This window comes from Cottoperca gobio, chromosome 7 (assembly GCF_900634415.1).
Source record: "Cottoperca gobio chromosome 7, fCotGob3.1, whole genome shotgun sequence".
Taxonomy (NCBI): Eukaryota; Metazoa; Chordata; class Actinopteri; order Perciformes; family Bovichtidae; genus Cottoperca; species Cottoperca gobio.
In genome coordinates this window covers 14,541,911-14,683,571 of record NC_041361.1, presented here as the reverse complement: position 1 = coordinate 14,683,571, position 141,661 = coordinate 14,541,911, and the positions used below count along the sequence as shown (strand labels likewise).

The 141,661-nt window shown below is 40.7% G+C and overlaps 10 protein-coding genes across 11 annotated transcripts in view; 5 read left to right on the top strand and 5 right to left on the bottom strand.

Annotated features, from left to right (window-relative positions):
* The window catches only part of LOC115011007 (uncharacterized), a 29,121-nt gene extending 8,360 nt beyond the window's left edge, over positions 1–20,761 (top strand). Inside the window, exons 2-26 of the mRNA XM_029435934.1 lie at positions 1–72; positions 248–2,495; positions 2,908–3,111; positions 3,838–3,958; positions 4,065–4,158; positions 4,524–4,610; positions 5,382–5,501; positions 5,607–5,705; positions 6,610–6,761; positions 7,185–7,323; positions 7,738–7,860; positions 7,948–8,145; positions 8,926–9,360; positions 9,404–9,547; positions 10,342–10,616; positions 11,913–12,162; positions 12,585–12,674; positions 13,492–13,818; positions 13,898–14,068; positions 14,253–14,430; positions 14,534–14,650; positions 17,001–17,294; positions 17,598–17,839; positions 18,077–18,135; positions 18,496–20,761. The exon at positions 1–72 is cut by the window's left edge and continues 126 nt beyond it. Coding sequence (XP_029291794.1) covers positions 1–72; positions 248–2,495; positions 2,908–3,111; positions 3,838–3,958; positions 4,065–4,158; positions 4,524–4,610; positions 5,382–5,501; positions 5,607–5,705; positions 6,610–6,761; positions 7,185–7,323; positions 7,738–7,860; positions 7,948–8,145; positions 8,926–9,360; positions 9,404–9,547; positions 10,342–10,616; positions 11,913–12,162; positions 12,585–12,674; positions 13,492–13,818; positions 13,898–14,068; positions 14,253–14,430; positions 14,534–14,650; positions 17,001–17,294; positions 17,598–17,839; positions 18,077–18,115 — 6,219 coding nt within the window. The 3' untranslated portion in view covers positions 18,116–18,135; positions 18,496–20,761. The remainder of the gene's footprint in view (positions 73–247; positions 2,496–2,907; positions 3,112–3,837; positions 3,959–4,064; positions 4,159–4,523; positions 4,611–5,381; positions 5,502–5,606; positions 5,706–6,609; positions 6,762–7,184; positions 7,324–7,737; positions 7,861–7,947; positions 8,146–8,925; positions 9,361–9,403; positions 9,548–10,341; positions 10,617–11,912; positions 12,163–12,584; positions 12,675–13,491; positions 13,819–13,897; positions 14,069–14,252; positions 14,431–14,533; positions 14,651–17,000; positions 17,295–17,597; positions 17,840–18,076; positions 18,136–18,495) is intronic.
* Positions 20,762–21,558: 797 nt separating this feature from the next.
* Positions 21,559–29,870, top strand: LOC115010928 (protein-glutamine gamma-glutamyltransferase 2-like). The gene is made up of 15 exons (XM_029435839.1): positions 21,559–21,671; positions 22,291–22,476; positions 22,620–22,853; positions 23,219–23,337; positions 23,584–23,712; positions 25,177–25,345; positions 25,785–25,917; positions 26,094–26,197; positions 26,460–26,548; positions 26,815–26,968; positions 27,208–27,296; positions 27,841–28,024; positions 28,148–28,308; positions 29,028–29,164; positions 29,328–29,870. Exons 1-15 carry the CDS (start codon positions 21,662–21,664, stop codon positions 29,491–29,493), a joined length of 2,064 nt encoding a protein of 687 aa, XP_029291699.1. The 5' UTR covers positions 21,559–21,661; the 3' UTR covers positions 29,494–29,870.
* Positions 29,871–30,437: 567 nt separating this feature from the next.
* Positions 30,438–33,587, bottom strand: LOC115011006 (kelch-like protein 10). Its single transcript, XM_029435933.1, has 5 exons — positions 33,469–33,587; positions 32,454–32,940; positions 31,394–32,002; positions 30,945–31,094; positions 30,438–30,785 (listed from the first exon to the last, which is right to left on the bottom strand). The coding sequence occupies exons 1-5, from the start codon at positions 33,585–33,587 to the stop codon at positions 30,438–30,440; spliced, it is 1,713 nt and encodes a 570-aa protein (XP_029291793.1).
* Positions 33,588–40,009: 6,422 nt separating this feature from the next.
* rprd1b (regulation of nuclear pre-mRNA domain containing 1B) lies at positions 40,010–48,145 on the bottom strand. Its single transcript, XM_029436606.1, has 8 exons — positions 48,026–48,145; positions 47,411–47,632; positions 44,807–44,936; positions 44,424–44,557; positions 43,774–43,892; positions 43,477–43,603; positions 42,742–42,917; positions 40,010–41,708 (listed from the first exon to the last, which is right to left on the bottom strand). The coding sequence occupies exons 1-8, from the start codon at positions 48,132–48,134 to the stop codon at positions 41,559–41,561; spliced, it is 1,167 nt and encodes a 388-aa protein (XP_029292466.1). The 5' UTR covers positions 48,135–48,145; the 3' UTR covers positions 40,010–41,558.
* A 2,091-nt stretch (positions 48,146–50,236) lies between these two features.
* tas1r1 (taste receptor, type 1, member 1) lies at positions 50,237–56,152 on the top strand. The gene is made up of 6 exons (XM_029436201.1): positions 50,237–50,599; positions 51,044–51,365; positions 51,936–52,694; positions 52,793–53,011; positions 53,331–53,451; positions 54,651–56,152. The coding sequence occupies exons 1-6, from the start codon at positions 50,409–50,411 to the stop codon at positions 55,574–55,576; spliced, it is 2,538 nt and encodes an 845-aa protein (XP_029292061.1). The 5' UTR covers positions 50,237–50,408; the 3' UTR covers positions 55,577–56,152.
* Positions 56,153–58,862: 2,710 nt separating this feature from the next.
* Positions 58,863–59,423, top strand: LOC115011302 (transcription factor HES-5-like). The gene is made up of 2 exons (XM_029436403.1): positions 58,863–58,953; positions 59,067–59,423. Exons 1-2 carry the CDS (start codon positions 58,885–58,887, stop codon positions 59,421–59,423), a joined length of 426 nt encoding a protein of 141 aa, XP_029292263.1. The 5' UTR covers positions 58,863–58,884.
* A 1,259-nt stretch (positions 59,424–60,682) lies between these two features.
* Positions 60,683–61,762, bottom strand: her12 (hairy-related 12). Its single transcript, XM_029436305.1, has 2 exons — positions 61,672–61,762; positions 60,683–61,558 (listed from the first exon to the last, which is right to left on the bottom strand). Exons 1-2 carry the CDS (start codon positions 61,738–61,740, stop codon positions 61,160–61,162), a joined length of 468 nt encoding a protein of 155 aa, XP_029292165.1. The 5' UTR covers positions 61,741–61,762; the 3' UTR covers positions 60,683–61,159.
* A 3,938-nt stretch (positions 61,763–65,700) lies between these two features.
* On the bottom strand, positions 65,701–67,159 carry LOC115011131 (transcription factor HES-5-like). The gene is made up of 2 exons (XM_029436110.1): positions 66,995–67,159; positions 65,701–66,886 (listed from the first exon to the last, which is right to left on the bottom strand). The coding sequence occupies exons 1-2, from the start codon at positions 67,157–67,159 to the stop codon at positions 66,458–66,460; spliced, it is 594 nt and encodes a 197-aa protein (XP_029291970.1). The 3' UTR covers positions 65,701–66,457.
* Positions 67,160–73,478: 6,319 nt separating this feature from the next.
* Positions 73,479–125,120, bottom strand: ubr4 (ubiquitin protein ligase E3 component n-recognin 4). Its single transcript, XM_029436654.1, is given in 105 exon segments — positions 73,479–74,542; positions 75,266–75,428; positions 75,832–75,922; positions 76,125–76,349; positions 76,479–76,673; positions 76,774–76,899; positions 77,024–77,166; positions 77,512–77,625; positions 77,713–77,931; positions 78,081–78,180; positions 78,285–78,458; positions 78,686–78,876; positions 79,012–79,128; positions 79,284–79,391; positions 79,593–79,720; positions 79,892–79,979; positions 80,080–80,160; positions 80,288–80,485; positions 80,607–80,728; positions 81,425–81,598; positions 81,811–81,892; positions 82,074–82,215; positions 82,579–82,688; positions 82,971–83,131; positions 83,268–83,397; positions 83,605–83,732; positions 84,061–84,145; positions 84,309–84,399; positions 84,503–84,852; positions 84,941–85,069; positions 85,478–85,603; positions 85,791–85,929; positions 86,036–86,275; positions 86,451–86,644; positions 86,967–87,054; positions 87,158–87,243; positions 87,552–87,696; positions 87,867–88,035; positions 88,187–88,432; positions 88,546–88,624; positions 88,960–89,187; positions 89,293–89,442; positions 89,531–89,740; positions 90,062–90,175; positions 90,251–90,455; positions 90,727–90,895; positions 91,376–91,513; positions 91,912–92,016; positions 92,486–92,663; positions 93,115–93,245; positions 93,489–93,600; positions 93,930–94,051; positions 94,235–94,366; positions 94,565–94,736; positions 94,913–95,047; positions 95,149–95,212; positions 96,132–96,348; positions 96,698–96,914; positions 97,365–97,528; positions 97,875–98,076; positions 98,715–98,889; positions 99,019–99,176; positions 99,417–99,644; positions 99,851–100,003; positions 100,261–100,419; positions 100,727–100,909; positions 101,052–101,222; positions 101,390–101,623; positions 102,170–102,317; positions 102,753–102,823; positions 103,168–103,359; positions 103,518–103,581; positions 103,828–104,215; positions 104,444–104,544; positions 104,631–104,732; positions 104,951–105,157; positions 105,296–105,453; positions 106,051–106,148; positions 106,245–106,363; positions 106,847–107,076; positions 107,179–107,301; positions 107,529–107,711; positions 108,509–108,637; positions 108,727–108,806; positions 109,946–110,078; positions 110,545–110,799; positions 110,801–110,825; positions 111,191–111,360; positions 111,476–111,561; positions 111,706–111,862; positions 111,986–112,173; positions 116,602–116,719; positions 116,882–117,019; positions 117,487–117,586; positions 117,863–118,053; positions 118,237–118,296; positions 119,827–119,951; positions 120,236–120,360; positions 120,523–120,664; positions 120,937–121,036; positions 121,251–121,396; positions 121,745–121,874; positions 122,171–122,274; positions 122,405–122,502; positions 124,966–125,120. Coding segments are annotated over 105 exon segments (15,477 nt in total). The 5' UTR covers positions 125,091–125,120; the 3' UTR covers positions 73,479–74,477.
* A 5,729-nt stretch (positions 125,121–130,849) lies between these two features.
* emc1 (ER membrane protein complex subunit 1) lies at positions 130,850–141,422 on the top strand. 2 transcript variants are annotated; one of them, XM_029435162.1, is made up of 23 exons: positions 130,850–131,021; positions 131,429–131,556; positions 131,657–131,722; positions 131,810–131,903; positions 131,990–132,118; positions 132,921–133,047; positions 133,200–133,349; positions 133,527–133,694; positions 134,249–134,320; positions 134,509–134,607; positions 134,744–134,840; positions 135,533–135,649; positions 136,069–136,077; positions 136,328–136,527; positions 136,715–136,864; positions 137,464–137,625; positions 137,716–137,835; positions 138,281–138,418; positions 138,925–139,098; positions 139,218–139,428; positions 139,548–139,632; positions 139,724–139,853; positions 140,194–141,422. In XM_029435162.1, the coding sequence occupies exons 1-23, from the start codon at positions 130,930–130,932 to the stop codon at positions 140,371–140,373; spliced, it is 2,898 nt and encodes a 965-aa protein (XP_029291022.1). In that variant the 5' UTR covers positions 130,850–130,929; the 3' UTR covers positions 140,374–141,422. The 2 variants fall into 2 exon arrangements, with proteins under 2 accessions (XP_029291022.1, XP_029291023.1); XM_029435163.1 differs by lacking the exon at positions 136,069–136,077 and having other exon boundaries at positions 140,194–140,373.
* The last annotated feature ends 239 nt before the right edge of the window (positions 141,423–141,661 follow it).

The following is a 141,661-nucleotide window of genomic DNA, read 5'->3' as shown; positions in this document are numbered from 1 at the left end:
GCCCTGCGGTGCCTACTGGACTTTCTGGTCCCAGCCAAGCACATCTTAGACAGCGTGCAGCAGGCTGCATGTGTAAGTCACTTTCATGTGCACGCTTGTTAATAAAGAGACATACGTTCACTTTGTGATATGGAAGCAAGCTGCCCTAACATCTTCTTGCAGGACTTAATATCATAATAAAGAAATGATAATAAAGTGAATATACTTCTGATTTCTGAAACATTTTACTGTCATTGTCCCGTTTTAGGCTCAGTACTCTGATGTACTCTTCCTGTGTGAGGGCTGGCCTCTGTGTTTGCGTGACCAAGTTGTCGTCAACCTCGCTCCCATCGACCCCCTGCTACTGCAGCCTGGCGACTTTTACCTCCAGGTGGCGCCATTCTGTGACCAATCAGCTCGCATCGTGGTCTGCAGCCTCCTGGAAGAGGAGGGGCTTATAGTGGAAGTTGTCGAGGAGAACCCGATCCCTGAAACTTCCTATCCTTGTATATTCAGCCGTGACTGGTTAGAGGAGATCAATCAGGGCCGTCATGGAACGCCTCTCAGGCAATGCCTGCTCGCCACAGAGCAGGGTGTGGTGAGATTACCATGGGAACGGGTGGCCGTGCCTGATTTTGTGGACGTGCCGCTGTGTGCTGGGAGTAGTATGGCCTCTGCTCCTCCTTCGTATCCTCCTTTACCACCTCCGCTTCCGCCACCTCTTCCTCACTTTCCTGAGAATTCTTCTTCAAATCGTTCATTTCCTCTTCCTCCCTCAAAGGAATCTGCACCAAAACAATATCCTGTAACCAATCAAAATTCTATTTTATCATCTTCTTCTCATCCCTCTGCCTACTCTGTGGAGACCAGAATATGTCCAGCGAGGCACGGCATTGCTGTGTCACTCTGCCTGGTGGATACTAGCGCTGTTTCTTCCTCTAGGCTGGTCAAAGTGAAAGAGACAGAAACTGAGCCTAAGCCTATTGGCTGGGTGTCCCCTAATATGTGGGACAGCTGCTTTACTGGGACAGATCCAAAAACAGCTTCAAAAACAAGCTCTGTTTCAGGTACTCCTGCAAGGGGAGATACAGCTGCGTTCAAAGGTGAAGATAAGGTTGTAATTGTTTCTGATCATTCTGGGTCAGATAAACATAAAGATACAAACATTAAAGATATAAGCAGGAGAGGACCAGCTGCTGAGGAAAGGGAATATATTGATATTCTTCAGGCAACTATGCTTTTTAGTAGAGCTCAGTCAGCAACTGAAGAACAACAGAAATTAGAAGTGCAAATGCAACCGCACACACAAATGGAACCACAAATGCAAAGACATCCACACAGACGAGCACAAATGGAGTCGCACAGGCAAACATGGAGTCAGCCACAGATACCACCTCAAGCACAGTCACAAGCACATGTGCAGTTACTTACAAAACCACAAACACAAAGTCATTCTAGATCAGAGGCTGCTGCATTATTAAGGCCCAACGTGTCTGCAGAAGCGACTCTGCACCATTCCCAATCCCATCACCCTCACCCTGACTCCCCTGAAGCTTCTCAGTGTGTCCGGTTCCCAGAGAAACCCTGTACCCCGTGCATGAGGAGAAGACAAGGCGGAGAGGCTTCCAGAGCTCAGGATCTGAGGTGTCGATACAGGGACTCCTACCAGGCTGCTATAAAAAACCCTGTCACCTTTGCACAGGAGAAGGAGAGGGGGAATATGTTAGCTGTGTTGGAGGAGGATGGAGATTTCTCACAGTTCGATGACAGACTACCAAAGACTGAAACAGGGGATCCGTGGTGTAATGTTCAAGCAATGTGGTTTGATCCTGCGATGCAACAGCAGCCTTCTTCCTCGGTCAGTGGAGCCATCTGTGAGGAGTCGGGAGAAAAGAACGCTGTTCCATATTGGAAAACAGGAGATACAAACGCTGCCCCCTGTATGGACTATAGGGTGACGAATGTTTTAAAATGTGGTGGGCTACCAGAACAACCCACTCTGCCATTTAGGGAACCAAGGGATAGGGCTCACTCTGCCAAAACCTATGGCAATTCACACAATGTAAACGGGACAAATTCAGCAGCGGGAGCGAGGATAAACAATAATAGAGCTTTGTCGAGTTTAAATGATCCGTCAGATGGCATTTCCGCCAAACACGGCGGATTACCGTTTACTACGACTGAAATTTCTGCGATGAACATGAACATGACCCTCAAGCCTCGTGAAAGGCTACAAAGCAGAACCTATTCCTCGGGAGTGAGTGCAAGCTTTCCTCTGTCAGCGCAACAGAACAGACCAGAGTCCGTGTCCGATGGAAGGTGTTCATCCCTCTCCACAGCTGTGGTGGACACCTCAGAGAAGTGTGCGCTGGTCATTGTTGAAGGTCAAAATGTTCGGAGAAGAGAAAATTCTGGCTCCTGTGCAAAGATTCCCCAGCTGCATGTGGTGAAGTGTAAAAACAGCACAGCCTTTGGACTAGTTTCACCTAAAATCAACAGGAAGATGACCATTGCAGGTACAGAGTAACGTTGTTCTGCAACTTATTCTAGTTTGATGTTTAGCATGGAGCTTGTTTTAACTTCATTTTGTTATTGGTTAACATTGTGTATAAAATGTATAATAAGTGTTGGTTATAGCTAATAAGTCCGTATAAGATGCTAATCAACATTATTATGGTAATAAGATTATATAGGTGTTAATAATAGCATCATACACACATCATTGTTTGAGACTTTTATACGCACGTATAAGAATATATTAATGCTGTTATTAACACGTATATAGTCTTAACACATTAGAATGTTAATAAGCAACTTATAATGACTCATTACAGCACTTTAATATAAAGTGTTACCCATTATTGTTGTCTACAAGATGAGACTTGTAGACAGACTTCATCAGCAGCTAAACGTGTCCACTTCTTACAGATGCTGCTCAGCCTGGCTGTGCGTTCATCAGCAGTAGAAATGACCGTCAGACGGAGAAGCCGTCACAGACGGATCCTGCTCCAGCAGCAGAGAAACAGAAGATCTTCCAGCCCGCCTCTACTCGTCCCAGACCTGACCACCTTCCCCTGGGATCCCCAGACCCCAGAGCCCACCCTCTCTACTTAGGAGTGGCAGCTCTCACAGGTAAGTTAGTTTAAGACACAGCAAAAGTAGTAAACTCAATGAATTACCTTTATTAGCTCTGACCCTCTCTGTCTCTCTTTACTTTTACTGTTTGATCTTCTTTCTTTTAGCTTTTCGGTCTGTATCATATCGGTTACCATACCTGCATTGTCCATCAAGCCTTTGCTGTTGTTTTAGTTCTAAACACACAGCATAACTACTTTAATGTAAATTGTAAATAGTCTAGATCTGAACAATTAATCGGAATTTGATAAAATTCGCAATATGGACTAGTGCAATATCTAAATCACAGGAGTCGCATTATCTGTTAAAGGCAAAGATATGTGTCATAATACCATTTAAAATGAAGTATTGTGCTGCTGCAGAGAAGTCCCAGCCTATATATTCTACAGACTTAAGAAAAAAATTATAATTTATAAAATTATATATTTTTTCAAAATCATTCAGACCTACCACCTTTACATGCTGTACACTGTAACGTAATGTAATGTACAGCGTTACCTTTCCTATTTGAATAGAGAGAAGTCTCCTTGTGTAGTCCTGTAGATCAGTGTGAGCACAGCCGTGCTGGATGTCTGTTGGGATTGAGGGGAAAATAAATCTATTGAAAAGTGAAATACACTGGATGTTTTCTTTTCTCTCTTTTGGAGAAAGGTCAATAAATTACTGGAAATTCTCACAGAGAACAGCATGTTCCCCGATCTTTCCACTTTGTGTCCCGTTCAGGCGGCAGAGACAGGACAGGCAGAGCAATAGTTGAGCTCTATGGACATCACAAGGGATGGAGATCAGCTGTAACGAGCCAGGAGCTCTTCCAGATGCTGCTCTACTTCCGCACTATCACCAGGTAACATCTATATGCCACTAAACACATACATTAACCAGAACTGACACAGAAATACATACTAGAAGGACGTTTTTTTTTGTCTTTTCCTTCTCATCTCTGTATGTAGGAGAGAAATCAGAGAAGCTGGGATGACGCTAATTTTTGATTCAAGGAAGACAAACCCTCAGCCGCAGCTCTATAAGGCCTTGATGACGCTTCAGGTAATGAGCGCAGAAACATCTGATCAGCGTTCGCTGTGGGTGTTTACTCCAGGCTGCTGTTTACAGATGAGAAGTTCTTAGTGAAATGTCAAAGCTGAATAATGTAGCAGCTCCTATTAACATAAACAGCATATCCAGACATCCTCCAGGTTATTCAATAGTTCTGTCTAATTTTGATGTTTTCCTTCACTTATTTGGAATCAAAGGTACAATATATTGTATAATACACAAGTTCGTTTTTATTAACTTAAGGAACAGTATGTATGCACTTGTGTTTTTGACTTTTAAAATGTACTCTAAAAGAGTGTAACTCAAGGATGCATGAATGTAGTGAAGTATATTTATGGAGTGTTAAACTGTTGCAGGAGCTGACTCCGCAGGCAGTAAACAGTTTTGTGCTGCTGGTGGACAAGGAGAGCCGCCTTCTGCCAGAGAGGTGTCCCGGCATCCAGGTCAGCTTTTTCACTCTTTACAATCTTTATTATAAGACACTGCAGATGGAGAAAAACCTCTGGCTGGTTTCCTATTAATCGGAGTAGGCTATAAGCTTTGATTTCTCTGCTCAAAGTGTGTTTTTAGCTTTATGCTAGCAGCGTGGCAATAAGGATGGTCATTTCAGTGGGTCGGTCAGTTGGTTTGTAGGCTTATCACTTTGGTCCTGAAATATCCTGATAACACATTAATTATCATGAAAATGTTACTTTCATGGTCCCCAGAGGATGAATCCTAATGAGGTTTTGGTTTGTTTTTACATATCCAGTGAAATATCTCAACATCACCTGACCATCGACTTTAAGAGCCACAGCAGGACTTCAGTTGCATTTACCATCAGACATTTTTGCAGGCTAAAATATTAACCAATTGTTAATGCAAATAGATCCAACTCTTGTCCTGTACAGCAATGTTGGGGCTAATTGTACAAACTGTTTAACTTGAACATTGTAATAGGTTTTACAGTTTCTTGCTTTAGCACCATGATCAGAAGAATTGCGCCCGTATTGAGTATACACTTTGTAATTGTTGTGGTGATTGGGAAGAGGAAAGAAATAAGAAAAAAATAATGTATCAGCAAAACAACCGACGACCTGTTGGGTCGGGTCACACAAAACAAATAATGTATAATGTTAATTAAAAGACACAAAGGAGCTTAAGTAGTGATGCAAGAAGCTGTTCATTCTGGATCTGTGAAAACACGCTGATGTTACTTTGACACGTGTTGCCAGCAGACTGAAGTGGTGACGTCGATGAAGGCCTTGTTCAAGCTGGTGGAGGTGAGTCAGCTGAGCTCCCGCCTGGATGGCACAATGTCTCACAGCCACTGTGACTGGGTAGAGCTGAACCAGGTGAGACAGTCACATCAACACATGACCTGTCTCTCTTCTTTCTCTCATGGAGCTGTGTCTTTCACGGCTCTTGATTTACTCGTGTCCACATCTTTCATTCTCCAGAAACTCTTCCCATTCGTGTCTGATCTTCATGAGGCGTCCAGCCTTCTTCTGAGAGCCATCAGTAAGTTAGAGGAGCCCCAGAGGACAGACACTGTACAGGTACCTTTCTTTTGTTTACTTGTGTTGTTATTTGGGCCTTGAAAGCCGAGTTTATCCTTGGTTATGTAACTCTGATAAAACAGTACATACAGTATGTATAGGATAATAGCTTCTACAGTATGACTATATACAAGTACAGTAGAAATATATATATGTATATATATATATATATATATATATATATATATATATATATATATATATATATATATATAGTATATACGGATCAGAAAGCTTGGGACAGAATCGCTCCTATACAAGTGCTGTATACATATACAATTCACTAATAGTGATCAAGTACTCCATTTACAGAGTTTATTTTGTTTCCTTTCATACATGACAATACTTTTTTCACTTTACTCACATGATGCTGTATTTTATTTATATGTTTGTTTTCAAACTCTGCTACCAGTTCGGCATTAATAGTTTGTTTTAGGGCCTGTTAAAATGTAAGAAATGCACTGAAGCCACCTCTAAGATGTGGCTTAGTATGTGCGACTGACGTCACTGTATTTGTAATCATATACTGTTTAAGGCTTTCGCCTAATTGTAATTTGATCTACATTTAGCAATATTTACATATACAATATACATTACTGTATTATAATGTATTTTAATTATACAAAGTATAAATGATACAGTCATTTATTTGTACATTAGTTTAAAAGGCTGTCTGTTTCATTACTTTATATTCATGTACTAAATATACAAATGACAATTAATCTGCATGAGAAATAAAGAAAAATAAATTGGTTTTAATAACCATCCGCTTGTAGTGATACATGTGACATTATCAGGTTTCCACTGTATTAGTGAATGCACATGGAAAACAGTCGATATAACTGTTGATGTGAAGCCGTTATTGTATCATTCTCTGATCTTAAAACTTCTCATTGTCAAACAGACTGTGCAGCAGTGCATGGTGGACCAGAGGACTCTGATGAGGAATGTCCTGGAGGACAGCCGATTGGTCAGCCTGCAGAGGGAGGGCGGGGCCATCCTGGCGAGGCTGAGGAAGGAGAGTGACCTTAAATACCCCCACTGCGAGGATCTCAGGTAAACCTCCCACTGCTATATTTACATGTACACAACAATCCAGGGATTGGCTCTACATCAACGTCCTTTTTGGGGTCAACTCGTTTAAATGGCCCCTATGTGAACCTGTGAGTAAATATTCTAGCTGCAAGAAAACAAACCTCTAAACATATTCCTGCCAATCAACACACCAGAAATAACTGGTTAAAATGATCAAATTGTGCAGCTGCAGGCTCATTATTTGATAGCAGGTGAATTCAGATACGCCGGACAGAAACAAATATTCCAGTAGTAGCCTTTTGTCCTTGTGAGGACGATGCTCCATTCACATACAACACTCGACATCTGACTTTGTGCAAAGTGAGGGGGTCCAAAACCCAGCTATCCATTTTATCTGTTATTTATTTTTCTCAAGCCTATGATCTGTCTTTTTTCTTCATACAGTGACGCAGTGGACTCGGTGACCAGCCTGTACAACCACGTGGAGGAGCAGGCTCACGTCCTCGTGCAGAGGTCCAACATGTCAGTGGAACACCTGGAGTATCTGCTGCAACTCAGAGAGTTGGAGGGACACTTCATGCAGGTGCATATTAATAGCTGACTATCAAATCTGCCTACTGATGTTCACATGCAACTTACTTTCTAAATATATTAGGTTTGGTTAGTGCAGTAATAAAGGACATTACAGTTCAGTACGGCGATCAAATGATAATTTGTCATGTGGGTGGTAATGAGTAGATCCAATGTCCTTCATTGAATTTCAGGATTTAGCATTTTCAATAGGAAATTAATTGAAAAGTTTTGTTTAAAATAGATGAATCTGTTGTTTTTCTAACATGAATCAGGGAGCACAAAGTGATACAGTTCAGTAATGTTAAGAAACAAAAAATGTCACAGTTGCACACATTACATTAAAAGTAGGACTTTAAAAAGAAGTTACGCATGCACATGCTCATTTTCCCAACACAATATTGTTTTGCATCTTCTGTCCCTGCAGATGCAACAGTGGTTTAATGTAGAGGGAGAGCGCCACCTGCCGGAGGCTGGATCAGTCGAGGACTCTGGAGACCAAATGGAGCAGATCCTCAACCGCTTCACTGGTTTCCTTATTGAAGCTAATGTGAGTCTCCGTTTCGTTGTGGCTGTCATGTGTCTGTGTGTATCTGTCCGTCCACCTGTCTGAATCTCTCTCTCCCTCCTCCTGCAGGACCGAAGACACCACGCCATGACGCTCGTGTCAGAGGCAGAGAGACTCCAGCAGATTGGGTTCTCCTACCCAGAGACGGAGGCTTTCGGCACTCTAGTCTGCACCTTCAAGTCGGGCCTGGAGGACTTTCTGTGCAGGGCAGAGGCATGCGGCAGGGAGCTGCAGATCATGGTCAACGTGTGTGATTTTTGTGAGCAGGTTGGTGTATAAGATATCATTATTATCAGTATTCAAAATTCAAGCATTCAAGATCAGTCTGCAGCTAGTGCTCTTACCCTGCAATTTCTTTTACTTTTTTGCAAATATAATGTTTGCCATGCATGCAATAATATAGCTACAGTATATCACTACAATGTAGAATAATGCAGGGCAGAACTTAAGCAATCACACACCTATGTAACTGAGCAGCTTTTTCAAATACTTGTACAATTGAGAATTTTCTAAAATAAGTAATTCTTTTTTAAATTAAGGAGATTTATTAAATACTTCTGCAGAGACTATAATTGCAGCGTAGACCCCAGTTATATTGTTTTGGAACAATCAATTGTTTGATGATCCTGTCTCTTGTAAGGTATTGTAAAATACTTATTAAAGGTCATTGCTTTGGGCAGAGGTTGGTATATTCATTTAGAAATTATCATTTTTGTATGTGGATGATTTTTCTTTTCTACCCAAGAGATATTTTGGAAAGAAGGCAGCACTTCAGCAATAATGAAAAAGTAACTAATGTCTTAATGTGTGAACCCTTCATCAGAACATATATGGCATGAATTATTTCTCTTTTTGAACTACTGTACACATCATGCAATCAAGAGTACCTTTAGCACTTTTATACTTTTTCCTGAGTAGTTTTCAGCCACTGCTACTTGGTTAACAGCACTTTTGCCTGAGTGGTGAACATGATAATAAATAAGTAAATGAGAGCGGGTGCTTTTGTTTTCATGCATAATAAAAGAAAACCTCTGTAATCCAAAACAGGCTAAAACTCTGGCCAGGGAATGCATTGAGCACCTGGACCAGACTCAATCCAGAATCCACACAATGCTGGACCATGACCAGAATACAGCACCTGTCAAGCAAACATACACTCAACCAATACAACACAGAAACCGAGACTCCGGACCGAGCCTGTCTGATGTCCACGCAGCTCACGCATTAGACCCAACCACCGCTAGTGTTTTACTGTCAAGCAGTGACACCTCCATCCTCCAGACTTTCCAAGACAAGTTCCTCCAGTTCAGCCCAGAAAGATTTCAGGAGGTGAAGGCCCAGGCCAGCGCCCTGCGGGGCTCCAGGGGGATGCAGGTCTGGAACATAGCCTGGCTGAGATGCCAGGAGGCAAAGCAGCAGCTTCAGGAGAGGATGCAGGAAGTGGACGAGGTTTTCCTACCAGCAGACAGACTCAAGCAGCTTGTGTGAACGTCATTATGTTGATGTGGTGAGCACTAATGTTCAGACTCCGTCCGCCGGTGGCCAGAGTCTGGTGGTACAATCAACGCCCGGGCCTAGTCACCCGCAGTGGGAGGGCATCGTGTCGGGAGCGGTGGATTTAGGGAAGAGGAGGCCGATCCTGGGCAGCAACAACACAAACTCAACAACTGTAGCCTGCTGTCACAACAAACCTGAGGATCACAGCCAGGAGTCAAAGGATCCTCCAGACTCACCTCACAGGTCATTTGTTGGTCCATTCATCTCATTATTATTAGTAGGATTTAGAGTTGTTGGTTCCCTCGACTTCCAAACCGTTCTAAAACATTGCTGGTAGAAAGTAGCATTTTCTGTGTAAACCTTTGATGATGGTGCTGATAGCGACTAGTGGATTAATCGATTGACAGAAAAATAATCGGCAACTAAAATTGACGCATCAATAGAGTAATGTATCCGTATATGTATATCATATTAAACTGAATATCTTTGAGTTTTGGACTCAAACGAAGACATTTCATCACCTCGGACTTTGAGAAACTGAGATGGACATTTTTCACTATTTTCTGACGTTTTATAGACCAAACCATTAATGTAAAATGATGGGAAGACGAATCGATAATAAAAATAATTGTAAGTTGCAGCCCTCATTTTAACCCATTTTGAGCTGGTAGCCAGGCCACGTGTAACAGAGGGGATATTCCCAATCTGTTGCAGCTCTTCACTGAAGCTCTACGATGTTTACACTGTGTGAAAGTTTCTCAGTATTGGTGTCTTTGTCATCATTCAATAATAGGTCGGCAAGGAGAACAGAAAGAGAGACGAGGAGGAGACAGACGAGCAGAGCGAGGAGTGAGAGAGACGCCGCTGCTCTGTCTCAGTCCCACACTGTCGGCTGCCAGTGGTTTCCATGGGGACGAGGTCTTGGAGCGAGGTCGGTGAGCCAGGACTCGTGCGCCACAGGAGTAGCGACGCCAGGGTCATCCACTCCTCCAGAGCAGCGGGTTCGATCCCCGTCGTCCTGCTCCCACCACTGGTCAGCCGTCTTGTCGAATCCTCCAGGAGGCTCAGAAGTTCCAGATCTCCCGACACGGGAGCTTCTGCTCCGAAGACTCCTGTATGAGCGACCGGGGGGCTGCAGGGGGTAACGGGACTTCATGCTGCAAACACTCCAGCCTGCCCATCGGGAGATATGAGGGGGCCTTTGGTTTGGCAAATCCGCAGGAGAGTGCCAGCAGTGCCCTGTAAGTTTTCTACATCTGGGTAAAATGTGCTTACATTACCGATTGGAAAAAAGTTTTGCTTTGCAAGATAATATTCTAGTTGAATGACATGCCTTTACATTTTTACTAATCTCGTAAGTCTTGCGCTCTTTTCTGCCTCTAAGCTTCCAATGAAGTACTCCAGGTAATGTTTCCTCTGATTCTCTTCACTTCTCTTTTTCTAATTGTCAACATGATGGATTACTGAACAGGCGTACCAGACACAGACCCTCTGTTTACAGTGACTGCTATTATAAGATCTACTGTACAGTATGTTTCGCATGTTTATGGGCTCAGTTATAAGTAGGGATATCCCAAACACGTTTTTGACTCCTGATAACAATTTGTCTCCTTTTAAAATGCAATGCAAGTATATTTTATTTAGTTTTTTTGGGATATTATAATATATATATATATATATATATATATATATATATATATATATATATATATATATAGGCTACGGTATGCCTACAGTAAGTAAACTTAGTGAAGCATTTTAAATATGTTTGCATTTGTCAGCAGAGGAGCTGCTATGTAGGATGGAGGAGGGGTTTTACTTGTCTGCCCATAATCTCATAATCCATCCATACTTGGCGTGTTTCTTTTCTTTCACAGTACATGCAGGGAGAGTAAAATGACAGCATGTCACTGCACCATGTGTGGAAATGGGAAAGCGGTTTATATTCTCACCTCACTGCAGTGATGTTCAGGTGTAATCCTTGACTCCTTGATATCACTGTTGGAGGTGATTACAGGTGCCTCAAAGCACCCAACACCCAACCACACCCATCTCTGATGCAGGCTGTGGTCGGAGGTGAAACAGGCTTCACAATTTGACCCAGAGATGGAAGCAAAACACTGCTTTTCAGCATGATATTGAGTTACTCTTAAATATTAGTTCAGTTAATGTGTGTAAAGAGCCTAATTTAGATCTGACTAATCAATAAACAACTGTAATACAACAGGAAATCAATTGAGCATCATTCAGCAAATACAACAAAGCAATGAGAAAACACATGTAACATGATGGAGAACGAGAATATTCAAAGCCTTTATGACCAACCCTAGTCGACACAGCAATACCAACATTAGACTTAAAACAAACTTTACTAATGTTATTTGGTTTGTAGAGATGCAGGAAAAACCCACAAACTAGGTATTCAAAGGACGAGGAGATGAAATGAGCAAATACTACTGGCTAATAGATGTGTTATTGAAGCATATGCACTGTTTATGTCCTGTGTTGGAAGTCATTTGTTCTGTTTGTGTTACCAGGAGACTGCAGCGTGTCCTGGAGGAGCTGGTGTTCACAGAAAGGGAGTATGTCCGCTCACTGGGCTACATCCTGACCCACTACCTCCCCCTGCTGGACAGACCACACATCCCCCAGGACCTCCGGGGCAAGCGAGGTGTCATTTTTGGTAACCTGGAGAAGCTTTACGACTTCCACAACCACTACTTCCTGCCAGAGCTGGAGGCCTGCCAGAGGGAGCCCGCCATGGTGGCTCGCTGCTTTCTCAGACATGTGAGTCGTAACTCTACAACTGTGATGATAATCATATATATCATTTTTGTATATAACGTTTGAAATTCTCATATATAATATATTTATGAAGCAACATTTTTCCCGTTTGCTTAGTTTTTTATCTGATTCTGTTTATTTCTATTTCTATTTTCATTGTATGATTGAAATAACTTACGAAACCAGTCTTTGAACGGATGGCAAAACATGTTATTGTGATATATAAAATAATCCCACTTTACTATCAAAATGTTATGAGAGACAGTCAACATGTACAGTAACAATGATTTTAGTGATACGATCATGATAGATGACCAATCATCATATCATATCATTGCAGATATGTGTGGCTACTAATGGAGTTAAAGTTGTCATATTAATAACATACATTTTCTAATAAGGTTTAACTTGGGCTCTTTCCACAGAGCGAGAGTTTTGGCCTGTACGCTCTGTACAGTAAGAACAAGCCTCTGTCAGACGCCCTGATCCTCTACCGGCGCCATGACATCTTCAAGGTCAGTTTATGTGTCATGTCTTTCTCTTAAAGCAATACCTTACCTACAAAATGATCACTTGTATATCAATTACTCACCACATGTGACCTTTAAGTCTTGAGGAAAACGTTGTTTTTCTTGCATACCTCCACGTTGAACGAATGATCAGAAACGGAGAAAAGTCTTGATGAATTCAAACAGTAAAACTATTTCAAAATATCCGTGTAATGGCAATTTTCCACTTTCCAATGATTCAATGTTCCAATGTTCTAATACCATCCACACAGGTAGGTTTGTTCTTACGCAGAGTCAGAGTTTCCAGGTCGTTTTTGAGCCCATGAAGTTTTATTTGTAGGTTTGTTGCCGATGAAAAAAGGTGGTGAACATACCGGGTTTCCCAGTGCTGAAGCCTAGTGGTAGCTGTTGCCGTTCCGGTTGTAGATATGGATGGTTTGCGGTTCTATGGATGTCTGTTTGTGCCTGTTTCGTCTGTCTGATTGTCTGTCTGTTCGGTTCTGTTCTGTCTGTTCGGGTCTATCGCTGGTGAGAACTGTATGCTCCCTCTATCTGTGTTCTATCACCCTTTCCTGTCACCTGTGCCCCGTTATAAACAGACATCCTAGTGCATCTGATCACCGCCACCAAGTGTCCAAAATAATATTGCAGGGTTTAAACCAAACAACAATAAATGCCAACAATAACGCAAAATGGCTCCATTTTAGTAGGTTCAAAGGTGCATGTTCAACTCTGATGGTTGCAGTTGTCATCAGCTCCTGGGAGTGTTTGTGCCACGCTTTACCTTTCCTGCCTTAAAGTCACATTTTGTTTCCCCTCACAGAAGAAGCAGCAGGAGCTGGGCGACATGATGGACCTTTCATCCTACCTGCTGAGGCCCATCCAGAGGATCAGCAAGTACAGCCTCCTGCTGCAGGACATGCTGGCTCTGGCTGGCTCACACAGGCCAAAAGACATGATCCAGGATACACTGCTCGCATCTAGTGTGTGTGCGCAAAGTGTGTGTGGCCCGGTTTCCTTTGTGCCTGATCTCACGAGCAGGGAGAGAGAGCGAGAGAGGGCTGAGATCCAAGCTGCTGCAGACCTGGTTCGGTTTCAGATGCGTCACGGCAACGATTTGCTCACCATGGACGCCATCCAGGAGTGTGATGTGAGATATTGAAATGACTGATAAGATATACTTAATACAGTTCAATTAAGTCAACAGTCTCATTTCTCTGCTCTATCAGGTGAATTTAAAAGAGCAGGGCCAGCTGATTCGCCAGGACGAGTTCACAGTTTTCTTCCGAAAGAAGAAATGTGTCCGCCGCATCTTTCTCTTTGAAGATCTCATCCTCTTCAGCAAGACCAAGAGGACCGATATTGGCAACGATGTTTATGTCTACAAGCAGTCATTCAAGGTCTGCACACATCCTGTTTTATCAAGAGGCTTTTGGAGCCTTAATATTTAACCTTTTTTATGCTGTTGTGATATGCTGTATATTCTATTTCCAGTAGTTTTGATGCAAAGTTTCCCAGTGAAGCAGAAACATCTAACCACCTTTGATTATTTACATCAATGTCTCTTTTTGTTTTCTCTCCCAGACGAGCGACATCGGGATGACCCACAACTCAAGTGTGAGTGGCTTGTGTTTTGAGATCTGGTTCCGCAGGAGAAAAAGCGGGGACACCTACACCCTGAAGGCCTCCAGCATGGAGGTGAAGAAAGCCTGGACTACCGACCTGGAGATGATTCTGTGGGATCAGGCCGCTCACAGCAGAGGTAGTAACTGCAACATATGTTATTTAGAAAGTACTTACCTACGGGTACAGTTTGCAAAGTGTTGCACAGATTTTAAAAAACGTTTTGTTAATATATGTTCCAGAGCTGCGTATGCAGGAGAGGGTGTTCATGGGAATGGGCCGCAAACCTTTCATGGACATTCAACCTAGCGATGCTGCCATCTGTGATCGAGCCGTCAGCTGCGCCCTGCCCGGGAGAAGTAAGGAGCTGCACACACAAAACCTTTCAGAGCTTCAGAATATTTTCTTCAGACTAGACACTTTATTCATAAAATACACTAAATGTACAGGTTTCAATATTTGTCAGAATGTACTGATACATGTCACAGTAAGGACCTCACATGAACATGTTTGTGCCATAACTCCTGTTAGTTAATGATGATATATAGAAGCCTTTATTCTTCTCGGATAGGAGGCTTCTCTTCTTCTTCTTCTTCTTCTTCTTTCTTCTTCTTCTTTTCTTCTTCTTCTTCTTTTCTTCTTCTTCTTCTTCTTCTTCTACTTCTTCTTCTTCTTCTTCTTTCTTCTTCTCTTCTCTTCTACTTCTTCTTCTCTTTCTTCTTCCTTCTTCTCTCTTCTTCTTCTCTTCTTCTTCTTCTGTAAAATGGTTCATTATAGCAAGAAAACACAACAACACGTACTCTTAGATTCTCCAGAGCAACTTCTTGGTTCAACCTACTGTAGTTATGTACTGTACATTAATTGTGTATTTTCCAATATAATGATATTTCAGGTATATTCCCTTCTGTTTTTTATTTATTTATTTGTACTTACATGTGAATTTGTTTAGATATTAATGAGATTTATTTTCTGGTAAATGATGAGATTGACGTTAGACATTTTTTCATCCAACACGCAGAAGTTGGTTAATCCACCACTTTGGTTCAGACTCAAGACACAAAACATATATTTATGGTCATCGTGGGATTAATCCTAATAAATGTGATCATCCCATGACATTTCCTCTAGCGCAGGGGTCGGGAACCTATGGCTCGCGAGCCATATGGCTCTTTCGATAACGCGATATGGCTCACAGACAATTTTGAGCTGACATTTTTTAACTTAACAAGTAATAAATAATTATACTGTGTCACATTCATCGCGAAGCTGCGCAAAGTAAGCAGTAGACCTGGGGGGGGGGGTCAAACTCATTCACAGAGGGCCAACATTAAAAACTGGGACTACGTCAAGGGCCAAACACGGTCCACATTTATTGAACAGGATAAACATAAAGTGCAAAAAGATATGGAACATATTTAAGTCAACTGCAGTCGGATTGCTGAGCAGTTCAGTTTTCATTTCTGAGCTGCAAAGTCGGCAAATGGCTCTCAGTTGATCAGCAGAATGCTGTCGGGAACACAGCGGTGGAGATGTTTGTCAGTGTTTGGAAACACGTAGTGACCAAAGTTTCCTTCTGCATCAGAGTCTCCCACAGGCAGCTTGGCTTATAAAGCTCTCACTGCATCAACATGTCCGTGATCACACGGCCCTGAAGCTGCAGGTTTAACAGTGAGATGCTTCGTTATGTCGCACAAACAGTCCAGCTCACATCGTCCCAGATATCTGTGCTGTGTTTCCCTTTGCTTTCCAAAAACTTTCATTTCATTCACACATTTAGATTCTTCCTCAAATGTCTTTTCCCGTGGTTGTGCCATGCATTGATTTAATTACCAAAACCGGCGGGCCAGTTATGACAGACATATGATATTTTCTCTCGGCCGGATATGATTGCCTTGAGTTTGACACCCGTGCAGTAAACACTGAAACGTGCTCATAAATGAGATAAATAACGTAAGCGTTTAGTTTATTTAATAAAAAAGCTCCTGTTCAATGCAACACTGATACCTCTATTAGTACTCGGAGACGTGCTATTCTTAATCAAATGCACGCATAAAGTTGTGTTCAAATTTATATGGCTCTCAAGGAAATACATAAAAAAAATATTTGGCTTTTATGGCTCTCCCAGCCAAAAGGTTCCCGACCCCTGCTCTAGCGCCACCATCTGGTTCACATTTGTATTTTTTAGAGAAATATCTCAACTGTCGGATGGATTGCCATGAACTTTGATACACACATTCATGTTCCCCTCAGGATGAATCGTAATAACTTTGTTGATACCCTGACTATTCGTCTAGCGCCATCATCAGGTTCAAATTTCTATTTTATTTTATGACCAAATACCTGCAAAACTAACCAAATTCCCATCAGCTTCAGCTGTGCTACTTAGCAACTGTTAGTATGCAAACATGCTAAACTAAAATGATGAACATGGTAAACGTTATGCTTTCTAAACATTAGCATGTTAACGTTGTGAGCATGTTTGCAGTTTGCTTAAAGCACTGCTGTGCACCGCCTCACAGAGAGGCGAGCATGGCTGTAGATTCTTAGTCGTGTTTCCATATTATTATTATTTTAAAGATTTCTTTTTTCTTTTTTTCTTTTTTTACATATTTCACATTTTGTTCTTATGTTTAACTTAACGAAACTAGTAAGTAACTGACCCAGCCCTTTATTTTCTCATTGATGTCACCTATCTATGTGTGTCGTCAGTCCCAGTGGCATGTTGTTCACACAGGAGTGTATCCATCTTAGAGTATCCACGACCACACTCCATTGGCTCTGGCAGCACCGCCTCCACCACCCTCAGCCAATCATCCTCCTCTTCTGGCCGGGGCTCGCTGCCCCCTGCTGGTTATCCCGGGAACCAGTCACAGGGGGTGGAGACCGGTCCTGCTGTCTGCTCCTCCCCTGAGGCTGTGACTGAAAATGAACTCAACAATCAGCATCTTCATCAGCATCATCTTCATCGTAACTGTGAAGAATGGAAAAGTCATCATCCGCTGAGTGAGTTTTTATTTTATATATTAGTTTTTTAGTCAGATAGAAGAAGGGGCTGTAGGCTGCTGATTTCTTGGCTCAATAAGACTCAAAATAAACTGAAGAAATCAAATGTCAAAAATGTTCATTATTATCCACCTAAAGTGGTGTGACATCTGTTGGGAGCATCAACAATGATCAATATGTGTCATATCTGGACAATGGGAACATTTTTGGATTGTCATTTTGAAATTTGAACACATTTTCTCAGAGCGTCAAGTAATACACAAACCTCCGCTTTCATGTTTCAAGTATCTGTTTCTGCTTTAGTGGACAGCACATCATCATCTGCAGAACACATCAACCTCTTCAGCAGCTCCGACCGCAGCTGCCTGTCTGCTATTGGTGGAGAGGTAGTGGACGACTCCTCCTCGATTGAGTTCCAGAGTTCAATTACCCGCCCACCACTTTGTCGGACCCCCAGCCTGAGGAGAGACAGCTCACCAGCAATTACCAGAAAGAAACCAGGTGTCGCCCCCAAACCTCCACCTCTGGCTAATGCTCAGCTACAGGTGAAGGTGTAACAATGTGACCTTCTGAATTGTATGTATGAGCTGAGGACAATGGAGCAAGTATCAGAATGTGTGTTAGTGTCAATATTAAAGCCTAAACGCTGAAGGTTTTGCCCAGAAATTTCCCAAAATTGATTATAAAGTATTATTAATGAAATAATTCATGTTACAGGGTTGTTGTTTTTATTATTTTATTGTTTTGAAGTATATTGTAATATTTGATATCTTGCATTGCAGGGTGATGACATTATAATCGGAAAATCAACAGAGGTTTAACCCTGGATTTCATGCAGAAGGTAAAAATGGAATATTCTTAAAAATAACATTTGTTAAAGTGAAAATATAAAAAGATATGGTTTTTTTTGTAAAAGTTTAACATAGTTAAACAGGACACACAGTAACACTTAAATGATATATTTTGATATAATTGAGTTTAAATTTAAATTTGTGGGACATTATTCATAATTATTAATAAAACTATTAATATTTTATCCAATTACCCAGCCGTCTCAGATAACCTTGCTTTGCGTGAAAGGTGTTATACTATACAAATTATTAATACTAACATTATTAGTATTATTGTTGTCAATTATAACATTATTATTCTTACCAATGTTCTCTGTAGTAAGAACACTTTGCCTTTAATATTATTGCAGATCATCGTTCTACTGAAGCTGCTCAGTCCTGCTGGAGATCCTCTGGCTGCTCTGCAGACGGACAGTTTATCTGAGTGAACAAAGTTATTTTATGTGGCTACACAGTCAGTCAGGCAGTCAGCTTTGTCTGGTCATGAGGTTTTTAATGATTTATTGAACCAGTTGAGGTTTGGTGTGTTGGTACCATATGTCAGTCATTCACATGTGGTTGTCCTATATCACGTTATATATAATAATAACCGCGAAAGAAAGAAGAAGAGGCTGCCACATGGATGATGTTGTTGACAGAGTCATCATGTACACACACACACACACACACACACACACACACACACACACACACACACTATTTTGAGGGATCTTCTGTACTGTACAGCCTGGACAGTTATTAATTTGTAGGGATCAAAGAGTGTTGTATATATTATCTTCATGGAAATGAACAGCTTGTGGAACAAACACAGGACCAGCATCGCCACACACGTGGGAGACCCCTTCAGGTGTATCGCTCCGTGTTTCATTCTGCTTTTCATTTCTTAGCGGGCAGTTGAATACTCGATTCTGATTGGTCAATTTCGACATTCTACGGTCTGTTATTTCTGTATAGCAGACATAAAGACCTAAAGACGCTCTGGTCATGGACACCTTCAATCATTTCAATCCGCAGAAACAAGTCCGGTAGAGTTAACAACGTCAGCTGTGGCCAAAAAACAAACATTTGTTTTCCGTTCCTCCTTCAGAAAACACCATGGAATATTTGTTCAATATTCATTTGTATATATGTGGAGGAAACAGTCATGATGGCTGAACTGTCCCCAGTAAAGAAGAGAACAAGAGAACAAGAACAGAAAACAGCGCAGAAAAAGCGAAAGAGGTTAAAAGGCACAGAGCTGGCCGCGTCGGGGTCCTGCTCACCCTGTCGGGCTTCATTTTGCAATAATGAGCGGCTCGTGCACATTATCCCTTACTTATTCTCTCGACAGCTGGACAACGTTGTTTTGGTTACAAGTACACAATAGGAAACTTAATGGAGTCCAAGAGCAAAGCTATCCTGTGGCCATAAGCCCAGCACTCGCTGAATATACACACTTGAAGTTGATTGCCATAAATGGAGAAGGATACGATATGCTGAAGTAAAAAGGATTTGATAATGTATTATTTAATATAGAAGTACTTAATATATAAAGATATTTGTTTTTCTCCTACACCATGAGGGTTCCCTGTTAACTCATTTTGGGCCTCTTTTTTTTTACGACTGCCGTTTGGTAAACATTTGTTTGTATCTTTCTGGCTCTGTGATTCTTACAGTAGTCTGTATTTAATAAGTTATCAGAAGGGACATACCACTTGCTTATGTGCTTTCACATCTGGATTTGAATTACTCTGTAAGCCGTTCATTTGATACAGAGAGAAAAGATCTTGAAGGACTTCCAGGCAGAAACCACTTACTGTTATTTAGGGTCCACTAATGGTTACGTACTGATCAATGTTCCAGCTACATCCTCATGAAGATGACCATTACAGAAAAGTATTGTTCAGATTATTTAGTAAAAAGTTATTGATGAAACGTGTCATTGTTTTATAAGGTCAGGAAACAAAATCATGACAGGTTGTTGATAAACTGAGGTGATAATGTTTGTTCAGAGCCACTAACTTTGTGTGACTTGGCAGATCCATGTTTTTTTGTATTGCTTACTTGCTTGCTTCCAAGCTTTTGTTCATTCATTCAGTTATTTCCGTATTCAAATGTGAGGTCAGTGTATTTGTTGTTTTCTTTCTTCTTCTGTTTTTTTTAAAGATAAAGTATCATATTGTGTGGTTTCTCCCCTTTGAACTGTGGCCAGACAGACCTCAGCAACATGAGGATGTCATCAGACTGATGATGTTTCACTTCCTTATTCCACAGACACATAATTCCTCAGAGGGACTGCAGACACATTGCAAAAGGTTTCATTTCCCCGTGCGCAGATTTTAGTCTGATGAAAAGCACGCATTCAAGTTGCGGTTTCATGACTTATGTTTAACTTCCTTCAGTAACTCAATAGTGTAAAAGTGAAAGTCTCACTATGTGACCTGGGAGAAATGTGTGCCTTGCAAAAGAAAAAAACAGTTTACTGTATGATGTGTAATTTCATGTTTTACATTATAGAATTGAATTAATCCGTTTTTGATTCATTTTGAATTATAACATTTTGTTTATGTTGAATCATTATACTAATTTACAGTATGTTGCAGCGACGAAAAAATGGCATAAATAATTTATGAAAAATCTTTTTTTGTTGGTTTTATTTTTATATTTACAAAAGAAATCGCTTTAAAGCAGGGGTGCCCAAACGATCGGTAGTGCGGGTAGATCGCGCACCGTTAACATGGAACATGTATTTTTTGTTGCACGGTGGACAATCTTTCAAAGGGAACACCTCTTATCTTGGACTGATATTGTGACACTGAAATAAAATATTTATTTTAATATTTCGTCAATTAAAAAATGCGTCACATTCTCCTGCGTCTACGGGCGCGCTGCCTTTCCCTGCAGGGGGCTTATCTTGAGTTGCAGACCCCCGCCTAACTCGTTATGCTAACCATGGATAAAACCAAAACAAGATAAAAATAATAATATCTTTATAAGATATTAAGCTGCAGCTATACGTTTTTTTTATTTCAAAGTGGGCTACATTTTTTATTCATTTCATTTTTATATTGTATTTGTTATTGCTTTGTGTATTTTTATATTATATTTATTTTATTTTATTTTATTCAACAAATATGGGGAGGACTCAAATAGGCCTGCATAGTTCTGTGTTTAATGTATTTCAAAGTAGGCCATTATTTTATTTTTAATAACCTAAAAGTTGTCCATTACTGATAATTTGCTGACTAAGGTCAGGATTTTATTTTTGTTGGAGATTTTAAGCTTTTGTTTCCAGCAGACACCTTTCACAATAGCTTTACGGCCAGAGTCAAATTGAAGAATAAAGTGTAAATAGTCTAAAAACAGAACTTCTGATGCAACGAGTAGACAGATGGAGTGGGGGGGGGGGCAGTTTCAGGTTCCAGATTTCACAGCTACAAATAGGGGCCGTTACGCTACACGTTCATTAACCACAGGCTGCAGCTGAAGTGTCACTCTCCACACAGAAGTCAAGGGGACAAGAACGTCACTGCAGACATGAGTCAAAGTAAGGAGAACTATTTTCATATTTTAGGACAGAGGATTAAATGTTATTCATTAGTTATTAGTTTGACTCTGTGTTACTTCACAGAGTCAAACAACTTTTAAGTGTCAGCGTCAAGTTAGATTTATGATGAGCAGGAATGTTGGATGACATTAGATACGTCAGGTCTAGAGCAAAGGGTACTGCATCTGCGTTGGGGAATGTCTTGCTGATGATTTCTTGTGATTCAACATCTAGAAACGTTTTGATGAGAGGGTGATCACATTTAAAAAGAAAGAGTCAAAAAGTCTATCTCTTCTTTTAAGACATGTTTTAAAAGACTTATGGTTTCGCCTTCCTTTGATCCTTCTATCTTACCTCAGACTACATCTGATTCATTTTGTTTTACTGTTTTATGTCATATTGCTTGATCTTTATTCGTTTTATAGGAAGTGCTATTGTACTTATTGTTTTTATGATTAACACTATCATGATTATGTTGGAAAGGTGCTATATAAATAAAGTTTATTACTGTTATTATTATCAAGTTATCAAGTCAGACGTTCATAGTTTTAGTCTATTGATGTGTGTTAAATGTATAATTGGTTTGACAAGTGATCTGTGTTTCCATCTCTCCACACAGTCTTGGATATTGAGCGCTGTGATCTTGACATTAAGATCAACAGCAGCAGCCATCACACAGAGCTGTGTGGAGAGGAGCGTTTGATTGTAAGAAGGGGGCAGCCCTTCAATATCATTTTACATCTGAAGCTCGGCAGCAAAAAGTTCAAACCGGGTGATACAAGCTTCACTCTTATTGTTGAGACGGGTAAGCTTCTTGTTTCCCAGTGATTACATTTAGCCCACGCCTACATGCTGACCCACAGTACTGTATGTGTGTGAGAAGAATATTTGGAGGGGGTGTGTATGCATGCATGAGGATTTGTGTTTCTCTTCTCTGTGTCTCTCCAGGTCCGTTACCCAGAAAAGAATCAGACACAAAGGTTTCTTTTGGTTTAAGCGACTCAACACTGGTCAATGAGTGGAGCGCGTCTGCCACTAATGATCCCTCCAGAAACACGGTGTCTGTATTTATCAGTTCCTCGCCCAATGCCCCCATAGGGGTCTATTCTCTGACTCTGGACCAGGATGGGCAGAAGACCAGTTTAGGACAGTTCACCCTGCTTTTTAATGCTTGGTGCTCCAGTGAGTACATTTTCTCCAAATTATTTATGATGATTTATTTACTTTGTGCTGTTTCAACCACTCTTAGCTTGAGATTCCATTATTTTTAATGATCGTTGTGTTTACATCATTTGTTTAAAGGTTAAGTTATACCCCACCTGCAGCTGTAAATAATGGAAATGATAGATAGACAGACAGACAGATAGACAGACAGACAGATAGACAGACAGACAGACAGACAGACAGACAGACAGACAGACAGACAGACAGACAGACAGACAGATGAATACTTTATTAATCCCGAGGGAAATGTTGTCAGATTTGAAATGTTATATTGGATGCAAATGATGTAAATGTGTTGGTGCTCTGTCTGTACTGACACACAGGAGATGCTGTTTACATGCGCAGTGAGACGAAGAGGCAGGAGTATGTCTTGGCTCAATATGGGCAGATCTACAGAGGAACACATAAACGAATCAAAGGGAAACCCTGGAACTTTGGACAGGTACACAAAATGCCAAATGATACCCATTCGATAAAGTTCAGTAAACTGTACACACTGTATAATCTCTAAATGCTTCTTCACTGTGACAGAAAAGAGCAATAAACATAGCACTATTTAACATCCAGTTACATTAATCAATGATAGGATTTAATACCATATAGTTTAAAACTGATATTGACCAAATAAAAATGTAGTTGACACAAATCCTTATATGCTGCTCCAATAATATCTAATGTCTGTCTGTAGTTTGGACCAGGAATACTGGATATCTGTCTGAAAATCCTGGATGAAAACCCAAAATTTGTCTCTGATGCTGACAAAGACTGCTCTGGCAGGAGAAATCCCATCTATGTGACCAGGGTGCTGAGTGCTATGGTAGGTCTGGGTCCAGGCTCTAGTAAGACCCTGTGGATGCCATTTGACCAGCCTGTGAATAGCCTTTATTTCAGCTGTGCAGGAAGATGGTGCACCAGCAACCCCTCAGTCTGCTCCTTTACATGCTGAGTGTTATATTGTTCTGCAGGGGGGGACTAAGGGGGAACCCTTCTCTCTCTTTTGTAACTTTCTCATCACCCCAGGCAACTTTTGTGATAGAAAGATGCAGCAAAGAAAAGAGTTGTTACATCATGTGCAGCTCTGATTCCAAGCAGGTAGCAAAGAGCAGTGTAATAGATAAATTAAAGTATGTCGGCATGTTTTAGAGTGTGACACATCAAAAGCTCTCTGCTAGTGTGAAGGAGAATAGCTTCTAACAAGGACTAAATAAATGTTCACAGAGTGATAACCGTGATACTCTGTGTTAGAGAGGGGATTTTGCCCGGATATGAGCACAGGTGTGCCTTGAGGTTTTGGTTTGGTCTTTGATGTGCCTTGGCCACAGAAAGTTTGAAAACCACTGCTCTATATATGTATATATAGAGAGCAATATACATATATAGAGCAGTGGTTTTCAAACTTTCTGTGGCCAAGGCACACCAAAGACCAAGCCAAAACCTCAAGGCACACCTGTGTTCATATTACTTCTACTACTAAATCTGATATGAAAAATAAGGAGACCTTGAGAGATCATAAGGCATACAGGAAAGCTTTCAAAAACAAAAGCCATATAGTGTTGCTGTCCCATTGTGTGCTTTACACTTGGAGTTTAGAAAAGCTAGCTAAAAATCTTTCAGCAAACCTTGTACATATTGATTTAAAATGTATATACCACTCAGCAATGGAATGTGACAAAATGTCTCTCTCTCCTCTGTCCTCTCTCCTCTGTCCTCTTTCCTCTCTCCTTTCTTCTCTGTCCTCTCTCCTCTCTCCTCTCCTCTCTTCTATGTCCTCTTTCCTCTCTCCTTTCTTCTCTGTCCTCTCTCCTCTCTCCTCTGTCCTCTCTTCTCTGTCCTCTTTCCTCTCTCCTTTCTTCTCTGTCCTCTCTCCTCTCTCCTCTCCTCTCTTCTCTGTCCTCTTTCCTCTCTCCTTTCTTCTCTGTCCTCTCTCCTCTCTCCTCTCCTCTCTTCTCTGTCCTCTGTCCTCTCTCCTCTCTCCTCTCTCCTCTCTCCTCTCTCCTCTCTCCTCTCTCCTCTCTCCTCTGTCCTCTCTTCTCTGTCCTCTCTCCTCTCTCCTCTGTCCTCTGTCCTCTGTCCTCTGTCCTCTGTCCTCTGTCCTCTGTCCTCTGTCCTCTGTCCTCTCTTCTCTGTCCTCTCTCCTCTCTTCTCTCTCCTCTCTCCTCTTTCCTCTCTCCTCTCTCCTCTGTCCTCTCTCCTCTCTTCTCTCTCCTCTCTCCTCTTTCCTCTCTCCTCTCTCCTCTGTCCTCTGTCCTCTGTCCTCTCTCTCCTCTCTCTGTGGCCACAGATCAACAGTAATGATGACAGAGGTGTGCTGGTGGGAAATTGGAAAGATTATTCAGATGGGGTTCATCCAGGAACATGGATCGGCAGCGCGGACATTTTGCAGCAGTGGACAGAAAGTGGCCCCGTCCGCTACGGCCAATGTTGGGTCTTTGCTGCTCTTGCATGCACAGGTTGGAGCACATTATTGAGTTTTACATACCGGTAGATGATATTCACATGTCATGTTGACATCATGCCATTTCAACAGAATGAAAATGCATTTTTGCACGCGTGCATTAAAGTTCATTTGAAGCATTTAAGCAAACCAATTGTAGTCCATCACTCTTAAGGCAATACAGAAACTATTTCCTAAAAGCATACAGCACCAACAGTACTGACATGTACTGCATCTGTCTCTTAAACACACCATCTGTTTCATCTCGGTTACATCCTCGCATACACCTCCACTGTCCAACCTTTCTATCAAAGCCCTAAATTAAGAATCTAATCTCTTGGCTCTCTAACCCATGTGACATTTTTATGTGATGTTTTTATTGTGAGCCTTTGATGACAGTTGCTATCTCTAGAATGTGCTGATGTGATGAAGTGTGACTCTCCCCCCTCCTCCAGTGTCCCGTGCCCTTGGCATCCCATGTCGAGTGGTTACTAACTTTGGATCGGCTCACGATTCTAACGCCAACTTGATAATAGAAAACATGTATGATGAAGACGGTGAAAGAATTTCTACTGGTGATTCGATATGGTGAGGGATCATTATTACTAGAAGAATTTTGAGACATCCATGAACACAACATTGTTTCTACTTTTTGTTCCTATCTTCCACAATTCCTATATGATCAAAAAAACAATTCTTTGCTCTTCTACATTATTTAATTTATTGAGGTAAAATGGTAATGTTATTGTCCTTTATTTTAACAGGAACTTCCACGTTTGGGTGGACAGCTGGATGACTCGTCCTGATTTGGGGACGGAGTTTGATGGGTGGCAAACCAGTGACCCTACCCCACAGGAGACAAGTGACGGTAAACTTTGATATTAATGTCCTTCTTTTATCCTGTTCCCCCAAAACCATTCAAAGTATTTTGTTTTCCAAGAACAAGTCCTATATATAAGACTGTGAACCGAACGTTTCCATGATGCCATGGCAGACAAAATAATATAAACACTTAGAATATAGTCAAACTTTCAATATCAGTGCCTGGAATAAGAACAAAATGATGAGGGGAGGATTTATTCTTGGCATTTATTCAACTCTGTCTGTCTCTGGATGTGTGATGCTGTCAGGTGTTTTCTGCTGCGGACCATCCTCTCTGAAGGCCATCAGAGAAGGTGAGATGACCAAGAAGTATGATGCTCCCTTTATTTTTGCTGAGGTGAGTTTTTGCTATTGACTGTAACGATTTTAATGAGGGTTTTTATTTATTGACAAGACATGAGCTAAACTAAACCAGAAAATGGAGACAGATTAAGTTTATATTCTGACATGTATTTGTTGACATACTGAGTTAGAGTTAAAATATCTCTTTCTGCTGTTACAGGTTGTGTAACAACAATTGCAAGCCTGTTTTAAATGACTGTTGACTGAATGTCTTTGTATTCAGTATTACTTCATGTCATCTCATGTCGTGTGTGGAGTCAGGTTAATGCAGATGTCGTGGACATGGTGCGCCTGTCAAATGGAAAGTTTGCACAGTTCAGTGGATCAACTAAATCTGTTGGACGCTTCATCAGCACGAAAGCTGTGGGCTCAGATGAGAGACACGACATCACACACAAGTACAAGTATCCGGAAGGTCTGTGCACAGACACGCACGTGACTCTAAACCACACACTTTTAAAAATGTATTTTCTGATTTTAAATAGCCTACATGTCACAATGTACAAATATAGACACAGCATACCTCAATTTCAACATATGTATTCTCGTTGCACGGATCAAAGTCTATCAAATATATATGTTTTTAAGGAGATCACCTGTTTTTGACACAGGAGCTTATACAAGTCTGTTTTTAATCATTCTAATGGTTTTCAGGCTCAAAGGAGGAAAGGCAGGTGTATGAGAAGGCTCAACACCACAACAAGCTACAGCAGCGAGGCGCAGAGCCGGGGCTCCATATCAAGGTGATTTCCTTCTTTTTTTCACTGTTCACACAGGTGTTAGAGTTATACTGTACAACAGTCCCCACTATAAAAGAGATCTGACAATATGACTGTCTTCAAAGCAGCACAAGACAACATTCAAGCTACAAACAGACCACTTCATGTGTGCTTGAACTACAGGTTGCTAAGTCAAAAGAACAGAAACATTATTTATTATATCAAAAGGAACTGTATCAAAATGAATGCAAAATACATGCAAACTGTGGCTCTAAGGAGGAACAAGCGTCACAGGTTTCATTTAGTGTCCCCTCTCGGAAGATAAACATGAATTTGTGGGTGGTTAGATAGAAACCTAATTAATCCTTAATTGCTAAATCTATGCTGCATTAGCTTTTAAATGAATGTGAACATAAACAGTTTTATCAGCATATTCTGTTCCAAAATCCACATAATCATCCTTTTCAACAAGAAATACCTGCTTATAATAAGAAATATGAAATATAATAATGGATTTATATTATTGTATAGTTAAAATAAACAAATCATCTTGCAATTCTCATTTAAGATCAAACTGGCTGATAACATGATAGTGGGCTCGGACTTTGAGGTGCAGGCTGTCCTCACGAACAACAGCTTGGAGGCGAGGACCTGCACCTTCCTGTTCTTTGCCAAAGCTGTCGGCTACAACGGAAAACTGGGAGATAGCTGCGGATTTATTTCAGACAAAGTGAATGTGCCCTCTGAAGAAGGTTAGTGCCAACACTTTACTCCTCCAAAGTACTCTGTCAGAAATCACATTCTCTGGTGAAATTGCATGAAAATAGTTTTAATAAACAAATGATTAAGTATATATTGTGCATGTGGTTTTTCAGAAAGGCGCCTGTCCCTGAGACTGGAGTATGACCGCTATGGATCAGTGATCACCTCTGACAGGTTGATCCAAGTGTCAGCCATCACCATCGACAAGCAGATTACACATTACCATAAGGCTGAGAAGACCATTGTGCTGGACGAACCAGATATAGAGATCAAGGTATGGGCGATGGACAGGTGAAAGAAACATCTTCTAGTTTTACCTTTTTATAAAGAGCCATAATGAATACATCAATTATTTTACACCCTGGCCAGAACAGATCTTGAGTAGCAAGGCAGAAATGTTATAATAACATTAGGAAAACCTTTACATTTTATTTATTATTTACTTATCAATGCGAATTCAAAAAATGCACTACAGGAATGCGCTCCTGTTTTTGTTTCGTTGTATCTTGTGTAGCACAAATGGACAACAAGGCTACAACTGCATTTTGTTGTGCAACTGTGTTTTGCAGAATGACAATAACTTATCCCTGAATCCCTGAATAAAACTATACGATAATATGGTACAGATTAGAAAGCCACAAGTCTCTCAGAGCTAAATAAAGTGATAGATATTTATTTTTGTACCTTTTGTCTTTTCCCATGTTTCTGGTTACCTTTTGTATTTTATAAACTTGAGTCCTTTACGTTAAGTCCTCATTCAGCTTTGACCTAAAACGTTACAATGTATTACATGAAATGACATTACAAAATAACCCATAATTACATTTTGCCAAGTGTCAGGAGGGTATTAAACCTTGATTCACAGAAAAATGTCATTATTTATTGCCCACTCTATATATAGCCACAGGTTTGTAATGACGTCCTTGTAATCATTTACAACATTATCGCACCTCTCACATCATGAAAGCTGTTTATCTGAACACCTTTCTGCAGCTGGTGGGAGAAGCCACAGTGAAGCAGTTTGTGACGGCGGAGCTGACCTTGTTCAACCCTTTACCAGAGCCGCTGCAGGACTGCAGCTTCACCGTGGAGGGGGTCGGCCTCATCGACGGCAAACCCATAACAACGAGGTATGTTATCACTGTTATTTTAAGGTCATCTTAAAAACTAATCTCACATTTATACAATGGATGACAACTGTTAAACTTCTCCTGAGCTGTCAACATAAGAATAGAGATTAGCAGGAAACGGAAACTGGCGATGCTCATTGTTTATTGTGTTTGATTAATGCAGGATTGGAGATGTGGGCCCAAAACAGGAAGCCAAAGCCAGCGTTGAGTTCAGTCCCTCCAGCGCCGGCTCCAGCGTGCTGATGGTTAACTTTGATAGCCACAAACTGAAGAACATCAAGAGCTTCATCAATGTTGTTGTGAAGGAAGGAGACAGTGTAGATGTCTAACAGTAACAGCTTTTTATCTAGTTGATTCTTTTCATTCACTTACTTATCCATATATTATACTCACATTTCTACAACAATAGTTTTTTCTTGATAAATTTCATAATGAAACACAATAATCCACATTCACTTACCATTAGGTAGAGTGCTTCTGTAGTGGGATACACAACTATTATTACTTGTAGTAAAATAAGTTGAATGACTATTAACTGTGTATTCATTTTGATTTGGTTACATTTAAATGTGAAAATAAAGCCACTGTGCCACAGCTGTAGGTAAAACAAGTGTGTTGAAGGGAGGAGCGCTTTCTCACCTCTTTGTAGGAAACATTTTGTTATTGGTGATGAAGAACAAAATACAATTTACTAACTTGCTAAAAACATTTGAGTCTATTTGTTGTTACATTACATTACAGGTCATTTAGCAGACGCTCTTATGTGGTCTTGTGGTTTGTGTACCTGCAGACTGAAAATAAACTCTCAGCAGAGGGACATCGGCAAGTCACATAATGCCTGGTTGTCCATGATGATATATTAATATTACTATCATTTAACTATTTTATTTGCAGGTAAATATTAGTGCAGACTGTGAAGTCACCATGATGATGTCACTGAATATCTTCAATCACTGCAGATATTATCCTCAACGAGGCATTCGTAATCGTCTCAGCATCTTAAACTCCGAGGCTACCAAGATGCCCCAAGTTCATGAATTTATTGCCAACACATTTACTTGCAGTACAGTATTAGTTTAGTACTCTGTTTGAACTGAGTTTTGTGGATCAGTGATTTACATGCAGGTGTCATGAATGCTGTTATTGAGTCACATAACCTAAAGCTAACAACTTGTCACTCAAACTAAAAATCTGTTATTAAGGGAAAAACAGTAGCAGATGCACAAAGACATTTATTTCACAACAATAAAGCTCATGGTCAGGAGGATCTTCATCATTCCACTACACAATCCTCCACATTAGAGAATTGCACAGTGTGATGAGGGGCAGCGTACTCTGCCAGGTTGGGCAGTCCATACACCACGCAGCAGCTCAGGGCGCTGCGGGAGACCTCCATGTTACAGACATCAGACCACTCATGAGCTTTGACATCATAGCACTCGACGTCAAGGGTGGTGGTGAAGCCGTTGAAGCCCCCGACCACAAAGAGACGGTCATCGATCACTGCGATGCCGAAGTTACTGCGGGAGCCCAGCATGGAGGGCACAGCGTGCCAGGTGTTGGTTTGGGGGTTGTAGGCCTCAACAGCGCGCAGACGGCTGGTTCCAGTAGAACCACCAACCTTTAAGAAAAAAGATCAAGTATGAAGTCGGGACTGCTTCTATGTTTCTGTTTTTGTTTCTCATTTTCTACTTGATTGTTGATATTTTCGGGCAATATGCTTTTATATTTGAAAACTTTTCTGTTTTATGTGAGTGTCAGCAGTGTTCAATGTGCTTACTGCAAAGATATGGTCTGCATAGGCGATGACTCCATTTCCACTGCGTGCGATGCTCATGGGGGCGATCAGTGTCCACTGGTTGGTCTCTGGGTTGTAACATTCAGCCGATAACAGGCACTCGCTCCCGTTAAAGCCACCGCAAATGTACACCTAGAGGAAATTAAAGAGGTAATCAGGAATCTTTTGAAGACTTCCACTGAAAAAAAGTATTCAAAAACATGGACCTAGTACATCATATATAAATGTGTTTTCTAGAATAATTTCCAAACTATATACAGCTGGGAGAAAAGAGGCAATACTGCATAATGTGATGATATGTATTGAATGAATAATGCTTCTTTTGCATTTGTTTTTTGGGCTTGAGAACAATATTCACTATTTTTAAATAATCTAGTGAGGTTTGTTCAACATAAATATCTGTTTTTCTTTCGTTCTTTAGCTCCACCCACCCTGCCATGGAGGGTTGTGCAGCTGGAGTCACTTCTCCGCTCGTGCATGGATGCAATTAAAGTCCACTGGTTGTTTCTGGGCTGATAGCGCTCAGCAGTGTTGAGTCGATCCTGTCCATCATAACCTCCTATGGCATATATGCACCCATCCATGACAGTTACGCTGACATAGCAACGGCTCGAATGCATTGAGGTCACCACCTGCCAGGTGTGCGTGGCCAGGTCAAACCTGTGCATAGACCTGAACTGCTCAATGCCACCAACACAGTAAACTGATCCATCGAGAAAAACTGCACCGTGGTAGGCGCGGGGAGCCCCCTGATTGTTTGAAACATTGACCCAGCGGTCAGCACGGACATCGTAGGCCTCGATGACATTGGTAGGACTGGTGATGTTCCAGCCTCCAAAAGCAAACATGATGGCAGTGGGCAGTCGTGAGCGGGCCAAAGGGTTAGTGTAGATAGAGTCAGAGAACGTCTTTCTTCGGAGGTCGAGCATGGCATCCAGGGTCCTGAGGAGAATCAGTCGACACTCTGCACTTGCCTTCACCAGTTCGTTGTCGCACACGCTTTTTGTAAAGTTTTCTGGACTCATTAAAGCCAACCTGACCTACACAGAGACATGAGGACAGAAGTTAAATTATCTAAGAAAGAGCCGAACCGATTGTTCTACATGGCTGATATTATCAGCCGATTTTAGCTTATCACACATGTATCGTCTTGATTCATTTTGTCTTGACCTCTATACATCTGGCCATAACTTAAAAGCACCTGTAGCCAAACCACAGGCCTAATTCTCTTTGTAGCAATCCACAGACAAAAAGGAAACGACACTTTACAGTCAGAGAGAGAATTTTTATGAATCACTCTCGCAATTTTTAACATCCCGCCTCAGTCACTTCCTCCTAGCGCTTGGCCTGGTCTTGGAAGGGTTGCAGACTAAGATGGTTTTTGACTACAGCCCCGATCATGCTGATGTATTCATGATAACACAATTAGCGAGATTTAAAAGATGCAACTCAAAAGTTAATGTAGTGGCGTCTGAGTAATTCCTCACTTACTTTGGCCAAAAGCAGAGCGATGTATTCTCTGCGTTCCTCAGTTGCGTAGGCGATCCAGCGAAGGATGGCACCAAACACCGTTTTCTCCTGCTTCACATTGAGTCGGTCATTCCCAATGATTTCAGCAAGTTCATGCACAGAAAGCAGCAGGAATTCTTCTGATGTGGCAGCAACTGCCTCAAAGTGATTCAGAGTGAAAAGGAGGGCCTTGTGGTTCAGTTCGGGGGTGTAATAGGCGTCTGTAAACCACAAGATGCTGATGCAGTTCTGTGGGGTCAGCTGCTCCTCCAGGAGGTCACAGCAGGCTTGTACGATGCCCATCACATTGAACTGGTCTGCTGCTATAAAAAGCTCTTCTATGTTGTCTTGTGTCACTGGAACAAAGTCGGTGTAGGCAAACTCAATGATGAGCCTCATCATGTTAGGTGACACGTTGGGAATGTCAAAGACTCGACTATCTAGGGTTGACCAGTGAGTGAAGAGGGCTCTGTGATTCAGGAAGGAGGCAAAACAAGGGTTTGAAAAAACGTTTTCCCGTGAAATTTACATTTCATAAAATAATGATATAAATATAAACCCCATATTTTACTTTTAAGAACAGATGTGGCGAACAGAAAACAAGTGCAAGTGCATTAAAGCTGCATCTAGCCACTGCACAGATGGGATGGGATTTGTAATGTAATGTGGTTTGCTCGTTTTTGAATAATGCACAAATTTGACCATGTACCATTGCTGTGTTATGTTTACCAGGAACACACACGGTCAACATTTATTTACACATAAATATTGTAAATCTAATATTTACAATCACAAATTCAACTAAAATGATACTGACGTTATCTAAAACAATTTGTTAATCAGTGTTTAAATGGCAGTAAATCCTCATCTGAAAGGAAAATAAGCTTTGATACCTACAATTATGCTGAATGTGTACAGACAATGAACTTCACATTCTAGTACACACTTAAAAACATAACTATCCTTTTAAAATGTGGACACCCAATAACCAACTCACCTGAAGTAGGGGCTGCATTTGCAGAGGATGATCTTGTGTGCTGGAAATTCAACGCTGTCCACTTTGATCATCGCGTCACACAGCTCTTGTTCCAGACGAAGCTCATTATACACTGACATCTTTGCTCTTCAGTACGAGGACTTTATCTCTTTAGTTTTAGGTGCAGGTTCCTCTCTGGGCTCTTAACAAGTGTCTTAAGTGACACTTCTACCCATGAGTCATGACAGGATTCTAGAATGGGTCATTATGACATCACGGAATCTAAATTCTATGTGGCTCTTCTGTTATGACTGATGTCTTGTTACCTAGGTTTGCAGTTTGAAAAGCTCAGCTTGTAGTGAAGTCAAGTGGACACACTAAACACAACCAGCAACTACTGGTTGATTTACAGATGTGGCATTTCACAGGAAGGGTGTGGATTGAAGAGGAACAATGCGGATTCCGTCCTGGTCGTGGAACAACAGACCAACTCTTCACTCTCGCAAGGATCCTGGAGGGGGCCTGGGAGTACGCCCATCCGGTCTACATGTGTTTTGTGGACCTGGAGAAGGCGTATGACCGGGTCCCCCGGGTGATACTGTGGGAGGTGCTGCGGGAGTATGGGGTGAGGGGGTCACTTCTGAGGGCCATCCAATCGCTGTACGCCCAAAGCGAGAGTTGTGTCCGGATACTCGGCAGTAAGTCGGACTCGTTTCCCGTGAATGTTGGCCTCCGCCAGGGCTGCGCTTTATCACCAATCCTGTTTGTGATATTCATGGACAGGATATCGAGGCGTAGTCGTGGAGGAGAGGGGTTGCAGTTCGGTGGCCTGATGATCTCATCGCTGCTCTTCGCAGATGATGTGGTCCTGATGGCGTCATTGGTCTGTGACCTTCAACAGTCACTGGATCGGTTCGCAGCAGAGTGTGAAGCGGTTGGGATGAGGATCAGCACCTCGAAATCTGAGGCCATGGCTCTCAGCAGGAAACCGCTGGATTGCCTACTCTGGGTAGGGAATGAGCCCTTACCCCAAGTGAAGGAGTTTCAAGTACCTCGGGGTCTTGTTCGCGAGTCAGGGGACGATGGAGCGAGAGATTGGCCAGAGAATCAGAGCAGCGGGGGCGGTACTGTAGTCGCTTTACCACACCGTTGTGACAAAAACAGAGCTAAGCCAGAAGACAAAGCTCTCGATCTACTGGTCAATCTTCGTTCCTACACTCACCTATGGTCATGAAGGCTGGGTCATTACCGAAAGAACGAGATCACGGGTACATACGGCCGAAATGGGTTTTCTCAGGCGGGTGGCTGGCGTAGTAAGGATGCCACCTGGGCGCCTCCCTGGTGGGGTGTTCCAGGCACGTCCAGCTGGGAGGAGTTTTTAATTTGTTTCTTTATTTATTTACCTTTATATATATTCCCATATTCCCATAGTATAAATGTGTCATAAAAAATATATAATATAGTGTGTCATATAAATGTCATAAAAAGTCATAGTATAGTATAGGGGTGTCAAACACATTTTAGTTCATGGGCCACATATAAACGAATTTGATCTCAGTTGGCCGGACAAGTAAAACCATTGCATAATAACCTATAAATAACAACACCTCCAAGTTTTGCCTTTTCTTTTAGTGTAAAGAAGTACAAGTACATTCTGAAAACATTCACAACTAATAAACAAACTATTTACAAACAGATGATGGACAGCCCGATCTCTCCACTACGACAAAGTTTCTTTTCGCCATGAAAAGAAAGACTTCAGTTTTCACATTTTGCAAAAATCTTCACTGGGCTGGATTTGACCTTTTGGCGGGCCGGTTCTGGCCCTCGGGCCGTATGTTTGACACATATATAGTATGTCATGAAAACAGTCATGGTATAATACGTCATTAAAAAAAGTAATAATATAGTATGTGTGTCCCACCCTAAAACTGTGCAATCATTTTGTGTTTATTAAATGTAAAAGACAACTGCGTCATTTAGCCTTTTCATTATGTATTGTGAAGAGATGTTAACTGTAAGCAGCACACAGGTGGAACCTTCGACACAGGAGCAGTTGCTCAGGGGTTGCCCGGGTTGTCTCAGGGGGGAACCTTCTGCCCACTCCTGGTAACTGAGTGCCGGTCTTCACTGCTGCTGCACACTGTCTGTATTTTACACGTTAGTAGTGGGTGAAAATGATCAATGTAAACTTCTTTAAGATGAGCTTTATTTAAGCGAGTCTTTTAAAGGTGTTTTGATATCGTTTCTGCAGTTCTGTCTAACTGCAGAAACTCTTTGATACTCCGCCACGTATCATTCACTTTTTTTTACCTCAGTATAGTCTCACAGGCAGGTCGACAGGTTTTAGGTTTATTGGCTTTGCAGTGTTTTTATTTTGACTGCTACGTGTAAAAATAGCTCAAGGAAATGGGTATATTGTTAAGTGCTGAAAAACACAACAGTTATTTTATTTTATTTTTTATTTAGCCTTTATTTATACAGGTAAAAAATCTCATTGAGACACAGGGTCTCATTTTCAAGAGAGACCTGACCAAATGGCAACAGCACCATACAAGTTACAGACTTACAGGACACTAAACACAGAGGCAACAGTCAAATAAAACATCATAAAAAAATTCCTAAAAGTGCATTTTCAATGACAAGAACAAACACCGACAGTTGATTTCTCTAGATTTTTTTAAATGATGAAAGTTAGATGTTACAAAGCTGTACTTGTTGTAATAGCAATTTAAATGTCTACTGTTTTAATTATATAAGTTTCCTATGTTAAACAAGCCAACTGCCATTTGATGCTAACATAGGAGTGCCGGTCAAATCAAACCAGGGCCAACTGCCAACATGCGCCGCCCGAAGCTACAGAACAGGGAAGTGAAACACACACATACACACAAATTGTCAATGCTATTGAACAGTTGCAGAAGTTATGAAACCAGTGGGCACATATGTAAAATACAATGCTAAGAATTCGTATGAGAAGTTCCCCACTCTGTCTTTGGACATCCTAGGTAAAAAGATTGTATTTTTGGTTGATTCAGGTGCCACTCACTCTGTTGTTAAAATTAGTGATCTGCCTGACTGCAAGTTGAGTGGCAGATACATCCATTCTATTGGAGCTGCGGGTGTTACTGTTAAAGAAAGATTCTCCATGCCAGTAAAATGCACAGATATAGGTGATAACAGCCACCCCTTTCCCTCAACTGTTAAACACAGTTTTCTATTATCATCAGTCTGTCCCATAAATTTGATGGGAAGAGATTTGATATTACAGTTTGGTCTCAACCTCATCTCCACCGATGAAGGTTTAGAAGTCAGACGATCATCTCCCATAATGCTCAACACTGCATTATGGCAACCTGATACATCATTTGTGTATCTTTGGCTCCTAAATTTTCCTGTATCAGAAAAACTGATACATTTGACCCATCAGCGGGTTCGTTCCAATGCTGTATTCATGCCTAATGATCATTTGCATTGTACTGTTCATGTGGCTGAAGGAGGTGCATCTCAATGTTTTCAGCAGGATTTTCTTATGGATGACATTAATGATGAGATAATGTTGAAGACTATGTGGGAGTCAGCTGATGACTGGCAACCCACACACACATCATTTATTATGTACTCTCCCTCTAAAGACGTCTATAAAAATGACATCAACTGTACAGCACTCTGTAATATACATTGACTCTGAAGACACTCCAGGAGTGCCTCCTACACAATGCAGCCCTACCAACACCTACAGACGGACCCCTGCACAGCCTCCAGCCCGGAGACACGGTGCTGATCAAGGATTTCTGCAGCAAGAGCTGGAAAACCAGTCGTTGGCAGGGTCCATACCTCATCCTCCTCGTCACCCAGACGGCAATAAAGGTTGCAGAAAGAGCCACTTGGGTCCATGCAAGCTACTGCAAAGCTGTAACAACTCATCAGGAAAAGAACAAAGAAACAGACGACGACAAGTAGTGTGCCAAACTACCACCAGCACCACACCGCACACACACACCACACACTTAGCTACTGTTTATAATTTTCTGTGCTGTTGTGTTGTTCCTTTAATCAGAAAACTAGTATCTAGCATGATTCCCACAGCATTCGTACAGTACACTTCACTCCCAGACAAGGGCCAAACACAACATGAAGATTGTAAATTTCTGTACACAGATTCTGAATGTTCAGACATCGAAGTATAACTCTGTTCCTACCTCTCACTAATGCTGATCTACCTCATGGCTCTGTAAACATAAAACCCAGCTAGATTTCCATGACATATTTATGATGTACTTACTTAAAGACTGCAAGGTGCCAGTATGTATTGATGTCCTATGTTGCCTATATCATTTTATTGAGATTCTTGATGATCAAATATGATCAAAAGAGAGGAATGTAATAGCAATTTAAATGTCTACTGTTTAATTATGTACAAGTTCCCTATGTTAAACAAGCCAACTGACATTTGATGCTAACATAGGAGTGTCGGTTAGATCAAACCAGGGCCAACTGCCATTTCATGTTAATACAAGACAGACTCATCCTGATTAACTAACAAAAGACAGGACACAGCCAAATCCTGATCAAACTGATTAACTCACTGAGACAGCATATTGAGTGTATCACCCAATATTCTGTTTACATAACTATTACCTTACAAGCATCAAAGTGAAGTTTGGCCCGGCCCCCTGTGTTTTTTCATCACCTCGTCTCCAAACCAAATTGTATAAAATGCCTATGTGTCTTCTTCCAACCTGTGCCCTTCCATAGACTACGCTGTATTCTGTGAAACTGGTGCCATTTTGTGGCCACAAATAAATGCACAAAGACAACTCTGTCTCTATCACCATGTATTTGATTTTATATACATCTCTCCATATCCTGCTGGGATATCAGAGACAACATTCTGATTAAAGTTGCTGGATTTATGACTTATGGTATAATATACTATGCCTTTTTAAATGACTTTATATATATGACTTGTATTTTTTTTATATGGCATTTTCTGTGGCATGCTATACTTACAGTTCTTCATGTTAAGTGCTGACAAGTTCTGAGTTGTACATTCAAATACAAGCTGCATGTGGATTGCACATTCCATTTGTATCACGTGTCAGATTTCAAAAAGGCAAAGATTTGAATACATTCAGATCAGGGCTTACAGGAGGACAGTGCTTTTGTTCAGGAAATGAAAGTTCTGTTATATTTATTTAAAAAGCGACTGAAGACCCATATTTAATTAGTGAAGGAGAACCTTTAACACAAACAGATTCAGACAGATCTTTCAGTTCTTGGTATACAGTTATGTTTGTGCATGTGGTGGCTTGCCTCTAGTTTCTTTTCTCTCTCCATGAGCGCCTCCCTCTGGCTGTTGATGTATTCAGTCAGCATGCGAGCCAGCTGCCTCCGGTCCTCCAGCTGTCTCTATCACCATGTATTTGATTTTATATACATCTCTCCAGAGTAAAGCAGGAAAACTTCCACAACATTGTCAATGTAAAATGTTAATATTGTAATGTATTAAAGGTGTATATATTACTGTCATGTGTTTAGATTAGGGCTGTCAAGTGATTAAAATAAATTCATCTAATTAATGACATGCTTTGTGATTAATTAGGGCATTATAAACTGGGCAACATGTATTTTATTTCAATACAGTTTAATATTGCTGAACTTGCACTATGACATTATAGCCCTGATCCACTCTTATACAGGTGATGATGTGCAGAAATGTGTGAGTTCGTCCTGAGCGATGATGTGAAAATAAGGTTTATGGATGTTTTGCACTTAAGCTACAGTGATGGACAGAAATAGAAGCTGACACTCAGAAATGTTGTGTTTTTATTGTCAATTTGAATAAGATGCAATCTGGATGACAAACTGAATGCGCCGTGTCTTCATTGCTAAAGCACTCTCTGTATTTTACAGAATTCTCTGTTGTTGCTGTGGTACCAACTTTGGGACCCGTAACATAAGTCATAAAAATGAAGTATGTAACATCTTTGAGTTTGTCACTGTGTGTCATGTACGGTCGCTGTTGGAACGAGCAGTTCAAGTATATTTGTGACTTCCATCCAGAATGTTTTTATTCACTTAATAAATGAGAATACATTTTTTACATATATAATTCAACTGTCCTGTTGCCCTGTCTGCATATCATACAACCCTGTGTGGTGACTGATCCTAATTTGATATCATATTATATAGCACAGTATGAAAATACAATATAAATGTAAAAAGGGCAGTGTGATTTTAACTAAGTCTTATTTTCTCAGACATAAAAACTACAAGCAACAAATCTGACAGTGTGGGTTTTTATTGTCTGAATTCTGTATTTTAGACTTTTATAGTGACTAAAAGATATCATTTTAAAGTACTAGAAACATCCAGACTGCTAGGAGACACCAATTAATCTGAGCTCACTGAAAAAGATTTGCAGCAGCATTTCTCTCCCCAAGCTTTTTGCATCAGGTCGGTTACAGAAACTGTAGTCGTCTTTAACGCGTCTCACCAGCAGCAGCAGCAGCAGCAGCGATCGGGTTCGGAAAGCTTTAACAAAATGAGTAGCTTGTAAACATCTCTGACCTTTTTTATTAAGTTTTATAAAACTTATCAAATTCTTTTTTTTATGTATACAGACAACTGGAAAGCAAATATGAGTTAAACAAGTAATACAAGTAATACATATTGTTCTGGCCTTGACAAAACTGTTCAGAAAATCATAAACTGTTGTACCAAAAATGGGAATAATTCACACTTCCTGATCTTAAAATCTCAATTTCAGGGATTTGTAATGGTTTGTCTCCTCATTAAAAAAAAAAAACCTGAGAAAGGGAGTGCAGAGGTGAATTTGTTGCTACTTTTTAGTAAAATATTACATCACTGAAGGTCTACACATCTGTAGGACTGAGCAATATGTATAAATTATTTTTCATAATTTTCAATCATTGTGGGAATTTTCTTAAATACTTGAGAATGTAGCTGGAAATGACAGCTGTTATCCTTTTCACATTAAATGCAATGTTTTTCTTTATAACAAAACACTTGTGATATATAAAAGCTCTTCGTCTCATCTACTTATGTTGATATTTCTTTATTTCCATATTGCCCAGCTCTACACACACTAAAACATAATGAACTTTAATACTTTCTCACCTTTTTTGCCCTCTAAGAAGATATTGGATTTTTCCAATGGGATGGTTTCAAACAATTAAAGAACAGGTAGATATTTTGAAAGCAAACATTGTTTTGAATCGTTTCCTCAAACTTTCAGGATTTATTTGTAAAACTTAAACCTTGTCTAGTACACACTTATTACATAATTACCATAATTCAAGGATCTGTCCAAATTAATGTTTAGTCTGTAAACGAGAAAAAGCTTTCAAACAGGGACACACAAACAAGAGCATGTCTATTGAATAACTATGGAGGACAAAACCTATTTCATCACCGTCTCTATGAAGTGTCACTAAAATGAGTGTGTTGACTATGAGCTGTTGACCATGTGTGTTCATGAAGCAACCAAAAAGCAACATACACTGAACCCAATCTGATATCTTCTCTAATTTTACACATCAAAACCACCTACAGGTCAATAAAAAGTCACCAACTGAATACCAGAAAATAAAACGTAATGAATGGTACATCCTCTTCACAGTGTAACCTCTGAGAATTGTGAGAGCAAGCGGCCTTTGCTCACTGACTCCACAATATACCACACAGCCAACATTTACGTCCATCTAAGCTTCTTCTTGGCCCCGCCCCTCCTCCTAGATCCCAGACATTTCCAGCATTAAAAATAATAATAAAAACGAACAGGAAACAAACTCATTCTAAGCTGGTGGAGTGGAATCCTTGTCGATCGAGCAATTGCTGGAAAAAATCCAGGCCAACAGAGTCTCTGTTCTCCTCTGCAGAGCATTTTGATTTCACCAAACCTTTCTTCGAGTGTCCTTTCCTCCCAAGTGTCCAGCAGGTTTGGAGTTAGCAGGTGAGCTGACTGCCAGGAGGTTTGACCACTGTCCTCTGGCTGGTGACACAGCTGGAAGTGTTCTGTGAATCATACATGGGGCTGCGTTCGGGTGGGGAGAGGCATGGCGGTTGTTTGTCTGGGCAAAGACCTCTCAGTCGGTGGAGAAGAGGTCTCCAGCGGAGGGGAGCGGGGCCAGACCCCCGGTCACGTTGGGCAGGAGGGAGAGGTCAGGGAGACTCTGGATGTGGGACTTTAGCTCTTTCCTAACTTGTGTCACCCTCGCCAGTTTCTGCTTATACTCCTGCAGAGGAGAAGAAGACACAGAACAGGTATGAGCTAAAAAGTATTACAAATTACAGTTATCGTAATATTCTTTTATAATGTCTTGTAAGTACAGCTCTCTGGAAAGTTTGAAACACATGTCACAGAATGTTGATTTAAAAGATAATTATGGTGCATTACCACTTGTTACGTATTATTTGTCTAGTTTTGGCCTCAAAGTAATTTCTGTAATCTGTAAAAACGTATGGGATGGGAATACAAGCAGTCAGATGATCAGACAACTTGTAAATGAACTAGATTAACTCGGCCGCTTTATTGGAGGTAAAACTGTAAACATGTGGTTGCACTCAGTGTCAGTAATAATCCCTGATTTTAAAAGTAAAAGGTGAACCAGGAAGTCGGTCTATAAACTGTGGTTTGTGTTTCTTGCCCTGTCTGAATTCCTTTTAATGATGTCGCCATGTTTCTAGATGTCAGCGATTAATGGTGAATACAACAATATTACAAAAAGCAATTATTGCCAAATGTACAAAAAAAAAGACCTAATTTGTAATTAAATCAGGTTGGCTGTGTTTTCATTATTCTCCATGCTAACGCTGTTGACTCTGCTGGGATATCAGAGACAACATTCTGATTAAAGTTGCTGGATTTATGACTTATGGTATAATATACTATGCCTTTTTAAATGACTTTATATATATGACTTGTATTTTTTTTATATGGCATTTTCTGTGGCATGCTATACTTACAGTTCTTCATGTTAAGTGCTGACAAGTTCTGAGTTGTACATTCAAATACAAGCTGCATGTGGATTGCACATTCCATTTGTATCACGTGTCAGATTTCAAAAAGGCAAAGATTTGAATACATTCAGATCAGGGCTTACAGGAGGACAGTGCTTTTGTTCAGGAAATGAAAGTTCTGTTATATTTATTTAAAAAGCGACTGAAGACCCATATTTAATTAGTGAAGGAGAACCTTTAACACAAACAGATTCAGACAGATCTTTCAGTTCTTGGTATACAGTTATGTTTGTGCATGTGGTGGCTTGCCTCTAGTTTCTTTTCTCTCTCCATGAGCGCCTCCCTCTGGCTGTTGATGTATTCAGTCAGCATGCGAGCCAGCTGCCTCCGGTCCTCCAGCTCTGCAGCCAGTCGGCCGTTGTACTCCGCCAGCAGCAAACACGCTTCGTCCACCGTCTTCGACAGCTTGTCTGCTGCCTCCTTGTCTAGATTGGTGCCACAGTGGGTAGTTTTTATTTAGTTTGTACTGTATTTTTTGTTTATAAATGTTCAATACAAATACAACTAGGATAATTATGATCATCTGGACACAAGGCACGTTTTATGTGCAGGATATTGCTGTAAACTGACTAAACTTACTGACTGTACAAAACTTACGGAGCTTTAGCACCTTAGTTTAACACTTGTTAATTGTTCCCTGTACATTTGACTTTCAACACTGTATGCATTGTTTTATTTACAGCTCATCTTATTTGACTTTCTATTGTTTGTGCTTTTGTTTTATATTTTTTCAATAGCTGAATCATATAACTTGTTATTATACTATCCTATTTAACTTTAAAATCCATCTGACAATCCTCACTACAAACCTCGGACAATTCAACAGAGACACAGATACAAAAGTTGCACAAGAACAAGTAGGCTTTGTAAGCCATTTCTAAAATATAACAAACGAATCAAATTCAGAAGTTTCAATGCTGAGAAAATGTTTATATAAAAATAGTCCCAGAAAAAGTCATTCCTGATTAAGCTCTCAGGTCTTACCACCGATTTTCTCCAGCAGGGAAACGTCCTGGACTTCCTGCGGCAGCGAGGCGATCTTCTGCCGAACTGCTGCGTCGCCTGATGCAGCATTCTCCAAGTCCTGTAGGGCCTTCACCAGCTCTTCTGTCTGAAAGTGTGTGTCAGAGGGAGAAAGTTAACAGGACTCAAGAAGGAGCGGAAAATGAGGAACAGAAAAAACAGGAGAAGAAGAGGGAGGTAGAAAAGAAGGGGCGAGGAACATTATACTTGTGTTACTTCTACATTTTGTGCCATCCAAACGAAACATTGGCTTCTTACCAGTTGAGTTGCGGAGATGTCTGCGCTGTGAGGGGAGGCTTGGCTTCTGTAGTCGTCATCTTCATCATCTTCTTCTTCCTGGATCTTCTGATAGCTTCGTTTCACAGCCTTCTTCTCTTCTGAAGTGTCAACAGAAACACACCCACATATTATCCATGTCACTAATTTATGTTGTTAAGCATATTTTTATTTATATATATATTTTTATTTATATATATATATATATATATATATATATATATATATATATATATATATATATATATATATATATATATATATATATATATATATATATATATATATATATATTTTTTTTTTTTATATATATATATATATATATATATATATATATATTTATATATATATAAATATATATTATTATTTTTTAATATATATTTATATTTTTTTTTTTATATATATATATTTTTATATTTATATATATATATATATATATATATTTTTATATATATATATATATATATATTTTTTTTATATATATATATATATATATATATATATATATATATATATATATATAATTTTTTTGGTTTTACTTGGTATCAGATTATTTGGTATATTGTTCACCGAAGACAAATACAGTATTCACGTACTGATGTGCCCAACACATGATGTAACAGTCATCTAACCTGACGGCCTCGGGCTGTTGGAGTCTTCTATGGCCAGTTTGAGCTGCTGAATGAAGTCTGCTCTGTAGAGGGCTCTCTCTTTCCAGATGTTCAGCAGTCTCTCCATGTGCTTTTTACAGCCCTCATCTGCTTCTCTGTAGAAGAAGATCATTTTTACAGCTCAAAGCATAGCTGGACACCCGAGAGCCTGTTAGTAGAATTCTTAGTAGAAAACCAGAAACAATACAACAACCTTCAGCTGGAGAAGCAGGTTTCTAAGTAGGACTACATTTAGATACTGAATTATTTCTCAAAAAGCCTCTGGCAGTAAGTGTGCCACTTATCCACACACACCCACCCACACGTAGCTGTCTGTAAGCATCCAGTGGTCACTTCACACCTACCTGGCAACATGGGAGCAGGCATCGACGAGGACAGTCTCAAAGTCTTTGGTGAACTCGGGTCCTTTCTTCTTGCTGTTCTGGATGACATCGTTGGCTAGATACAGGAACGTCAGCTTCCTGGAGCTTTTAGCTGGAGGTCACATAAAATCGTATTTTCAAGATTTAAAAAGACAAATTCCCTGTAAAAATGTACCATCAGCCTGTGATGCACTCAAAATGACTTTACAATTAACTTTATTTTACAGGTCATATAGCAGACGCTCTTATCCAGAGCGACTGGGACAGTCTCCCTGGAGCAACTCAGGGTTAAGTACCTTGCTCAGGTACAATGGTGGCAGCCTGGTATTGAACTGATTTGAAAGACGTACCACCAGACCACGAGGCTATCACCACCCCTATTTCATTACGGTTTTACCTGTTTCTTCAACACACCTGTATACTGTATTTCAGCATCTCATTTGAGTATGTTTTGTCATAGTAACAACAGATTTAGTTACAGGTAGTACAGGGTTTTGCGAGTTAAAAATGAACATGTTCTCTGCGTGTCCTCCATCCTGATCTCGCTATGTTCAACATCTGAGTTTCTGCCTTCACATATTTGCTCAACCTTTCAAACAGAATACACTACCAATAAACATTACCTTTATATTAACATTTTTGACTATGTGTTGCGCTTTATGGTGCCTTTTCCTTAAATAGTTTCCATAATAAAGAATATTATGTGAAACTTTATATGAAGGTCATGTCTATAATGCATTATAAGCACATTCATAAGACCCTTTAATGCATTTGAGACTTTATACAGTGCAAAGCTCACACACACTCATGCTATAGTGCATTATTCATGTTTTTAAGACATTATGTCAACCACTTATAATACTTTATAACCCTTGTTATGAGTTGTCATGCATGATTACAAACATTTATAAAGAGTTTTATAAAGCCTTATTCATTCATTAGCCTATAATGTCTTATGAATGTGCTAATAACGCATTATAGACATGACCTTCATATAAAGTCTTACCGAATAGTCTTTTACAGGTACTATATAAAAGTATCATTATCATGCATGTATGGTATTACGACATCAAACCAAACATTTTCTGGTCATCTCTTTTCAAATGATAGGATTTGATTGCTCTTTCAGATCCTTGTTTGTGGCTTTAGACAGAATTAGTTAGTTTAACACTTAAAGACTTCTTTTGTTCTGGACTCCTTACATGGCAGGCATTTACCTTGTTTGGCATTGTGTAACATTTGCATACCCTGAATAGTTTTGGATGTTTTCTCTCCCTAGGGTAAGTTAAACATCACAAAAGCTTTGCACATAAGGACACGGCAGCTTGTCACATTCAGGTTTGATATTATTAACAGTGTCCTCTCTGTTAATGTAGAATGTAAGTAAATACATTTACTCAAGCACTGTAACAGTACAAATTTGAGGTACTTGTATTTTACTTGAGTATTTCCATTTTATGCATTTGTCTAACCGCTTTATTCACTTCTCAGATTACAGTCTTTCATACCTTACTTGTCCAGTGAAAAACATGTATTTCCAGATGTGTTGATTTTGAATGTTTTTGATGAAGTGAAGAATGTTGCTTTGAGTGAGAGCATTCTGCTATTCTTCATAAGCTAAATACACTTTGTAAACAACCTTTTGAATTAGCCTGGCTGGAAAATACATCTTCACACATCTGACTGTTTTTCTGAGCTCATGAAAAGTTGACTTTTTAGAGATACGTGGTTTTCACAGGACAGCGACGCTACAAATGTAGGTTTGCTTTGCTTTAGATTAATCTACCCACCAGTTTATAAAATAAGTTCAAATGAGCACAACCGTGAACTTCTATAGCAGTAAAATGCAACATACGCATTAATGCAGCAGTGATATTAATCCAAAAACATTATACAACAGTAAAACACTTGCTGCACTGTACTTTTACTTTTGATAGTACATATTGCTGATAGAACTACTGAATTACTAAGGTAAGGTTTTTAATAGTAGTAGAGTATTTTCACAGTGTGGTAATGATACTTTTACTTAGTGGTGGAATATTACTATGTACATTTACTCAAGCAATGTACTTAAGTATAATTTTGCATACATAGTATTTTCATTGTATGCTACTTTATACTTCTACACTACATTTTAAAGGCAAATATTGTACTTTGTATTCCACTACATGGACTACTATGGACAGCTTTACTTACTTTGCAGATTTAAATTATTAATAGAAGTTGTAGTAGAAATGTATGAAATAATTCAAATGAGCTCCACTTTTAATTTATAATATGTTTAATTGCAAAATGGACCATTCTGCATGAGTACTTTTACTTTTGGTACTTTAAGAACAAGTTAAAACTTTGGTACTTAGGTAAACAATTGAATGCAGTACTTTTATGTGGTATTGCTTTTACTCAAGGAAAAGTTCTGAATACTTCTTGCACCACTGCTGATAATTGCACATGTTAACAGCTTTCCTGCACCATCGACACCTTCATCGTTCAAGTTTCACGTTTCCAATATCGTGTTTAGTTGCACAAACTCAACACCATACATCCATATACTTTGCAGAAACAGTGAGTACTGACAGCTCTCACCTTTCGTCAGCTCTCTGTGCCACACTTTGACGATGAGGCCCGAGTGTTTGCGGTGGTGGATGATCCACAGAGACAAAGTCTGGACGCTCTGCTGCGAGCTGCTCAGCTCCGTCAGCTTCTTCTCCAGAGCCGACTCGGAGAAGGACGACATGCCGGTGTAAGTGTGTGTTTCCCCTGTGACCCGACTGACCCCGACCCGCTCTAAAGCGACTGAACTCCGACCTAGTTTGGAGAAACTCGCATTGTCATCAAAACTGAAGTTGTGTCGCTAACCTGCAGACATGCAGCATCAAACTGCCCCCTGCCTCCACCTAACGTTATATTTCTAACGCTGTTTTAGCTCTTTATCAAACTGAATTATCGACCGCATCTACTGCACAAACCTGAAATGAGTGAGTTTGTTTATCAGCTGCAGACTCCTCACTGTCTATCGTGTTTGTTTACAGCCACAGCTAAGGTTAGCTAGCCGAGCTAAGCAGCCATCTGCAGCGCTGAGCTGAGCCTGCGCTTTACCCGGGTTTAAATATGCCGAGTTTCTGTAATATTCGTGCAGATTATGTCTTCAGTACGCCAATAGGTGAAACAAAAGTGCTAAAGAGTAACGGTGAGACTCACCGTTTGTTTTTGCTTGTCTAATTAAGAAGATTCCTTCGAAAAAACGGCCGCTTGCACTTTCACCTCGACATGTGCGTCGCACAGTAGTGACGTAGGCAAAGCCCGGCATCAGGTTCTTTTTTTTTCTTCAAGGCATAGTACCATAACCACAATAAACACCTCTTAAAATACAAGGCATATTGGATATGAAAGATAACTTATTTATAAGATATTATAAATATAATATTATTTAAAAATAACCTAGAGCAGGGAAAAATAATTAAATGCAATCATGTTGAAGAAAGAAAAGAAGGGAAAAAACAATAAGTGCACTTTTCTAATGATTTTTGCAAACAGAAAAAATTGTTTTATTTTCATCCATTTTGATGCGTGGATTAAATATTTTTGCTTCGATAGATAGATTTTGCTTAATTTTAAGTTGCTCTTAATGTCCTTCATGTTTATTCCAAACACAATATTTTCTCTTGTGAGAGCACTAGATGGATTTTGGTTGACAGCCAGTTCTTCAAATACTCCCCGAGGCTGCAGATGATCGGTAGTTTCAATTTCAGTATCACACAGAATGCAGTTATTGTGATCAACATTAAATCTCATTTTAGCAGTTCATTGGATGGATACATATTATTCAGAATGGTATCTTGGGGCTCACAGTGTCTTAATGTCTGATTGAGTGAGGGAGTTTTCTATTTTATAGTATTGGGAACAGTATATTTGTTCAGGTGATTATAACAATTTATTTGATATATTGATATATTATTAAGTATAAATCTCTCTTTTTAAAATATAATTATCTTTATTTAACTTCATGCTTCCACCATGAGATTTTGCATACAATCTCTCCCCAACAAACATTATTACAATAGTACGTCTTGTTTGCATTAAAGTTTCATGTTAGCCTGACACCATCCTAGGATATTATACTGTACATATTATACATTAGTTTGTTAGACATAAGACATTCATAATTGATTTTACTTTCATATATTGTTTATTTGGTTAATATTTTACTATTATTATCAATATTAGTTTTATATATATATTATATCATTTTTTATTATTACTTATTTATTTACTCAATTTAAACTTACTTATTTGATGTTTATTTTCACAATAATACACCATGCATTTAAATGTTTGTTATTATTGTTTAATAAAACTGTTTGCCACTTGTGTGAATAAAGCAGAACATCAAGTGTGCAAAGTGTGAGAGCCTTGAAAAGATTCAATTAAATCAGCTGATTGACTTGTTTGAATAGAAATGGTCATAAAAGCTATTACCAAGTACTTTTTTTCTGTTGAAAATAGGAAAGCTTACATGATGCAAATAGTTTCACATCTTTGTGTCCATGTCCATTTGCCTCCATAATACTGCGGTTGACAAAATGCACAATATTCCTGTCAAAACTTTGGGTTTGGGTCCTGCATGCAAGTGAGTTCCAGGCAAATTGTATGTTTAGTACAACAGGTGTGTTTAACAAAATATGGCTCAAATTTCAACCAAAATGCAAATTCAGCTACACCTGCACGCACATTTGAACTAAACAGCAAAAACACAGGTATCAGTTCAGTTCAATTCTTCTTTATTGTCCCTCTAGAGGAAATTCCAGTTGCAACAGAAAACAGAACAAATCGACAATAAAAAATAAAGGTCATAACATTTATTAGTAAAGGCTTTGTTCCTTTTCAGTTTCCCGCCTTGCCAGTGAGCCAGCATGGACAACAGACCTTTTTCATAGCTGACATTTTGACTTCATAGTAGGAAAAGCAATGCTTGTTTGGCCAACTGCTGTTTTTTAAAAACAAACCCGTAACCCAAAAGATGATATTAACTACATAAAGGTCAATAAAGTTACTATCAAAGGTATTAATCGTCTAATGTTGTTTTCTAACACAACCTGTTGTTTGTCTATCGAATCCCATACGATGTTAACTCGGCATTTATAGGTGGACATGTCCTTTAAAAAACTAAAAAAACTTTAAGAGAGACCTGGCAAAAAAGACAGCTTGAAAGCAGCATCATGTTATTATCCAGTTAAAGTGGAAGTGAAGATATTTATTCTAATGATCTCATTTTTAGATTCTGCTCAAAATGATTTGTTTTGCTTTAATGAATAGAAACGGCAGGTTTATGATTAATAGACTTGCACTGAGCCACAGATGGTTTGCTCTGCTTTACAGTGGAAATACACCGGTCTCCCTTATCATGTCTTATTACATTAAATTGGAGAGAAACTCTACAGTCACACAAACAAATCTGACATGCAAATACTCTCCACTCAAGCAACACTCCCCGGAAAGATGCAAACGTCATCCTCTCGTCCCTCCATACCTCAGACCTCACGGAGCCTCCCCAGCAGCAGTGTGTGTGAGGTGGAGGTGAAGCATGGATCTGTCTGCTGCTGTGTTTCTTTCCTTAGGCTGGCTGATGCTGCAGTCCGCTGATGGGGAACTGGATTACACCTCTCAGGGTCACGGGATGCAGCTGAAGGGCGACTTCTCCATCGCTGGCCTCTTCCCTCTCCACTACACAGATGGACCGAGCGCTGGTTTGCCTGCTTTGCGCCGATGCAACGAGTGAGTTTTACTGACTCCACTGATGAAATGTATCTCACTGGTGGTCTGGTTATGAAATCAAGCCAAATATTGTTATCTTTCTTTATAATCCAGAGTTTTATTGTTTTTGTTTGTTTTTTTATTTTGTTTTTATTGGCAGCCAGATAATTTACAGAAGACAACTACAATTATACCTCACGCATGTTTTGACAATTATGCGTCACAACAAAATCAAGTTCTTAATCAGAGGGAATCTCTTACTTTACTTTTCTTTTACACTTTGATCAATTGTTTCACAAATAGAATAAATAAATATGATAAATAACAATTGAAGTATGAAAAATTACATGTTTGCTTGTCAGTTGTTTTACCCAACATTTTTACTTTAGCCACTTACAAGCTTTTTTACATGCAGTCAGCAGAATCGTCATACGGTTTTAATGTTTTACATGTTACCCTTTCTAGAGGTACACCCAACAAACATGGATATTACCTACTGCAAGGCATGAGATTTGCTGTGGAAGAAATCAACAACAGCACCGGACCGCAGCCTCTTTTACCAGGGGTGAAGCTGGGCTACCAGCTGTATGACGCATGCTCAGAACCAGCCAGCATCCTGGTCACGCTGGACCTGCTGAAGCAGCTGTATCAGAGCCCCTCTAAATCTGAGACGGAGGGAGACACAAACTACAACAACAGTCGAGATGCTGTGGCTGTGATTGGGCCAGACAGCAGCAGCAAAACTTTCACCCCCGCTGCTTTACTGGGAGCCCATCTTATACCACATGTAAGTTCTTACCTGGAAAGTTTTAATCACGGCCTTATTACATATCTACATGACATGAGAAGGCCTCCATACTAGGGATGCACTGATCTGACCTTTTCCCTACCCTTTGGGTATGGACCGATACAGAGACCCGATCTGATACCAGTGTTAGAGTAATAAGCTGTGGAAGTATTCAGTAGCCAACACCACTCCTCCTCATCCAAATGATTTTACACAAATACATTTTTAAAGTGTTCAAATTATTAAAATAATTACTTATACCACGCTCGACTTCACCACACCACAGACTGTATGGCTTTTAGCTGCTGTGGTACAAGGTCAATCACACACCGATTGGCTGCATACATACATACATACATACATACAAATAGTGTTTTATTTCTCTATCTGGTTACAAAAAGGGTTGAATGCAGCTGTCGTTTGACTGGAGAAGTTTCAACACTGGGTTATTTTGGTCGACACCTTGCAGATAAAGAGTACCCAGCGCTACTCATACCCGATCCAGCTATTTGAGTCATTACTTTCCATATAATGCGCAATCATTCCTCACATGCTCTTGCTTCATTTTAGATATCTTATGAAGCGTCAAATGAAAAGCTGAGCAACAAGTTCCTCTATCCATCCTTTTTCCGCACAATTCCCAGCGACAAGAACCAGGTGGCAGCTATGATCCGGCTTCTGGTTCATTTCAACTGGACCTGGGTCGCTATCTTAGGCAGTGACAACGCCTATGGCCTGGAGGGCATGAAGAGCCTGTCCAAACAAGCCCCAAACCACGGCATCTGCATCGCCTACCAGGGAATCATCCCTGCGTACAGAGATGACACAATCCAGACCATGAGAAGCATGGTGGGAAGCTTACTGACGACCAAAGTCAACACCATCGTGGTCTTCTCCAGCAAATCAAAACTCAAGGGCTTCTTCCCGTTTGTCGTTGAGCGAAACGTGACAGGTAAGGTGTGGATTGGGACGGAGGACTGGTCAGCGTCTTCTCTCATATCAGGGATATCTGGGATCCAGACCATCGGCACTGTGCTCGGCGTAGCCGTTAAATATGCAGCCATACCTGGTTTTGAGGAGTTTGAGAGGAAGGTAGATGAGGCTTCAATGCAACACAGTGACACCCAGGAAGTCTCTAATGTGACCAATGACTGTCTACAGAGCACAGACCTGTACAGCTTCTCCAGGAAGGAGTTTTCTCTGGAGAAATATGACATCACCTCCTCCTTCAATGTGTATACGGGGGTGTATAGTGTGGCTCATGCACTGCACCAAGCACTTGGTTGTGATTCTGGAGAGTGCCAAAGGAGGAGGGTGTATCCATGGGAGGTGAGCCGATACTAACTTGTGTTTTTTCAAAGAAGAGATTCTCTCACAATCACTTTGTTTGTTAGGCCCTGATGTTTCCTTCTCCCTCTCCTCCTCAGCTGCTCCTGTGGCTTAAGAAGGTGCGATTCACTCTGGGCAATACCTCGGTGTACTTCGACATGAATGGTGACCCGCCCACAGGATATGACATCATTTGCTGGGTTTGGAAGGGGACTGACTGGTCACTCAGGGAGGTGGGCTCCTTCATCCCAGATCCCATTACGCTCATAGTTGATGCTGATCTAATTGAGTGGCATGACATGGGAGATTCAAGATCGGTACGACCTATTGCACTTTCTCTAAGTGTGTGTGTGTAAGCTTAAATACTTTTAAGCTTCTAATCTAATTCAGTGCAATAAGGGTAAAAATCTGCGAAATGGTTTATGAAATCATGAACATGTCGTTTCAAAGAGACCTCAACCCATATCCCCTACAGGAATAAATAGTTTGTTCAGCTGCCTACTCAATGTATTTTGAAAGGAAAATAATACATCAGTAATAATAATAATAATCAGATAATTCAACTGAAAATATCGATTCTATCCAATGAAATAAAAGTGATCTATTATCTTTGTCTAACCTGTTGGTCCTGTCTAGGTGCCGCTGTCCATCTGCTCTCCACCTTGCCCGAGGGGCCACAAGAAGGTGCTGACAGGGCCTCACTCATGCTGCTTCGACTGCCAGGCCTGCCCCTCTGCTACATTTCTCAATACAAGTGGTAACATAAAGACACACAGAAACATATTCAGACAAAGAAAACAGAGAGGACGGATTGAAATGTGTTTCTTAGATGAGATCTTTGTCAAAGTGCCAGGTGGGCCGGATGGGAGATTGAACAGGCCATGCACAATTAACCATTTATTTTACAATCCAATTAAAGCTAAGGTAGGCAATTTATTTTAGAATGATTTTTTGTTATATTTGTTTAAATTCTCTTTATACCCTGGCAGCATTCAATAAATTAAATGCTGTGACAAAATAAAGTCAAAATCTGGTATTTGTGGCTGTCGCTGGCATATTTTAAACCCGTCTAATCACTTTAACCGCTTTGAATTATTGGATGGCCTACATGCACATACTCTGGCCGTGCACTCATTGTGCGTGACCGTAGTCCTCCACAAGGCTATAGGCTGACATATTGCTAAAGCTAGCAAGCCAGGATCGTTGTCTACGTTCAAAATGATAATGTCAGATGTTTTCTTACATGTGAATGAGACATGGGGAAGTGGGGTAGGTTATGCGCTGCACTCCTCTCCAACGCTCTCTCGTGGACTTGTCCTAAAGCAGGAGTCAAGCAGTGGGCCTTTGGAGGGAGGCCTGAAGGAAGCGGCTGGGATTTTTTCGGTACTTTCAAAAACTAGCTTTAAGCATCATCAGTGGAGTGAATGTGTAAAGCATTTGATGGGGATTGTTGTAAATAAAAAGATATCCATACACAAAATGTAAGTACTAGAAAGAGAGCATGAAAGATGGCAGCAGACAGCTGTCCCTCTCCACCAGTCAGGACAAAGATCACACTGACGAACAGAACAGGGGAGGGTTCATCTAGTGATTTTAAAGTCTTAATAAAATGCAATTTTCTTCTTCTTTATGATTTTCCCTTGATCTAGTTGAACACAATGACCATCACTCCAACACATTTGTTTTTCCCGTGTTGTGTGTGAGGTTGACCAGCAGATGGCGTTGAGTGCTCATATTATGTCCTGTTGCAGGCGCTAAAGAGATGCAAACCTCCTGTTTGATTTGAAAAGGGGAACAGTGCCAAACATGACACAAATGCCTAAAAACTAATCTCCTCTCGACCATTACATTTCTCTTGACGACTCCAACACCAGTGTTACATTTTTACTTTTTCACATTTGCCAAAAATAAACGCAGACCACTTTTTGTTACATCTATGCTGTCTCTTTTCCTCAGAATCCACTACATGCCAGCCGTGTCTCCCGGAGGAGTGGGCTCCCCCGAACAGCGAGAAGTGTCTGGACAGGACCGTCCTGCTTCTCCTCTGGGACGCCCCCCTCGCCATCGCCCTGCTCTTCTTTCTGGCCACCTGTCTCCTCATGACTTCCAGCGCCGCAATAATCCTCCTGCTAAACCTGAACACGCCTGTGGCCAAGTCTGCTGGAGGCCGCACCTGCCTCCTGATGCTGGCAGCCCTCACTGCCACTGCCATGAGCTCTTTGTGCCATTTTGGCCAGCCGTCTCCTCTGGCCTGCATCCTCAAGCAGCCTCTATTCAATTTCAGCTTCACTGTGTGCCTGTCCTGCATCACCATGCGCTCCTTCCAGGTCGTCTACATTTTTAAATTTGCATCCAAGCTGCCACTAGCCTTTGACAAGTGGGCCAAAAACCATGGGCCAGAGTTTACCATTTTCCTGGTGTCCGTCACCATCTTGCTAATTTCTGTTATCCGTGTGGCCATCAACACCCCCCAGCCGTCCAAGGATCTGAACTTCTACAAGGACAGCATTGTGTTGGAGTGCAGTAACACGCTCTCACTTGGGGCAGCCATTGAGCTCGCTTATGTGTCACTGCTCAGCTTTCTCTGCTTCTCTTTCAGCTACATGGGCAAAGACCTGCCAGCCAACTACAATGAGGCCAAGAGTGTGACCTTCAGCCTCATGGTGTACATGATGTCTTGGATGAGCTTCTTCACCCTCTACCTCATCAGCAGAAACCAGTTTACCATGGCCGCTAATGTGTTCGCCATTCTCTTCAGCGTCCTCGCCTTCCTCACGGGCTACTTTCTTCCCAAAATCTATATTATTGCCCTTCGACCCCAAATGAACACCATTGCCCATTTCCAGAACTGTATTCAAATGTACAACATGAACAAGCAATGAAGCTTGTAATTATTTCAGTTGATGAAAAGTAGTTGAATTGTACGATGAGGGAACACGGGTAGTACAATATTTGGAACTACACTGGTTGAGTGTCACTTTTTAAGTATTTCACAACCAAGTTTAAAACGTTAATTGTATCAAACAATTGTATTAGATCGGTCTCAGTAGGGTCAAATTAAATAAACACGATCTTTGTGTCTGTATACATTTGTAAAATCCATTTTAACTTATCATGGAGCTATTAGTACTAATTAATGACACTTACCAAGAAAACCATTTAAATTTCTGAAGACTAAATTTATTTTTATGAAGTTGTTATGGATCTCTGCTATATTTCTATGGAGAAAATATTCTTCCAAGATCCTTCAAACAAAAACCCCTACCTCACATCGATGACATGTTCAGGTAAAATGTGACACTTTCGTCACATTATTTTAATACTCAGCATTTACTAAAGATGTCTGTATTATGACAGGGTGCCACACATTGTAGCTCTGGTAGCCTGTTAACATGCTGGTGTCATTCTTCCATTTTAGCTACATTTTCTGTCATATTTTTCTAACTGGATTTAGGTAAAATGGGACAGTAACTAGCGTGTATTATGAATATATTTTGATGATAAGTCCAACTGTTAATAAAATGCAACACCCGACAAGCATTGTTGTTGTTAGAGCCTATTTCTTTGTACTACTCACAATGCAAGTGCAAGAGAGAGACCAGTGATTTTAAATGTTTGCTCCACCCATCCTAGTTATCCCAGACCAATCAAAAGGATTGTTTTAAGTAAAGGGAATTTGTAGCAACATGTTTAATGATTTGCTGCTAATATTTAAAGAGCCCAAGATGTAAAACCCAATTTGTCCCATTTTCCCTGATGTCCCAAATACTTTATCCTATGTAAAGTGAAGGCAGACAGAGAATGTATTCTTTGGATATGACTCCTTTATATACTAATAACTTAGTAATTTATTTACTTATTAAAGCTCCAGTCATTTGTTATTGAGCTGAATCCAGTTCCCTTTATACAACACTGTGTGATAAAGCAGACACGCAAATTAAAACCCATGAGTCAATAAGCCTTTTCCACAGAAGAGATTTGGACAAACAAACAAAAGATGTCTTTATTCTATTCAAGTGTCCCAGTAAGCCATGACAGTAACATCATATCCTGGTTTCAGAAACTTGGACAAGCCCTGATACTGCTTTAATAACTCTTTGTTGTTACAGAATCTAGTGGCTGAGATGATGAGAAATCAAGACCTGTACACAGATAATCATAAACCTGGATATCAAGTCAGCCATGTGATGATCATGTATACAGGAATATTCATAAACAGGTTTCTCAAATTGTATCCCATCGTATCCCAAATTAGATCAAAACCAGGATTCTACCACCACTAATATATTAAAGTCAAATATATTATTTTATAAGTAATGACACAAAATAAATGTGTGTGTGTGTGTGTATGTGTGTGTGTGCGTGTGTGCGTGTGTGTGTGTGTGCGTGTGTGTGTGTGCGTGTGTGCGTGTGCGTGTGTGTGTGAGGGGATCAACAGCGCCCCCAGCGGCTGTAATAGGGACTGTCACAACAAGACTGATGTTTTTTTCTGGGAAAAGACAAACTGAAGAAAATTGCCACTAGTGTGTGAGGCCATTTCATGTTTCACTTGTTTCCATTCATATCAAACTGAAAATAATTAGTCAAAAGCCTCACTAGTATCTATAAAATCCAATATGGATCAACAAGTTTATGTGTTGGAGAAAAGACAGTTTTGTCCTTTTCTGTTGAGATTTTTATATTTGATTAAGTCAAGCTTTTACAGTTGATAAATGTTGGCTTGGGTCAACAAAACAAGTGATATGATCATATTTCCAGGAATATGACAACAAGTGGCAGCTGGTCACAGAAAGAAAAGTTTCAGTTTGCAGCATGACGTAACATATAACTGCATATCAAATAAATGCACAATTGGCCTGTCTTGTGTGTGTGTGTGTGTGTGTGTGTGTGTGTGTGTGTGTGTGTGTGTGTGTGTGTGGGTGTGTGTGGTGTGTGTGTGTGTGTGTGTGTGTGTGTGTGTGTGTATGTGCAACCACACACACACACACACACACACATACACACACACACACATACACACACACACACACACACACACACACACACACACACACACACACACACACACACACACACACACACAGTGCTGTTGGCTGTTGTTTGAGACAAGAGATGAAAAGGCCTTTTGTGGCTAGGAGGTCAGCCTATTGACCAGTAGATGTGTGAGTAGAGTCCGAGCTTGGTTTTCCCACAGTCTCTCTGTCCACTCACGGCTTAATACCCTCAGTCAACAATAGAAGTGTGCCATGGGTGAACAAGCAGGAGTTTTATTGTTAGCACACCAAGGACCACAGCAATGTGCAGCGGGGAAGATCTCCAGAGTTTTATTTGACAAGCTTTCTGATCCATTGCATTTTGGAAAATTTATATTCATCATCACACAATATTTAAAACGTGTTTCATCTGGAGATCAAAAGCCTGAATCCTCTTTCAGGCTATCATTGGTCAGATTACAGTGGGCTGAATTTTGCTCTGAAAGACTACATTGTGAATCCAAGATGTCCCGCGATACAAACCAGACATTTCAATAAGTGCAGAAACATGTTAACACATTTACCTGCTGTTTGATAACAGCATAAATCTCATTTGATTTTCCCTTCTCGCTCCAAATTCAGCAAACCACAGTCTTGATGCAGGTGCAGCAGCGTGGATTTATTTCAGTAGTATCGCATTTATCATTAAAGTCCTTTTAGACTTTTTGCAAATAACGGCCAATAATTTCAAAAAAATGTAAATAATCCTAAATAGTGTAAAATGAAGTTGAAGAAATGTCTTAGTTCAACACTACAAATTAAATCAATAATAGATTAGAAAATGCTTACTTTCAATACCTTTTCCCCTGTTGCACCAATGCATTAAATCCTGTTTAATTATTCCCTTGGAGCACATCGGTAGATACGGCCTGTGTTCCCCTGTGTAACTGGAGTGTGAGATAAGCAGCACAGACTGACAGCACATCATTCTCAGTCTGATATATATCCTGGGAATGGTTTTATCTCTACCGGTCAGCCTGTGATTGCTTCACCTCTGAGTTATTGATGTGTGTCCCATTGTTACAAACCCCAGCCCTGCCTGAGCCACATGGCTTTGTTATGCTAATAACTCAGTATAAAATGAAGAGTGGCTCCTCCAGAGAGGTCAGAGCTTACAGTGTCATCCAGAAGAAGCTGCTAACTTCACCTGCACAGACATGGCTCCCTGCTCCACCAACTACTCCTCTTTTCACCACATCAGGATCTCTGAGAAAGACAACATTAAAGTGAGTGCTGGAGATGATTTCAATGTGTTTGTACCAGCTTGTACAGTATAAATATCTGATTGTTTATTGTTGATTTGAATCATGAGCTTACCGACCTGTCTCCTCTTCCTCAGTTGAGAAAACCTGTTGTGGAGAAAATGCGCAGAGATCGCATCAACAGCTGCATCGAGCAACTCAAGGTCATTCTGGAGAAGGAGTTCCACAAGCAGGAGCCCAACTCCAAGCTGGAGAAAGCCGACATCCTGGAGATGACCGTGAGCTTCCTGAGGCATCAACTGCAGCCGGACCTCTGTCAGAGCGACTACAACCAAGGCCACTCTGTCACTTCTCTGCTTGGCCTCCAGCAGCAGGAGCAGCAGCATCTCCATCAGGCCCAGAGAGCCAGCAGCTACTCCCCAGTCTGCTCCACCTTGAGGCCCACCATGCTGCAGGACAGCAGCAGCAGAGGCCCCGTGTGGAGGCCTTGGTAGAGACACACAGAGAGTCTGAGACCTGAGGGGACTCTCCCTCACTATGTAGGAAATATATTTCCAGCCTGCTCACTCATGGGGTTACTGGGTGTTTTTACTGTTTCATCATATTGATGAGAAGATTTGTAAGAGGGATTCTATCCTCTTAATCCTAAAATCACAATGGTGATCATTCAACGCACTTGTGCAACATCTTTCAGTGAAATGACAGTATCCTCCTGCCTCACAGTGAGGATATTATCAGTGTTTTGTTCCTTGATGTAACGTAAAATATATATTCATTGTATGAAGTTGAACTTGTTCAAAAGTTTAAAATGTATGTCACATTATCTTTGAAACTACAGTAGCTTACTGAGCGTGTATGCTGTGACTTATTTGCCTTTGGTAAAGGAAGAACGAGAATGCAGGTCATTGGTGTATACTGTGTATTATTTTGTAATGCATAGTATGGTAAATAAATGTTGAGTATTGGAAATGGGATTTCATAGTGAAACAAATGTTAGAAAGTTTTAACCATAACTTACATTTGGATTTCAATAAAATATATATTTATTTCTTTACATTTTGTGTAGATCTGTTAATTCATTGTGACTATACAAAAACAATATGACTTAGTATTCTAGGTGTGTGTGTGTGTGTGTGTGTGCGTGTGTGTGTGTGTGTGTGTGTGTGTGTGTGTGTGTGTGTGTGTGTGTGTTATATGTCTTATGACATGGTGGCTGGTATAGTTTTAACAAGATTTAATTCAATTACATTTTTCATTTGATTTGATTAATTTGTCATTTGATGCTTTTTCCAGAAGAGTGCCAGCCATCTGGGAGTTTTTTGGTAAATGCAGATAAAATATCTATTGCCATATATAATATATACACACATGTAAATCTATAAATCTCAACTGATACTTTTCTTAGTTTTTAGTTTAAAATATATATAATTATATATATATATATATATATATATATATATATATATATATATATATATATATATATATATATAAAGGCCACTCAACACTATGCTAGCTTATGTGTTAATGCGTGTACATTTTTTATTCTTTCATGGAATGAGCTCTGAATTAATCAAATTTAAATAAATGCTGTTATGTTTTCTAAAAAAACATTTATTTGAATTGTACAATAGTAATACAAATATTTATACTTGCTTCATGGAATAAAACTTCTTGAATCAGTGTTTTTTCAATGATTGTATCTTTTTTATTATTAATTGTCATACAAATGTTGGACATATGAGTTAAGACCCTAAATGTGATAGCAAAACAGCAATATCAACAGAAATGTTAATATGTACATCTGTTTGCACACACAAACATACACATTATCGTCATCCTCATACATACAATTTGGCATAGATCATTCAAAACAGAAGAGAAATATTCTCAACAGTGGCCGTCAGTATAACACAGTATGGCAGATACTGTTACATCAAGCAGTCCAAAGATAAACTCCACTGGAGTAAACAGTCAAGATTTGACAAAACCATCATGACTCAAAATCATCCTCCAGCTTTAAACACAAAGGAAAAGCAAACATCAAATGTGAATCAAAGTCAAAGCAGAAAAAACCTTCAAATAAGTGAGAGCCTTCGCTTTTACTAGTTGTCCATCAATGTGATGCGACAATAAGGAAACCCACCATGAGTGAGCAGGCTGGAAATATATTTCCTACATAGTGAGGGAGAGTCCCCTCAGGTCTCAGACTGTCTGTATGTCAGCGTCTCTACCAAGGCCTCCACACGGGGCCTCTGCTGCTGCTGCTGTCCTTCAGCGTGGTGGGTCTGAGGGTGGAGCAGACTGGGGAGGAACTGCTGGGTGTCTGGAGCTGCTGCTGCTGGAGGCCCAGCAGAGGCGTCACAGACGCCTCTGTGTTGGATCCAGCAGACAAGAAGTGCACAGAGTCCCTCCAGCAGTGAGAGTAGCCTTGGTTGTAGTCGCTCTGACAGAGGTCCGGCTGCAGTTGATGCCTCAGGAAGCTCACGGTCATCTCCAGGATGTCGGCTTTCTCCAGCTTGGAGTTGGGCTCCTGCTTGTGGAACTCCTTCTCCAGAATGACCTTGAGTTGCTCGATGCAGCTGTTGATGCGATCTCTGCGCATTTTCTCCACAACAGGTTTTCTCAACTGAGGAAGAGGAGACAGGTCGGTAAGCTCATGATTCAAATCAACAATAAACAATCAGATATTTATACTGTACAAGCTGGTACAAACACATTGAAATCATCTCCAGCACTCACTTTAATGTTGTCTTTCTCAGAGATCCTGATGTGGTGAAAAGAGGAGTAGTTGGTGGAGCAGGGAGCCATGTCTGTGCAGGTGAAGTTAGCAGCTTCTTCTGGACTGCAGTGTTAGCTGTGATGTCCCTGGAGGGGCTGCTTCCTCATTTTATACTGAGCGATTAGCATAACAAAGCCATGTGGCTCAGGCAGGGCTGGGGTTCCCACACTCTGACCAGTGGGACTCCCAGCACAACAATAGAAGACATGTCAATAACTCAGAGAGCATTTATCTGTGCGAGGCATGTTTCCCAAGATAAGCAACAGGTAATTAACATGTTATCAAGCGGTCATCTGAGAATTAATCATGAACTAAGGGTCCAAATTACATTTTTTAAATGTGAAATAAGGGGAAGTGGTGCACACAAAAGTGAGCATCTTCAAAGGGGGGTAACCGCAATTAACCAAATGCTTCACTACAATAAAACAATATAAGCTGAAGGCTTTCATTCTCTTCAATGAAAGCTTCCCTTCCTATAAAAAGCATTTTGGTAGCAGACAGGAGCATTTGGACACATGAATATGTTGTTTTCAGGAGAAAACGTGACTTTTTTGGACACAAGTTCACCACAGTTAGGCTGAATAATGATTCAAATGAGTAACATAAACCGAAAGCGGAAGGAAGGAGCAGATAGAGGGTCATTAACGTCCAATAGTGACCACAACTGGCTGAAGGGGAAACATTTAATTTCCTACCTGTTGCTTTTACAACCACGCGCTGCTTGACGTTCACAGTTCAAATTTTCCCACAGGAGTAATGTGTAAGGAAAGACTGCAACAATCTGAAGAGACACTGATCAAAGACTACTGCTGGCTCGTGTACCAGGTGTGAAAGTAGACGAGTGGCGCACGTTCTCGGCGGCGCGAGTTGAAGTCCGCGTGAGGCAGCAGGGCAGTTAAGGGCTCGTGTCGTGTGCACAGCATGACTTTTTAAGTTTGTTATAACCCCTTCCTCTTTAAGAAAACAAGGACGGGGGCGCATTTTAACCATGTTTTTATCTGAGTTCATGAAGAAAGAATAAAAAATGGCGTAAACATGTGCTTAATTACCATTGTTTTGTCTTACCGAATAGACCACATTACACTCAGAGAGAAAGAAAGAAAGCCATGTGACATCTAATAATTGAAGCTCAACTTGAGGTAAACTGTCAGGTAACCTGTTATGTGTAGCCTACAAGAGCCTGGAAACAAGTCATGAATATGATTCTATGAGACTTTACATTACTACCAGGTGGCCTATGAGTACAGGTGCACAGGAGATATGACACCTGTAACATTGGGAGTGCAGACTGTTAGCAAAATTATTAGTTTAATCATTGATTTTTAAAAAGAACGGTCAGTTATTCTTGTATTTGGACAATTACATTAAACATTATATAAAAGTAGGACTTCAAGTTATGAATATTTAATTTATTTAGTTTGTTTTGAGAGGATGTCTTTCAGACCCCATACTGCATGTTCAATTACGTGTTGGAATATTGTTGTTTTTAGTCACATATTAGTCACCGCTGAAAAACTGTAGGCAACCTTTCATCATAAGCTCTTGTCTAACGTCCCCTGAGGCTCTGCAGACCCTGTTGTAAATGAACTGTGTCAAATTAGTGTCAAGTTAATGGCATTATGAGCGGGCTGGCAGTATGCCTCTGAGGGCCTCCATCACTGGCTGGCCCCAGATGTGAAGCCGGCCTTGTGGGTGCAGTGTGAGTAGTCCCGTCTGCCCAGTTTCCCACCAGTCCCCAACATCAGGGTAAATGAGCTACAAAAGCCACGCCGCTCCTCAATGCTCCGCTGGGAATGTTAATTGATCTTTTGTTGCAGGACAAACAGAAACTCTGTGTCTCGGCCCATCTGGGAAAAATCAAGTCAACTGGCTTCACTGCCTGGCACAGAGCAGTTTAGTCTGTGTGGACTCTTTTAATTGAAGTTTTCAGACACCCATCTACAATGCTGAAGAAAGTACTCAAAGTTTTCATTATGCCAAAACAGAAATACTACTCCATACTTAGAAACCTGTAACATGTAAAGTTGAAGTTATTTCAAAGTGCTTTAGTGATTTGAAATAGTGTGTAAAAGATAATGAAAGGGAAAACAAACTAACCTAGAAAAGAATAACAAATAATACAATTACAAATATTTAAATGAGGAACGAGAATTGTGCCATCGCACAACAGCACTTGAGTAAATGAACATACATAGTTACTTCCCTCCTGTTCTGAGCAGGTTTGTGACCTGTTGATTTTTTTGGTGTCACATTTGGTGCTTTAAATTTCCAGTACTTGTTTTTGTGTTGCCATTTGCATATACAGGTATATGTAATTACAATTTATCCATCTTCATGTTTCTAGCTCTCTTATTGCAGAACTTAAAAGCAGAGAAACTGCCAATCTGTCAAGTCACGTCCATTTTTGGCTTTATTATCTGTCCTCGCCATTGATTTCATTGTTGACATGTTTGTGTGAATCTGTGCCTCCTCTCAAAGTTAGTGTGCACTACACGGCTGCTGGGGGTCTTTGTCTACAAGTGTGTGTGAAGATGAGTTCCCCTCCCAGCAGCAGCCTGAGAGTTCTGAATTCCTGCCATAAAGTCTCGGCCATCGCTCAGACCTGCGGCGGCGCAGAGCGGCTTCCCGTCAGCCATCTCTCTGTGAGTGTGATATCTCCCGTTTCCCACACTCTGTGCCTATTCACTGGCCCCAAGACAGGAACAATAGAAGTGTGTCTTGTTACACATCACATTAGCTACGGTGTTTGATCTCCTGTTGAAGGGGGAGGGGAGGCAGCTTCAGCCAGACCATCTGGCCTGGCCAACTAGACCCTGAGAAAGTCCCAGGCATGCCACATTCTCCACAACTTCTGTACACACAAATAGTTGTGAGAGACTTTTGTGGCACTTGAGACATAATTCAAGCGCTAGACAGCATGCCACGACCACCACAACAGAAGTGGGACATGTGTGGGGGTGTCTCCCCACGCCCCAGTTTTTCCATTTTTTTTAACACCTGTGCACCAGTAAGGTCAGATAAGATGAAACTTTAATGATCCCAGTGGGAAAAGTTGGGTGAAAGATTAAGATAAAAGAAAGGTAAGTAAAAACAGTCCCTGAATAGCATTTATTATATTTTGGAGAATACAAGTGTTTTAATGCCATCAACCTGCCAGTGACTGCAGATGAGAATTAGCCTGTTTGGCGAAATCTGGCACTTACATGATGGACTCAGGTGCTCATGTTAATTAATGTGCCTTGTCCCTTCTTAAATAAATAAACATAAACTAATTTGTTGAAGTAAAATCAGGTCATTAAGATATATATATAAAATCAGTGTATGCCAAAACACTCATGCACATCCATTAACTATAGTAAGACTATACTTTTAAATGCAGCACCACTGTTTAGTTCCAAATACTGAACCTCTTAAAGTCATGTACATGTAGATATTATTATGTTGTCTTTGCTTTGGTGCCAGAATAAATACAGTTGTGTTCTTCTATGCTGAAGTCGGCTTTCTCCAATTCTTGAAATTATTCTTCAAGACATACAATGCAAAGTGTGTACAATGTTAAAATATGAACACACAGGCGTATATGGGGACTAAATGGCAACAAACAAAGTGAATGTGCTTGAGTGGAAGTAAACTATGATTACCTGACAAAGTAGCACATTGTTAGCATTATGCAAGAAGCTTCAGGAATCAAACCTTGATTTCTATGCTGTTGTTGTCTTGAGCAAGGCACAACAGTGACGCTGCCGTTAGTTGAATGCTGTGCTGATAAACTCTCTGGTGTGACTGGAGATAAGTGTGTGGTCCTTAATGGAGCAAACTCTACCTGCTCTCCTAAATACAGGAATTCATTCATTATTCATTTAGTCATTCAAGACTGTGTCAAGCTACAGTTACAGTTTTTGTGTATGATTGTATATGTATGTATGTTGCCCCCCGACACTTTTCAGTTTCAGTTTTCTGAGGAAAGTAAAGCCACACAATTATTCATGTTTGCAAAACTTCATGTGAAGTTTTCAATTTATTTTTCAAGTTCAGAGTCAAACTTCTCAAGGAAGCAATTCAACAGATTCTTTTAGTAAAAAGATTGATGTCAACATGACATGCCTTTATGAAAGGTATTCACTTGAAGATGAAAAAACATCTATTATGAACAGTTAACAGGTACAAATAATAGGCCAAATAATGGTTACACATAGTCATAATCAAGTATAATCATAATAAGATTTACGGTAAAAGTTGATCCATGGGATCCATTTATGGGATGTCGTTGATTCATCAACACCAAGCTGATGAAATGTATCAGTCAGTGATACTCATTATCAGAGATAGACAGTAGTTTAAACACAAAAATCAAACAGTGTCTCAGACACTAAATTAGTTTCAACCCGATGTGGGTGTTACAACAAGATCATTCAGTGACGTTTGCAAAACAAACCAACAAAAGTAGTTTTCCCCCACGGAAAGAATTAACACAATCACAGAGTAATAAGCACTTTGAATTATAAAGTGCATACAGTGTATACACATGGTGTACATGTTCAGTAAAAACCTGAATTATTTCAGTCCTTCCAAAGGAATACTGGCACATTGTGCCCACTTCATCTCAAACACTATTTGTTTTTAACAATATTGAATCTCCTGCCAAAGCAGAAGGAAACAGACTTCAGTAAGTCTTCAACTTTCTGTCCATGACGTTCACAGACGTAGTTCTCTTTCTCTCAGTGTGGAGGTGATGCTGCCTCCATCCTACCAGGGCCTCCACAGAGCACTGCTGGTCTGGCTCACACCCTTGCTGGAGATGACCTGATGGAGCGGAGAGCCAGGAGGGGAGAGGGTGCAGGGACTGTGGCTGGACGCCTGCAGGCTCTCGAAGTGGCTGAGCAGCCGCCGGTGGGCCTGAGTCTGGACCTCGCAGTGGGACAGGAAGCTGACAGCCTCCTGCACGCAGCGGGAGTATCCGTCGCCGCCCGGGATCAGGCCAGAGGTCAGACTGGCCTTCTGCTTCTGCTGCTGCCACACTCTCAGATAGGACACAGCCATCTCCAAGATGTCTGCCTTCTCTTGCTTAGAGTCGGGCTGCTGCCTGAGGAACTCAGGACCCAGCAGGGACTTCAGCTGCTCGATGCTGGTGTTGATGCGGTCTCTGCGCAGCTTCTCTACCATTGGCTTTCTCAGCTGAAGAAAGAAAAAGAAAAACCATTAGAATATAAAATAAAACATTTTCATATTGTATGAACACTATTCAACGAGGAGGTGATGTGACTTTATAGACATCAAATGTACCTTATGAGCAGGAGCCAGGTGTTCCTTAGGATAGCTTGCTTGTCCAAAAACAGTGGGTGCCATAGCTGTAGAGTGAGAGCGTTCCTGCTCACTTTGAAGAGCCAGTTGAAGCTGAACTGCCTTCTCCTCTGCCTCTGCCCTGTATTTATACACCCAAATCTCCATATGAATGTGTGGGTCTTGGGCTTGTTGGAGTTTCTCACAGTCCCCCGGCCAATGAGAGCGCTGGGAAGGGCTTTGAGGAACGCAGGGCTGCCACATGCTCAATGAAGTGTTTATAGCCGTAGGGACAATGAGTGTGTCTCCGGGGAGCAGGTGGAGGAATAGACTGCGAGAGAAAGAGCCCGGGGTGGGGTGGCGGGGAGGGGAGGAGGGGGTGTAGCTGGGAGACTGACCCAGTGCTTGTGTTGATATGGGAAAGTGGTGACCCCAGAGGGAAGCACGCCGCTGTCTCATGTCATCTCAACCGCCACGTAATTGAGCACAAAGTGCCTCCGCCACCAGGCACACGTGGGTGTTACAGAGGGCCAAGCATTAGAAAAGGCCAACATGCAGCCACTTCCACCAGTTTGACACGGCAGACTTTGCCCGTGGAGCTGAGCAACAGTTGAGACGTCTCAGAGATGAACAGAAAAAGAGCTTCTCTGCAAGTTTTGGGACTCAAATAAAATCTACTTGACGAAGAATAGAGAATGCGTGAAGTCGTAATTTAATCTTGTTGTGTGATGTTGGCCAACACAGTTTTAATAGAACAATTATTCACATGATAAGTTTCAGTATTTTTGTTTGGTACGTTCTCTTCTCACTGGTTTGGAGTGGGCAAGGTGATGTCAGGTGAATTTTAGAGATTATAATTATTCCAACTGTCAAATGTAAACATCCATCACAGTTTACAGACTTCCTGGTTCAACTTCAACCTATTATACATTTCATCTTTTTCTTTGCACTTTCTTTTATTGACTTGTTATTTTAATGTTTTTATCTATTCAACTCTCTTATCTTTCATCATCATTTGTCCTCTCTCTTTTTTGTCTGCGTGTTTTAATTTTACCTTCATTTTGTCTTGCTTATGTCGGCCTCACTGTTTGACTTTCTGTTGTTATATTACCTTGTATCCTGCTTTTGCTTTGTCTGTCAAAGCACTTTGTAAACTCTGTTTTTAAAGGTGATAAGTGTCACTGAAAAAGAATCAATACTGACGCTGGATATGTTTGCTGTTAAAAGGACTCAGTGGCCATGCTTTTGAAGTTCAGTCTGTCCACTTTAATTTAATGGTAGGTGAAGATGATTTGAACCGTGGGAGAAGAAAAGTGCTTCAACCATAAACATCCTAACTGTCTCCACACTCCCAGCACATGTTCACACATCAGGCAAACCCTCACATACTCATACAGACAGCCACACTCTCATTCACTTTCCCTCCCACACACACACACACACACACACACACACACACACACACACACACAGCTGGCGGACCTGCCTGCCGCTGGCCACGTCTCAGTCACACGCTCCCTTCCTGCCTGTGTGGAACGTGGGAGCCGCTGTGGTCCCAGGCTTCCCACACTTCAGTGTTAATGACACTGAGGCCGGCTGCACAAAGGAAGTGTGCCCCATCGAACAAAGATTGAGTGACCAACCCCCTCCTCCCACACACGCACGCATGCACGCACGCACACACACATGCACGCACGCACACAGACACACACACACCCAGGAACACAGTGCTGTCAACAGGGCTTCCAGGCACACCATCTGGACGAATCGTACGCTATTGTCAGCCAATCAAGCATGGGAGACGCTCACCGTGAGAATTGGAGAGCCTGAAATAGAGACAGAAAGTTAAATAAGAAGAATAGAGAGTATGTGTGGGAAACTTGTGGATAGTTTGATAAAGTGTGTTTTCACAATTAGGGCCAAAACAAATTAAGTTGTATGAGATAAAAAAGTTGTAAAAAGTGGAATCTTGGGGGGGGGGGGGGGGGGGGGACACATGAAGGACTAAAATATAACAAGAAACAACATCGTTAAAATTTGATATTGTCAGTTAAGCCTATGATGATTTTACATTATGCTTATTTTTTTAAGGGACACCTTTTTCTACATTTACTCTAATTTGTAGAGTAAAAAGTGGGAGTGCAGATCTAACGCCATTCAGCTTTAGACTGAATATCTCTGTTCACTATGTTGTTAAATGGACATACTTGTCCTCCATGTAGGACGTCCTCAAGCTGACATTTTCCCTCCATGTTCCCACCACATATCACACCCAGTCAATACAATAACGAGGATATCTCACTCGTTGTGGCCCATCAGCTGAGCATCAACAGGACAACGAAGGGCCCCTCCCACCTGTTTGTTTGGATTGGGGCCATTGTACCCCATGAATTCAACTAATTCATTCACATCCTATTGTCATAACACTGCTTTGTGATTGGCCAAACACTGTGAGAACCAGCATCACATTAAATCGATGGGAAAGTTGGTATAAGTCTATAAAGGAGGGAGGTCGTAGTGGGCAAATTCATAACTCTGACGCCTCTTGTAGCAGACACAGGCCTGGACTGACTGGACACTAGCTGATATTCACCATGAGGGATCAGCACACAACGTAAGCTCAAACAAGAACAAAACTCATCTGTAGAAGTTCATTTGACTTGTTTATTTGCCTTTAATTTTTGTCTCATTCAAGGTCACTCTTGGGTCATTAGGATGTTTTGGTAGTTTAGTTTTGTTATCAGGGCCATGACTCTCGATTGAGGAATGACTGTATTGGCTTTGGGGCATATGGTCAAAGTGATCTGTTAAAGGGTCAGTTCACCCTAAATTATAATTGACCTCTATTGCAGATGTGTTTGTATTTGTCTGCTTTTTGAGATTTCTGTCCGGTGAGTTTTGCCCCCACCTCAAAGACAATGGATGTGAAAACAACAGTTTTTCTTTGGAGTATTTCCAATTATCCAGAGTAACAGGGACACTAATTCGGGAAAGATACTTGCTGTTGAGATGTTTTTTCTAATTTTTCAACGCTGGGAGCACCACAACTGAAATTTGCTCTCACCTTCAGCGTGTAAGAACAGCAGGAGAAATATCACATATGGATAACAAAAAGAGACAAGGGAGAAAATGTTCATAAATTGGGTGAACCAACCCTTTAAAAGCTCCTACAGTTGTGGATTTCTGTAAACAGCTACATTTAAAACTGGTGTCTTTTCCGTGTATCCAGCATTAATCGGATGTTTCTCCTTTTTATTTTCCTCAGCGTGTGTAAAATGATGGTTTTGGAGAGGAAGTGCACAGACAGGGCAGTGAGGCTCCGCTCAGCACTGGAGAGCCAACTCAACACCGGGGTGTCTAGCTCTGACGTGTGGGACAAGACGGTGTCCTTCTTCACCGTGAAGAAGGCCTTGATTTTCCATAGCGGCTACACCAAATCCTCCAGAGACACCATGCGGCTGTTCCCCTCACCTGCTGAGGACGTGGCCCCACTGTGCTGCCAGTAAGAGGAAGTGGACACACATGAAGACAACATGAAATGAATATGTGTGTGTGTGTGTGTGTGTGTGTGTGTGTGTGTGTGTGTGTGTGTGTGTGTGTGTGTGTGCGTGTGTGCGTGTGTGTGTGATCAAGGACAAAGGACTTTAAATCCAAAAAATGTTTTCTTGTTGGTTGTTGGAACAGATGGGAGATGTAGACCAGATACACTGTGACCTTATTGGTCCACAAATGGGCCCTAAAATGTGCTTTTGTTGTTGTTGCCTTAAGCCTTAGTGCTCCTTGAGACGGGTCACCTGAAGACCAAATTGTCGAGATTTTGTTCAACTAAAGCCATATTATTCCTTTGAACAAAAGGGGAAATGTGTATGCCAATGCATACTTTGTTTTGTAAATGTTTTCACATTATGTTGAGTGATTTTATTATTAGTCGGCATGTATAAAATGTGTCGCTGAAAGCCATAGGTGAAATGTGCAATATGTGCTTTCATATGCAAGTTGAAAATAAAGTGGTATTGATGTTTTCTTAACTTTTACTGTTTGAGTCGAACATTTTTTCCGAACAATGATCCTAATGTATTATTTCAACTAACCATTTCCAAAAACAAAACTTAACAATAAATGTGTTCAAGTTGGGTGCTCACATAGCAGTTTATATTTGGTTTACAGGGAGTAGGAACTAGAGCAGTAGTCTTCACTATTTTTTTACATGAGAGCCACATTGACAGGACAAAATCAATAGGAGACCCACTTTTACCACAAAGTATGAAAAGCTACATCCAGTCATAAAAAGCATGTATGTTTATTAATCTGTCATCCCACCCAGAACATACAATATGCAATGCAGCCAACCAATACATTCATTAAAAGCAGGATTATCTTAATACTGGGATGATGTTGTCAAACTCTGCAAACAATATTTCTGCTGAAGCCAAAAAGCAGTGTTTCACAATTGTTGTCCAGATAGAGAAGAAGAAAGCTGCTCTACCTTTTTACTAATTTCTCTTCCAGGTGCATACATTTCGTTGAATTTTGGATGCGTCGTTTAGAAATGCGGCTCCAGATGACTTCTCTTGAAACCAGAGCGGGTCTCTTTGCACATTAAGCACGAAGGGTTTGACTCGTGGAGGACAAATAACAAATCCTCTGTCACTGGTCTTAAATGTTCCTTTACTCGTCTTGTACGGCTCGTACCTTTCTTACTTTAACGGGAGCAGCTGTTGTCTGTCCACAAACCACATCTCCCTCTCGATTTGCGGTGGTTTGATGCTCCAAAGACAAATCTTAATTTTCCTCGTTTGTCACGCTTTGTTTCTGTCCAACTTTTTTTTTAATAAGAAATCGATCCATTTTACGTCTGTAGAAACACGTGCTAACTAGCATGTAATGGTGAAACGAGTCGACCGGAGCCAAGCTAACGCAGGTATGAAGTGCCAGGTTGGTCGTAGTATCCTCCAATTTAAATGCTCCAATTTAGGGATATAAATTATTTTTTAGCAAATGACCATATTTATAAGAATGCTTATGATAACATATATATTTTTAATGACCTTAAGTTTATTTGTTTATATAATAGCCCACCATGTATCTACCCGTCCAAGAGCATTCACGATTGTAGCGCTGACAGACCGCCAGAACTGGCAACTCCGCCAGTCAGTGTCCGCTGAGCAAGTTTAAATATCTTCTTTCTAGTTTATATTTACATCTTTTATCAATTATTACATATTATTTGTAGGATAATAGAGCAGACTCTGTGTTTTAATGGGTTATATGTAATAGCCCTGCTTGTTTTTAAGAAATATCTGTATTGACTGCAGTCATATCTATCACCCCTTTATTTAGCCCACTGCCACGCGAGGCTCGCGAGCCGCACAATGAGTAACACTGAACTAGAGGGTTACAACTGTCATGACTGAATGAATATCACCCTCTAGTGGCATTTAAATAAACTTCAGAAACAGCCTTTTCTCCCTGGACTCTGGTCTCAGATGAAAGTTTCTATTATAATGGTCAACCCAAAAGTACCTTCACTTTTACTCCAATGTCATAAGCAGGTGTGAAAGAGCAGAGTCAGAGTAGGATGTTAAAGCGCTGCGTTGAGAGACTCGATTTAGCTTTTGGATCCACATGATCAGATTGTTGGCAACCCAGGTATGCAGTGGGCATATTTAGCTGGAGCCTATGAAGCTTTAAAAAACCATGAAAGGCTACACATTAGTTAGAGTATGAATATAGAAGATTGCCGTTTTAACACTGAATTGACCCATTTATACTTCAAATTAAGACATTATTATTTAGAGAAACCCTGAAATAATAAACTACTGCAGTGGATATTTGAAAAGCGTAATAAATAAAAGCTAAACAAAACCCAACTCGTACACTTATCTGCATTTCAAACATGTCTATTCTGAGCCCTCTTGACAGGACATTTTACATGTTGGCTTCTTGATCTGTTGAAAGCTAGAGAAAAACTTTCCGACCGACGGCCTGTCCCAACCATAACCATCACCATAGAGGGTTACCATGGAGACACGACCAGTTTACACGCATATTTGACAGCAGACACTTTTACTCATCACAGCAGGAAAATCAAAATCACTAAAGTACTAATACCATTAACGACGGCTCTGTTCCAGTGTCCAGTCAGTCATGACAGTGACGCAGCAGAATTAGACCGAAGCAGCTAAATGGAATTCAGCCATCGTTCACTTTTCAATGTTTCCACATGTAGAAAATGTCTTCAGTGAAAAAAGCCTTTGAGTTTAAAACATGCGTGCCATTTTGATGTTGAACAGCACATTTGTGTGAACAGCAGCTGGAACAGAAGAGGTTACCCTGTGTCCGATTATAATTATTAGGGCTTTATTAATCATATTTAGGCTAACTTCAAAAAGACATTCAGCGACAGTTGAACATTGTAGCAGCGGGAAAAGACGAATTAACGATAAACTGGGAAGAACGACAAAACAATTAGTCAAAGAAAGAAGTGTTAAAGGATATAATGTAGGTCTGTTTTATTATTCATTTAGACAGGTGTGATGTTTCATTGCAACAGATGGAATCTTTCATAAATCCAAAGTTCACAAAGGCATAGCTTTATGGAGGAAAACAATCTAAAACAAACTTTTATTCATCGTTCTTTTCCCCATTTTGCGTCTGAAGTTGATAAAAGAAACTTTACACATACACACTAAATCAAACAACCTTTTTTTCTGTCCATCACTCATATTCCAGTTAGAACCTACATGAAGACCAAACATCAAGAGCCCCGAAGAAAAGGACAGGTTAGCTTAGCAACCATGAGACACTGAAACCGTCTGCCATTTTAAAAAAGCTGGACCAAAAACAAACAAACCGAACAAACAAAAAGGGAAAACAAGATAAAAATCAAATGCCACTCTTAACACGCCGTGGGTCAAATCCCAAAACCTTTTTTAGTTACCTTTACAATGCACCCCAATATTAGGGGAGGTGGGGGAAGGGTTTGAAAGCCGAAAAAGTTTCCACCCTAAAACAGAATTCACAAGTTATTCCCTCTAACCAAACAACTACTTATTAACATTAAATTATTCCCGACTCTGTCCCTTAAAGACTGAACAATGGTGACGCTGAAAATACACAAAGTGTCCCAGATCTCTCGTCTCAAGCTTCTCAATCAGGGGGCAAAGTGTGAATTCTGTTTCAGTGCGTTCCCCGACCCTTTAACAGCATTGTGTGTTTGTGTTTAACGTTACAGAGAAGTTGCCAAAAGTGGATGATTTTTTTTTTTAGACGACACAGTTTCTGCTTAAAGTTAATTTGAAGATGTCTTATGGGGAGGGGAAAAGTGAGTAAGAGGCATGGTGTATACTCTGTGTGTGTTCTCAGCATTTGTGTCAGTGTGTATAAAGAGAAAATCTTTTTTTTTTTTTTTTTTTTTTTGGTAGGTGTCCCAACTTCATTTGCAGGGCTGTTGTGTTTTGGGAGGGGTGAGGGTTGAGGTTGACCGTCAGGGCAAAGAGTTCAACAAATCCTGCAGGAAGAGGTCTGGGTCTGCGATTTCAGAGAGAAGACCTGGAAGAGAAACATGAAGTCAAATTTCTTAATAACATTCACATCACAAAGCAGTTTAGAACTTACAGCAGGCCGGGGACCGGAAGAACATCTCGTCGTGGTTATCCTCGCCAAAATAATCTATTCACGACATTATCCCGACAAACGCTTTAAAATAAGCCTAAAACTCTTAAAATGGCACTAAAACATACTGGAATCACTTAATATTTGAAAAAATAAATATCATTTGTTTATTGCGTCACAGATGGGACATCCTTTTTAGTGAAAAGCAATCAAAAATGTTAAATAAGGTCGTTATAACTCATAAAGGTCCTCCTGCAGAAGTGAAGGTAGAAATACAGCAAAATTGTGTGAATTCTTTCTAACATGATAATTCCTGTATTTAAAAAAAAAAATATATATATATATATATATATATATATATATATATATATATATATATATATATATTTTAAGACACTCACGAGAGGATATTCAAAATCAACTTCTCTAAAATTCCTCTATCGTCCCATCTCTAACGAACACCAGGCAAGAATTGTGAGTCGACGCGTCAAAAAATGAAAAGTAGAGCAGCATCAAAGATCATCGCAGTTCAGACAGTTGGCTTGTCGCAGATTTGTCCCATTTCCCAAACTAATTCAAATGTTGAGTATAATCTCTGAAGCTAAAGTGTGACAGTAATTGTGAGGTTGTAAAGTAAATCGGATGCGTTTGTATACTGACCTACAACATCACAGAACTCTGACAAGGACTCGGCGGGCATGAGTTCATCCTGGAAGGCCCTGAGCACGCGCTCTGAGGCCTCGTAGATGGGCATGTCGTTGTGACGGACATATTCTGCCAGCGAGAAGGACCAGCCCCCCTCTGTGTTGCTGGTGGGTACTTTCTGTACGGACAAAGAAGAAACAAACATGAAGGAAAATGCAGTGAGTTCAGTGACTGTAGTTTAAGTCTCTAAAGTTGAAATAAAAGTTTTATCAAATAGGATCCCAGTAGTACTGATGTCACTTCAAGAGGTCTGTGTTGGTCGCGTCAACAGTCAGCTCACTGTGTTTTCTGTTACTGTTCATCAAACCTTTGTTTAGGCGGAAACATTGATTTGTTTTTAAGACTAAAAACCAGGATGACACACGTTTTAGCAACTTCACCACGATAAGACCAGTGATCAGTGTCCAATCGATCAAAGCATCCCAACAAAAAGCGTAACATGTACACAGCAGAATATCATGTAAATGATGTTTGAGGCATCAACATGCACAGTAGTTTTGAAAGTGTAACACATTTGTTACCCTGAACATGTCGTAGACGAGATCCACCAGGCCCCAGAAGAGAAGAGGCGAGCGATAGACTGCATATTCCTTTGGTGCTTTATCTGTGAGTCTGATTATAAAAGAGAAGAAGATGAAGGTCGGCGCTCGTTTCAAGAGAAATTGTATTTTTAATTTGATATGAAAATCATTAATACAGTAACACAGCATCCAGTATGGTTGTCTTAACATAGAAACTGTTTTTCATTATTGCCGTTGGTGGCAATAATGGGTCAGTTAACAGGACAGAACGTTTTTAATGAGAAGTGTCATACTTGTTGCTGCAGACTGCCGAGACCTTGTGGGCGTGTGCGTTGACCAGGAGTCTCCGTAGGAAGTATAAACGTGTATTCCTCCAGCGTTCAGGCGGCATGATGTGCATGGCCAAGATGGTGTAATAGTGCGGTCCTTCAACCTCGTATGAACTCTCCACCCATTTCTCACATGGCTGCTCCTGGAAACTCTGCAGGTTCTTCTCCTCTCGGGACGTAGCCCTTGTACTGCAGTGACGGAGTGAGATGAGGAGGGAAACAGGTGAACTACAGCAGCTGAACGTTAGTCTAATAGGTTGATTTATGGTTTGTGTGTCCAGCAGCTGGGCATTGGTAAAGATGAGTCATTATACATACGTGTTCAGGACGTAGAGCACAGTGTGGATGATGTAGGGGATGAGGTGGATGTTGCTCTCTCGTCCTCCTCCTCCTGTGTCCACGCTGAACGATTGTTCGGTAGCAAAGCGGAGGAACAGTAGTTTGGTGTCGTGGATGTTGAGTTGGTACGTTGGCTCCCGCTGGCCCGTGCACTCCTGCAGATATGTGTTGTGCCTGTGCACCAGAGAGAAGTACAGTTGGGAATGATTTACTGTGTGCCACACGGAGGGACGTTTTGCTCTGCGTGCGTTTGTGTACTGATGCATGATTTTACCTCGCTAAGCACGTAGCAAAGGCTGATTCTGGCACATGTGGCCCCCACACAGGAAGCAGCCCATTGCACTTGGTGTTGGCGTTCTGGAGAGCGGCACTCTCCCACTCCTCTCGCCCACGAGCCAGCCTGCCCCGGGGAAAAGGAAAAAAAAAACCACCAGATTAGAATGAATGAAAAGTGAGGTTACCGTAGAACAGTTTTAAAAGGGCACTCTGACCGTCAGCAGGTACATGATGGTGTTTGTTGCTACCTGACAGCTGCCAGATGGCAGTCATAGTGGACTATGTTAAAGTGCGACACAGTGCTGTAGCCCTGCTGCTTCCGAGGCTTGTTTTCAAAGTCCTCCAAGGCCACACGCTTCGTGAAAGTGTAAATACCCAGGACTTTGGTTGGCTGGGATAAAAGAGACAAAGACCGAAATGTTAATACAAAACACCACAAGGTGACTCAGTATACAAGAAGTCCGACTCAGCACTCAGGGACTCAGAATGCTAGCTCGTATATCCTTTTATCTGCCTACAGCTACATTAAGTGGCAGCTGATGCATAGAATAATTTAAGATAAGATAATACAGAACTTTATAATCCTGTGCCAGAGATTGCACAAAAACAACATAAGAACAAAAAACTGAGTAATAAATAAAAGTGTATAAGAAGTAATACTAACACAAGTGCAAAATAGAACAACAACAATAATTAGTCTAAACTAAAAGCAATTTTCCTAATCCTGGATGTATACCTGGAACTTGTAACCCTCTCTACAGATACAGCAGGTCAGGCCCGGCTCCTCTATCAGCTCCTCCATTTGCTTCAACAGTGAGGTCTTGGTCACCACCTGACCCTTCTCATTGGTCTGAAAGGGAAATAAAACACACATTTAAAAAAAGGTGGAGATACCAAATGAGAAGGATTTAAACAAAGTGAAGAAAAAGTACCGTACCGTCATGCCCAGTGTTCCCAGGGCCTTCTGTCTCATGGCCATAGCCATACGCTTCTTCTCAGATCTGGTCTCCCTGCGGGCTGCTTCAATCTTCAGGTTGACATCACTGTGCTCCCTCAGCGCCTCCAGAAGGTTTTCCGCCAGCGTGCCGATGCCTTCGTCACTGGATACCTGCTCCAGCTTGTGCAAGTTGGTTATCGAATCTGTGCCTATCAGCACCTGAACAGAAGATAAGAAGACATCGAGTCGTGTTAGGTCGGCAGGTTTGTTGGTTTACAAAAGTATTGTTGATGCAGATTTTGGGTTTTCAATGGTTTATGTCGTAGTTACTCCTCCTCAAATGGGAACATTAAAAACATATTTAGTACCTGTGTGGGGGGATGCTGGGTAGCCAAACCCCGTAGCAATCTGAGAATGAAGGGTAGAGCTGGTCTGGAGAGGAACTTCTTCCAGACATCTGCATCCAGACTATAGAGAGAGTGCAGAGCAAGAAGAGCAAGCACATATATTTAATTATATCGAAAGGCATTGATAGACTTTAAGCACTTGTTGTAAGATGTGAGAAGACGTACTTTTTGGCGTTGGGGATATGTTTCTTCATGTAGTCCAGTGCATTCTGCGTGATTCCTTTCTGGAGAATAAGATCTTTCAGCTGATGGCCGTTGCTGTTATTTTTGATCCCAGCAGCGATTTTACAGAAGCAATCCAAAAACACTTTGTCATCTGCACTATGCTCCTCGTCGTACCTTAGAAAACAGAGCCAGAGGTCAGTGCTACTTCATCACAAACTGTAATGCCCAACCGTCTCTGAAGAAGAATGATTCTCAGAGTGGCACAAAATGTGTCTGAAATGATCAGTCTGGTTTGATAATGTAACTATTCTTTGTAATGGCCGATGTTTCTAAAGTGTTTTATCCATTTAAAAAACATCAAATCTGTGTTTATTTGTTTGTGAAAGCCGAGTGATGCCCACTTGTCAAAGCTGCAACATGGTTTGAAGCGTTCCACCAAGATCCTCATCTTCTCCAGTTCCCCGAAGGACAGGTATGGGATGATGCGCAGCAGACCCTGCAGCACGCTGGGGTTGGAGCGCACAAACGGGGTGTTGATCTGATCCAACAACATGACCAGCTGATCTTTGTCTCCCGTCAGCAGCAGGTTTCCCTGCAGAAGACAAACCAGTGGGCGTTTGAATCAAACAGATACAAGCATGAAATGTTCACAGGCTTTGATATTTGTTTATGGCGTGAAATGTTTCCGTTTCTTCTTTACTCAAAATGAAGGATCTTAGATTCTTACCTTGTCCTCTGAAATCTCAGCATTGGCTTCGTCCAGAATGATCTCCATGATGCTCAGAACTTGCTCCGCTATAGAGGCTCCACCACTGTCCTTACTCTCCTGTTCTGCCACTAAAGCCTGAGGGGGAAAAGGAGATTGAAACTGAGTTTTTAAAAACACAAAGTAACTGATGAAAGTATTATAAAAGCCTGGTTAAGATTGCACTACAACTTTAATGTGATTGATTGAACTGCAGCAGAATGACCCTCCTCCCCACTCAGTGTCACACTCACCAGGTTGAGAGTTCCCAGCATGACGTTGAGTGTGTTCATCTCTGGTTTGACCAGCTGCTGCCTGTTGATCTTCACCTTCACACAGTAACTGAACAACTTCAGCAAAACCTGTGAGTGAGACAGATGTGCGCTCGTCATTCTGCAGCTCCACTGTTGGAATTTATGAAAACTGCTTTTTCTGCTTTTCTTTGAGACTTCAATACATTTCAAATGAGAAAGGTATATTCTGGATATAGGGTCAAATTTACAAACACGTTTGAGTAAGATTTAAAGGTCCGAGAACACAGATTACTATGTCAAAGGTCTTACAGTGAGCAGATGTCTTCCTTGTTTAAAATCGTTGATACCAGATAGCCGGTTGAGCATACACTCCAGTCCTCCACACTGCGCCATGACTCCTGCCATCTTGTACACCTCTTCATCGTCCTCCTCTTCATCTGTAATAAGGTGAGGTTAAACACATTTTTCCTCAATTGTGATGAGACATATCACATTCAGCTTTTCCATCACTTCAAGAAGGTATTAAAAACAAACACTTTTGATGACAGAGCATTTCCTTAAGGTTTACAGCATTAATATATGTGATTAAATAAAACAGTAAATCTAACCTGTGGTGGAGTCCAGTGACTCTATGAACTCCTCAGTGGCATCTCCCAGCAGACCTCTCATTCGATAGATGATTCTCATTGGCTCACCCTTAAAATAAGCAGTAATGGCATTAGTGCACCACTAATCAGATTACTGCAAGCATGAATCTGCACAATTCGAAATGCTCTTAAAAGGGTCAATCCTTCACCTCATTTGTGGGGCACCAGACCTTCTTGTAGACTTCTGCCACTGACAGATCCAAGCTAATGATTTTGTTGTTTACCAGAAGCTGTGGGGACAGGAAACAACAGGTCGGATTTAGAATGCAATGAGAAACCGTTAAGAGAGCGATACAAAACAATAAACGGTGTTTTAAGTAGATAGGGGATGGAAGTGGCCTAAAATACACATTTTACCTCCATGCCACTGTCGTCTTCAAGAAGCGCCACCAGGTCGCAATCTTGGCAGATTTTGTTCTTGATGTCCCGCATTAGAGGGCCAATGCCGGGCTCGTTGCTGCTGTAGGGGTTTCCTGGCATGCGACCCTGCAGGAAGTCCTCCTGCTGAGGATCCTTTTCCAGGGTCACAAAGAACTCTGTCACCTCATTCTCCTCCTAAACACAAAGGATGAAACAAAAGCTCCAGATGAAGACGCATTCACAGCGACACTACATTTAAGAGTATGATTCTGTCGGCCTTTTGTAAAAGAAATGCATCAGTTTATAGGCAACTCACAGGATAGATGATGCTGCACAGTCTCTCAAAGATGAACACGGGTGTCCTGTAGTCATCCAGGTTGTACCGCTTTGCTGTCTCGATGCACACGGCCATGAAGGCTTTGGTTTCAGACTCGGTACCTGTGAATAGCACAAGATGTATAATGTGGATCTCACACACGATTCCTTTATCTGTAGTTAAAATATTTATAATTTATGCTTTACCTGTGGTGGACAGTAACTAAGTACATTTACTCAAGTATTGCACTTAAGGACAATTTTGAGGTACTTTTAATTTACTACTTAAAAGTTAAATATTGTACTTTTAACTCCACTACATTTATTTCATAACTTTGCAGATTAAAAAATATAAATAAAATATATAAAACAAATACCCAGCAGTTTGTACAGTAAAAAATAAGCTCCTCCTTTACCAGCTGAAACATTAAAGTGATGATGCATCAATAGTTATTATTCAATAATATCATAAATGGGCCATTGTGCAGAATGAGTACATTTACTTTTGGTACCTTAAGTATATGTTGATGTTAATACTTTTACTCAAGGAACAATTTGATGCAGGACTTTTACTTGTATACTGTAGTATTTCTAATTTTACTTAAGTAAAAGTACTTTTTCCAACACTGACTATGTTATTGGGATATGGAAGCAGTAATGGCAGACCCAACTCATTTAAATCTCTTCCTAATATGATTGGACTCAAGTGTTTCTTTTATGTTAGTATGAAAACAAAGGATTGCTATAAACACCCAGATGCAGCAGCGGAACCACAACCATAGTTGTATAATCATGTGTTGAACTTGAATCAGTGCAGACCTGTCGTCATGTCCTCCAGCATCTCGAGCAGCATGTCCTGAGTCTCATCGATGACCTTGGTGCGCTGCACCACCAGTTTCCTCAGACACAGGTAGCCGTTCAGCACCGTGCCGACTAACCTACTTTTGAAATGCCGCTTAATGGACTCCACCTCCACGAAAGAAGAGAGCAATCCTGCAGTGGCATCAAACACAAACAAATCATTTAAATATTCAAGACGAGGCATCAAAACAACATTCAAAGATCCATCAGCCTGAAGTTTTCTTGTGGAATTACATTGTTTTTATCAGCATCATTTACTCTGTAATGTTTCTAAACGTATAATCTAATCCTGCAGTACCTCTAATTTCATGGTCAGACAAACAATAGGACTGAAACTAACATACCAGTCAAGCTCTTGAGTGCGTAACCTTGCTGCAAGTCTGTGCTCAGTGTTGCCTCCTCCAGAGCCAGCAGGTTGGCGATTTCCTGAACATGGAATAGACACATCGATAACTCTACGGTCATATTTAATAAATATTTGAAAAGTACAAAAAAGCACAACATTCTTGAGTCATTTGAATTGAAGGAAACCAGTGGCATATACAGATACTCTACTCGAGTTTATCTTACTGTAAAAGGATATTGCTTTGAACCTTTGGGACATTACCTTGGTGATCAGGTTACCGATGTAGGGCAGGACCCCTCGGGCTGCCAGGTAAACCTTCCAGTGTGTTGGCTTGATCAACTTCTGGTACAGATTCAGGTACTCCACCGCACACTCTCCAGCTACACTCAACTCATCCAGGTAACTGAAAGAAACAACCAAGTCAGGTCTACAGTTGGGCTCCAACGTTAAGTCTCCAAACCACAGTTTCCTTTTTTAAAATATTTTACAGTTAACAGTTTACATACAGCAGCTGGAGACATTTGTTAAACCCTCAATAAAGCAAAGAAGCATGTCAATTGCCTGAAAATAGCACAATCAGCTGCATTACAATTTCTGCAACAACATGTTTCTGTTACAGTAACATACAGTACATGCACTAACATACTGTATAGACACTTTCAATACTGAGGAAATATTACAGTAATCTAATAACAGTTAATGAACATTCCTAATACTGTATAATGAGACGTCCGTTTGACCGGCTGGTTCTGTCTGAGGCTCATACCTGGTGAGGAGGTCCAGCACTTGTTGCTTGCGGCTGGGGATTGTGGTTAGGGCCTCCACAATAGTGCAAGCTGCCTGTCTGGCTGCCTGAGTGGCAGGTGTGAAAAGGACCTGCAACAAATACAAATTCAGTCAATTTCATTTAAAAAAGTTTCCTAAACAAGTTTGTAACCGAAACAAGCTATAAGACAGTTTTAAAATCTAATAATAATAATAATGATACATTTTATTTGTAAAGCGCCTTTCAAAGCTAAAAGCAATCTCAAGGCGCAAATATGTCTCAATTTTAAAATGATATGTGGCTCCTAAGTCGATTTCTGACACAGAACAACAAACAGAACACTGAAAATACTTTATAACAAAACAAAACTGTATAAATAATTTGTTTATTACCTGTCGCAGCCAGTTGTTGTGGCTCAGTTTGAGCAGGCGAGGGAAGAGGCCTTCACCTTTTCTGGACCTCATGAATTGCTTCCACTTCCAAACATACTTCTCCAACAGGTACTGCCTTCGCAACTCAGTCTTCCCCTGAGGCTTCGACACATTTTCCTGGCCTGTGGTTATCAACATAGGCTCAACAGTGAAAAGCTTATCATCAACCCGGATTTCTTATTTATTTTAATGAAAAACAAAAAGAGAACCATGTTGCTACACTGATATAATGTATATTTGTTCAGACAGAGTACTTACATCTGGCTGGGAGACACTTTTTCCAGGCCTCATAAGATGCTTTGGGGTCCTTCTTGAGCCAGAGTTGGGCCTGAGCGTGGATTTCATTACTGTAGGGCCTGACTGTTGTTAGAGACTCAATAGCAGCATCCTATAACCAAAAGCAAACATATACACTGTTGTGTAAGGAAACACAATACAAACAAGTGGTAACTGACGGACACGGTCATGTAATTATTACATTTCCTGGTATTTCTCTGGTTTAAACAACAGCTTGGTCATTCAAAGTTCTTCAACCGATCAGCTTCTTGTGACCCACGTTGCACCATGACAGAGCAGTGAATTGTGGCATATTTACCTTGTTCTTCTTGCTAGTGGGAGCAGGGGGCTTGATCAGCTTTTGCAGAATTCTCAGGCACATGAGAGTGATGTTCTCCACCACTACAGGAGTCTTTATATTCACAGACATGAGGAACAGACTGAGGGCTACAAGGAGAAAAAGATACAATGCCATCAGACCAAAAATGCAACCGGTCATAACAAATTCACTAACACAATAAAAGGTGTATGATTGCGAAATGAAAACGAGCCACATCAGAATATCAGGGCAGAGTAATGAATGGCAGGTTGATGTATAAGATGTATTGTGATGCTGCATCATATTGTTTATTAACTAGACCAATATCGTACATAGAAGAACACAACAAAACGAACAAGAATCAGACTGAGGCATAAACTACTCCCCATGAAAACTACAGGATGATTTAAATATTCACCATCTTTTGAATGGATGAGGTAAGGAAATCAGGCTTACCACAACGCAATCGTAACTCCCAGCATCCTCCCTCTTTTGAAATGGAGTCCGTCAGCAGCAGCATTTCATACTGCAGATTACTAACCTGTTGAAAACACAAAGACATCGTCTTCATATCAACATTTGAAGTTCTCCAACAAAGTTGAAACGCTAAATCGAGAATGATAATTTCCCAAGAAAACAGACATTTCTTTCAATAACAGAATCACAGTGATATTTTAATTATCAGTAGGACATGTAAGACATACCAGGTCAGGATTGGCCCAGTGACCTTTGAGGGCAGCAGACACCTTGGCAATAATGAGGTCATTCATCTGTTGGGTGGCCTCTGGATGATCTCTGAAGCAGGATAATATGGAATGATAATTAATCACCACTTGAATACACTGTATACAAACACAGTTAAGGCACAATGAGTCCCTCTGGTGGGGGAAGGACATACCTGGTGAGGAGACAGACCAACTGCCGCACCTCCTCCCTCATGGCTGCTGTACCTCGCCGCAAGTTATACTCAAACAGTTCACGGATGAGACCCTGGAGGACCAGGATCTGCCGGAGGGCTGGGTTAGTGGCCAGTGCGCGAAGCAGTGTGATGCAGTGACCCGTGACAGCTGAGGCACAGCCGTAGCACTTGTTTGAGGAGGTGTGGCCGCAGCCCAGCACAGAGAGGGCCCGGTACTGACTAGCGGTGATGGTGGGCTGGTGGGTGCTGCTGCTGCGGGATGACTTGGTGGCAGCCTCTCTCTGCTGCAGATCATACTCCAGGAGCTCTTTACGAGATGCAAGCACTTTCTGTGAACAAAGAGGCCAGAGCTATACGTGACCAGGAGAAAACAATAAATGCAGTTACGAGGAAAATGCACTCTTCTTCCTCTCTAACCTGTATAATCTTGGACAGTTCATCAAATGACGTCTTGCAGTCTCCGCTGTACTCTTGAGCCAGCTGCTGAATGTATCTGTTCACATTAGCAGAGGACGTACCAAGTCCAGCACCTGCTCCAGTGTCGTCCTGAGGGCAATACAAGAAAAGAGAAAATAATACCATGAGATAAAACTAGAAACACAAAGAACAGGCGGAAATCAACATTTCAAAAGGAACCAAAATATACAAGTCGAAAAAACTGTTATTACTATAATGACCTGAGGTCATACTTTTTGCAGTTCTGCGAGAAGGATTTATGAAAAGGACATGATGGTCTACTGCCATGCCAACACATAGTGTCTACTGCAATCAGAGTCTTTCAGAGATTCACATTTGCTGATAAATGATTTTGGAAAGACTAATCTAAATAATATCTCATGTAAGAGGTAGGAACTGTGCATCACATGGTCCAAGAGGCTTCCATTGTATTATTCATGCCTCAACATCTAGTATTAGTCTAAGAAAAGTACTGTTCAGGCCCCTCTTGTGACTGACCTGTGGTTTCTCTGGTGCCGCCTCATTGACTTTAGACAGGAGGCTCTCCAACTGGGGCCTGTGGCCCATCAGCTGGTGGTAGACCCGGTCCGCTTTGTCCAGCAGGGTATTGATGTTGGTCACAGCCTGCAGGAAAACAATACATTAAAGATTAAGTGGTGAAAGAAGAGTGAAGAAGTGATGCAGATCTGCTTTCCTCAGCAAAAAATGGGGACACATCTTATGATTTACCAGGCTGCTGGCACATTTTATGAAATGTCAATGTCAACCTCTTTTTGACTACTTTTCTTTGCACACAAGAGTGGCTGCTCACCTTTTTTCTGTCTTCTTCATTCTCAATGGGATCCACAGCACAGCATGGTTTAGCATATAGCATGAAGTCAAATCTGGCATATTTGCAGAAACCGCAGGCATTGCACAGGAAGGGGTCTTTTTCATCGTAGTTGATCGACCTAATAGACAACAACCAGTAATTTAAAATACTCATCTTCAATGTTTCCAATCATTTTCATACTTTCCCCTATCTTCTCAGACCTGCAGAGGAAACCGACTGCTCACCTGCACTTGTGGCACTGATACACGTTCTCACCGCAGTTGCCACACACCCCGGGGTTGGCAGGCACAGAGGCACTGCAGCGTGGACACTGCAGGGTCTCGGTGGAGGCCTGGTAGTTTTCGTAAAAATCGGAGAACTCGATCATCAGGTTGGATGCTACGATGGGTAAAGGAAGGTCGATCTTCACCTCCGTTTGTCCTGGGGTCAGCTGAACTTTCTTGGCTTTGTGCCAACGAGCAGGCCTAAAAACAGACAGTAAAGTGAGGAGCTTTTACTTTAGAAAGAGGTCAACGGAATGAGAGTGAAGGTGTGACAAGTGGCCACTATGTAATCTATGAATCTTAAACGCCGATGAACACATAATTAGTGAAAAAGAAGGCGAGAGAGAAAGACCGGCAGCTCTTTGTTGAAACGTACTTGTTCTTCAGTTCCACGATAGCCTGTACAGTCCTGTTGTTGTAGTAGAGGTTGATGGTGCGGACCATTTTGGTGCGTTTGAGGTCACCGATCTTCACTGTGACTTTGCTGATGGTGTGGCTGCCAATCAGCTTGACAACCTGCTGCGTGGTGGTGTAGCGGGTGTCCACTTTGATCGATGACAGTTTTATATTCTAAAAGGGACACACAGAAGACACACGAGAAAATGTTTAAAACAATAATAGACTGTTTATGCCTGTGTTTATGGAGAGTGTTCTCGTGTCTTTTTCTTGTTCGGTCTGCATATTAGTAGTTTTGCATTATAAATAACAGTAGTATAGATTAACACAGATGAGCATACTAAGCCCGTCACATCTTGTTTTAGCGGTTTAGCTAACCATAGCCAATGCAAACTTTCAAGTGTATAGAAACTGGCAATGGAATTCTAATAGCTAAACGTCTTGTGTACTTTATGCCAGAGATTGTGTGCATTTAGTGAAGTTGTGTTGCACATACTGAGAAGGGAACTTCTGGATTGTTGCACACCAAGCAGGGGTCACTCTCCAGAAAGAATCCATCAAACTCCACTAAACCAGACAGAGTGCTGCAGGAGAAAACATCCAATCATTACATGTTTATCTATGTGGTGTCCACTACTTGAAATGACATTCTTCTTGCAACAAGATTGTACGTTTGTGGAGACATACGTGTAGATGTTGGAGTTAGGGTGATTCGTCAGGATATGGTTCTGTGCCCTCAAGATTTCCACAGCTTTCTGGGAATACTCTTTCAGCTGGAACAGGAAGAAAGAGACAATTAAAACTATTCTATAGAGACTTTGCAGCATTATAATTGCCATAGTTATATTTTGCAGAATGAAGGCTTATAGATCCAGGATAAGAACTCTTGAGCGATACATTAAGGACACAGTCTCACTCTTAATCTTTTATTAACTGAAAAAAATCTTCTATCGAAAGCAGAAACAATTATTGGGACAAATAGGAAGCGACTACACAGCCACACAAGGCAAACACATTACATATTTAATAACTGTATTTAAACAAATAGTACAACCATAGTACGTGAGGCCTTCAAACTAACCTTTTTCTCTGTCTGAGGGGTTTTGAGTGAGAAGTATCCAAGCAGGTCCACAAACTGGGCAGCTTTGCGGCCATATGCAGGCAACTCGGGCCAGATGGCCCAAGTCAGTTCGAGCAGCAGCTCCTGCTGAGATTTACTGGAGTTCCTACAGAGAGATTCATATGTCAATTTATGTACAATCATAATATTCTAAAAACTGCTTGAGGGAGTCTACATTTAAAGGGAAGCAATTAAAACATGTGTAAACTAGCTTGGCTTTGAGTTTGGGACTAAACCTAGTTGCCCATGTCTCAGTGAATTAGATATCTACAGTACCTGTAGATGTGAAGTGCCAAGCAGTGGGCTTGCCAGCGCACAGCAGATGAGTTTGACTCTAGCAGGAAGCAGCGCAAGAACTGGATCAGTGTCTCCTTGTCTGCAAACTTGTTAAGCTGACTGACCAGAGCCATACACAGCTGATCCTCCTGGCTGCCAACTCCTTCACCTGTGGTCAGTGCGTGAAGATACAACACAGTCAAGACATTTGCACTCGATATCTGCTTTAGTTATCAATATATATCCTGTTCAGGTTCATCAGGCATAACCCACCCAGAAGAACTGAATAAAGTATGACAAAGTCTGAGTCGTTGCCTCACCCTCTTTGTCCTTCTCCTTGTCCTCTTTTTTGCTCTTTTTACTGGAGGACTTGCTCTGAGAGGACTGAGACGCTCCTGCCTGTCCAGCACTACTGGAGCCTCCTCCTGAGAATGATGAAGAGGAGGAGGAGGAGGAGCTGGCCAGCACCTTACTGCCACACAGGGCACAGGAGAGAAGTTGCAAAAGAACTGGGGAAACACCCTCATCGACTAGGAAGCTGACCTGGAGCAGGAAGTACAACACAGCTGGACAGAGAAGAGAAACGGATAAAAGGAGGGAAGAGAGACAAAGACTATGTTACACCTACTGGCCTTATACGTTGGTCTCCATTTACAAAAGCTGATCTGAAACAACTTACAGTCATCCTTCATGCAGAACTTCTGCCAGTTGATTGTCCTCTGAGTGGCAATTTCAGCACAAGCTTTCAGATGTTCCATCTGCACCAAGAGAAGCAAGTTACACTTAAGCACAGAACGTTACAGTATGCAGTGTCTACAGCTGATTTGTTGGTGAATAAATGCTACATCTCCTCAAGACCATGCCAAGTTCCTGTGTCTTGCCCTAAACTTAGTGACAACTTTGGTTTTGTCCAGTTAATTTTATTTTTACACAAATAACGTCATATACACTGTAGACCCAGTGAAATGTCATGAAAGTATGAAAAAAATGTATACCGCCCCAAGCCTAGAAAGAAACATAATTTATGGCCAATAAACGGCATACAAAAGAAACTCTGTATGCGTAGTCCAATGACGTTTCAGAGAACACTCACCAGATTGATGAGTGTGTCATACTGTAGAGCCGAGCCAGACGTGGCTGTGACCACACCAGCACGGAGGAAGATGCCCTGCTCCTCCAGGAGCTTCTTGATGCTGCGCACATGGGAGTCAAGAGTGTGCAGATCCCGAAGCTGACGATATTTTTCCTTTGAGCCGCAGATAAACAACAACAGCTTTCTGACTTGCCTCCTGACGAATGGTGTCTGTTGAATCATCAGATACTAAGGAGGAAAAGGGAGACAGAATTAAGGGGTTGTCTCTATGTCTTTGTGCAGAAAAAGATTGACAATGAAAATCACATTAATAATAAACACTCAATAGCTCACTTCAGACAGATAGTAAAACCAGGAATGGTCAAAGACAGGAGGTGGGATGCGTGGGTTGGTGTCAGCAATCTTCTTGATCTGATACGGCAGCCGGAGCACCATTTCAGTCAATAGCTGGGAGTAGGCTTCAAACACATCAGCAGCATGTCCCTGATAGCAACACAGAAAGTTCACATTAACATTCCTTGTACAAAAAAAGAAATCTCTTTTTCAAGTTTTAAAGATAAAGATTTGATACCTTGACATATTGGCGCAGGAAGAAAGGGCTCATGTCCGGAGGAGAGGAGGCTGTGTGTGGGCGGAGGAGCTGGCTGGTGGTCGCAGGCTCTTCTTCACCCTGTTGGCTCTTCCAGAACTCCAGGAGTGATTTGAGCACGTGGAGACAGTAGTCAATAGCACCCAGGCTGAGCAAGGCAGTCGCTGTGGCGTTCGAAATAAGCGAGGATGACTGGAAGAGAGAAAGAGGGAGCACCTGCCATGTAGTACAAGCAACTTATTTTTGAGTATTCCTGAAGTAAAACGCTGTCCATGAAGAAATGTAGACACATAGAAAATGATATGTGAGCAGTGCCTTCTACGGATCATTTACGGCAGCTTTGAACAAACCATGATGTCTGACTTGTGTTAAGTTTTAACACATTTGAATATGGAGCCTCCTACACTTTTTTGAATATACTTGCCGTTAACATTACTGTATTCCAATATATATTTAACTGATCCTTTAGTGAAATCAGTTAGAACTGCATTAAGAAAAGAAAAGAGGATGTACCTCAGAAGAGGATTTGGAGCCAGACTTGGTTCGAGACATGAAGACACTGAGCAGCCTCATGATGACCAGGTGAACTTCATTGATGGAGCTCCGCTCATTCTTCTTGGAAACGTCCTGCAGAGGAATAACATGGATTAAGTAAAACAATGACACGTTAAGGCCGATTCATCCTAAGGAGACTGTGGTTACCTTCTTGTGCATGGAAAGCTCAGCAATGAGCTGTGCCAGTAGTTCATCCAGGGCGCCCTTATCCTTTTCATCTTCACCATCCAGGTCAGAGGTCAACATGAGGATAACCTGCATGTACGGGATGGCTTGGACTCCACCTACGTTGTGGAGCTGAGAAAGGTGCTGAAGCAAGCGCTCCAGCAGCATAAGACGAACCATGTGAAGCCTGACAAGAAACACAAAATAAAAAAAAAGTTTAAAACGTTTTTACTTCTACGACTGAGAACTTCAAGCTTTGTGGTATTTTTTATGATGATTATCTAGTCCTCCGCAAAAGCGAATATATTCCCAAATCTCTTTCCTCCCCTGGGTCATGATAATGGCCATGGATAGTAGAGAGATAGGGTCTTAACAGGCAGATGTTTGTAGTCAGCAGAGCTTTAACGTGAGCCTTCCTACTTAATATAAAGTTGTGCTTCACATCCGGGATGTCTGACCTGTTGCTTGTGTGGATGTCTCCCTCGGTCTCTCCTTCTCCCTCTGAGCCTTCGCCTTCCTGCTGGGCTGTGGTGGTGCTGATGGCTCCTGTGCTGGAGCTCACGCTGCCGGGACCCGCAGGGTGGCCCTCCACTGTCGTGTCCCCGTATGCACTACTGCGTCCTGACACTGTAAACACACACATGCATGCATGAACAAATACAACTAAGTAAATTGGAAACATGGTAATATATAATAAGTAAGTGTTAAGGTATAAAAATGTTTTGTTTTTTTAAAACATGTGCTTGTTCAAAATGAACATCTCTTATGAATACAAGACTTTAATGAGTAACATGATAGGTAATGATAACCTTAGTTTCAGGTTATCATTACTTCAAACTGAGGTGTGGGGGAAGGGAATGTTGGACAAGGTACCATGTATGATCTGTACTTATCTAAAGATACTGTATTCACAAAGTCTGAAAATCAGTCTGTAAAGCCTTAAATAGACTGAATAGATAGACTAAACTAAAATTACTGACTGAAATTAAGTCATACAGTACCTAAAAACCATACGAATATCAGACACGCATATATAACATTTCAAATATCAGTCCGGCATTAAAAAATGTGTTCTTTTGCATTGGGTTGTGTTCTGAAATCACCCACCACTGTGCTCCCCTGCTACAGAGTCGATTGCAGAGCCTCCACTCTCTGAGCCCACACTGCCACCATGCTCAGCTGGGGAGGTCCGCAGCGTGGAGCCATCAGTAGCAGCTGTGCTGCCCTCATCATCTGATGCTGGGGCTGAAATCATAGCAATAGCTCATCAGTAAAAATACCGCAGTCATCTGGCCAAGACACATTTTTAGTTTATACTCGTGTACCGACAGTGTAATAAAGCATTCCGTACATTCACAACACTTCAAACTGCCATTAATGTTTTTTGTTTGTTTTTTTACTGTTGAACCTATTGTGAGCATCATCACACATAATAATTACTACCTGAAAGACTGAACTAAGATGCCACGGATGAGGTTATGAGACTCAATTTGGAATATTATCAATGGTCACAAAACACATACTGTTAAGATTGTGGCAACTTTCATTTTAAATTGTAGCCAAGAGAAAACTATTTTATTGTCTTGTGTTTAGGAGTTACTAGCCACTGTCACCTTGCACCATCACAGAGGTGGGTTTTTTACCTGATGCCGTGGTGTCTGAAAGGGTGCCAGCATCCAGTGAAGAGGAGCTTGGGGCCTGGCCAGACAAGCCAAGGCTCTGAAGGCCAAGGGCACTACTGCTACTGCCTAAACATGTTAAAAGAAATATGTGTAATATGTTAGCACTCACCAAAAATACTGATATCTTAAGTGATGCTTAAAGTGATAAAGATTTGGTCAACCACTTGAGGCAAACAATGACCAAATACCAAAATTGAAATATAAAAGGGTAAAATATTACACTTTGCAACGTAGAAAATTCAGGTAATTCATGTTTATGACAATTCAGTTGGACTATTTTAACTTTTTTTTGTGACTGCTATTGGAAACTACATTCTTTTTTTTTGTTGCCAAAATGTGTTAATTGTGTTGGTTGGTATTATCTGCACCATCAACTGCTCAGTGTTTCCCTAATCTTTAGGTTCAACAACTCTTTTCTGGACAGTTGAGAACTGTTGTATCACAAACATGTGATCTAAATGTGAAGTGGGACTCCCAAGCAGTCTCGGTTACTATAGAATATTTGCTATATTTTTGTTTTATTCGGGCAACTTACCTTGTTGGTCTTGCTGAAGGCTGAGTGCGATGGCCAGCTCTACCATAGTTTCATCATCTGCATCAGGAGGGATGTCCAGCATGGGTGGGAATCCCTCGGCTCCAGCCAGCAGAGCCTCCAGGGGAGATGGATTTCCATTGTTGACATTATCTGCCGTCTCCAGGACCATGGACTCTGACTGAAGAGGCAGAGACAGTGTTACTTATCCATTCTAAATGTATCATTTATATTTCAAGTTTAACTCGTATGCCAGGGAAGCACACAGATCCCGATCAGCGGCTGTTTGTAGGGTGAGCTTATTAACGGTCTGTATGTGTTAAACTTGGAAAAGATAAACAATTCAATCATATTAGGTTTCTTTGACAGCGTTGATTTTTGACATACGGCCAGTTAATATTTACTGCGTTACATTTGTGTTGTTGTGTGCAGGGGAATCGAGCTAAAATAAACTAAACCATGTTTATTATCTGGTCCATCATTATTGACTAAAAGCAGGATCATTCAGATGAGGGATTATGATCAAATGATTTCATATTTGCGTGTGAAGGGAGGAGGGGCATTGTGTTTCCTCTCACAATGTTAACAATGAAGCAGTGATTTCTATAATAACCCACAGACTCTTTGCTCACCACCATCTCAAAGTCGCCATGGTCCACTTCACTCTGCTCCTGACTCTCCTGCCTTCCCTCTTCTCCTCCAGTCAGCACTGATGACTGCATTTTGTCATCTGCATCGTCGTCATCATCATCATCCTTGTCTCCTGAAAGGAAATCAACCAACAAGTTTCACAGAACCGAATCAACTTGTGGTCATTGGAACGACAACCGAGGTTTTAATTATGCGTTCAGACATTCGGTTTGTTTTACGACACAGAGAAGGTAACCTTTTGAAACTCATAATACAAAACCATAACAAATCATAAGTTTTAATAGACAAACGCCACAGAATCGAAAGTAACAGACAGTATACTGAAGCTTTGCATATAAAATCCTGAGAAACGTACCCATAGGTGTGTTGGAGCGTGGGGGAGATGGAAGGGTCACATGTCGCCGTTTGTTTCTTGGTCGAAGCACTCTGATCAGAGCCTGCTTACACGCAAAGCTCACAGCTGTGTCCTGAAATTTGATCAAATCCAGAACGGTTACCTGATGACAGTGTGTCTATGGAGCCTTTAACTGCAGTAGTCCAGGTAAAAGTTCTCCTAACTGAGATTTTAATTTGTCAAGTCATTTCCTGATATTTCAAAATCCTGATTATGAATAGCCTGGTATAGCCGTGGATAAACAAATGCTTTAATAAGATAGTAATTACAATATTACATTGTAAACAGCACGTTTAATTTTTGCATTTTGTCAGTGATTTTATAGCTCATGATTCGTTCTCGAGGGTTCTTGAATGCCAACAGAGTTATGATTCTAGTGATCAATAGAAGTGCTATACTTACTGGGCACAGTAGCATTTGCATGTATATTTTGGAGGCTACATTGATGTAATCCAGTTCACATGCGCAGTATGCATGGATGATGTCCACCAAGGCATTTACTGTTGCTTCCACATGAGTTAGGCCTTAGATAGAGGAGGAGAACATTCAACACACTGGGCACCTTGTTTTCAATACAGTACCAACATCAAATGTGAGTGGACAACTGGTCATGTTCACGATCACATCCCTTATTGAGAGGATCTACATATCTTTCACACAGAGTCAAAGTACTCCCAAAATGTTGGGGTCCCAAAGTTTGAACTTACCAGGCAGGCAAGCAGGAGCAAGAAAGGCGTTCTTTGGTTTTAGGGCATGGAGCTTCCAGAAGTTATTTATCAGCTGTGTGATGAAATTACAGTTTTCACCATCCATGGGTTTTTGTCCGTCCTCTGTCATCTCTGGGTTAAGAAGAGAAGAACGTAAATATGTTTTATCTGAAACGTTTAAGTTATTGAGCTCTGAAGCCACTTAGAAAGTCATTCTAACAGGCAGTTGTTCAGAGCATTATCTGTTAATCATGATTTCAGAAAGAGTAATCATATAAATAATTAACACATAAATTGCTATTCACTTTGGAATCATTTGTCACTTCTTACCAGAGTCGAGGTGTAACTTTGTTTCTGTGAAATGCACCAAGTTGTTGGGCCTCATGATTGCGATGGAGCGGGCAGTGATCACGAGCCTCTGGAAGACATCAGGGTCGAGCTCCCTCCCCTCACGGTTACAGCTATTCAGACACTGCACTGCGTTGCTCAGCAGGGACTGGTCCTGATAAGAGGGAGGCAGATAAGTGTTGCATTAGTTTTTCATCAGGGATGGACAGGATGAGCACAACATTTAAAAAGCTAAAAGATTATTTGCAGGACACATTACTACACCATGCTCACGGAAAATGAAAATGCTATGTAGTTTATCTAGTTTGACCGAGGGTTATTTTATTTTACCTTGTGGTTGTGATAGGCAGTTCGACTGGTGTGCAGGCTGGCAAGAAGTCCCTTAGTCTGCTGCTGCACACCTGCAGGAGTCGGCATGGACAAGAGTAGAGTGGCCAACTCCAGTGCTGCTACCTTATTCTTCTCCTACACAGAGTTGAATACATGTAGTCAACAATGCTCACAGGTTTTTAAAGTGTTATTCATTTTTAAAAAGGCAACAAAGAAAAACATCTTCAGTCGTTTACCTTTTCACTGGAGGAACCTACTGCAAAGCAGCTTTCCAAAGCCTCAAGGGAGCTGACTACCAACCTGAAATGAAGAAAGAAGATCAACACTACTCCTACTAATCAAACAGAAATAAAAAGCAACCATCAGCCTGTTGCAGTCTGTGCTGATCTAAATGCTAAAACACTGAATGCAAGAATAAATGTTGACATGAAAAAAAAAAATGTTCAAGTGTGGAAATGGTGCATGGCATGTTCAGTCTCAGGCATGGACACACAAACTGGCACACATGCACAAAACCATACAAACAAGCAGAGAAAGGGCAGTTACTAACCGGTCCAAGGTTGATAAGGACTCAGTTTCACAACTTTTTATTGTATTTTTGGGAGCAAAAGAAAAAGAACAAAAACAAAAGTGTGAGGATCACAGAAAGAAACAAGTGAAATTAAATGATTCATTGAACAAAAGAGAAGCATGCAAGAAAAGATGACATCACTATAGCCATGCACTAAATACTCTTAAGAGAACCCAACCCCCATTGTTAAGACTACAGAGCTGGACTTGTGAAGGGTAAAGATATGCTAGGAGTGGGCAATATGGATTACATCTATTACAGAATCTATCACAACATTTAGTACAATTATGAATTGATATGAATCTTCTGGAAAACCAATAAAGAAACGGTTCATAAATAATAAAACCACAGGAATGTTTTAGCTAATCCAACAAAATAAATAACTGACAAATCAATGTACTTCATTACATTAAAGCAACAATCATAACAATCCCAAACTATCATAATGCAATACCCACAGGTATTAAGCAGATAGACATGTTAAGAGTAGACTGACAGTGAAGATAAGAGATAGTTTAACATAACAGTGACACAAACTAGGGCATTGGCAAGTCGAAGAGTGTGGTTAACAGAAGTACAGAGGCTTGAGAAGTGTAAATGTCAACAACTTATGTTGACCTCATAAACCCTGAAGTGGAAAGCTCTTACCTCTCCAGCACAGTGCCGCTGGTGGTGGTCGGGGTGGCTATGTCTCCATCAGAGGTGCCATTGCCCTGGTTGAGGTTGGGACTGCAGACATTGTTAACCGAGGCGGAGGAGAAGTCCTCTGGTGGATCCTCCGGCCAGCCAAACTGCTCCTTGGTTTTCCCGTAGATCTTGATTGAGTCGAGCATGGTGACTCCAGCTGGGTCAACTGATGCTCCAACTTTAAAAAGACCAGGAAGATGAAACTGCATCAGAAGGGGATTTCTAAACAGTCTGCAGATAATTCCATGTGATCCGAGTTAAAAAGGAACAACTCTGAGCAAAATAAATATCCTTTGTTTTTCCTCCTCACACCAACCATGTCACTTAGAGGTTAGCTATTGCATCATTAGGGTCATTAATTATTAATTGTTCTCCAAGTTCAGAGAACGAGATTGGTCCTTTTGGGCTAATAAACATTTTGCTTCCAATTTCTGAAGTAATATGTAATCAACACATAAATGTTATCAACAACAAGTAGCCAGATATAATCATTAATATAAATCATCATTGAATGCTCTTGCTCTTACTAAAGATCGACAGCTTCTTGTCCGCCTGTAGGGCCTCCTCTCTGGTGAAGGGAAAGTCAAACCAGCGGGCTCTCGTCAGGTTTATCTGCATGGTGCGGCCGAAGACCTCCACATATGAAGGAGCCCTCTCAATGGCTTGAGTGCCCACCTGCACCCGCATGCCCGTCATCACCATTGAACTGTTGTTGTTGACCGCTTCCACAGTGAATCCCCCAGGCTAGGAGGAAACAACATTTGTTGTGGTTAACATTATTTGTCCAACAGTAAAACAGTACAACGACGGCATAAACATGTTTAGTATGTATGCAAAAATGTTTCATTGTGAAATGTCCCATTATGTTTTTAAGTGGGGATGCAGACTAATTATTGAGTACTGAGTGTTTCAGTACGGTACATTGCATGACAGCAGATGGCAAGTGCTGGTAGATGACATCTATAATCTATAATAACATACATGTAAACACACATATTAGTATAAACGAGCCATTTAAACTGAACTTGAAGAACATTTGTTAAGCGAGCACAGTTGGCAAAGTGTTGGTATAATCCATGAATCACTACTGATCTAAACGTTGTGCTTTTGCTATAAAAAAAGAAAGAAAGGGGGAAAAAAAAAGCATAAAACAAACACACACATGGCAGAATTATTTTATTAAACTGTCCCTACCTTTGTGTTGGCCACATACATCCCAGTGGAGTTGAGCCTGTGTTTGATCTGCTGTCCATTGTAGACCTGCAGCAAGTCATTGCCACCAAACTCCACCTCTGTCAGCTGCTGGTTGTGTTCAAAGAAGTCCACTGGGAAAGTCATCTGACTGGAGGTCCGGGTGGCTGAAAAGTAAAATCCCTGCATTAAGATTTGAACATTTTGCTAGGAACACACCACATGTTATTTAAGTAAGCACTTTCTGACAAACACAATCGTACACTGTGCAGTTCTTGAGTGAATGCTTGTCTACTGCTCTACTGTGCACGCTGAAAAGGATCGTGAGAATGTACAAGATGGATTTACAGAACTAAAGCCAACAATTCAGGCATTCTTTATATCAGACGAGCTGTGGTCAGCTTTGGTTAACCAGGCATTTTGGCAAATAACCAGCCATTGTATGTTCTGAGTTGTGTTTGCTTACATTTTTGGTGATAAAAAAAAAAAGAAATTGCACTTCTCTCAACTCACTAGTAGCAGCAGCTTTGCGCTTGCGGACGGGCTTCATGATACTGATGCCACAGCTGGGCTGCAGCGAGGGCTGGAGCCAGTAAGAGGTGTTGTCCACATTTGCCATGTAGATTCTCAGGCTTCCGTCCTCACAGAGAAGAATCATGGTTGTACGCTGTTGCTCATTACTGGCAGTGTGGCGGATCGCTACCATATCTTGAATCTGGAGAAAAGAGAAAATGAATTCATGTTTACCTAAGAAATGACAATGAAGTCAAACCCAATGGCCGACACTTTATCAGAAAATGTATTCATGATTTCACAAGTAATGCTGCAATTTCATGCCCAATGATCAGGTTATGCAAGGATTAGTAGTTCCCTGTAGTGTATGCATTCAATAGTATATAGTGCATCTAAAAAGTATTTATCATAATAGCAAAATCTGTCTATATAGGTTTGTTCATACTTCAGTAGGAACATGAAGTTTTGGACTACCCCTCGGGTTACAGATGCGTTGCACTACATTTAGTAGCGTAGCGTTCTACACATGTGCAATACAAAGCAAATTGTGTATTTGTATGTCTTTGTTGTATTTGGCAGAAAACAACAAGAAAAAGTAAAAACAGAAAAATGGTTTGTGCGAACACTTCCCAAGAATACACAGGATGGGGAATAAAGTACATTAGCACATGCTCCTAATGGTACTTGTATTGCATAGATGCTCTTTTTACTATTTTCCTTTTGACAGGAGTCTTCCTTTTCATTTTATAGGTCTCTTTTCATGATTGCACAAGTTCTATAATTTACTACATTCTAACCTGCTAGTGACTGTTCCACGTCAGTACAGTAAGTCGCCCTTACCTTAGCTTTGGCTGGCAGAGTTTTAATCTCTTGGATGAGGAAGGTGTCTGGCTTGACCATGATGACAAGCGGTATGCCCGTTGTCTGCTGTACGCAGCACACCAGGCCTGGGTGGTTCATGACCTCTGACCACTGGCACAGAGCAGGTGATATCTTACTGCTGCCACCATTAGAGCTAAAGAAGGCAGGCGGGCAAGAGAGAAACGGAGACATAGTTAGCTCGTCCAGGTACCCTTTACGTTTCCAGACCGAGTGCAATGGCTGGGAAGTGAAGAGACAGTGTATGGTGTGGAAGAAGCGTTACCCTTTGACGTTGATGGGGAAGAGCCTCTGCACTTCGGTGGTGCTGCGGCTCACTGTGGCAGCGAAGGACTTCCCCTGGCTGTAGCTGAAGAAAAGCATCTGAAGCACATGGGAGTAATAGACAGACACACCACCGCCGGCTACCTGCCCGTTGCTATCCTGCAGTCACAAAGAAAGAATTTACGTCATTATCGCCTTTTGCCATTCAGCATTTATTTTTCAAGAAACGTCAAACGCTCATTTGGAGAGTTGTGTAAACATGTATTCAATCAAACGTTCCAAACTAAATTAAGGCACTGTAGGGCTTGCAATAGTGTAAACCCTTTTAACACACAATGATATGTTTTGCTGACATTTTGTACAACATAATTCCACTGCCCAATTATACATCCTGCTTACCTTCAAGTCTTCGTGGTTAATCTCCAATACATTGGTGACATAGAAAGGGCCGTGTTGGGCACTGCTGGACTCATCCATGAGCTGAGTGTACATGTAACCTGCTGAAGACATGATGACGATAATGTTCTTCCCCTCTTCATTGAACAGGAAGGTAGCATCGCGGATCTTGGAACTTGGGAGCAGGAAGTAGTACATGGGACTCAGGGCATCCACTGATAGGTCATAGATCTGTTTTCCAAGAGAGACAAAAAAGAAAGAGACATGAATTATAAGTGTTTTGTTATTACCGTGAAAAGCAGAACAATCATAGTCATGTTTAGCATCTGTAAGTCACTTCCCAAATCAAAGGGAGAATTTCAATCAGATCACCAATAATAGGTCTAAACTCTTATTAAAAACCTACATATAAAATGTATTTTCTCTTAAAAGCACACCTTGACAAAATCAGCAGTGATGATGGCAAGTTCAGTCTGTGAGCCTGGTAACCAAATAGCTTTGATGATGAAGTTGCCAGTCGCCAGTTGTGGGTGCAACACCAGATGGTCTGACACAGAGCCTGTGCTGCTGAAAGTTAGTACATGGCAGTCCTTGGGGAAAAAGACGGAACAGTCAAATACCAAATTCCTGTATAGCAGTCATTCATATTAAAAAAAGTACTTCTAAAAGTTACTTGCCTTACATTAACATAAACAGCTACTCTGAATTCTACCAGGGTTATGATCTGGAATAACTTGGTTATAGTCTCTAACAAGCAAAATAACTACGTCATTGTCTCAAGCATTTTAATAGGTTTATTTGCACACATAGCCACACTATTAAATTGGGAAGAAGCTTGCTTTCTTACCTTGAGGCCACACACAGCCAGGTAATCTTCATTACAAGGGTTGCCTGTGAGACTGAGGACAGTGAAAGGGACTGGAGCAGAGGCCAGCCGCGTCAGTGTTAGCTTCCTCTTGCTCGAGTCAGCCTGTTTCAGGAGAGTGGACAGCTGCAGAACAGTTATCTGTCAGGAGGGAGATGGAGAGAAAATGAGTTATTGGGTGTTTAGACAAAGAAGACAATGCAAACTAGTGATGACTGGTTTAGGCAATTGCATGTTGCATTACTACAAGTACAGCTTTGTTTGGTAGTCGTGCTTTGTTCAACAGGTAACTCAACACAGGTATTTCAAAAACCAAACGAAATATATTCAACTGTGGATTTCAAATCAAGATCAAAATGAAATTGTCCACTCAAGCTTTTTATTATTATTATTATTGTATAATAGTATCATTATTACAGGATTCAGCCTACTGGTTTGTGAAGCTTACCTTTCCCTTTTCATGGCTGACTGCAAGGTGCTGGCGGCGGCCGTGGGGTGAAGACAGGACACACATGGCAACACGACGCAGGACATGTGCACTAATGAGTTGGCGTATAGTTTGTCCCTGGTCACCACTGTAGTTCATCCTCACATTCTCAAAAGCCCCTTCCTGAGAGCCGAGCGTGGGCACCTGAGGGAAACCGCAGTAATTTACATACAATTTATTACATAGCATTTATTACACAATGCCGTTTCAGATTGGATTTACAGAATTTATTGAGATAAGGAATTAAGTGTTTTTTCTAACCACTCCGAACTATACATCTTCTTACCATTAACTGGTCAGTCATCTCCACAGCTTTGTCTTGAGTATGCAGTTCATTGAGTGCTTGCTGAGCCCGGCTGCTGCTTCCCACTGCTGATGCCTGCTGGAAGTTGGTCTGGATGGCTTCCATGAGAAACATGAGCATCTCTAGTATGACTGCTGCAGTGGACGACCCCATCTGTTGTGGAGAAAGAGCGTGAGAGTCGCACAATGTACAGTTCATGTAAAATAAATCTGAAATATCTCTGCTTTAGGGAGTACAAAAATGTTAAGTCATCCCAGTCACATGATAGACAGAGACACTAACTTGGTGACTAATTCAGAATAGATAATCATTTCCCTTACCACTTGTGTCACTAACTCTTCCTGGCAGCCCTCAATGCTCTTGCACACGCTGCTCTTCTTAGGTCTGTCTTCATCACCAGGTTTCCCATCACAGATTGTGACCTTGCCCTTGTCGGAGGGTGAAGCATTCTGGTGGCGGATAGCACTGTCAGGCATACGCAGGTCACTCTGGAACGCAGAAGACTCTTTCAGGGTGGAGCCCATGCCGCTGCTGGGGCTGCGTTTGACCAAGGCCTGTGGATGGCACGACACAAAGTAGAGCCGTGAGAACAGCAACATTGTTGATACGTGCATGCATCTACAAGTGAATATGACATCTTCTTTATTTAGCTTTTCTACAATTAAGATAACCTGCTTTTGTGAAAAAAACTAACCGCAATCAAAAAAACTAAAATCATGGACTGACGAGACTCCTGATATCATTAGAACAATTATTAACTGTTTTGAACAAAACTATAATTAGCTATTGTAAACATAAGACTGACACAGAAGTAGTAAACACTGCAAACACAAACACTTCAAACTAACAGTAAACTGAAAATAAATTGATGGTTTGCTTTATCATCACATGCAGTTTAAAAAGATTAACTAGCTGGCCTTTTCACTTCACAAAATGTTGACAGACAACATGATTTCTCTCATGTTCTGGCCACATGTGTGGGCTAGCTATAACCCTGACCAAATGAAATGACTGGATGAAAGTCAATGGGGGAATGACTTGCAAGCCAAAGTTACCGCTGTTGTTCTCTTCCCATGATGACCTGAGGTATTCGGTCTCACCTGGCAGCTGCCATCCTCTTTGGCACCGCAGTCACAGAAGAAAGAGCCATATTTGGCATAGGAGATCTCATGGTCTTTGTGACAGACCTTGGCGCACACTGTGCACACACCTACCCCATCCACCATCTTACAGGTGTGACAGTGGTACCTGCAGAATAAAAAGGAGCAGGACAGACTGTTTATAGTACATAAACAAATTAAGCAATGATAGAATTTCACCTGCATATTTCTACATAAATGTATTTTTGCATACAAACGTCTACAGTAAATCTAATCTGTGCATGTGCATGTAGCCTCACAACAGAATTGACACAACAAACCTTCATGCTTTAGAGGCTGTACAAATGTTTCTTTGAATTAAGGAATGTTCAGGTGTTAACAAATCAAAACTCAGCAGTTAAATCAGTATTGAGTGAACTTCACTAGTTGGCTTCGCCATTAACAACCGCACGCAATGACAAACAGTTACTTTTCCTTTCATCTACATAACACTAGACTATATAACAAATGAACATGTGCGTATTGTTTCTTCTTCATACAAGAATGAAACGGAAAACACAGGGAACAATAAACTTCTCTTTACCAGTGCTGGTTCATGAACTCCTTCTGAGTAATGGTGAAGGTGCAGAGTTTGTTGCAAAGAGAGTCTTCATCCTGTCAAACAATTACAAAAATGTTAAAAAGGCTTATTCCATTTACCCAAAGCAGAATTCCTGACATCTGGATAAAGAAAATGTTCTAAATTGCCTTGGGAAATTAATGTAAAATGAACCCATCATATGTTATCTTTGTAACGCATGTTCCGCTGGACAGTGCCATGAGATGGACCTGGACACAACTATGCACCTCAACCAGACGGATTTCTGAGATTGGTCAGCAGGCTTTATGAATAATAATAATAATAATAATAATAATAATAATAATAAGGCTTTTCTATTTAGTTGTACTTTGCAACATAGCCCTGTTTAAGGAGGATAAGCAAAGCAATGAGATCTCACAGAGTCCTCTGCTTGGGAATCATCCTCTTCTACTGCAAGTTCCTCCACCCAGTCCGAGTCCACTTCCATGGCCTTCTCTTCTCCCTCCATCAGCAGTGCTGAGGTGCCCTGGCCACTGCTTTGCCGCAAGGCATTCATTACATCAGCCAGATAGGAGATAATGTGGCACGAGCATTCCAGCATGCTGGCGTGCTGGAATCAAGGAACGGGTGCAAATATTACTCCACAGTTAATGGTTAAAAATGCTAAAAACTCTCTTTGGACAAAACAAATGGGAAACACATTAGGGTTTAAAAAAGGAATTCCCCTTGATGAAGTCAACATAAGGCACTTCTATAACTCAGACTCACCTTTCCTTGGGATAAGTTCGTGCTCACTTTTTCCACGACATTCTTCTGTGTTAAATACTTTTTGCTGCAGAGAAAACAATTTACATTTAAAAATGAACATTCATAAATGTAAGATTGTATCGCTGCTTGATAATGGCTACAGGATTAGGTCACTCAATGAAAAGTACTTTTTCAATCCATGGTAATTAATCTGAAAGTTTTATTTTTTTTTACAATTTGTCTGGTGACTTTAGCCCTCAAAACAAAATCATATAGCTTCCTGATGTAAATTAAATCAGGCAGCAGCATCTCTGTGAGACTTATTTCTTACCATCTGGTCAGCCAGTCAATAGCTGCTCTGTGCAGCTGCAGGTGACCGGCCCCCTGTCCAGCGCTGGCAAGCGTGGCCATGATGACCATGAGCTCAGGAAAGCCTGTTCCATCACCATTGGCCAGCATATCTGTTGCCATGGGAATGAGTGTGCTGAGGAGGACAGTGCACACTCCTTCGCCCACCTGGCTGTTGTCACGCACAATATGAGTGGTGAGCACCTGCAGGAGCTGTCGGTTTTCTTGCACTATTTCCAGCTGCTCGGAGTCCTTTGGTGGTGTGGCCGTCATGCGTGTCAGCCAGGAATGCAGACGAGGAGGCTCCACGCAGGCCAGCTGGGCCAGAGAGCCACACAGACACAACAGGCTGGGGTTTGGGCTCTTCTCCGCTGGAAAGAACAGCATCACCATAACCTTTAGGCTTATTGAACATCTGAAGTGTGTGGCTTTTAAGATTTCTAGTTGGGTTTTTGACAGTATGCTTCAAACAATGCACTTGTTGGATAATAGAACATTGTCTAAAAAAAAAAAAAAACCTCCCCGACATCTTAACGGCACTAGAATAGGATTTCATAGCTTTTCTTGATTGAAATGAACTCTGCCAACAGTGCACTTACTGAGCTGGAAAAGCTTGGTGAAGAACTTCAGCACCCTGTTGCAGAACTTTGCCGATAGATTTTCATTGGCTGTCGCCATCATAATCTGGACAAGCTCACCACTGGCAAAAATAAAAGAGCACAAAATAAGTGAGGTAGCAGTACAAATGTGTAATAATGCAGCCTATTTCTTCAGTAGAGCCGATACCTGAATGAAAAGAACTCTTCCATGGCCTTGCGGACTTGACTGCTCTCAAGCTGCTTTTCAAGGTACTGGAGGCATTCCTCAAGGACAGACTCATCCAAACCACTAAAAACATGATATCAAAGATTGACAAGAGCAGTGAGACTCAACCAAACAATGAATGTGCAGGCAAGTAAACAAAGACATTATGCTAAAATGGGCTAAAATCTGCACAGAGATGCACAGTTGGGTATTATTCTCTGTGGGTTCCGCACCACACAGAGTGTTTTGATGTTAATATCAAATATATTTGTAATGTAGGTTGAATAATAATCATGGCACACCTGCTGGGGTCTGAGTGATGAGCAATGATGTTGTAACACCCGGTCACCAAGCGCTCGTAGATGCGGGCTAGGAAGGCGTCTGACTCTGATGGGCCGAGGATGCGCTCCAATGAGGTGCTGCTGATCTCAGCCACACTCTCTGTGCTGCTCTCCAGCAGGAGGGGCAGCAAGGTGCGCACGACCTGTGAAGGATTCAGCTCCTCTGTGCTGAGGAGACAAACATGCAGCAATTTTAACTTAAGATTTACAGGTTTTTCATAAATATATTTTACTTATCACATACTTTCGGTTATGTTAAATGACTCGGATTTATATAAAAAAAAACTGGACTGGACAAGCACTTACACAATGAGGTCACCAGTGAGGCGAACCAAAGAGAGTAGGATGTGTTTCAGAGAAGAGGCCAGAGGCAACGACTGACAACTCAATGTGCCCAGGTGAGCTGCTTGGATGGCACTGATGTAGCTCTCTGATGGAATGGTGTCATTGGCAAATGCATTTCGCTGAGAAAGAAAAAACACAAGACCATTAGTCTCATTGTTGGAACAATACTTTTTATATGGATACAGAGTAGGGCTGGGCACAATGAGTAAAAACTACACCTTGATATTTTTGGTAATTATATTGATTTATATTTTTTTATTAAGTGCTTTAAAAAGGTAGATATTTAAGATAAGATGCATCATTTCAAATTCATTGCCTATAATAAATGTAATCAGATAAAGATAAGAGGGCACATTATACGTAATGTTTCAGATTAGAAGTAAAAGAAATACAAATAAAAACAACATAAAAGATATTAAACATCTAAAGGCTGTGTACAGACCAACAAAAGCACAGTTACAAAAACTACAGTTGCGCTGAACACGAGTCAAAGCGTTTTGAGTTTCTCTCATCAGTGCAGAGCGGGTGGTGCAACAGATTTGAAATGTACACATTGTCCTTCAAGGCAGAGTACTGAACAATGGTTTAGTACCAGCCACATATAATAAAAGCAATAAGCACTAAATGGTGATCAGATTGCCTACTCTCCTTTATAAAGTGCTTATAAAGAGGGACAAAGTCAAACTGAACCATAAGCAACAATTTAACTCACATACCCATGAGCCAATGTTGGGGAATTCATTGGTGTGGATGCCGTTCCAAGTCTCACATATTTGCTGTACAGCTGATGGCAAGTTCTGCATAATACTATGACCTGTGAAGTTTCATTTAAAACAGAGCGTGTACAGAAAAGTTGTCAAAGTGAATGTACTGTTTCACACTTTTGTTCTCGAGTAATCCTTTCACATACCCAGCAGGTTGGCCTTGCAACGGGTGGAGCCAATGGACAGAACTGCAGCATAACCTTGGAGCTTGGCATCTGTAAGCTTGTTATCCCCTTCCTCCGGGATGTTCATCAGTAGGTAAGACCTGGTCACGACAAGTTTGATAAAAAAAGATTTATGAGGAAAAACCGTTTAATGATTTCCTGCTTGAGCCTTATTTTTTCTTTTGGTTTGACGCAGGTATACAGGTAAACACCATTAGGTGAATAAAAAATTAAAAAATCCCCCAAACAATAATTTACTACTCTCTTTTTCTCTTGGAAAAATATGGTTTGGCCGAGTGCATGTATTAGACTGCAGCTCTCTTTGCAAAATGGTGGCACGAAAGCTCTCCAGTAAATGAAGTGATGACATTAAACTTTAATTGTAAAATCCTTTCCTCTATAGTTTCGGTCAATAATGCATTTAATGACCTTAAGTCATTTAGTCAGATACACACAAAAAACAGGGAAACCGTTGTCATTCATTTATCTGCTTTACACAGAAGATAAAGATTTACATAAATAATTAACACTTATGTCAATCATATCCCAATATTTCAGCTTGCATGCAGTGATCCCGTTCTCACCTTGTGAAGGCCGTGTAAACATCAGTGAGCTGTAGTGCAGCAGGCAGTAGGTTCTTTGTGATCTCAGATGACTTGTGGGCGTCCGCTTCAATGGCAACCTTGGACAAATGCTCATCTAAGGAAACCTGCACTTTAGAGATGACTGCATCCAGCGTATAGATGGCTTGTAGAGAGGGTAACTGATCCAGTGGAAGGATGGCGTTCGGGTCCACACTGGAGAAGGTGGAAATCTGCAAAATAATCAAGTCGTCAAAGAGTGACAATTGTGCTCAAAACTCAGTTCGGACAACAATCAATACAAAGATCAGCACTGACGGCATTAAAATCATTACCTGTCTGGCAATGTACTCCTCTGCTAGCTCCACATCGTATTTAACGGTGCTACACTTGGCAGCCGTCGTGTCAACCAGAGTGTCTGCTTGGTCTGCTTTCATTCCCTGCTTCACCAGGTGTTCCTGTCAGTGATGAAATGGATATAGTCATACATCAGGATTAAATCAGAAATCAACCATTTCTTAAATGTTAACATGCAGCATCCAATTTCAACACATTTATTTAATATATAATAAATAAATATATAAAACAATTATGAGTAGATTGAGTAGAGTGATGAGTAGAAGTAATCTATCTATCATCTATCATGCTAATTAGCATTCTGTAGAACATTCAGGTGTCAACAGACCTTGATCCAATTGACGTAAGTAGGCACCCGGAGACGTGAGGACCATCGCAGCGTGTGTAGGATGTCACTCTCACTGGGATCACTGCAGCCAGTCTTTAGCTGCTCCATGTAGGCCTTGGAGGGTGGTAAAACTCCCAGGATCCGCCACAGTATCAGGAAGTAGTACTGAATGGAGCATGCCTCCTGTGCAGGGCGATAAATAAACATGCCCTGTTTTCCAAACCCCTCAGTTAATGTCAGGGCTGAAAAAAGATGCTTATAATTTACTATTTGTTACAATTTAACACTTCTTGGTGGTGCGTCACATGAAAAAGGTAGGGCTGTACTGAAAAGTTTCAATAGTGCGCAGCTTAATTCTTTCAGTATTTCAGCAAAGTTGCAGATAAAGACATTAATATTAGGCCTGTCGAATTAATGCGTTAATTTGGATTAATTAATCACAGAAACAATAACGCGTTAAAAATATTAACGCAGATTAATCGCGCTCCTAGATGCCCCTGACTTTTGCTCCGACAGCACGGAGCACTGACAGCACCCAGCACCCCCCCCACGTCGCACAGAGCTCTCACAGCAAATATTGATATATGTGATTAATGATTAATTAATCACTAAGCTTGTAATTAGATTAATTTTCTTTGCCGCTTGACAGTCCTAATTATTATTAGTATTACACAATTTGCCCTTTATTACTTCATTCAATGTGACGACAGACTTTCAAAGCTTCCTTCGGAAACCTCTATAGAAGCTTTGAAAGTAAAAAGAAAAGGACATTCGGTACAGCCCTATTAAAAGTCTTTCAAATCAAACAACTGGAGGCTTTTATTTGAAGCACATTAAGAAAGAGCAGTCTTCGTCATAAAGGTAAGCAACTGCATTAACTCAATGTCTAATATTGTGAGTGATTGATAAATAAAATGGCAATACAACTTGGACATGGACTTGTTTACACATATCATATAGTTCATGTAGTATGTTCTCACCATAGGAGTGATTGGCTTGCTCTCCGGTCTCTTTGATGTGTCAAACTGAGAGCCTGCAACCAGGAGTGAGATGAGCCACGCATACAGTTCATCATATTTAACTGCTCCATTGAACAGCTTTGGAAAGACCTAACAAAAAAAGAAGATTATGTTTGAATACAGTGAGATTTATTTTAGTTTTTACCTATTTATTCATCTATTAGTGCTCAAAGTCTCACCTTGCTGTCCAGTCTGCTGATATCATCTTCAGACGCCTCAGGTGACAGAACGCAGTAGAACTTTGGCTGAACATTTGAATCTGAAAAAGGTTGAAAAATACATAAAAGAATATTATTTTTAATGGTTCAATGTGTAAGATATGAATCTAAACTTGAACCATTCAAACAATGTACTAACATTATCAACAGAATGTGAAGAGGTAACGGTGTTGACGTTATGTCCAAGACGTCTATGTGTTGTGTTGCAGAGATATTTACGGAAATTAGCGCGCTAACTGAATAGCTGCGTTCCGTACGGGAAGGAACACCACTACAGTCACTGTAGCGCCAGTCTGCCTTCAGACCAGAAGGAGAAGAAGTGCAGCTGCCTGACTCGCTTGTAAAAATTACAGTAATGATCTGTGTCTGATTTATAGTTTGTTTATTGGATTACATTCAAAGTGGCAGAAACGAGAAAACTAACCGCAACCCCTCGCCTCGTCCTCCCCACCCCACAGTTGCCAGGAGGCTGTATCGTCAAGCGTAGAGCTGTCGGCAGCCCCGGGAAATGGCATAGCTTCAGTTAGCAGTTAGCTCGAGTTCAGCCACAGCAGCAATGGTCTAATCCTCGGGAACGGCCCTGTTGCTGCTATTACACAGGTCCACCAGCCTGCTGTGACTACCGGCACTGGGCCTTGTTCTGGCTGAGCTGAAGTCTCTTCGGCCGCTGACTGGGGCTCCGTCAGGGGCTGCAGAGTGCCGACCCCTCTCTTCCCCCGGCGGGCTGCTCTCCAGGGAAGAGGAGACGCGAGTCGTTTTCTAGTTTCTGCCACTTTAAATTTAGTCCAATAAACAAACTAACGTAATATTATACGGAGCCGGTTTAGAGGTGAAATACTTCCCCCTTTTTCTTTGGAGCAGGCGGCTCGGAATTACACCTTGATCCTTCAAACTTTCTTTATGAACGTCTTGTTGTTTTAACTTCCTTTCTGGTTTAATTTTGGTCTTTTTCTAGCCCATACCTCGCACACAGTTATTTAGTTAGTTACAGAGTTAGTGAAACATAATGGCGATGGAACGAGCACATGGGTAAATACAATATGTGCAATGCATTTTTTATGTTTTATAAGACTCCACAATAAGGTGAATACTTAAAACAACCGGTGACTTTGATGATGAGTCAACCTGTGCACACATAATCTTTGTTTTTGAAAAGAAAATTCTCTTTCATTGGTCTTACCTGCTGAACAGTGTTTGGCCCAGTTCTCCTCCACCTCTTTGAATCCGTAGTAAAGTGGCAGACCGCCACGTTTGCCACCGTCCTGAACAGAACTCGGCCCGGTGGATGGTGGGGTCAGAAGGTTATACTGCACCTATAAATGATATTCATGATAGAGAGAAGCTTAATTCCATGTCACCACTATGCCACACAGATATAGTCACATTCATTCAAAGATTCAGCATTAGAATAAAGATGTCATGCTACTCCTATAAGTAATCAAATCAAAATAACAATTTCCTGGAAACTACAGAAATATGTGAATCTGTGGTATCATCAAGGTGTGAAGCCAAAAGCTGCTGCAAAAGAATGAACTGGGAAACAGACTGAGTCTATTTTTATACTCAAATCATCCTTATACAATATTAAGGATGGGATATTTAAGGTCGCTCTGGATTAGTGAATTATTCAATTAATGCATTTGCCGGACATTATTTTATGTGAAAAGTATAAAAATAAAGTTACAACTATATAAATCAAATACAACTACCGTACACTTAATCTATGTAATTTACCATCAGGACAAGACAACCACCATTAAAAAAGAAGAAGCAATTAACCTGTTCAAAAAGGTACACCGGCGCTTTTGAGTAGTGGCGCAGCAGGTAGTCAAAAACCAGACACAGGCGGGCCAGGTTGAGGGGCACCGCCTTCAGCTGGGAGTCTTTGCTCTGTGCCACTTCAGTGATGGCTTGGGTGACCAGGGTCAGGACTGATCGCCGACCCCGCTCCGACAGATTGTGGAAAAGGAGCAGCAGGAGCTGGAGGTGCTCCACGTTTAGGTCGTCTTCTCCATTCACAGAACTCTGGATAGTAGTGCTGCTTCAACGTTCCCAAAAATCTATGAGAGCAGGAAAGGAAAGTTAGCAAAACAAATGATGACAAAATGTGTGCCCATGAGAGCTCATATAGGTTTTAACAAGGACATTTTCTAAATATTTCCAGTATTGAAATCCACTGCACTATGAAAAGGTGGCCCCCTCGGTTTTTGAATTTTGGTAAATACTGAAATACTTATTAACTTAAAATGGCCATTACTTGTAGCTCTTGTTACTTAACACGGATGCCAAAGTGAAGCAGAGCTTTGTCTGTGAGCACTCTGACTCAGTGACACAATGGCGACAACATCAATGGAACATTTAATGATTCATTTAAACCAGTCCATTGTACATAGGAACCAGATGAGAATTTTAGTGGTTGCCATACCTTTCCCAGACTTTCATACACTCGGGTACATCTGGCTCTCCTTGCAGACTTGCTTTGTGCTGCCATATGAGGAGAAGTCTGGAGAGTACCGATAGTGATTGAGGGTGAATGTACAGAGGCCAGGGACCCTCTGAAAAGGGTGCAACACCTAACTGCTGAAGAAGGGTGCTCTGTGAAATACAAGAGATACAATATTAAGTTGGTGACATTGAACAAACAATTCATACATGATAGGCTTTTTAGGTGCTGGTAAAGATACTGGCATAGCAAAGAAACTGCCCTTACCTGCAGGGCAGGGGACGGAAGATCCGATGTTACCAGGGTGTGGTTGAAGTGATACAGCGCTAAAGAAAACGCTTCGTCTGAGGAGCCTGAGGAGAACCAAAAACATTCATCTTAGCTGCATACATTGCCGTCTACCAATTATGGGCAACAACCTTCATTAGCTACCAAAATGAAATTAGAGGAACATTTGAGAACAATTTAATAGTAAGTGGCAATTTTTTCCGGCGTACCTTTGACATCTTTGTCTACATCTTTGATGATGCTTGCTAGTGTAGCCATGTGCTGTTCTGTGAGAGACACGCTCAGGTAGTTGCGGATAAAGTTGTTCCTGGACTTGAGCATTGATGTGGTGATGAAGTTCAGAATGCTGGAGGCTAAACTGAGGAACTACAGGAACAAATCATTATGAGTTGCTGGGTTGTCATACGATAAAACCAAAACACTTTCAAAAGTCGTTTGTGGAGACATAAGGGCGGGTATGTCGTCAGGTACAGAACATTCAGTCCTCACCAGTTCTGGGTCTTTACGGCCAGCTAAAATGTTGCCATTCTCGCTTGGATTCTGCTTGCTGGGGCTCTTCAGTCTGGGAGAGGTCTCCAGAGGTGGGGGTGGCGGTGGGGGTGGGGGGGCGGCTTTGTCTTTGGTGGGTGAAATTGTCTCTTCAAACCAAAGCCCCAAGATGGGTTCACTGTCATCATCTGGAGAGAAAGACAAATAGTTAATATGAACTTCTTAGAGGGGTGGCAGTGACACATTTCCAAAGACTTACAAGATATTTGTGGGGTGATAGTGGTGTGAACAAAGGGAAAAATGGAAAAAGCTTCAAACTAGTGACACCTACAACACTGCAGGTGGTTGAAACGAGCCAAAGTCTGCCGTACATAGTGAACATATAGTGACATCCTGTTGGTAAATATCCACTTATAGAAGAATTTTTCTTCAGAGTTGTTTTTCCCTCACACATTGCTATCACTGATAATAAGGGAAAGTCCATTTACTGCATTTACTTTCCCCTTTTCTTCAATACAATTATAAAACAGGTAGTGAAAATGATAGAGACAGAGCTCATGCTGTAGTAAGTAACCTATTATTATGGGCAATACATACGTGTAGCTCTAACAGAATCCTAAAATGTTGGACATAAAAACTAAAATGGATTTAGAATAGATCAAAAGTTGGGTTCTTTTCATAAATTTAATAGCATGCAATCTTGAATTCACAGCTGCCTTTCTGCACGTGTGTGTGTGGTGTGGTGTGTGTAGATATATGCGTACATGCTATGGGCAACAATGAGACAGACAATGCTAGTCAGGCTGACACTTGATGCAAAACATGTAGTGTTACTCTCTAATGGAACGTGTACAGTATCTGCTGAACTAAGAAAACATCCCTGCTGCATTATTCCATAGCAGGAAGCATTGTGTTAAAATCAACAGGTCACATGCATTAGATATATTTAAATGGTTTTGCACTAGCAACGTGCATCAGCTACAACAAATAGCCTTTTTTAAAAGTTAAAATATGATACTTATAATTTTGCGAGTTCTTGACATTTTTAAGCACTGGACTAAAAGATATCTCAGTGTAATAATACAATCTTTGAAGCGGCATGTAAACTATGAATGTCTAATGACAGAAGTCATTAAAACATCATTCTAACGTGATTACTATTTATTGTAAGTCACTTAATTTGCTTTGAACTGATGCAAAAAACCTGTTCTACCCATTGAATAATCAGTCTGTTACCTTCAGCAATAACATTGAACTTTCTCATTGAGAGTATATTATGCAAAGAAAGTATCCAAGTCTTCGAGGCCAAGAAGATCTTTCTTCAGTTTGACTGCTTCCCTCTCCTGGTGTTCAACAACAGGTTCTTTGGTTTCTCGCCAGGAAAAGGATTTAACTACCTTTTAGCCAAAACTCAGCGCTGCCCCTCTGCTATGGAAAATGACTCATGACTCACGACTCACTCGGATTCCCCCAAACAACCCATGGAACACAGGAAGACTTGCTCTGGAGGAGGCATATTAAAAGCTTCCTTAGTTGACCGTCACAACACGACTGGATTTACAGCATTCATCTGTCATCCTCACCCACCACCTGATCCAGCTCAGACAGCAGCTCAGCTCCTCTCGTCATTCAAGTGTAAAACATGTTGCAAGATCTGATTGTATGACTAAAGTCAATCATCAATCTGGAGTCCTGCTGCCCGGTACACTTCCACTACATGGACAGTCCACCAATAGCAGAGAAGCACTACTCGGGTTCAGATCAGGTGGGCCATTCCTTCCATTCAGCGCCCTCTCGGTTTTTCTGTTGTCCCACATCTGCATTGAAGTTTCCCTACTATGAATCATAACACCTCACATCAAAACCAGCTAAATACTCTAAGATGCTGCTTGAGCACAGAAAACTATGAAATCTTTCCGCCATAGTTGCTTAGAACCGACCCCTCCAACACAACGCTTCTCACCCTGGACAACTCCAGGAAATGAACGAGTATCGCCCCTATGCTGGGTCTCGGTTCCAGTAGTGGTTCTGTGTGCAAAAGTTGGATCCCATTTACATCTATTTTATCACACGATCTCCTTTTTTATATTTATATTTATATTTATATTTATATTTATATATATATATATATATATATATATATATATATATATATATATATATATATATATATATATATATATATATATATATATATATATATATATATTTATATTTATATTTATATATATATATATATAACACACACACACACACTTTCACTTGTCACCCGACTGGCAACACACTCAACTTTCACACAAATCCTGTTATACCTGCTTCAGTAGCTATAAAATACATATATTTTAGCAACATTAGACTGAAAAACTATCTCACAGCAGACGTAATACCAGTTCAAGTATCTAAAGATTTATTAAAATACAAAACCAAGAAACAACTTTTTAAGTGTTAAAAGAATATCAGTTTAAATTGATATTCATGTCTGCATGCAACATACAAGAATCACAACGTGACAGGCAGACGTAGCATGGTGCGATTAAGCACATAGTTTAAAAGCACAACTTGAATTTATTGTATTCAAGAATAATACCACTGTCTTGACATGGGTCCTACATTATTTTTGAATTGAGGACGTTTTCCAACATGTGTGACTGATGAGTAATGAGTAATGTAAAGTAAGAAGAATATGATGATCAAAGAAAAAATGAATAAGATCAGAGATGGGGCGAGGAAATGTTACCCCAAAAAAAACATCACAATCATTTTATATATTTACATCAGTAATGATAAATTAAGTTTAACTTTAAGTATAATCTGATCTGACAACTACAAGTGTGCATTAAATGATGGCAGGACAATCAAGGCCACAGACTGGATAACAAAGGAGTGATGTGTTTCTAGGACACAGCTCTTGAAACGTTAACTCAGAGGAGCAAAACTTAGTCCATTACTGTAAATGTTGGTATAAGTAACGTTTCCATACATCAGACAGCTCTAATCTGTAATCTAAGGTTTTAATGCTAAAACAATAATGAGCAAACACATGTCAACACTGCTGGTATTATACTTCAGACCACACTGAGCCACAGATGAATCTATTTGACAAAACAATATCATTATAAATATTTTCAATTTCAAAAGGAAAGCAACTTTCTGACTAGGGGCTGTTTTGCCAAAGCTTCTTCATCTGTGGCTCTGCCATTTTCTAAGCTATTAGGGCCACAGCTCAGAGCCTAAATTGTGAGACGTACAACAACACAATGAATCTAGGACAGTGAAGTGGACACCAAGTCTTTGACCTGAGGACAGAAATCTGCTGACCTGAGACACAAGCTGTACTTGTCTTCTCCTGTCTTCTCTCTGCTGAAATAGTAGACACTGTCAACTACACTGTCACATTGTGTGATGAAGGAACAAAAAGGTAAATTACATTACTGTGTGCGTGTGCATGTGTTTACCCTGCTGCCATAACCTGACTGATCCACTGACAGCACACCTGTTTCACTGCTTCACTGATACAGCTCAACACTGACACTGACACAGAGATCAAAACACAGACAGAACTCTGCTTTCAGCACCTGCTTCAACACTTTCATGGAGAGCAATCTGAGGCATTCCTTGAAGGCATTACACAAAGCTTCTGGGATATTAGCTTGTTGGACAATTTACTCTTAAAGTGATGAGGGCATAAGGGTGTCTCCATCACACCTACAGTTACATAACGCCCTGATCATATCTTCATTTGAAAAATATAATAATTAAATATATTTTAAAAAAGGTGCAAGAATGTAATATACTTCCTAACAGTTTGTTATACATCAAATGTATTAGAGATGCACCAATATAGAATTTCTTGGCCGATAACAATTATTGTTGAGCCTAATAAAGATAGGAAAAATTATTAATTTTACAAATACATAATTGTGAAGATAATGGTAAACAGAACTAAATATGTATTTTTGCATTGAAAAGTTAATTTTTTCTAATAAAACTCCCAATGTTTAGAGCGTTTTCACCATCACTAGAATGAAGAATACATTAAATTATTGTAATAACCTTTTCTTTTTTTATATATATATATGACAAATGAATGCCAGATCTTATAAAAACATGTATTGGCTACAGAATAGCTTAATATACTCTTGAATAATTAATGGTTACCTAAAGCCCTCAGACTCCACTGTTAAGAGAAGCTGCAAGCATTGCATTTCTGTATTTCTGTTTTGTGTTTAAATAACTCGCTCGTACTGCCCTCCATACTTTGTTGCACTAATGGATAACGTTGACTTCAATTAATAATGACTTAAAGTCCTTTTTGTTCCTGCCTTTGGTCTCATGGCCACACAAAGCTGTCAGCTTGCTGTCTACTCCTTTCAAGTTGAATAAAATGTTACATTTTCTTCTTTTCTTTTGTAGTGTTGTTCTTATACTATCAATGCGGTGCATAACAATATGTGCATTGTATTGTGTCATCTGTGCAGGAAGTAAAATCTATGTCCAGCCAAAGGTATGATTTATTTTTGTTTTGCTTACCTAAAACAGCTATGCAAGTGTATACTTCAGCATGACATTTTAAGAAAGTGATGATTGAATTGCTTGAATCCAGAATGATTAAGTACCTTGGCTGCTATCCTCCTCTGTACTGCTGAAATCATCCTCATAGTAGGTGTTTGAATCTGTAGAAGCGCTGGCATCACTGCTGACTGAACCCTTCCTCTGGCGTTGGAGAACACAAGCCTGATGGAAGCAAAAACAAGACAACAGTCTTAATGATCACATCTTTCATTTACATTTAACAAAATGAGAAAATGTAATCACTTTCCTATTTTCTTTGGAGAAATTAATAGCATAACTTCCAATTGTGCAAATGACAGATATGTAAATATATAATGATTGCACCTTTTTGTAGGAAGTGGAGAGAAGGGTGAAGAGTAGATTGGTCAGGGGCACAGAGTCGATGAGCCTTTGGACCCTCTGGATGGAAGTGCTCTGTGCCATGATGTTGAGCTCAGCGGGTGGCCCGTCGCTCGCCCAGCCCTGCTGGAAACATGGCTTTCAAGAAATAGAAGGTTCCTTTTGTTTCCTTTTGTACTTTTATGTTTGTTATACAGGTTTTTCTTGCATGTTTAGATCCTTATTAAAATTGTTTTAACCAGGACTTATTTTAATCAAACTAGAAAACCTTCCTTAGCCTTTAAAAAAGGGGGACATGAAATGGCTAAAACAACTGAGAATACAGAATGAGAAGTCATGTAGACAGTCTAACTGGGGCATAGAGTGTTTGGTTCTTCTAACAGGTTGATCATTTGCATTTCATTCATTGTGAGGTTTTCAGCAGAGAGTTTATGTTAGCAATCACTACAATGACTTGCTTATCACTACAATTTGCGCTTATATGTTGTGAGACTGTTCACATGTAAGGCAGTAAGACACATGTTGTAAAATATTAGAAATGTAATTTTAAAAACAGATAGAAATTGTATGCCGTTAATTGCTTCAATTACCCGATGCAGAGCCTCAACTTGCAAATCCTGGAAAAGCGAAGTCAAAAGTTTGATTGCGTGGTTTGCCAGGATAACAGACAAAACACCAAACCCTTGGTGCCTTAAGACAAGAAAAAGACAAAAATAAGTAATGCACACATCACTTATCAAGTATGACCCTTTTTCTCAAAATGTATTAATGAAAATCAGAAATATAATATAAATACTATATTTATAAATGACCAATTACACAACATTTCAATGCAGTAACCACTGTCTACACCTTCATTTATATATATTTTTTTAAATGCACAACTGATGACGATCAAAAGATTAAGCCACCGTGACACTAGAAACATTATATTGACTGATATATTTCATATTCATTGGAAATTACCCTTTGCCAGGACCAAGTTTAGGCGATCCTGCGCCATCCTTGGTGCGAGCAGCAATATCACGGACACGGAGGGCAGCCAGGGGATCCTTCTCTTTCCCTTTATCCGCCAGGGCAGTGGGGCTCAGGTTAAGAATCAAGTACAGGCTGTTTAAAAGGCACCAGGCTCCAAGCAGCTGGAAGTTCTGATAATGCTGTAGTACACAATGTAAAATAAAGAATAAAAAATGATCACCAACAACTTATTTTGTAAAAACCTCTGACACAATTCTTAACTTCAAAAACAGTAAACTACTGAAGTGTCACAGTCTAAGGTATCAAAGATGTACTAAACACGTTATTCTTTTACTATTCTAGCGCTCAAAGCTAGTACTCACCTCTCCTCCAGCTCTGCGGGAGTTGCTGATAGCTTGTCCAATCATTTCGTAGATCTCCAGCTGTTGCCAACACAAATTTTGTACTTGTTACCATATTAAATGCGCTGTGTCTTGTTAAGGTACGCAGTCATTAGCGATAACAAAAAAAAACAAGGGTAGATATTTGATGCAATGCCTAAATATGAGACGATAACCTCTACATCAGGGGTCGGGAACCTTTTTGGCTGGGAGAGCCATAAAAGCCAAATATTTTTTAATGCATTTCCTTGAGAGCCATATATTTAATAAAATTTAATGCAACTTTATGTGTGCAATTTTTTTTATGTATAACACGTCTCCAAGTACTAAAAGCGCTATCAGTGTTTCATTGAACAGGTGCTCTTTTATTAAATAAACTAAACACTTATGTTATTTATCTCATTTATGTGCACGTTTCAGTGTTTACTGCACGGGTGTCAAACTCAAGGTAATTATATCCGGCCCACGAGAAAATATCATGTCTATCATAACTGGCCCGCCGGTTTTGGTAATTAAATCAATGCATTGCACAACCACGGGAAAATACATATTTGAGGAAGTATCTAAATGTGTGAGAAATTAAACTGCCCCGGGGACAAATTGACGGGACTGACGACAGATGGCGTCTGCGATGTGATGAAAAGAGTGGATTAGTGGGCAGGATGCGGGAGAAGATGCAGCTGACGGTGTATCACTGCATCATACACCAGGAAGTGCTGTGTTGTAAAGCTCTGGAGATGGAACATGTAATAAGCACCGTAACACAGACAGGAAACTTTATAAGAGCCAATCTAAGTCTTTTCTGAACGTGGCGGTGCGATGGCTGAGTCGAGGGAAGGTGCTGAATAGATTTTTTGAAATGCGTGAGCAAATCTGCCAGTTTTTGGAAAGCAAAGGGAAACACACCACAGATCTCTGGGACGATGTGAGCGGGACTGTTTGTGCGACATAACGAAGCATCTCACTGTTAAACCTCCAGCTTCAGAGCCGTGTGATCACAGACATGTATGATGCAGTGAGAGCCAAGCTGCCTGTGGGAGACTCCGATTCAGAAGGAAACTTTGCTCACTGCGTGTTTCCAAACACCGACAAACATCTCCACCGAGCATTCTGCTGATAAACTGAGTGTATTTGCAACTCAGAAATTTAAATTGAACTGCTCAGCAATCCGTTTGCAGTTGACTTAAATATGTCAGAGACAGAGTGGAGGAGAGGAAAGGGGAGAACAAAAAAAAAAATCCACAGCTAAAAGTTTTACTTTAAAATGACACAGTATAATTATTTATTACTTGATTACTAAAAATGTCAGCTCAAAATTGTCTGCAAGCCATATTGTGTCATCGAAAGAGCCATAGGTTCCCGACCCCTGCTCTACATAGACCCTGCCAGAATACAAATGTATCTCCACACAATTCTTTCATCATTAGAAGTAAACACGAACTCTCTGGGCCATGCAAAAACTTGTGAGTAGCAACTTCCAAGTTAGTGATTAAAGTTTCAATGTAGAACCATATTATGTCTTATAACAAGCATGTGACCATACATTGAGAATGTTTTACTCATAATACTCACACATTTCTGGACAATTGTGGCAGCGTCATTTTCATAGTCCTCCTCTTTAGTCCCAGTGGAGGCTGAGCGAAGCTGCAAGCCGCTGCCTACCTGCAGGATGGCCATGCAAGTGGCCACACTCACACCTAAATGGGTAAAAAAGTAGTTGCCTTTTTACATTTACAAATTTGACTCAATACTATAACATTTATTTTTGATTAAAGAGGGGAAAGAGTGGTTGTTTCAGCTGGTGCTAGTACATTCAAGCACATGTTATATTGCTGCACTGCTTTATGGTCTGTTTTTTGTAGATAAAGTGGTTTCTCCATCCCATCTACAGTTTATCCTTGTTTGTTGAAGATTATAGCCTTTTGAATAGCTGGACACTACATTAGTATACTTTTATTTTACCTACAGAGTTATCACCTACCAGCATAGAGACAGCTCAAAGCCAGCACGGTCATATCCAGTAATCTCCCTGGTGTCAAGGGCTCCAGTACGGGCAGGGAGAGTGTGTCCAAAGCCATGGTTACATCTATCACCAGTGAATGAAATCTGGGTATGGGGTTTAAATATAAAAAGCTTATTGAATGTTTGGGGGGAAAAAACCTGGTAATTGAATAAACTTCATAACAAATCATAATATATCAATATATATTATACTAAATTTTAACTTCTTATCCTAGTACATCAAAATCAATTTTCTTTTGTAATTACCCATTGCGAACAGCAGTGGCATCAGCCACTGTGGCAGGCATGATAAAGAATGAGTTGGCTGATACGGCATCCTGGAAACGGTTGATGTAGCGCAGAAAGTAGGGCAGGTTGAGGCACACTCTTAGCAACTTCTCAGACCCACCTGGAAATATAAATCATGGGGAAAAAATGACTATTATCTCTAGTGAGAAGAGAAAAACTAATTAACACGGGTGACTGTCATGTAGTATGTACAAAGATTCTGTTAAATTACCAGGAGGAGACTGCTGCAAAGTGATGCTGCACACTTAAAACACTGTGTGTCTCTGTTTTATAAATGTACTGTTCATGCATATCAATTAATGGTGGCTTTCTAAAATATCAGACTTTGCCAGAAACAAAGATTTTAAATGTGTTTTAGCAAAAACTGCTCACCAAGTTCCTGTAAGCTTGACACATTCTGAGAGACAAAGGCATTTTTCATTTTGGCCTGAATGGCTTGATCTGTGGTTTGGTCATCGCAATCACTCTCAGCCTATAATTCAAGAGAGATGAAAAACAAAACAATCACGATGATTAATTACAACTGTATGACAATTTTACATTTGTATGTAGCAAATGATATAATAGGCTAAAAAGTGAGTTTATTTCCAGTAAAAACGTTGATAAGAAACAAGTTGTTGTGGTTAAGCTGTCAACTACTGATGGCAGTGGTGCGGGCAGCTAGACAGCTGGTTAGTAACACTTGCCTGCATGTGTGCTGCTGACGGGGAGGCCAAGATGGTGGTAAGGTCCGGGTTAAAAACTGAAGTCAGTTGATTAAAGAAGTTCATTTGTACTTCTTTTTGTCGTAGCTCTGGGTTCACAGCACTGGGCAACTCCTTCTGATCTTCCACTATTGAATGAACAAGGAAGGACACAATTTTTTCTCTTAAATCACTTACCAAAGCTTTAAAGAATTCTTATTCTTGTGTGATTCTTCTGTCAAATTTTCATTCAGTATGGACAAATACCAACAATATCACTGAACCATCACTACACCAGTCAGTATAGGAAACTAATTAACTAATCAAATAAATACCAATGGATAAGCCCCGAGTCAATGCCTCAGTGGGGCCACATAATTTCTATTTTTAATGAATTTGTTTTGTATTTTTAAATAAATAATTGTACTACCAGTAGTGATGTGTTGTAACCATCTAAGTATTGTTTAACTTTGGTCCGTCCCTTAAGGGACACTTACCATCTGAAAGGGTCTTGACGGTTTGAGGCAACTTGGCAGATTTCATCATAGCAGTGAAAGTAATGATTTCTGTGCGATCTAGTCTGCTGCAGCCCGTGCAAAGTCCTTTTATAAGAAGAATCAGGTGTTTCTGAAGAAAAATGAAAAATATTACTCAATTTAACTTGTGGACTTATACAGTAACTTATGTCCTTTCAAACCGAAAACTGACACACATGACCAGATAAAGCAAGACAATATCTATTTTTAACTTATCAAAATGTAAATACAAACATGCAACATTCAATACAACCGAATCAAAGTGCCAGCAGAGAAAACACCGCCATATTTTGTCCGTGGCTTTTCCGATCTACTTGAACTGACCAACAATGTTCAGTTGAATGCAGTCCTACATTACAATCTCCCGTGCAGTTTTTTTTCTCTCACCTGTGATACCGCACATGCCTCATCTGGGTTTTCCAGGCGCAGCAATGAGAATTCAATCAATACTTTGCAAGCTGCAGCAACCGACAGCAGCTGATTTCTCGGTACTAGAGAGAAAGATCAAACATAATTATCTGGTTGTAAGAAACCCAACCTGTGTAAAATTTCAATATTTTGCCTGAAAGAAAGTAGCAAATTCTTCTCAATTACACAAAAGAGAAAATGAAAAATACATACTTTGACCACATACTGTGGTGATGTAGTGTGCAGAGAGTGCCACGAATGATGAGTAGAAAGGCTCATACTGTTTGTCATGGTGAAGGATGTCTGATTCACTGCAAATGATAAGTGGAATATCTCATTAAATACGGTCAATTATGAATTTGTGTAAAACATCTTTATAGCATTTGTCTTTCTGGAGAAGAGAGTTAAGAGAGACGGAACAGACAGATGATCACATGGTGTTTATATGAGAGGCAGTGAACCTAAAATTAATATATAGGCACACCTGTATGTGTTGTATAAACCATGATGGTTTGTTAATGTGTTTTGATAAATGTATTCTCACATAAATAACAAGAAAGACACAACTGGCCCTGACTGTCAGTATAGTGACAATACATTGTGCGTTGCCCTCAGGCAAAAGCAATGCCTTCGAGCCGTTTATGCAATCTTTTCTAAAATGTCTGACTGATCTTCTCTTTGGCTACTTGCCGTTTGTCACCAGGAAACACCAGTTAGTGTTCAATTATGCAGTTAAGCTTAGCGTATTTGGTGTCCGAAGAAAAACTGAAGACACACAGCTCTGATGTAATGTTTCTGATGATAAACCTTAGCAGTATCCTGCACCATCTTTCCAACACTGGCATAAACTGCCCAAGCCAAATTATACCTCTTCAATCTGTGATCTGATCACATACTTCCAGGCAGACAGTGGGTGTTTTCTTCGACATCCTCCAATACATTAATATACTCAAATGACAGTACAAAACCACAAGGACAATATGCAGTTGTAAGTATCAACAATCACCAATACAACTAAATACACAGAAAACACCTCTTCTCTCAAAACAAAACACAATCTGCTTTTTCTCCAAGCTGCATACCAGAATAAAAGAAACACTTAATCGACATGCTAAAACCTAGTCCATAAACTCTCCACTGGAATGACATTAAGACCAAAACCCCCCCAGACCTGCTACCCTGGACAATTAGCCCCCTCATAGGACTTCATAATAATAGGAATCCATATCAATTTCTGAAATCCATCTCAGAAAGAGTCTATGATATTATAGGTCTGCTCCTGTTTATTCCATGTAATGTTTTACTTATCAGCCAGAACTGTCTCTGATGTTGCTGCAAAAAATAGGAATATGGTTTAAAAAAAAGGAAAGACCTTCATATTTGCTTTTCATCATGACATTGTCTTCAGTTCTCCTAATCGCACATCACTGTACTGTGCTGTGATGCTGGAGACACAGCAGACCTGATGCTGACAACCAAACTTTCCAGTCCATCAACAATTATGTTAAAAGTGTCAAACTACTCTTGGGCAGAATCCAACTCCCATGCTTACAATGTTGAAAACGCTTGCATGGTCAAACATAGTTGGAAAAATGTTTTAGATTTGAAATACTGTAGTCTACGTCTAATGAGTCAGCATCAGAATAGTTATATCGACGTGTTTACAAGCCCAATTTACACGTTACATTTGAAAACGAAACTAACAAGACTGTTGTGACTTACTGTTTATATATGCAGGCTGGTTGTTTCTTCGGAAAATGAAACTAATTAACATAACAGGAAGCTCTTGGAGCGCAGAGGGATCAGTTGATGTCGCCACTGAAAAAAGAGTGTCAAGTGACAACCTACTACTGATTTGATAATCACTCCATGGTGATGTATGGAGTGGTAGTTTGTGAGGCGAAATGTGCATATACTAGCGTTACGTAGTTTCATTTCTAAGACAAGTTCCCCCTGCTTGGTAGGCACAGCACCTGCTTCCTTGTAAGCAGGTGATGTAGAGGGGGATTTACCTCCACACATTTAGCCTTACGTTTAATTACGAAGCTGCAATATCGTCGAGTTATAGTTCGGCTACCCAGCACAACCTCACCGAACATGAGTAGAGAACAAGGTCCCCGCCTACTTCCAGACCAACCACAGACACACAGCAGATAACATTAAGCTGACTGGCTGCCTTAATTAGTAAATGTATAAATTGTCTGTTAACATGCCCAGAGTAGACTTGATATCGAAAGCTCAGCCTTTCAATAGACTCAAATTAAGCCAACTTAAGTCAGCTGACGTAATGAAATATCACTGTGGCCATTTCAACGTTACCTTATGCAGTCCGTTTGGAAGGCCCCTTAGGTAGCTTGCTGGCTAATGTTTGTGTTAGCTAGCTAATGATGAAGCACATTTTCTAAACGTTACACTGCGACGTCGCTTGACGATTGCAGTTCAATATTGACATATTAAAGATCAACGTCCATCAGTTGACAGGTCGAGCCTTATTTCAAACTGTTTATGAATAACCAGCCAGGGTAAGCTCAATAGCATTCTGAGTAAGTTAGCTAGCGTTAGCATTTTAGCTAACGTCAGCAACTGACTCGACAGTACAAGTTAAGCTGAAGTAGCTTGTTAGCCGCTAACGTTAGCTCAACGGGTAATGTTTCCCATTGAACTCTACCAACCAAGCTAAGTTAGCAAGTTAGCCAGCCAGCTCACCGATGGGTGGACACGGCTAGAATTTGAGTAAATGGAGACCCGCAGTTTATTGACATGTAACCGGTTACCTGTTGATGATAGACCCAATAAGCTGAGGTAGCTCCTTCGTTTCAAAAGCGGTGTACGAGGCCGATAAAAGCGGCCGTACTGCCGCTGTCCATTCGTGTTCCCCATCTCCTCCGCTCGACGCCATCTTGAAATCCCATGTAAAAAACTAGCTACTGGAAGCAGTGTTGCCAAATCCTCAGTAAGGAAAGTAGCTATTGGCTGTTCTAAAAGTCGCTAGAAGTCGCTAAATTACGTCATCGCCTAATTTACATAACATATAGTTTGCACGTAATTGTAATGGATGCTGTAGGAGAGAGGAATAATATTGTGGGAGAGACAAAAAAAAAGTGACCACAAGTGAACACCCTAAATATGTTTAGAACTACAAATGAACTTTCTTCTGTTGATTCTTGTTTTTCATTTTGCCACTCTTTTTTGCAGAGTCAATGTTTTTACTCATTAATGGCAGCTTGCTTTGGGTGGAACTGTTATAAGGTTTTGCCTTTTGAGTATGTCTTTGAGTTGTCATTTACAAGAAGAAAACACAAAAATATTCCAAAAAATATGTTTATACTTCACTTACTCTGTGTCATTACTACTGACAGGGAATATGAGTAGCATAGATATGCTATGTATATGGAGTGATTCTAACTGTTCAAGAACAATAAGAACATGTAATCTAACATTTAACATCTGCATCACTGGTGCACTGTAGGTCTAAAGCACACAGCACGTGTGTGTGTGTGTGCGTGTGTGCGTGTGTGCGTGTCTCTCTCGGGAGCGGAGCCCCCCCCCCTTCACGAAACAGAGCAGAGGAGAGAATGTGAATGCACAAAGCAATGCAGTAGACACGGAAACGTGCACATAAATTTGATAAATAACATAAGCGTTTAGTTTATTTAATAAAAGAGCACCAATTAAAGTTTGAATGTCTTAACCGTTTCAGATTGGCTGCAGTCTATGACACCGATTAAAGTTTAAATCTCAAACTTCTTACCGTTGCATTTGTTTAATACTCCTGAATAAAATAGCCTTTTGCTCCCTGGGTACATGGCATGTTAGGGCAATTGAAGGTAAAAACAACAACATATTTAAATATTTATTCAAATGTATTATTATTTTGAAATGTTATTATGTAACTTCAATCTCAGAGCATTTTAGTTTTTATAATAACATAACATAGCCTAATGATAAGAAAAATAATATAAGAATTTAAATAAAAAAATAATATTATCAATATGTAATATAAATAATACATACTAAGAATAATAATCATAATAATTTTACATTTTATTTGATGGGGGGGTGGTAAGGGACCTGGATAATGGATAGGGGGGCGCTGGCCCGAAAAAGGTCGAGAACCACTGGTCTAAAGTCTTGTAATCTGGTACAGACGTGCTTTGAATGTTTTAGATCACATGAAAAATCACACTTTTGTCAATAGTCAAAGTCATAACATTGTGTTTATTAAATGTCTTCCATATAAAATATTTTTTACTCTGTATATGTGTAGAAATCTTTGATATTTAACTTAAGAATTCATAGATAACAAATGCTTGATTGAGCATCTTAGTTTTTCTAAGATACAGCAATTGTTTTTATCATATTAATCATTGAGCACACAGTACTACTGTTTTTTCCTAAAATATAACGACATATACAGAAAAAAAGTAGACCCATGTGCCCAAAGACTAAATAGTCAAAGTAAAACTGACCGATTTTGAAAATGTATTCAGATTTGTGCTTCCTCAAACCCAGAGAACATTTCCACTGAAGCAAACTGCAGACACAAATGGTTTGACAACATTTTCTAATGATGAATACTTATTCTAAACTTAAGTGTGTGTGCCAATAATAAACTCTGAAAAATGTATACAATTCATACAAAAGTAAATAAATTGTTTAAAGTGAATGATTTAGCTTTCAACCTAACAAATGATATGGTAATAACTTGAATCACATATTGGTTAAAGATTTTATAAATGTATATATAATTAAGAATGTGGGAGGAAACCGGAATATCCGGAGTAAACCCAAATATGCCACTACTATCTTCCACCATCATTGGAGGAAAGCCCTGTTGATGTAGACCTGCGAGTAAGGAATTTCATTTTGATGTCTTGTATGGAATTAGTTCCACTCATTTTCCTCTCATAGTGGCATAAAAACACAGTGGCAGGCCCGAACAAAGTTGGTACTAAAAACGTGGAAATATGGCTACAATGTTTGCTGAGACCCAGTCAAACAAAGCTTGAATCCTTTCTCGTGCTCTGGAAAAGAAAAGTGCAATTCTTGCACGGGCTCTAGAAATCACAGTTGCTATTCTTCGGGCCTGGAAAAAGCAGCTGCAACATACCTGAGGAGTATATGAGAAGCTACGCTGATCCAACAACCCAGAACTGCAAGCAGACCACGCATAGGCTCTATGTCATAGTCCCTGGAAAGAACAGCTTGAATATCTGTTCTGTTAAAGGGAAAAGCATCTGAAAATCTGGTTCTGATTGTTGAAAAATATATTTTTAGCAAACTTATTTTTCAATTAGCTGGGTCACTTAAACTAGATAAACCCCCTGGCAACTGCAATCAGTGTATTACACAACACCGTATTAGTGTAGGGTTATATCAGCACCATGGACAGAGCGCCAGGAGCTTAAATGTAATTTTCGAAGTTTCACATCCAAACTGCATTGCATCATATTGTCACTATCTACATAATAATGTGAAAGCTACCTATGTAGTTTTTATTTTAATTATTTAGATAACAAAGGTTCGTACGGCATATCTGATACTTGCACATATGTGTGAATCTGCCCTCAAACCTTGCAGGATGAAGCATGGACAAAGGCAGATTTCAAAGTCCAGGAAAATGCTAACGTACTGTAAATTAGTGCTGTTTGTATCGCCCGGATAGTCTCACTTCCACTCCCACTGAGACCTTTTTGAAAAATAAATTTACCGCACCTGAGTGGTACCATTTTCGCATAAGGCTTCAACTCTTTATGTAGCCGACATGAACATCGGATTAAACAAAACTATATTTATAAACTATGTGATCTAATAAACGCTGTCGTTTACAACCTACAACACTGTGAGCAATCTGATAAATATTATATTTCTGTTGAGTGTGATATTTGTCCAGAGGCTATGTATAATTTCTTGTCAGAATAAACCACAAAACAGTATTTATCCCTCTTAGACTTTTTCTTATTTCTTTTAACAACGGTCCACGTTGTACGATAAGCGCCTCATTTCCGGTTTATCCTACGTTTCTGTGTTGCTGGTAGCGTACTTCAGCTGCTCTAGCTATATCTAAAACCTACACTAGTAGCCTACTTCTGAAGCACTCATAACTCTTTCCTTAAATTTCTTCTCTTAGCGACTCTTTCGCTAAATTCACAGTTGTTTACACTCTTTTTGGCTCTGCTAACATTAGCTACTTTAGGTTGGCAGCTAGCAATGCCATTTCTCTTTTCCTCTCTCCTGTTCTGTGTGTTTCATGTTTAGCTATTCCTCTGCCTCCTTTAGTGATAATGGTACATGTATTAAATATAATTTGTATGCAGGGTTGGAGGTGAGTTTTAGAGGGCCAGAAGTGCGGCTCCGCACCATGGAAAGTCAGTGGTTAGCTACTGTATCTATTAGCAAGCCCCCTGTAGCCGGTGCGAGCCGACCAGAGGTAGGTCCTGTTAGCTGTCCCCCGGCAGGTCCCTAGCAGCCGGGAGACTGGGTGACTGTCCAAAAGAAGTGTAAGCAGAAGCCAACTGCTCACCACCAACCGCTTCCTGTTTCTAATTGGTTCTCCCCACTCAGAGACACACCAGTTGAGACGTCAACTCTGGTTATCAGTAGCTTCAATTCTGAGATATGTGGGGTTTGAGACGGCAGAAGTCGATGGCCTTTCTGACGGTGGTTCTCCGCTCTCCTCTGCTGCCTTCTCCGCTGGCCTTTCTGCCTTGTCTTTGGTCGATATTAACCAATGTTTAATTTTCCATCCATCCATCGTCTACCGCTTATCCGGGGTCGGGTCGTGGGAGCAGCAGCAGCTCCAGTAAGGAACCCCAAACTTCCCTCTTCCGGGCCACATCCGTCAGCTCCGACTGGGGGATCCTGAGGTGTTCCCAGGCCAGTGAGGAGATATAATCTCTTCACCGAGTCCTGGGTCTTCCCCGTGGTCTCCTCCCAGCTGGACGTGCCTGAAACACCTCCCTAGGGAGGCGCCCAGGTGGCATCCTTACTAGATGCGCGAACCACCTCAACTGGCTCCTTTCAACGCAAAGGAGCAACGGCTCTACTCCGAGTCTCTCACGGATGGCTGAACTTCTCACCCTATCTCTAAGGGAGACGCCACCCACCTGAGAAAACCCATTTTGGCCGCTTGTACCAGTGATCTCGTTCATTCAGTCATGACCCAGCCTTCATTAAGGCCCGCAGGAGGTGGGGAAGGAGGCCGGGGAGGAGGCCGATCTGGAGACCAGCGAAGTGGGCTGGACCGGCGAAGCAGGCTGGAGGACGGCGAAGCAGGCCGGACCGCTCTGGATGGCGGCGAAGCAGGCGGAACTGCTCTGGAGGGTGGCGAAGCAGGTGGAACCGCTCTGGAGGGCGGGAAGCAGGCGGGACCGCTCTGGAGACTGGGTTGGAGGCAGATGAAGCCACTCAGGAGTCCGGGCTGGAGGCCGACGAAGCGGGCAGGGCAGCTCTGGATGCAGACGAGGTCGCCCTGGAGGATGACGAGGTGGGCGGTGACTTTCTGGATGCAGACGAGGTCGCCCTGGAGGACGACGAGGCGGGCGGTGATGTTCTGGATGCAGACGAGGTCGCTCTGGAGGAGGACGGGCCAGAGCTGGATGCAAGCGGAGCCGCTCAGGGGTCTGCAGAGGCGGCAGGGGGACGGCCGGGGTCTGCAGAGGCGGCAGGGCTGGATGCAGGCAGAGCCGCTCAGGAGTCTGCAGAGGTGGCAGGGCTGGATGCAGGCGGAGCCGCTCAGGGGTCTGCAGAGACAGGCTACTGTGAGACTGACCGCCTGTGAGAGCTTTGGGACGGCGGAGGGGCTCACTGGCAGCACCCGCTGCTCGTTGAGGACAGTAACTGCAGAACGATACGTGCCTTCACGTCAGAGTCTCCAAAATACCAGAAAAGTCTCCAAAAACACCAGAAAAAGTCGCTTAGATTTGTTGCAGGCAGTTGCTTTTGACAAAAATAGTCGCCAAGAGGATTTGGAAAGCCGCTTGATTTAGCGAGAAAGTCGCCAAGTTGGCAACACTGACTGGAAGAAGAAACTGTGAAAGCTAAATCACAAGGGGCTGCTCACAATCTGACAGTCGGGCCAACATCATCACATCCAAACATTTGCCCCGATTGCATCAAATAAACAGTTTTTCATCCCAGGGTTAATGACGGCTAATAATACGCTTCTCAATTTGTACATAAAAATAACATATGGCCTTTTCCATATACCAATAATACAAATACCACATAGCCTACAGGTCACTTATTTTTTCATTATTTACTTTTGTGGGTTGCATTTTTTAAAATTGAACTAGGCTACAATGTTTTTATTTATTTAATTTAATTGTTTAAACTAAAAGGTGTAATAATGGATATTTAAACATTCTTGTAAATGTATACTGAATGGGTGTGTTTAGAAAATTGGATAGATGAAATCTGAGGTATTATAATACTTTAGGGATGGGACATACAGTCTATAACTGGGACCTTGTTGACCACTAACTAAGAATCAATGACAGTACTTAAATTCATTGTAGCCTTAATTTCAGAAAGGTTACTTTAGGGACTTTATTCAAGAACAGCAAATAAGTTTTTCTTTTATTTCTGACAGCGCAAACAAATATTATTTTATGTTATATTATATGTGTGTACTTCCCCGCCCTGCAGGGGGCAGCACTTCTCAGTCTCAAGACTAGAGGGAAGCAATTCAACTTCCGACTTCCTCCTTCATTGAAGAGCAAGCTAAAGCTACTGCTGCAATGGCAAAGCTAATTTTGATGTGCCTGAAATTTATGGTATTATGTAGCACTGTCGAGGCTGTGTTCGAGGATCAAGTAGGGAAATTTGACTGGTAAGACGAATCTAGAGACTGATCGAATATGCGTGCTGCTTAGAGCCATGTTTTAATGTGGAAATGCTAATGCTAACACCTGTCACAGCCACTAGCTGCGAGCCGGCTTGTTTGGGGTGGACTTTGTCTGAGAGAAAGGCCAATTTAAAAAAAAATTTTATATCATTAATTAGTTTACTGCTGGTGCACACGTTTTGATTTGCCTTTAGGAAACCTGAGGTCGCCTAAGCTCAATGAATTATAGAAAATGTGATTGACTTTAAAGCATTTAAACAATATGTCCTTGTTTGTTTTATCTGTTTGTCACTGGGTTTTGATTCATTAAGGGATGCAAACATTGGTTTAACTATAATTATAAACTAGGTTGTACACTTTCTGACAGGGTGTCTCTGTCTTGTGATTCACAGGAGGCAGCAATACGTTGGCAAGGTTCGCTTTTCTCATTTTGACACACATTTGCAGTCATCCAAAAAGGTGCTTCTGGCAACAGAGAACAATGTTTTTGCTTCACTCAATACCAGGACTGGAGAACTCCGTGAGTATTTTGTATTTGGGCCAAGTACAGAAAAAGGATCCGCCTCTCAGTTGACATCCTTTCTGTTCTTACATTAATGTTTATTCAATGTCTGTTACAGTCTGGCGACATGTTGATAAGATTGGGCCAGAGGGAAACATTGACGCTCTCCTGCAACATGGACAAGGTGATTTTGTCATTGCTGTTAAGCTTACAGAGCTTTTAGTTCCCCCATTGAAAGCAGAAAACTCATTAAACTGTTTTTGTCCAATAGATGCATTGCTGGTGGTTGGTGATGGCCGACTGCTGCGCTCCTGGGAGATAAATGTTGGTGGTTTGAACTGGGAGATTGTGCTGGACTCTGGCAGGTGATCACCTCCTTGATTGGCAGTTGTTAAGTTTAGAATTGTCTTTATTTTGATGAGATGATAACTGCTTTTGTTTTACATTTTAGTTTCCAGTCAGCATGTTTAATTGGACAGCAAGACATCGTGAAGCATGTGGCTGTCTTGAAGAAAACTGTCATCTCTCTCCATTACCTTTCTAATGGTCATCAAAAATGGATAGAGAACCTACCAGAAAGGCAAGTGGACGTGTTTCTTTTTAATGTTATTGGGTCCCGATTTCTGTCTATATGCTTATATAAGCCTTTCTTCATTAACAAAACGTCTCCCCTGAACTTAAAGATCCTCTCCAAACTTGTTTGAAGACCTATAACAATAATCAGTATGTATCTCGTGGTAGGATTACATACAAAGAAAACTTCTCAAAATGACATCTGCTATTTCTCCCTAAAAGACAAATCCAGATTATATATATATATTAATATTTTAAATATGCAAATAGTTCATCATGCTCATAGTTAAAAATCATAAACTCAGATTTAAGGTGAGCACAGAGAAACCTTCCTCCTTCAGCAGATACATGTGAAAACAGTGTTTCAAACAGTGTTTCAAACATCCAAGTGAAATAACAATAAGCAAAACACATTGTGGAGAGGGGGCTTAAAGTATGTTGTCTGCTTTAATGCTTTTTTAGGAAGTACAGTCTATATCACAAGACGCTGGTAGTGGTTTGTAGTAAATATTCAGGGTGAATTATCACAATGCACAGTGTCATGAAAATATTGGATCAAAACGTATGTGTAAATTAGAAAAACTGATTATAAAATATCTGATTTATACACACTTTCAAGTGACGGCTCCAAGATTTCAACTCAAACATGAACAAATATTTGTATGCATAACAATTATGAATTCAAGCATTCAAACAGGATGCAAAAAATAGAAATGGTAGTGTTTAAGCAGCAGAAATGTCTGAATTGTTTGTGTTTACAAACAAGGTTGGCATTATAAATATTGTATAACTGTCTGTCTTTTTAACAGTGACACCGTGGATTACCAGGCTGTGTATTCTGGTGGAAATGGTGACGTGTATGCCCTGGGAGTGGTTCCCCATTCCCACATTGCAATTGTTGTTTACAGTTTGGAGGATGGTGAGATAATCAAGCAGGTAATCCTGAATTCTAGTAGAAGTATATAAAGTGTAGAATATACAATATCATTTTTATATTACTAAAACCTTTCTGAATACATCAAAGGAAATTGTATTGTTGCAATATATTAATTAAATCCACATTTCTTATTTTCTTGTGTTGTCTGCAGATCTCAGTGGAAGCTCCGTGGCTGTCCAACATACAGGCCAGCTGCGCGGTGATCGGCCAGGGGATGTTGACGTGTGTGGACTCTGCCACTGTATCCCTGTACATGCTTGACCTTGATGCGCAGTCAGAGATGACCCAGATCCCCCTGCAGGTAACCACCAGAAACAAAAACAACGGTTCTATTTTATAAAAGTACCACCTTTCTGGTTTGGGTAGTTTTCCATTCCTCTCATATTCTCTGTATTTCTCTACCTACACAATGGAACTGTCTTTGTTTATATCTACCTCTTTTCCTCTGTGTGAATGCGTTTCAACATTTGTCTTCTAGTCACTGGGACTTGACGTCACCCCCGGCTTCCAGCCAGTTCTGGTGTCCACCCAGCCAAACCCAGCTCAGCCTCCGCTTTCGGAGTTCTTCCTTCAGCTTGGGCCTGAACACCACCTGCTTCTCCAGCTCAACGATGGTCAGATAGTTACGCTGAGGGATTTCAAGCCTGTACGTAACTGTTTCTCTAACGTGTACTTTTCTCTCATGCCTGGTCGAGATTCTGACTAAACAAATCCTGACCACTTAGATTTAGCTTTATCGTCTATGAGAGATATTTGTTGTCACAGCCGGTACACAACAGATATACACACAGCAACACATAGTAAACTGAACATACAGATAGCAACAGATATCTGTATGCCAACATACAGATATAGACGGTACACAAAAACGTCATGCATGCCTCCATATTATCCCATTTTGATAGATTTTTTTAGTATTGCAGTGTAAGTTACTCTGAGTAAAAGCTTCAGTTACAAGCCTACATGTATATTGTTGACGAATGGATGGATGACGTGCCAGGCTATCTGTAAGGCCAAAGTTTCTTAAGATCTACAATTTTAGGATATGTCCTTATTTTTAAGCTCTGATGTTTTCCAAAATATATTGTTTTTATTATTTAAAATGGGGTTAATCTCAATGTGTCTCACTGAAATATTAAAGTTATTCATTTTAGAAATGGCTGTGAAAATGGTGGATGACTCGTTTGTCTCAATTTTCAGGCCATGCTGGTTTCATTTGCGACCACTGGAGAGAAGACTGTTGCTGCTGTCATGTCGCCCAAGAATATGACTGTGAGTTATTGTGAAATCATACATTCAGACCTGTTAAGTTTATGGTTTGCCATTGTGCTCTCTTGGCAAACTACGATGTATACCAGCAGGTTTAGTACAGTCTTAGTTGTCTTTTTGTGTGCTTGATGATTATATTTGTTACCCTCCAGCTGAGAAGCATTTTATGATTCATATCTTTCTCCCTATAGGCTTGCACTATTAACCTCTTTAGTGCAGAATCTGGACGCAGACTTCTTGACACAACGCTGATTTTTAATATGGATCCCAATGTTGGGAAACCAGAGAAGGTGAGTCTACATTTCTTCCCAATGATTCTCCAGCATGTTTATGTGATATCTAAGTCACCAAGGCTTCAAATGTAATCTACCATGCAGTGTTCTCTCTTTATAATACAACACATCTTTTATTATTTTATTCTTCCAGCTGTATGTACAAGCTTTCCTCAAGAAAGACGACTCAGTTGGCTACAGGGTCATGGTGCAGACAGAGGACCACACACTCACTTTCATTCAACAGCCAGGTACGGATGGCGACAACAGGAAGCTTTGTTAGTGTTGGAAAGACTGTGCTGATTAATGTTCTCTGAGGTGTAGGCATGCTCTGCCATGCTGTTTTTCTATTTTATTCTACCACTGGGGGGCGCCAAAGTCTGAACGTCTTAAATGACTGCTCGTGGTAATAAAGTAAGCAGACCTTTCTTCAGGATTTTTATTTGGCCAGATCTGACAAAAAAACACCTTTTTGACCTTTTGCTTGTTATTATGCAGGAAAATGGAGACCTTGTTATTTTTATACAGGTGTCTTCATGTGCTGGGTTATCGGCCGTTACATGAGATTTAGAGCCAACAGGTGAAATGGTTTGAAACTTATGATTTTATCTGAAGAGTCCGGTCTCATTGTGTTAACTGTTAAAATCGGGTACTTCTGTCCTAATGTGCAATGATTATGGATCACTCATGATTACATTTGGGTATTTTCCACTTCTTAATCATCATAAATACTGCCAACATCTAACCACTGTGTGGGCCTCAAACATCCTCTTGGTTTTCATAATGTACACAAGCCTGTCCAAACATTTCCACAAGCAAGAGGTGGGAAAATGTTCCCTGCCGTAATTCACGGAAAGCGTGAACGCAAACGGCATACTGCCACAGGGTGTGCGTGTGAAGTGGAATGAATGATTACAGAACAATAATGAGTCTTGTTTTCCAGGACGTGTAATGTGGACGAGAGAGGAGGCCCTGTCAGATGTGGTGACAATGGAAATGGTGGATCTGCCTCTCACAGGAACGCAGGCAGAGCTGGAGGGCGAGTTTGGCAAAAAGGCCGGTAAATATCAAACCTGAATCTCTTTTATGTTCTTTCCTCCTAATTGTCCTGCTTTATTTACTAATCTCTGCTGTGGGTTGATATTCAGCATTTCCCTGTTTCACTCTGTCTTAGTAGTTCTCTAATTGTCTTGCATTTCCTAGAAGCTTCAGGCAGCCGTGCAATTCCTAGTCTGAGTTATTTTGTCAAGATTGGTTAATTAATTTGAGATTTTCTACTAATATAGAGATGATGTATTGTTACTTTTACTTTTATCCTTACTTCAACTGCTCAGCAGCTGCATTTAATCATCCAAGTTGTAGTTGTGAGGTTGCAACAGGCTTGGTGGCAAAAGCAGATGTCTTTGGTGTGTTCACTTGGTTGCTTTTTGCTTCATTTTCTTTTCTTTGTCCTGTTTTTATCGCTTCGCTTGGATTCAGCCATTCAAGGTAACACACTTCTCTGCTTTTCTTAAATAAAATGTGATTAATGGTTCTTTAAGGTTGTGTGTGAGAAATAAGCTGCTAAAGTATTCCTTTGCAGTATTCTAGTTTTAACACTTACAGTGAGCCACATACTGTTGTTATTGTTATAAGGTGCAGCTCTGCTTTGTATGAAATGACAATACCACAATGTCCAAGTTGTGATCGTCCACTGAAAGTCATTAAGCAGCATCTGCTCTCTCTGTAATTTGTCTAGACGGCCTGTTCTCCATGGTGCTGAAGAGGCTCTCTTCTCAGCTCATCTTGCTGCAGGCCTGGATCGGCCACCTCTGGAAGCTCTTCTACGATGCACGCAAGCCTCGCAGTCAAGTCAAAAACGACGTTACCATTGAAAACCTCTCCAGAGACGAGTTCAACCTGCAGAAGATGATGGTCATGGTTACTGCATCCGGGAAGGTACGAGACTAAAGCTTCCCCTCTCATGGAGTTGGGTCGTGTTTTAGAAGAGATGAGCTGTGCTGCAAAGTTGTGGTTAAACTAGTTTATTGTGTCTATGATCAGGCAGGCCTGAAGTAAAAGTAAACAATGACAAATAGACTCCGTCAGGCTTCTAATTTTTCCCTTTTTGCTTTTTTTTGTTAAGCTTTTCGGGATCGACAGCAAGACCGGCAGTATTTTATGGAGGCACTACCTGGAAAATATCCCATCTAATGCAGCTTTCAAACTGATGGTGCAACGGAACACTGCACACTTCCCTCATCCGCCACAGTGCACACTGCTCATTAAAGACAAGGTAACTAAAGTTCTGTGCGTAAAGAGATTCAGGGTGGGCGTCCATTGTTATTGTGTTGTGGGCCAAACAAACACAAATAAAGCAAATTACTGTAAAAGCTGCAGATCAACTGTTAATTTTTATACCTTGTGTAGAGTGAGAGTCTTCAACAGAGAGGGCTTTACATTTCCACTGAGCATGCCTTATACCAGGGATACTCAAAGTGGGGTCCAGGGTACTCTGCCAGGGCTTCACTGACAAGTGTTCAGATTCATTCATTTCATTTATCATGATATTTAATAAAAAAGTTTAAAAACAAATATTATTTAATTGTTCTCAAATGTATAATAAATCTTTTTATTTCATTCAAACAAATCTATAATTCTTAGAATCTGCAAATATGTGCGATACACTTTCTAATAAGCACTTCTGATTGTTTGGAGCAGGTAATGCAAGACATGTTTTTGTGTGAACAAACAATAAAGTTTTATCCTATCTTACGCAGGAAAAGCAGAATACTTTCTCCGGCTGTTACCAGAGTTAGAAATGAAACTGTAGAAGTGGTGTTTATTTATTTTTGCCATTTTTTATATTTATTTTGTTCTATTTTATTTCATAAGGACACAGGCCTGGCCACACTCCATGTATTTAATCCCATTTTTGGGAAGAAGAGTCACATCACCCCCCCTGCTATGCCTCAGCCAATACTTCAGTCCCTCATGCTGCCTGTCATGGACCAGGATTACGCTAAGGTCTTACTCCTTGTTGATGACCAGTACAAGGTCAGTGGTCACCAGATCAGCATTAGACATACAGACATGCATGTTGTGTATCCACTTGCCAACACACATCCTTTTTGTATTCTTCCACAGGTGTCTGCTTTTCCCTCTACAAAGAATGTACTGCAGCAGCTCCAGGAGATGGCCTCATCCATATTCTTTTATCTTGTTGACTCCAGCCAGGGAAGACTTTCTGGCTACAGGCTACGGACGGCAAGTTGACCCGTCTTTTGCTGAATTATTTCAATGTTATTTGCACATCAGGGCTCAATACTTCTGTACAAGTTTTGAAGTTACTTTTTAAGCTTTGCCACCACCAGTCTTCAGCTTTTGGTTGCCATATTTGTATTGTTTACTCTGTTTTAAGTAATGAAAAGTGATCAAGAACGCTCAAAACTAATTCAACATAACTAATGCTTAATAGATCAAGAGGCATTTTTAATAGAGTATATTTGACTGAGTCTATAACTTTAAAGGATTTCAACAGAGCACTATACCAGCAAAAAGACATTATAACGCTTAAAATATTCTGAGAATGAACATTATAGCCGGAGCTGTGTTTAATAGTTCCTGCTCTCCCAGTGAGCTACCATGAAATTATTCTTAAATCACAAATGACTGGCAAAAATAAGTAATCTGGATGTTTTTGTGTGCTCAGGACTTGTCGACTGAGTTGATCTGGGAGGTCGTCGTCCCAACCGAAGTACAGAGGATTGTGTCGGTCAAAGGGAAAAGGCCCAACGAGCACGTGCACTCCCAGGGCAGAGTAATGGGAGACCGTAGTGTCCTCTATAAGGTATGATAACTTCCCCTGAAACCTAACCAACGCTGTGGTTTGGAAGGCGTGTTAAAAACGATATCATTGCTTTTATTGTAGCTTGGTTTGTCTCGACTTCTCTTTCAGTCAGAAACATAGTCACTCCTCGTCTTCTGATGTAGTCTGAAAACTAGCTCATGTCCCTGTTTCCCCAGTGATTCATATCCTGACACTGACTCTGAATAATAATAATAATAATAATAATAATAATAATAATAATAATAATAATAATAATAATAATAATAATAATAATAATAATAATAAATCCTGTTTTCTTCTAATTGGACTCTTGCACTCCCGACTGTATACATATTGCCCATGTATCGTCCACTTTACCCCAAAATAGTATACATTTGACATATTTCAGAAAATAGTCCTCAACGATCAGCATTGTTGTGAAAAAGATGAGCCAGAAATGTGCATAAAATGTGTATTTCTTAACCTCGACTAAGATGCTGAATTGTGTTTCATCTAATTTTTTACAGTACCTGAACCCCAATCTGCTGGCTGTGGTGACTGAGAGCACAGACTTGCATCAGGAGCGAAGCTTTGTCGGGATCCTACTGATCGACGGCGTGACTGGTCGCATCATCCACGAGGCCGTTCAGAGAAAGGCCAAAGGACCGGTGCATGTTGTGCACTCTGAAAACTGGGTGGTGGTGAGTGTTATTGTAGGGCTGCTCTCAAACACTGAACACATTAGTAGACAAATATTGAAGGGGACGTCTCGAGGGTCATGTAATCCTAACGTGTCCGCTGCCTCCGTTTGACTCCGCAGTACGAATACTGGAGCACCAAGTCTCGCAGGAACGAGTTCTCTGTCATTGAACTGTATGAAGGGATGGAGCTCTACAACAGCACCGTGTTCAGCTCACTGGATCGACCACACGCTCCTCAGGTGCTTCAGCAGTCTTACATTTTCCCCTCCTCCATTTCTACCATGGAGGCCACACTGACTGAGAAGGGCATCACCAGCCGTCATCTGCTCAGTAAGTTTCAGCGAGGTCCAGACTTACGGGCTGCAGTGTGCGGCTGTTTGAACGTCACCCACCTTCTGTTCAACATTGTTCAGCCTTTTTCTAAATTTCTTTTCTTTTCATCCTCACAGTTGGTTTGCCATCTGGAGGGATTTTGTCATTACCCAAGATGTTCCTTGACCCCCGGAGGCCAGAAATAGTAACGGAGCAAAGCCGGTACGTCCTCCAGTCCGGCTCGGGTTAAAACAATTCATTTACTTTGACTTTTTTTTTTTCTTTGTCTGACTTGTTCACTTGGTCTTTCCAGGGAAGAGAACCTGATACCGTACGCACCAGAGCTGCTGATCCGCTCAGAGTGGTTCATCAACTACAATCAGACTGTAACAAGAGTGCGAGGAATTTACACCGCCCCCTCTGGACTGGAATCGACCTGCCTGGTGAGTCTGCCAGAACAATACTGACGAACATATTGTATGACGATTGTTTGTCTTTTTATAAAATGCTTTGACAGAATGAGCTGCCGCTGTGTGTCAGAATATAGCTTTGTCATGTTCCATCATGACATGTTGGATAACGTAAGGATCAAGTCATTCTAATGAAGATAACAATATATTTATTATTCCTTTTGAAAGCACATTTTGACACAATACTGAGTTCTCTAAAATAGCCATAGCCAAGATTGAAATCCTTCCAAAACATGCAGTCTGTTGTAACATTGTTTTTCCCCTTCGAGTAAATTAAACATGAATATGACCATGTTCCTTTATTTCCTTGTAGGTGGTGGCATATGGCCTTGACATCTACCAGACGCGTGTCTATCCCTCAAAGCAGTTTGACGTACTAAAAGACGATTACGACTACATGCTGATCAGTAGCGTTCTCTTCGCCCTTTTCTTCGCCACCATGATCAGCAAACGCCTGGCAGAAGTCAAACTGCTCAACCGGGCCTGGCGGTAAAGCGATCGTCAAAATCCCATCTCTTACAGCCCCGAGGCTGCACAAGGGACCTCAGCCCGAGGAGATGAGGTAGCTGAGGCCGTGCCTGTAGAAGAACTCAGGCCAAAGATCAGGAAGGCCCATAAGGAACTGCAGGGGGGGGTGGAAGAAGAGATTAGTGGAGGTTTTATGTGTTTATTTTTTAACTTATTTTGCAAGCACATGGAAATAATTCATAGTAAGAATAACTGTTGTTGTGCCATGTCTTTTTGATTAAATGTTTAACACATAGCTAATTACAAATGAATGAAACAGACTTGAATTTAATAAATTGTGGAGTTTGGAAATTCCCACACATGTGAAAGTTCGATACTAAATTAGTTTTTTCTCCAAGATTACTTTTATGACATCTTTGCTTCATTAGACTGCTCTAATGGAGAGGGAGAATATATGTGGCGGTCAGAGAAAAGAGACGGAAGACATGCAACACACGTGAGCATGATTCGATACTTTTTAGCCTTTGGAATCAGCGTGATACCCAAATGCCATTCGGTTTGATGGCAAGTGAACTGTGAGGAGATAATGGTTAGTTGTGCTTTCCTTAACTCTCCCACCAGAGGCCCTGTCACACTGTCACGATCGCACGCTTGACAAAGGAAAATGACCATCAGTAGCCTTTATTTTATGTACATCAATCCTCCGGCAGCTCATACGTGTGTGTCGGCTATTGTTTTGGACTGTTGATCCATTAAAATGTCTCAGAACTGCAGTTTGTGTTTTTACAGCGAGTGCAAAAATGTTTTCTTGTTTTCATGCTTGATTATGTTCAGAAATACATTTTTTACATTTGTCAAGTAAAACAAGGTATATGTAATGCTTATTTAACTATTGAGTAATCTCGGTGGAGGTTTACTTTAAGTCAGGATGTGTCAACATGTACTTACTGTAGGTTGTAATCGTAGATGCTAATTGCTACTCAATTTGTATTAATCTGGATTATGTTTGATCTCATAGAAGCAGGATACATTTACTTGATTTTAATTAATTACATTAAAGTTTCTTCAACAGTCTCTGCTTCTTCCCAGTTATGGTTTTCTTCAAAGACCTTTTGGAAGTCTAAAGTATATCTGGCAGAAGAAAGAGGTGATACGTTTCCTCTCTTTCTAAAGGAAGGACTGTCGCTTCATGAGGATTGAATGTCAAAATAAATATTTCATGTGTCCTCCAAGCTTTCATCGCTGTATATCATAGTTTTGGTGCGGAAAAGAAGTCATTGAGCATATCATAGAATGAATAAGTTATTTTATTT

Coding starts and splice junctions, on each gene's coding strand:
- LOC115010928 (XM_029435839.1), top strand. Junction 26,198..26,459: donor CCCACAGGAGACAAGTGACG/GTAAACTTTGAT, acceptor TGATGCTGTCAG/GTGTTTTCTGCTGCGGACCA. Junction 28,309..29,027: donor AACCAGATATAGAGATCAAG/GTATGGGCGATG, acceptor ACCTTTCTGCAG/CTGGTGGGAGAAGCCACAGT.
- LOC115011006 (XM_029435933.1), bottom strand. CDS start 33,587: ATGTCAGTGTATAATGAGCTTCGTCTGGAACAAGAGCTGTGTGACGCG. Junction 32,941..33,468: donor AAATGCAGCCCCTACTTCAG/GTGAGTTGGTTA, acceptor CCTGAATCACAG/AGCCCTCTTCACTCACTGGT. Junction 31,095..31,393: donor GCACAACCCTCCATGGCAGG/GTGGGTGGAGCT, acceptor AATTTCCTCTAG/GTGTACATTTGCGGTGGCTT.
- rprd1b (XM_029436606.1), bottom strand. CDS start 48,134: ATGCCGGGCTTTGCCTACGTCACTACTGTGCGACGCACATGTCGAGGT. Junction 47,633..48,025: donor TAGACAAGCAAAAACAAACG/GTGAGTCTCACC, acceptor TCTCCAAACTAG/GTCGGAGTTCAGTCGCTTTA. Junction 43,604..43,773: donor ACATCTCCGCAACTCAACTG/GTAAGAAGCCAA, acceptor ACACACTTTCAG/ACAGAAGAGCTGGTGAAGGC.
- tas1r1 (XM_029436201.1), top strand. CDS start 50,409: ATGGATCTGTCTGCTGCTGTGTTTCTTTCCTTAGGCTGGCTGATGCTG. Junction 50,600..51,043: donor GCTTTGCGCCGATGCAACGA/GTGAGTTTTACT, acceptor TACCCTTTCTAG/AGGTACACCCAACAAACATG. Junction 51,366..51,935: donor GAGCCCATCTTATACCACAT/GTAAGTTCTTAC, acceptor GCTTCATTTTAG/ATATCTTATGAAGCGTCAAA.
- LOC115011302 (XM_029436403.1), top strand. CDS start 58,885: ATGGCTCCCTGCTCCACCAACTACTCCTCTTTTCACCACATCAGGATC. Junction 58,954..59,066: donor CTGAGAAAGACAACATTAAA/GTGAGTGCTGGA, acceptor CCTCTTCCTCAG/TTGAGAAAACCTGTTGTGGA.
- her12 (XM_029436305.1), bottom strand. CDS start 61,740: ATGGCTCCCTGCTCCACCAACTACTCCTCTTTTCACCACATCAGGATC. Junction 61,559..61,671: donor CTGAGAAAGACAACATTAAA/GTGAGTGCTGGA, acceptor CCTCTTCCTCAG/TTGAGAAAACCTGTTGTGGA.
- LOC115011131 (XM_029436110.1), bottom strand. CDS start 67,159: ATGGAGATTTGGGTGTATAAATACAGGGCAGAGGCAGAGGAGAAGGCA. Junction 66,887..66,994: donor ACCTGGCTCCTGCTCATAAG/GTACATTTGATG, acceptor TTCTTTCTTCAG/CTGAGAAAGCCAATGGTAGA.
- emc1 (XM_029435162.1), top strand. CDS start 130,930: ATGGCAAAGCTAATTTTGATGTGCCTGAAATTTATGGTATTATGTAGC. Junction 136,865..137,463: donor CACTGCTCATTAAAGACAAG/GTAACTAAAGTT, acceptor TTATTTCATAAG/GACACAGGCCTGGCCACACT. Junction 139,429..139,547: donor CACCAGCCGTCATCTGCTCA/GTAAGTTTCAGC, acceptor TCATCCTCACAG/TTGGTTTGCCATCTGGAGGG.